General features: G+C 39.5%; 2 protein-coding genes and 1 long non-coding RNA gene across 6 annotated transcripts; all 3 read right to left on the reverse strand.

Moving 5' to 3' along the window:
- Window positions 1–34,556: 34,556 nt before the first annotated feature.
- LOC122671619 (pentatricopeptide repeat-containing protein At5g04810, chloroplastic-like) lies at window positions 34,557–75,783 on the reverse strand. The gene is made up of 10 exons (XM_043868951.1): window positions 74,882–75,783; window positions 74,331–74,458; window positions 73,826–73,966; window positions 71,825–71,911; window positions 49,914–50,067; window positions 44,050–44,109; window positions 38,359–38,787; window positions 36,448–36,743; window positions 35,484–35,613; window positions 34,557–35,379 (listed from the first exon to the last, which is right to left on the reverse strand). Exons 1-10 carry the CDS (start codon window positions 75,716–75,718, stop codon window positions 34,819–34,821), a joined length of 2,823 nt encoding a protein of 940 aa, XP_043724886.1. The 5' UTR covers window positions 75,719–75,783; the 3' UTR covers window positions 34,557–34,818.
- On the reverse strand, window positions 69,418–71,818 carry LOC122671620. The gene is made up of 3 exons (XR_006334370.1): window positions 71,242–71,818; window positions 70,022–70,024; window positions 69,418–69,771 (listed from the first exon to the last, which is right to left on the reverse strand). It is a non-coding gene; the product is annotated as an uncharacterized LOC122671620 (long non-coding RNA).
- A 37,112-nt stretch (window positions 75,784–112,895) lies between the features above and the next one.
- Window positions 112,896–117,162, reverse strand: LOC122672686 (uncharacterized calcium-binding protein At1g02270-like). 4 transcript variants are annotated; one of them, XM_043870157.1, is made up of 10 exons: window positions 116,947–117,162; window positions 116,750–116,845; window positions 116,480–116,585; window positions 114,559–114,782; window positions 114,359–114,435; window positions 114,114–114,228; window positions 113,896–114,021; window positions 113,698–113,760; window positions 113,438–113,524; window positions 112,896–113,294 (listed from the first exon to the last, which is right to left on the reverse strand). In XM_043870157.1, exons 1-10 carry the CDS (start codon window positions 117,109–117,111, stop codon window positions 113,058–113,060), a joined length of 1,296 nt encoding a protein of 431 aa, XP_043726092.1. In that variant the 5' UTR covers window positions 117,112–117,162; the 3' UTR covers window positions 112,896–113,057. The 4 variants fall into 4 exon arrangements, with proteins under 4 accessions (XP_043726092.1, XP_043726091.1, XP_043726090.1 ...); XM_043870156.1 differs by having other exon boundaries at window positions 113,414–113,524; XM_043870155.1 differs by having other exon boundaries at window positions 112,896–113,297; window positions 113,414–113,524; window positions 116,947–117,161.
- Window positions 117,163–144,179: the final 27,017 nt, after the last annotated feature.

Below are 144,179 nucleotides of genomic sequence, written 5' to 3' on the forward strand. Positions count from 1 at the left end.
ATATATATTCCTAAAACTTTGTAAGGTCATGGCTTCTTTAATTTTTAAGGCCTTTAAGTCATAGTTGGAAAACAAGGTTTTGAATCGGGTGATTCATACTCGAATTAAAAAAATAAAATAAATAAAACCTAGTCAGGAGTCATGAAGACTCGTATAGGAGATTAAGAAATGATCAAATCAAGTCCGAGTCTGTCTAAATTTATATTGACTTAGTGTTTTTGTCCGAGTCATGTGAAAATCACTAAATCTAGTTTTTTTTTTTTTTTTTTTTTTTTTTTATTTGTGTCATATACTCTTCATAAACCATAAGTTTGGTCTACAACTAAACAAAAACCTAGAAATCCTTTGTTTTTCCTTCTCACTTGCGAAGCAACCATAGCCTCATTCGGAGAAGGAGAAAAAAGAAAATATTAAAAAAATAAGAAAAAAACATGACTCATCTAATTCACTAGGTTTTGAAAAGGGTAATTAAGTTGAGTAAAAAAACCTGATTTTCCAACCTTTAGCCTTTACAAATAATGACCTATGGCCATGGTATCATATCAGAGAATAAAAAAGACGTACCCAGTGCATGAGGCTCCCGCCACTGTAGGGTCTGGAAAAGGTCGTAATGTAGCCTTACCCCTGATTTCGAAGAGAGAGTTTGTTTCTAGATCATATCAGAGAATGGCAAGTACAAGTACATTTTGAAGTTGGACCCTTCACTATTCCAGCATTTAAAAAAATGTCATCTCTCTTAATCTCATGAAGAAGATCTGTCATTAAATAAACCCATGCCCTATGGTCTCTACATGTCCTGATATATAATTCCATAAGGTGGGGGTACCTTTGAGTGTAAGAAAGAGTTGCCAATACAAGAGCGCGAAAGGGTATCAAAAGGGTAATCTTGAAAAATTATGCTCATCTAGAATTAACTCCAAAATCCCACATTTTTTATATACTTGCTTGCCCCTTGATTCCAATACCCACCCATGTATTGGTCGCTTTATCTTCAATTCCCCTTATTTAATTTTGAAATGGTTTCAAGCACGTCGACGTGGAGGATGACGATTTGCCGATCCCGATTGTATGTGTGGTAAATCCACTTCATATGCCATCTGTAATTTCCAAATGGCATCTATCAAAAAATTCAGAATTCCTTTTTTTTTTTTTTTTCTCTTTCAAACAGTTTCTAAGAAATCATTTTGAATTGGTAGAAATCAAATTTGTTTTCAAAGTTAAACCACACCTAGTTAGGTACATGGATCCTATTCTGACTATTCAATTCTATTTCAAAGCCATACTAGCTTGTTGCCAACCTTGATTCAAGCATATCATTTATCAAGTATTCTTCTAATTAATGTCATTTGGGCAAGCCCCTTTTTTAGGTGTTCCAATCTGAATCACATAACTCCTCTTTACTATTATATATTCAAACGTCTTTGGTCCACATATCCATGCATATTTTTTTTAGACAATTTCATTATTCTTGAATCCTAATCAAATTGCCTGCCAATGGCACTTGTGCCTCATATTCTTTTAGCTTAGAATGTGACAAGTTTTGTAAACATACAAAGGATAAACAAGTAATATGTCTATCATATGATTTATTATTATTATTATTTTTTTTTGGGTGTTTTTTAAGATATAGAATAAGAGCCTATCTTAAATTGGTATCTGGATTAGGAGTTCCAGATAGCTCCTACTCTATGGTGATTCGTCTATCATCCATGGTCAGCTCTTGTTTGGCGACTAAGCCTCTTTTATTGACATTACCTTTGGTTTCTTCACCTACTCATCCTCAATTAACATTCCCTTCTCTTCCCTTCTCCTACTCTCTGATCGTAGACCACCCTTTTCTTCTTGCTCATAAAAAATTTCTACCAAAAAAAAAAATGGTATTAAAAATGGGAGAATTTTTTTTTTTGGGTGCAAAAATAACCTCAATATCCAATGATTGAAATTCACAATGTTTGAAACTCTACACATAAGTTGAAATTGATATGAAAATATATACCATACCATGCAATGAAAGGTAGCCTCATATATGAAACAAAGAATTTCCTATATTGTATATATCTATTTGGGGTTATTGAAATGATTATATTGAATATTAAGAACATTTTTTTTTTTCTTCAAGAAATTGTATAGAAAGTCTTTAATGAATAGTATTCGTCGATATCGATCACCGTCCAACCAATGATGTTGTCAATGTTAGGGTTGTCAATTTTGCATTTAAATACCCGCGCTGCTAAGAGGTCACACATAAACCTGATTTTTCAAGGTTGGCATGTATGATCTATTCATACCTTGTTAATCATTAATGGATTAGGATTTAGTCCAAAGCAACTTTCATTTCTTTCTATTTTCACAAAAGAAACTTGCATCAATTATTTACAGAACACATCATATCATAGGAGATAAGTATAATTAGTTAAGAGTGTAATTCCCATTCAAAATAGTCAAGTACAGTTGTAAAAACATCCAACAATATCATAACACATTTACACTTCAAAGCACTTGAATTGATCAATACCTATATTGAATGGAAATACTCATTTTGTGGTGTATAGATAAGTGTAATTAATATTTATAAGAGTCATGTTTTAAAGTCTTGGGTCCCATCCTATGTGATCCATCATTTTTGCCATGTCTAAAGCTTTGAGTAGTTTTTCTCTGAATCTTTTTTATTTTTTTTCGGGTTTGACTATCTTTTTTTATTAGACTAATTAATATACGGTACATGCTTGTATTACATTTAATGATGAGTTAATGTGTCTATCTCTCTTTTTTTTTTCAAAAAAAAAAAAAAAAAAAAAAAATCAAATTATTTTATTTTATTTTCTTTTCTTGGCTTCCAAACATAGCTTAAATGAATCAGAAAAATTAAAAAGAACATGCAAATTTCTCTCCTCTTTTGAGTTTTGACTAGTTGACCCTAATTTTTTGGATCTCTTCTATAGTTATTTATTGCTCTGTATAGATTTGTGCTGCAATATTAAATCTAGGTAAGAAGATATACAGTTATAAAGAGTGTACAACTGTCACTAACAGTAATTGTAAAGGTAATATATATAGTAACTATAGAGTGAAGAAGCATTTGTTTTGGTCACTTCACGAGAAAGGATGACATTAAAGTCTCTCTCTCTCTCTTAATTTTTTTTTTTTTGTTTTTTTTGGTGGAACTCTCTCTTAATTTTTGGAGCCAAGAGAAGGGGTTGGTTTTAATGAAGAGGTTCATATACAAAGGAAAAAAAAATGGATTAGTTTAATATTCATAATAAATTTAAAATTTTCTACCACCCATCACGACTTGGTATAATAACAATTTAATTCAATGTTACGGATCCCCATCAAAGCATTAATTAATTAAGAAACTCTCTTTTAGGTTTTTAAATTTCTTTACATTTTTTTTTGGTGAAAGAGAATTCATTCAAGAGGAGATCGTGAGCAATCTAAGGTCTCATGAATAACAAGTTCATGAATCCAAAGAACAGAATGCGGTCATTCTGTCTTACACAAAATCGACAGAGTCTTCCTGACCAGGTTATAGCAATTTCATTACTAATCCTAGAAATACACGAGAACAGAACTGAATGAAATGCAATTGCTATACAAATTATATCATGGATAATTGGTGCAATGGTGAGACGAACTGTGCCTTTCCTTGGATTGGTATTTGAGAATATAATCTCTAAATTATCCGATTCAACTAGGATATGATCCTAACCCATAGATTTGGCGTGTAGTAAACCGACACGGATTGATACATTTGAAGATGAAGGTTAAGAAGGTTATTAAGATGAAAGAAGATATTATGAAGGTGAGATGATCTCACATTCAACAAAAGACAACTGTGTCCAGATTGATTATTTTCGAAGGGATGAGAGAAACAACTCTTGCAAGAGAAAACAAGCTTGTTGATGCCATCTACTTTGACTCTTTGGAAGTTCTTATTAATGAGATGATTAAATGTAATCTTATCTTCTGAATCGGACTCTTCTTCTTTTTAATTTCTTTTTAAGGGAGGTTGGTGAGAGGAGGAGGAGGAGAAGGTGAGGAAAGGGTATGGAAGGTTTTTATAATTTATAACTTTATTTTCTTCCTTTTGCTAATTGGTCAAACTATTTGATTTTGCAGAAGAATACATTGGTGACCTAATAAACGTGTTTATTTTGTTGGCTCCTAGAAAAGTACAAGGCTAGATTCATGGTATTGGGCCCACGATCTCATGGAAGCCTTCTCCATTACTGTTAGTCTGTTACGTACGTTTTAGTTGGCCAACCTTGTATGGGATTTTTTTAAATTTTGGGTAAAACCTTGTATGGGTTTGGGAAAATATTGTTGTCACCATGGTGATAAATACATTGTGGGTTGGTGTTTTCGGTGGGGAAGCGTGGTCTTTCTGCGTGCAATGGGGCTAATGAGACTACGCGTTGGCATCATGGGAGTGGGATTTCCATCTTTCAAAAAGGTGGGCGATCATTTCGCCCCCCTCTATGTCTGGGTGTGGGTGTTACACTCTCCCACATAGAACTTTTCTCCATACATTTGTAACCATGGCTCGTTTTTTGTCACATGAAAAGATGATGTGGTAAATTTCACTATTGAAGATCTAGGGAATAGTATGGATTAGTCACATGCATGTTAAATTTCAGTCTCATATTCGATCATTTTTTCCGTCTGTGTAATAGCATACCATCCTATTGGGGGGTGCGATGTCATGTATTCCATTGCTTGCATAAGTGGGCTGATTTAGAAGGGCCATTACGAGGCATTTTGCATTAATCTTTGTTACTAGGGATGTGACGAGCTGGCAGATTCAAGTGGAGTTCGGGGGCGGCAGGCTCCGAGATAAATTTTTATTGCTATATGCATGGGTATTTCGGTAAATGGCAAGAGATAGTTGTCTAATTGAGCACTTGCACCAGCGTGGGGCCCAATGAGAGCGCACGTAGAGGCATCAACATAGATGTGATTTTTTTTTTAATGGGGGTAGGGCGGTACTTTTGCATGCTCCTGTGTTTGGGTGCAGGAACCACACGTCCAAGTAGTAATCTTTTTTGCTTCGTAACTTACCTGTATAGGGTTTCGCTATAAATTTGTTGCGAGAGTTCTTTCTCTGGAATCAATTTAAGAGAGGTATGAGGACGCGCAGCTGTAACACTATTTTACATTAATAATGAAGAAGATCTCATCTCACCGTAGACATAAACAATATTGTCGAACGACATAAATCCTTGTGTGGATTGTGTGTGCATAAACATTTTTTTTTTTTTTTTTGTGATCGACAACAAGTTAAACCTGGTTTAGGTTCCTAATAAGTTCACCTGATTTATTGCCACCTTTACTCAAGGTATTTGTGGTTGCTGGTATGCCCAGAAGCCACAAATATTTAGTGGGCAGGATGAATAGGTCAATTTGTAGGTTTAGGCATCAAGGACCTTCCTACTGAGTTGGGGGCTCAAGCCTACCAAATCAGAGTAAATGAATATCTAATTATGGATCTTTGTGGGCTCAAACCTATAAGTCCATGAAACTCCCCTTCCCTCTCACCCCCCCCCCCCCACACCAAAGAGAGAGAGAGAGAGAGAGAGAGAGAGAGAGAGCGACTTGAATGGTTCACAAGGATGCCTAGTTATGACCTTCGACTCACCAAAAAAAAGGAGCTATTAGTCATGAAAGTGTAGTAGGGTGGATCTTGGGGAGATCATCAGCTTATAAATAGTGAACAATGAATGAGGAATAGAGAACTGTTGGTTTTGGTGAGCAGGTCTGACCCACTTATTCAAAATGGGGCCCTTAATTTGGGAGAGAACCATTAATTCATTCATTAATTTACTTTTTTTTTTATTTTTTATATTTATTATAGTCTTACTCTTGTTGTTTAGATCACAAAAATCTTAATCTTCCTAACCCACCACCAAAGGCAACAGAATGTCACCACCTTCATTCAAACTTAATATGTAGTAAAGTGATGATGCCATTCACATTATAATGATTAACATCCATCATTGCCACATGGCATGTGCTGGATCAATATCTGGTGGGACCTAGTATTCCTAGAAGCCTATTGGTGCCACAAGGCAATTCTAGTCCCACTAGTACAGACCGAATCTTTATCCCCTACAATTTCCTGTTCGTCCATTTCCTCAAATTCCTCTCGTAGGAGGATGGAAATGACCACCTTACCCCCTGCCTAACATTCTGTCTAGGTGGAATCCACCCCACTTAAAAATATATCGGGCAAAGAATTGCAGGAGATAATTTTCCAATACAAACCAAAATTGTATGAGTGCTTCTTTTATTATATATCAAATCCTCCGGAGTTACAACTGATGAAGTAGTGATTTGATATCCAATTTGTCTAGAAACATGGTTCCATCATAATTAGTTTCATTGTATGAATTTGATGGATATATTTGCTGGTTTTAAGGGCTAGTTTCAAAATATTTCACATAACAAATGAAGTAGAAGCTTTTTTATTCGAAACGAGTTTCCTTCCACCCACGGGGAATGAGATCTTTAAAATATTTCACATAACAAATGAAGTAGAAGCTTTTTTATTCGAAACGAGTTTCCCTCCACCCACGGTGACTGGAATCACATTCACCGAGGGACGTGAGAAGACGGGAATAAGTATCGAGAAGGTATTTTGGAACATACTAAAACTCTAGGAGGGGTTTGTGAACTCTATAATAGTGTCTGAACCGTTCTCTATGGATGGAGGGAATCTGTCTTTTTTTTATAATTTGTCCAAATTTTTATCAATTAGAAACATGCAACACAGGTGTCAAAATATTCTTTCTTTCTTTCTAGCACAATAGGTATGTGCTACTGGATTGGACTCTTGAAATGCTATGCTAGTTTAAGTGAGCAGGATGTTGTGGAAGCAACTTCCATAGGAAAATTTGGTGGTGTAGCAAAATATTTAATTTCCAAATGGAAGTCCACAACATGGACATGGACTCAAGGCTTGAGCTTTAGATTTGTACTAGACCTTAAAAAGTGAAATGCAACTATTTTGACTGATGGTACACCCATACTACCATTGGAAAATTTGGTGGATTTCTTGTGGGAGTAAACATGTGACCAAATCCACCTTCCATGGTCTCTTAATCTTGTCTAAATGGTTGATTGGATCACTTACATGTGTCGAAGGTTGATATTTTATATTTTGTAGACTAGGTTGTGGATTTCTCCAACTTTTAGGGTTTTTATTTTATTTTATAAGTATTTATTCTAGTATTCTATGGAGGATGGAGGGAAGATGAGAACCAAGATACTTGAAACCCAAGACCTCTTTGTAGGGTGGGTTTTCATACTCCACACTTCTACCAACTGCGCTAGACAATTGTTTTCAACTTTTAGGGTTTACATGGTGGTATTTTGGAATATTATCCCTTTGTTTTCCCTAGCAATGGGGATTCTTAAGGTTATTGGGAATTCTTTGTAAACACAAAGAAGTAAGAGAAAAAGAGCTTGTAACCCTTTTTTTCATCATTAATGAAACTATTCTCATCACTCTCTAGATGTTAGCATCTTATCAAACCACGTATGTCGTTACATTATTTTTTTGTGATGTTTCTTCTTTCTGTTTCTATGTTTTGTGCATTGTGTATAGGTTTTCTTTTCATGTTAAATTTATTTATTTATTTATTAATTATTATTATTATTTATTTATTTATTTTTTATTTGTAATAGATTTACTTCATAAAGAGACAGAATGTGGATATTTTGAATTCCTAAGTAAGGGAGTCAATTTGGATCAGAAATTGAAACCGACCGTATAAAACCATATCAAACAAGATTTGATACGATTTCAGTATGGAAAAAATGAAATCTTTCTCGATCCAAAACGATATCGGTTTCTAAGGTGATACATTCGGTATGTACCAAACCGTACCAAATTATCTAGTTTTGTACCGAACCGAGTTTATCTGTGTCAAGAAATAGAGATGGATAAGATACCGACCTAGGGAGAGACCTGAGTTGAGTTGATTTCCATTAAACTTTCAAGTGTTCAGTTTAGCTGTTGATGGTGGTCAATTAATAATGCTAGCTCCTTCCCAAGTTTCTTGTGAGGAATTGTGATTTGTGAGACAAGTATTTTTTTTTTTTTTTTTTGTGAGACAAGTATTTGATCCATCAAAAGTCAGCTTTATAAAATATCCTTTAAGAACCCTGTACCCTTTATTTCGGTTGTTTTATTTAAAATTCCTTTTTGTACTGAATAGAAATAGTTGGTATGATATTTGTATTGAGAATGCAATATAGATTCGGTACAGTAGAGTTTCTGTAAGGGTGTAAATCAGCCCGGAACTGGATATTCGGTTCGGTTCGGTTCTAGGAAGTATTAGTGTGATCTAGATCCGGATCAAGTCCCACCTCGGTTCTGAAATTTGGTTATCGTACCAAATCTGTACAATTTCAGTTTCGAAATTCGGTTCCTACGGGGTTTGGATCCGGTTCCTATAACATCTCACATGTTTGATATGATTATTTTATTATATTTGATATCCATGAATATTTTAATACCATAATGATTATTTTAATAATATTTACAATATATTAGGTGTGCACTTTGTTAGCAAAAATGCTAACGCGTTCCCGTTTTTTACCGTTTTAAACACGTTTTGTCATATGTTCCCATATATACAAGAGAAAAGGGCCAACGACAAGCATTCCTATTTAAAATGCATTTAAAACATGTTCCCCTTTTTTTTTAGTATTTTTTAAGAACTTGGACTTGTTAACAATGGCTTACATAATTGACCATATCTCTCTATCCTGAACTCAAGGTCAATACACAAACCCCAAAATTGAGCTACAAATTGATGTATCTACTGAAAAAGATTTCTAAAACGATGACTCCCAAGTCCCAACTCCAACTAAACATGCATCACTACATGAGTGTGGTGGTTGTGTTGACAACAATGAGCAACACCATAGCCAAACCCCATTGCTCAACTTTGAACATTATGGTGTATAAATTAGGAATCGATATTGGATGATATTAGATGACATGTCTTGAACCTTACAATGGGTTGTTGAATATATATGGATTAATTTTGGATGTTACAGTTATTTTAAACATTAGAAGCATGTAGTTCAAATAAAAATTTCTTAATTTATATGAGAATAGTGCTATTTTTTGTTGTTCTGTTTTTTTTTTAAATATAAATGTTTAAAACACGTACGGTCCATTTTCTTTTTTTTTTTAACATTTTATTTTACCGTTTGTTTGTAATTTTTTATTGTTTAAAACCCGTACTATTAGACTCCACTTTTTTCCATTCCCCTTTTTGCTAACTATGGGTGTGCTTCATTGTTCTATTATTATTTTTATAGTAAATATATTATTTTAATGTACAGTGGTAGATTGGTAATTTAGAGCTTGAGCTTGGTGAGCATGCGTGATTATAAATATCTAATATTCTGTTACCATACTATTTTATAATATATATATATATATATATATATTTATATTATGGTATTATTATAGTAATACTATAATAATCTAAGGGATATTATTTATATATGATTCTTACTATTTGTAGGATTTTATTGTATGTAATGTACTATGGTCTAATGTATACATTATTATATATTTACATTATCCAGTATATGAATAGTATTTATAAGGTTTGAAGTATGATATATGGTATAGTGAGATTGGTTTAAGCCATGGTTTGGCTCATTTGATTGGGTTCAATTTTAAAGAGTTGGTTCAACCTCTTGGGTTTGGTCCATTTTGGGCTGATGGTCTAATTTAAGTGGGATTTTCTTGTTTTGTGATTTGAGGTTTTTACCAAGGGTAAAGATGGAAGTAAGAAGGTTGGGTAAAGATGCATGAAATACTATTGACTATGACATTAGTGGATTAAAGAATCATTAGAGGGCAAATAAGGAAATACAATTGGTTCAATTAATAATCACAAATTTGTCATTACCCTTTGTTGAGCTAAGTATATAGAAGTTTGCCTTGAAGGGTTGTTGTTCATTTTGGATATCAAGAAGCGGCAGAGAATTGGAGAAAGGGGTTAGAGAGTGACTGTGTTGCTGAAAATCCTTTAATTAGAGAGGGTTTTGAGAGATTGAGGATTTAAGATAGATGATTTCTTTGGAGTTTTAGTCAATGTCCATGAGAGTACTAGATTTCCTTGTCGATTCAACTCTTAAGAAAAAGGATTGAGGATTTGATCATTGCATTTGAGAGTTCAAGGAGTCACAGTGAAAACAGAGGGTAAGTTCTTCTCACAAATCGATTTGGTTTCGTCGTTAAGTAACTAATTTCGAATCTGATTAGTGAGTGATGGATTATGGATGCAATGTATGGTAAATCAAGTTTTGCATGTGAGCTCAACACTTGGAAGAAAGGGAATTTGAGAGTTATTCAAGTTGTAGCCTTGGTTTTTGGAAGAACAAGGTATGATTTATTTCATTTTCTTGATCTAGAGTGCACCAATGAATTTGAGTTTAAAAAATAAGTGTTTGCATGTGAGATTAATATCTAGGAATATAATTTGGGGACAGTTTTCATACACGGCTTAGCTGTGTAAGTGAGAGAGTGAGAGTTTTGAGACATTAAATATGGGTGGAGGGTTTATGACTTTTTCAACTCTTTGCGAGAGGGGATACGACCGTAAAGCTTGCACGACCGTGTATGAAATCTTTGACCATATAATTTTATGTTGGGGTTTTAAGGTTGTATTTCGAACTTGGGTTATGGGATTCATGAATAGAAATGATACCCCATTAAAGCTGAAAATTTTTCCTTGAGTGACAGACTAACCCCTATTCAGTCTGGTTCATCTATCTCTTTCATTTTAACTCCAAATGAACTGATTCTAGTTGTGTTAGAACATAGACCCATTTATCTTCGTTTTTGATAGAAATATCCATTTCCCAATTCTGCTTGAAAATTGCTCAAAACCCTTTTGGAAGTCTGAGGAGTAGGGGATGAAACTCTTTGAACTGGTTAGACCGGTTGCTCAGGCTAGTAGAAGGCAATGGCCTTGTGCTCTAAGCAGTCGAACAATTGTTGAGCCGATTGCACCGGCTAGAAGGCAGTCGACCGGTTTGTCAAGTTAATTTCCTTGTTAAGTGTTATTTTTTAGGATCCGTGATTGGGAATCTTGTAAGGACGATTTGTGAACTTGTTTTATGGTTTAAAACACGTATGAATAGAGTGTGTTCCACTGTAGGACATCCTCAGTCAGCAAGTACCTGAAGAACCTATTAAACGCTAAAACTCGGTTGTGGTGGAATATTTATCAAGAAGAATTAAAGGTTGTGAGGGATTAATGTACTATAATTTAGTATATGTATATTGTGTGTATAATGTGTGAAGGAATTATGATTTAATACATGTATTATATGATGTATAAATCATATGACGAAGTATACAATAATGAATGATGATAGATGATAGGAGTGCTTAATGTTGGTTGTTGTGTCTTGATGTATGTAATACTCATGTATGCTTGAATGGGAAGTGATATATTGAAATCTTATAATGGATTATATGATATGCTCTTATACTCCATGAGAATGATCTATAATGTAGAATGAAGTTGCAATGATGCTATGTAATGGACATGAGGCAAAACATGATGAAAAATGTATATGAATGACGAGTATGAGAGTGTATTCTTATAATTATAAAGGAAATTTTCAGAGACACCCCCTAAAAGTATCCAATATCTCAGAAACTTACCATACTTGGTCAAAATAGCAAACTTCCCCCTGACGTTAAGCAGGGTGACTCCCCAAGATAAAATGTCAATTTTACCCTCTTAGTATCACCCAGTAGAAAATGTCAATTTTACCCTCTTAGTAATTTTTAGGGAAAAATGACTAGGGAAAGAGTAGATTCTTCCCATTGGAGCGCGAAGAACAGAACCACCATGGGCGAGGTCATCTCCGGCGATTTCTTCCAGCTTTGTCGAGAATAAAGTCCTGCGATTTTTTCTACGGCAACGATTACTTGCAGCAATTAATCATCATCCATCTGCAGAAAGGGGAAACAAGAAATCTGAATATACCTCATTCACATCTCTCGGTATCTCTTCTCTATTTTGATTACGGTTCTCATTGAACTTGCAACTACAATTCTCTAATCACAGCAATTGATGGCGAGCATCAAAAGAGAACACACTGTCATAGAGGAAGACGATGGTCTGGCAAGAGAAAGTGATGGAACCAAGACATGTGTTCCGTTGGCTTCAACGGTGCTTAATCAATTTCTATCTCTATCATTTATTAACAATGAGGGCAAATACTCTCTGAATTCTCAATTGTTCACGCCTTTTTTAATCCTCCTAATTTTTTTTTTCCAAAGCATTAATTATCTTCATTCCGATATGCGAATTTGATTCAATCTTTAAAACCCTAACTTGGTTTCGCTCTGCCGTCTTTGCTTTTGAGCAATCAATCTCTCGTTAGTTTTCCTGTATCTGTTTCAACTTCTATGGATGTTGTAGGAAAAAGAAAGAAGAAGAAGAGGAAGAAGGGGTGCCTGTGTTACAAATGACAAAACGTTACAGCTGGATGATGTATTTAATTGTCTTCAATAGGAAAGATTGAAGGGGGGAAGACATACCTGTGTTGGTGTTTTTCCTTCTTCAGCTTCCGAGCATGGAGATGGGTCCAACAATGGCGTCGAAGCTCACTGTACTACACAGTTCTACCGTCTTCTTCCTTCAGCCCAACGATGGTAAAACGATGATGTGTTTTGTTTTTTGGGTAAAAGAGGGTTTTAACCTTAAGGGGTATTATGGTACATTTATCCCTTCTAAGGGTAATTTAGCCATTATGATAAAACTAACAACAACTTAACCCCAAAAGTCTAATGGAGTGGACTAAGTTCAAATATCTTCATAAAATAAGGGTAATCTGTGCTTTTTTGACAAAGTATGGTAAGTTTCTGAGACATTGGATACTTTTAGGGGGTGTCTGTGAAATATTCCCTAATTATAATTAAAAAAAATGTATACAAACTTCACTGTGACTATTGCCTCTTTTCAGAAGATGGTTATGTACTGGATGAGGGCCTACATTAATCTAGAGCTTGTTGACCAAAAAGTGATCTAGCAAAATATGTGAATCTAGAGCTTATTTCGACAAGTGATGTAGCGCAATTTTATGACCGATGTTGGGTCCTCCCTAGTGCCTATGGTGGAGTGAAGTGCATCTTGATAGATGTTGGGTCCTCCCCATTGGAGTTGATCGCATCTTGATAAGTGTTGGGTCCTCCCCAATGGTTGTCTGGATACATGGAGTAGAGCACATCTATAATGTTTCTGTATCATTCTTTCTAGGGCTGATACGAGGCTGGCTACCATCCTCAACTTAATGTGCACTCGGTAGATCACTAATGGCCATGACCTAACCTAGTCAATTAAAAGAAAATTGATTTGCTGACTTATCATCTATTTTTTGCTAGAAGATCAAATTGTATTAAAAGAATGAAAAAGAGTACAAAATATAACATCCAGACATACCTAGACAGATACAAAAGACAAAGCAAATTAGGACGTTCCCACCTTCGGCAATGCCATTAGCAAGAACTCCCAAATGCTACCTAGAAAAATGAAATCTAGGTCTACAATTTGCATCAAAAGCAAGTTCACCACATATAAAACTTGGGAAAACTGTAGAATCCGTTGAACTACCTTGTTTTGTGGCATCTTTCGCCAAGAAGTCGGCAACTATGTTTTCTTCTCTGTAGTAGTACATAATTTTACAACAAATCTGATTTAAAAATGCAAGAAGATATCTAAACTCTAAGATAGAAACCTTTGATTTTGCGACCTTTGATTTTGTCCATCAACGAAAGTAAGGGCTCTTTTCATACTCAACCTTTGAATATCTAAACTCCAAGATAGCGAGTAGGAAAGTTACAGACTAGAATCCCTAGGGTGTCAATTAATCTTTGTCACCTCATGGGATCAACCATCCCCAAAAACGTTTTGCTTTTCTCTAGATTAATTTTTTGACCAAAAACTTCTTGGTATTTAGACAAGAAAATTTTGAGATGTCTAACATACCTAATTGATGCATTCATGAAAATGAAGATGTCATCAACAAAAAGGAGACGACCCAGAACCTTTGTATTCTGCGGACCTTTAAGGGCTTTAATCTTGTTGGCTTCAATCAATTTACTAGTGCCTCGAAACAATACTTCCTCTGCCAAAATAAATAAGAGAGGGGGAATTGGATCACCTTGGCGAAGACCACGTTCAACCCCGAAGTATTCCACTAGCCCTCTGTTCAAAAAAACATATATTTTAGATGTAACTAGAATTTGATGTAGCCAACTGATCCAAGTCTTGTTGAACCCAAATTGTCTTAAAGTGGAAAATAAGAAATCCTAGGATAAAGTGTCAAAGGCTTTTGTATGTCAAGCTTTAGCCCTAGCCCTCCTCCTTTGGTGGAATAGTGCATCAAGTTAACTAACTCTGACGCCAAGATAATATTCGTAAATATTAGCTTAGCCTTCTGGAAGGCTCCTTGCTCTTCAGAGATTAGTTTGAGAAGAAAGGATGATAGTCTTATTACCATGATTTTTGACAGGAGTTTACAAAAGAAGTTTCCCATGTACAACAGACACAATTTGTCAAGGGAAGATGGTCCTGCCACTTTAGGAATAACACAATAAAATTATTGTTAATACCTTTAGGAATAATACCAACAAAAAAAAAAAAACTTTTTACCATTTTGCACACGTCCATATGAATGATCTCCTACCACCGCCTGTAAAATATTCCTGAGAACCCATCTGGACCTGGAGAGTTGTCCGAATCTGCTTGTTGATTTCTTCATTGTTTGGAATTCATTCTAGCTCACCGATGTCATTATCTTCAAGAACTTTTGAGATTTTGTCCAACAAATTCAAGTGATCAACTGTAGGTTCTGCCTTGTGAAAGTTCTAATAGTATTTTGCAACAAATTCCACCAATTGACAACTATCACTTATCACAGTTCAATCTACTGATTTTAATGATCTGATCATGTTCTTGCTTCTTCTGATTTTCACTGATGTATGAAAAAAATGAGAATTTCTATCTCCTTCAGATATCGCTCTGATTCGCGATTTTTCCAACCACAACTTTTCATGTCTCTCCAGTGCTTTATAGTAGGTTGTTTTAGCATCAACGTCTTGGTCAAATAAATGATCATTACACCCATCATCTTCAATAAGTTTTTGGACGTCACTCTATTTACTTTTAGCATCAGCAAGGGCCACATTAATATTTGAGAAAGCTAAGCGATACCAGTCTTTTAGAATAGTTTTAAGACACTTTAGCTTCTATCCCAAAATATATGGTGGAGAACCATGAATCTTAATTTCCTAAGATGATTTTATAACTTGAAAAAAATTTGCATCCTCCGTCCAAAACTTGTGAAATCTGAATGGGCAATTTGGTGGTTTTGGAAACTTGTCAGAACATATCATCAGAGGATGCAACCTGTAGGACATTTTGATTGCATTTGTGGAAGAAATCAATCCATTGCTCATTGCAAAAACTTTTATCTAATACCTCCATTACATTACCTCTTCGACAGTTATTAGACCATGTGATTTTTCTTCCCTGTGAAGAGATGGGAAGAAGACAACAAACATCTATCATGGCTCCATATTTAGGTGTCGATCCCAAACTGAAAGCTCCCGATCCTCTTTTTTCATAAGAAGCTAATGTGGTGTTAAAGTCTCCTACCATCATCCATGGTGCCGACATAAAAGGTACTGTTGCTAACTCCAACCATAAGTTCCTTCTTTTGACTTTGAAGCAATCTGCATGAACTATTGTCACAAAACTGTGATGCTGACGCCACTCCACACAAAATGATGTTTGTTGTTCAGAGTCAAAGATAACCATTGGACGATTAATATTCCTTTTCCACATCACCCATAGATTAGGCATTTTTCCCACACTGTTATTATGAATAAACGCACTGTCAAAATCCATTTTATTAAAAAATAAACGGGGAAATCTACTAACCTCCACCATAGGCTCTACTATGCAAACAATATCGGGATTGTTCTCCTTTATAATATTGCCCAAGGCAACTTTCGTTGTTGCCTTCTTTATGCCTCTAATGTTCCAATATAAAACACGCATTAAATCACTGTTTTGGGTTTGTAACACGATTAGACCTCTTTGCAACTTGCCTCGCGTCGTTACTTCTCTCCTCCTCTTCTAGAGCTTGTGCAGGCTGCCCTCATCAATTTTATTCATTTCTTGATAATTAATTATTACCATCCCTCCTTGAATACAACTAGGGGCCATGGCAACCACCGCAATGTCTATGTTTTCACTATAGATGACTCATCAACCTGAGTGCAACAACGTCTAAGGGGACGCATAGACATTTCAGCATTATTTGAAACTGCATTCACTTCTCAACCACCTCCACGCCCACCTTGCGTGGATGGTGGCCTACCTCTACGATCACCTCTGTGGCTTATACGACCACCCCCACACCCATTTTGAACATCATCAAAACCTATATGTTCACCTTCCTCAAAGTCAGCATCCATATTCACCTTATGCCTGTCTTCACATTCATTAGCCATAATATTTTGGTTACTCAAAGTAATCACACCACCTATTTCTTCAACATATTTATCAGCATTGAGGTTTGCTTGTGCCCTTGGATCAACATCTCCTTCATTAACAAGGCTATCCAGTATAGAACTTGTCCTTGATGGCTGTATGGATTCAAGTTGCTGCCAATTAACCACGGTTAGATCAGCCCCTAAAATTGTATTCATTTTCTGAATATTTGAACGTTCCTCTTCATCACGAGTCTTCTTGTCTATGCAAAATTAGATTGTATACCTCACCTTTTTGCAAAACCACAATTGTCAAAATCATCTTCAAAGATAATAGGTTGTTTGAACCAAAACAAGATTTCAGAGTTAAGATTTATGAATAGGTAAATACAAGAAGTAGGGTAAGAGAAAGGTGAAGAAAAAGAAGAAGAGAGAAGAAGAGAAGAAAGTTCGGAGAGAATACGATTGTGTGTTGAGAGATTTCTCAACACACATATTAATTTAATTAGTAACTTCTAGAATTACATTAAATTCCCTAGGGAGGTAAATGGAAATAAGGAAAGAAAAAAGAAAAAATACAACTTAAGTTATGTCTTCTAACAAGACAGTTACAGAACTACTCTTATACAAAATACTAACAACACTAAAACTCCCCCTCAAGCTGGAGAATAAATGTCATACATTCCCCACTTGCTCAATAGGCTACTGAATAGCCTAGCAACAAGACCCTTGGTGAAAATATCTGTTATTTGATCACCTGTCTTCACAAAAGGAGTACAATTGCAACTAGAATCCAGCTTCTCTTTGATGAAGTGTCGATCAACCTCAATATGTTTGGTTCGATCATGTTGTATAGGATTATGGGCAATACTTATAGCAGCCTTGTTGTCACAATAAAGTCTCATTGGGCCTTTAGCGTCAAAGCCCAAGTCTTGAAGTAGTCTCTTCAGCCATAAGTTCACATACTCCATGAGCCATGACTCTAAACTCTGCTTCCGCACTGGATCTAGCTACAACTGGTTGCTTTTTACTCCTCCAAGTAACAAGGTTACCACCCACAAAAGTGCAGTACCCAGAAGTAGATCTCCTATCGAGACTGAACCAGCCAATCAAGCATCTCGTGTAACCCTCAATCGCAAATGGTCATGCTTGGCAAATAGAAGACCCTTTCCTGGACAGGATTTCAAGTACCTAATGATACGATACACTGCATCCAGATGTCCGCTCCTATGAGCATGCATGAACTGAATCATTACCCCAACTGCATAAGTGATGTCTGGTCGAGTCAAGGAGAGATAAATTAATTTCCCAACTAATCTTTGATACTTGCTTGCATCTATGAGAGGAGAGCCACATTCATCCCCAAACTTATGACTCGGATCAATGGGAAAAGTTGCTTGCTTGCACCCCATCATGCCTGTCTCTTTCAGAAGGTCCAAGACAAATTTCCTTTGATAGATATTGATTCCTTTCCTTGATCTAGCAACTTCAATACCCAAGAAGTATTTCAGAAGTCCAAGGTCTTTGATCTCAAACTGTTTAGCCAGATAAGACTTCAATCTGTTTATCTCAGCCACATCATTCCCAGTTACCACAATGTCATCAACATAGACAATGAGAGTTGTAGCTGTACCATTACCTCTCCTGATAAATAAGGTGTGGTCAGCTTGACTCTGATAATACCCATTCTTCAGGATGGCTTGTCTAAATCTCTCAAACCAGGCCTTAGGAGACTGTTTGAGGCCATAGAGAGCTTTCTTCAAGAGACACTTTCCCTTCAATCGAGGAACACTTGAAACCAGGTGGAGGGTGCATGTATACTTCTTCTGCTAAATCCCTATAAAAAAAATGCATTTTTCACATCTAATTGGTACATTGGTCAATCTTTGTTGGTAGCTACTGAAAGAAGAACCCTGATTGAGTTATGCTTGGCTACAGGGGCAAAAGTTTCCTGGTAGTCAATACCATATACTTGACTATACCCTTTTGCAACCAGCCTAGCTTTGTATCTTTCCACTGTACCATCGGATCTATACTTGATTGTATAAACCCATCTGCATCCCACTGGAGTTCTCCCCTTGGGAAGATCAACAAGTGTCCAAGTATTGTTTTTTTCCAGAGCCACCATTTCCTCAGACATTGCTTGCATCCATTTTGCATCGGATAGGGCCTCTGTGACATTCTTGGGAATAGAAGAAGACTCAAGGGCAGTGGAAAAGGCAATACCTGTAGGAGAAATAGAGTCATAGGAAACAAACTAGGCTATGGGGTTAGTACATGCTCTCTTCCCCTTTCTCATAGCAATGGGAAGATCTAATTCAAAAGGAGAAATATTACTTGACTGAGGAAGATGAGACTAAGGATGTGGATCCAAAGAGGGATTTTGGTAGGGTTCCATTCCCTTCATCACATTCCATGGTTGCTTTCCTCTTTCCTTCAACAAGCATTCACCTCTTGTGAATACATGATCTTTGAATCTTGTTCCCTTGTATTCTTTTTCCATGCTAGCATCACCACCACTACTAGCATCAATATCAACAACAACATCCTCCACTTCTTTGTACTTTCCAATATCAAATAGGAATGGCGAAGTAGAGGTAGACGACGGAAATAGAAAATGAATAACATCAGCATCATGTTCATTGCTAGCATTCTCCCCCTGAACAGGATGTTGAATGGAAGAAAAGTAAGGAATAAACTCAAAGAAGGTGACACCTTTGGTGAGAAGTCGCCTTCGGGAAGGGGGATGGTAGCACTTATAGCCTTTGGCTGAATCAGAGTAGCCCAAGAAGATGCACTTAAGAGCTTTGGGATCAAGCTTGGTGCGGATTAATTTGTTGACATGAAGATAACAAACACAACCAAAGACTTTTGGAGGCAAGGAGAAGACTAAGGATTGAGGAGAAAGAAGAGCCAGGGGAGATTTGGAGCCAAGGAGTGGAGATGGCATCCGATTAATGAGAAAGGCAGTGGTTAGAAGAAGTGCATCAGACCAAAAGTCTTAGGCACATGCATACCAAAGAGGAGACCCTTAGTTATTTCCAACAAGGGGTGGTTTTTTTTCTCAGCCACCCCATTTTGTTGAGGGGTGTCCACACACGCCAGTTGATGGATGATATCGTTATCAGTAAAGAACTGTTGGAGCCCCCCATACATGTACTCACCCCCCTTATCAGACCTAACAATTTCGATCCGAGTACCAAGTTAAGTACTGATAAGTTGATAAAAATCCTTAAAAGCAGCACAAACATCACTCTTTTGTTTCAACAAAACAGTCCAAGTAGACCTAGTATACTCGTCCACAAATGAAACAAAGTAACGAAAACCAGACATAGAAGTAGTAGGGAAAGGTCCCCAAACATCAGAATGAACAATAAAAAAAAAAACAGTGGATCTATTACCATGATAGAGATAAGATGTTCGACAATGTTTAGCAAAATACATGATTCACATTGAAAAACATAAGAAGAAGGAAAAACAGTAAACAAATGAGGTAACTGTCTCCTCATAACAGCAAAAGAGGGATGACCCAAGCGTTGGTGCCAAAGCATTACAGACTCCAAAGTACTACGGTCACTCTGACCACAAACATAAGCTGAAGCAGTAAATGGCTTCCGTAATCATGGTTCGAGATGATATAGTCCTCCTTTCTCAATCCCACTGCTAATAACCCTCTTTGTCTCCAAATCCTGAAAAAGATAATAGGAAGGGAAGAAGGTGACACAACAATTTAAGGATTTGGTTAGGTGACTCACAGATAATAGGTTAGTAGCAAAGTTAGAGACATGAAGGACAGACTCAAGGGAAATAGAAGGGGTAACTCTCACATTACCCTTACCAGAGACAGAGGAAAGGGAACCATCAGCAACCCTTACCTTGTCCTGGCCTGAGTAAATGGAATAGGAGTCATAATACTGTGACATACCAGTCATGTGGTCAGAGGCGCCTAAGTCAATAATCCAAGTGGGAGCAGTGGACGAGACAGACAAGACTTGTAAAGCTGAAGCAGAAGAAGCTGACCCTCCAGAGGCAGCACCAGTAGGGGACCCTCCAAGGTGAGACATAAGCCGACAGAGGGCTGCAATGCCATCCTGTGAAAGGGAATCAGAACCAAGCTGGGAGACAGATGTCGCAGGCTCAGATGTGGCAGAGTGTGCTCTAGCTCCCCCTCGCTTGCCACCATAGGCACCAGAAGAACCACCACGCATACCAGGGGGCTGCCCATGAAGATCCCAACATCTGTCCTTGGTGTGTCCTAGTTTTCCATAGTAATCACATTTAAATCTCTCACGGTAATTTCCACGAGTTGGTCCTTGGCCTTTCCCCCACTTTTCCAGTCTTTGTGGGAACTAGAGACAAGAGCAGATCTCTTAGTAGATGGTACAGTATCCATAGTTGTTCTCCTGATTTCTTCACTTTGCAAGTAACTGCAAACTTCATCCAAGGATGGAAAATGGAGCCTCCCTAAAATCTGTAGACGAATGGGCTCATACTCTGGATTGAGACCACCAAGTAGAGAAAAAACCCGCTCAATTTCCTGATTCTTGTAAACTTTGGCTTCATCTTCAGAGTTTGACAGCCGAAGATACCTGTAGTGATCATATTCTTACCACAGGCCGATAATAGTGTTGTAGTAGTTAGATATGCTCCTATCACCCTGCTTCATATTGGTGACCTTTGGTGAATTTGGTACACTTTTGCATAGTCACCAACTCGATTAAAGTTCTGGGCAACACTATCCCACATATCCTTGGCAGTATCCTTGTCCATAAATCTCCTACTGATCTCAGGTTTCATGGAGAAAACCAACCAAGTCATAACTGTGGAGTTCTCAGTCTCCTACTTCAGATATCTTGGATCAGTAGTGGCAGGCTCCATAATAGAGCCCGTGATACACCCCAACATTCCCCTACTTCTAAGGGACATCTTCACAGAACGAGACCAGTCCAAGTAGTTGGTATTGTCCAACTTTATAACAGAGATTTGGGTGTTGGGGTTATCGAAAGAAACCATAGTTGGAGAAGCACTACTTGGCTTGCTAGTAGGTTGTCCAGCGACATTAGTTGGTCCAGTGACCTCAGAATCATTCCCAGTCATGGTGGGTGCGGTTCCAAACAAATGCTCAACATAGCAGAATGGTGACTTGCACAACTAACAAATGGGGAGTAAAACAAAAACCTCTACCCAATCACAAGGAAACAACCAAGTAAGCAGTCCAACTCAAAGAAACAGGTTGCATAGCAGTTCAGCCAACAACCGAAAGGAAATCCATACTCACAAAGCAATTCGGTTCCACTCCATAATAGTCAATTGCACTTAAATAGGTGATACTACCAAGCAACAAGAGTCATCTATGCTATTTTTGCCAAAAAATAACTCACAGGCATAAAAAATAGATTCTGCCGATAACTGAGAGCCAGCAAAGGATCGAGCTATGCTCCTCAATCAAGGACTTTTGCCAACAGGGCTGTTGGGGGTCTGAAAGAGGACCCCTAGGCGATCCAAAAGCTACAGTTCACATGCCAAATGATAGAGAATTGAGGAAGAGATGAGCAGAACACTCTACAGTTGGCGGAAATGCTTTGTCCAGCTTCTAGGGCCTCAAATCCATTTCGCGAGCAAGAAAACTCCCTCCATTACTGTTGGATTGAAAGAAACAACTCCAAAGAATGTTGTATCGTTGGTATTTCACATAATACAGCCTCTAATGGAACCCTCTACTTTTCTAGGGTTCCAAGAAGAGGTAAAAAAAGACCAACCGAGCCTTAGTCAACTCTCAAACCAGTGAAGGACTACTCTGATACCAAGTTAAGATTTATGAATAGGTAAATACAAGAAATAGGGTAAGAGAAAGGTGAAGAAAAAGAAGAAGAGAGAAGAAGAGAAAAAAGTTTGGAGAGAATACGATTGTGTGTTGAGAGATTTCTCAACACACATTAACTTCATTAGTAACTTCTGGAATTCCACTGACCTCCCTAGGGAAGTAAATGGAAATAAAAAAAAAAAAGAAAGAAAAATACAACTTAAGTCATGTCTTATAACAAGACAGTGACAGAACTACCCTTATACAAAATACTAACAACTCTAACATTCAAAACCTGGGTTATTTCGCTCAACCTGAATCTCATTGATTCTTGATGCCCCCACTTCCACTACCACTAAGACATGAGCAAAGCGTCCTATCTCCAATCGCCAAGTTCTACGATCCAATGCAATCAGATGTCCGACGATTTTGGCCATTGAAAGCAAGACTTCCTCATGCAAGTAAAATGGAAAATCGGTAAATCTAATCCAAACAAGCTTTGTGGAAACTTGTTTTTTTTCATTGATGTTGAAGTCAGGTCTCCACCTCTGAAATTTTATAACTTGTCCTGTGACCTTTAACGGACTACATCACCAAAATGTTGCCATATCGTCCTCCGATCGAAACTGAAAAACCATGAATCGTTTCCCTAAGGTTATGATTTCCAACTTCTCCTCGAGATTCTAGTAAACTCTAACTAATCTTCTCAATTCATCCAAAGAGATGAAACTAAATTTACTCTACCGATTAAGGAAAGCCTAAATTTATGAAGTTGCTCTTCATATGCCTACTGCAGAATAACAATTTCCATGACGTTACCAGCATGGATCGGATTTAGTAGAGCATCCATATCCAGTAAAACATCCACTGCTTTTCCGATGACAATTACAAAGGATTTCTTCAGTCCAATGTCCTTCCTTCGCTATGTTGTTGCAGTAGCCGCATCCGCATTTGAAACCCTAGCTGCACCAGTGTTTGAAACCATAGTCATATCAGTGTTTTGATATCCAGCCACAACAATGTTTGAAAACCTACCCACAACAGTAGGAGTTTTGTTATTGTTAGGCTGCAAGTGGATTTCTGCCTACCAAAACAAATCCATTGAAGTAAAACTCGTCAGCTTAGATGTATGCCCACCATGGGAATCAAGAAACCTTGAATCTCCTTCATTTTCCACAATCGGATCTGCTTCCCAAGAAACACTAATTATTCTCACTAACTTGTCATCTATGCTTGTAAAGTTTATTGTCTTATGTATTCATATGTATGTAATACTTATGGTACCTCACTAGGCGCAAGCTCACCCCATATAAGTTGATGTTTTACAGATGATGAAACTATAGAAGAGGTATACTCAACAAGTGGTTATGAATTTGGAGAGCCTTGATGATGTCATGAATCTTCAAATGTATTTTGGAAAGATATTTATTTAGAATCCAATGGTCTTTTTGAGTTTTATGATGTTGTAATTGATAAAATAGCTTAGGGTGTATACATGTTAAAGGCTTGGAACATATATGTATATAATTTTTTTGGTCATGTAAATGGCCATTTATAATATGTGTATACATGTTAAAGGCTTGGAACATATATGTATATAATCTTTTTGGTATGTAAATGACCGTTTATAATATGTGTGTGTGTGTGTGTGTGTGTGTCTCTATATATATTTAGCCACCAGTGTTTATAACTTTCATAATGTTTTAAATTGTAGTCACTTCCATAGTGTTTACATGTATGATATGAGACCATGTTTTGCTTTATAGATGATTGTGACCCTAAGTGGTCAACGCTCATGAGGGCGGGACCTAGCACCTTGTCCGGGTTCGGAACGTTACAATTCCTATACTTGGTTTTTATATATATATATAATATAATGTATTATACTATAATGTAGTAGTATTATAAAATCTAATACTAATACTAGTAAAATATATATTTAATACATTAATATTATAGTATATTAATATGCTTTAATATATTAATATTATACTATATTAATGTATTTATGATATATTGGTACCCAAATTTGGTTCGGTTTCGGTTCTAACCACCAATTCCTATAATGGATTTGGAAAGTAATCAAGTCTTGCCTTGGTTCTATTCCTTAGTTCCGAATTGTAACCAAATTCTATTTGGTTTGGTTCTGATTAGCCGATTTGGATTTGATTTCGGATTTCAAATCGGTTCCAATTTGACATCCTTAGAGTTTTGTATCTTCTTTCTGTCTTCTATACCAAATGGAAACCGTACCGAATTCCCAATACTGTACCGATTAACACCCTTACCCCTAGGGCTGTGGGAATCCTTGGTTCACTCCAAATATCAATAGAATCACCTTAACCAACTTTGATACAACACATCCCTTGCTCAGTTGATGTGTATTGATGAAGAGAAACTACCCATGACACTAATAAGTAGCAGTTGATGGGCATTCTACTTTGAAGAAGTTACCATCTAAGAACTATCAAGTCAAGATTCCACAAATACTAATTAAGAAAGAGGAGAAAGGATTTTTACATGGTTTGGCCATTGAGAGCCTACATCCACGACTGAAAGGGATGAACAAATTACCTTAGCTCAGCACATGAAATCCTGTTATTATTTATATACTTCTACATTCTATGGTTTTTTATATCGTCAACCTTTATCTCATAATCATAGATGATATCTTCATCATTAACTTTCCACCCTTCGCATTGCTACCCCAAAAAAAAAAAATGCTATTATTCATTACCAACCCATGTTTACCACAATTGGTTTTTGCGTGCTACCACAAGCACAAAGTCATTTGGATCTGCTTCAATTAGGAACACTGCAGATCTAATAAGGTATCTCTTAAGGCTATGGTTCTCCAACAAACCTCTTTCATGCATTGAGGCAAAATAAACCAAAATCAGCAAAAGCACCGAAATGGTGGTTTTAAAGCTCATCCACAGCACTTAATATAAGATAACCAGTTATTTCACACAACTCCCTAGCATTTAGTATGTGATGACATGGATAGATAGATAAACAAGCATCAACTGGCCCAAAAAGAGGGTGGTAAGGCCCAATCACTAATTAAAGATGATTCAAATTGTTTCAATGTGGTCTAGATGTAACACCACCCTGATCTATAACAACCCATCATAAGTGTGATCTTATCGTAAATCATGTTTATGCTTTAATGTTATATATTATAACACCAATCATCCAAGAAGATCGGCGGACTAGGGTGCCTAAAACCTTCCCTAAGTTGTTATTCGACATGTACCCAAATGATGGTTTGGTTTGATCAATCCCCATTGGAGTTGACCATAGAATCGATATAATCTACAGATATAAACGGATGGAAGATGGATAAGATACAGATCGGATATAATCGGATCTAGATATTCCATGATCGAATACAGATATCCCTAAACGGATACAGATGAGAATCAAATTTGGATTTTCGACTATTCATTTACATCCCTGGCTTGTGTAACCCAAACCTCCCTTCCTCAACAAATATGATTCACTCTTAATCCAAGTGTCTAAGTTGTTGTAGTCTCATGATTCTCATTCCTCATTCCTTAGAACTTATTGAATCTTCAAAAACCTTCAAGATCATTAGTTAGTTAATTTTTTATTATTAGTTAGATATCTATTTTAATCGGATAAATTTTTTTCTTAGATTATACGAATATTTTTTCGGATGTCCTTAAACGGATACGAATACCCCAAACGAATATGGATGCAAATCGAATTTGGAGTTTCGAATATCCGTTTACATCCCTATCAATCTCTATTGTGAATAACAAAAAATCAGTTTGAAACTCAACAATGGAGATTGATTTAAAATTTTACACTCTTTGCCATTCAGATTAGGCAACAAAAAGCTTTGATATTCAATTAATAAGAGTTAGTGTCTTGCACTTGCAACAATTGACAGCGATTAATGTGCTGCAAGATTGATGGTCATAGGTCATCAGTTCCCTCTTCTATAACAGAGGCAGAGCTTTTACTCCTCTCAGATGTTGATTGAAGCTGCCTAAATTTGCTTGCATTTGCACATGATATGCTTTTGTACATCAAGTATAGAGCGGTTGACATTTAATAAGATAATTTATTGGTTATAAGTATAAAAAATACCTGAGTTCATGATGGTATATCTAACAATCCTTATAAGTAAAACTCCTGAGTTAATGCTGTGTCTAACAATCTTATTAATTGTATGTAAAACTAACTGAGTTCATGGTCTATCTAACAGTCACCTTTCTTATCCTAAATTTGATCACCTCGCATGGGTAATAGGTAAATCCTAGGAGAGGCACTGGGCACACATCTGGACACAAATGGTCAGGCTTAACATTAAAAGATCCGCTCTATTCCCTTCTTCCCACAGTGGTCGCTGCTGCCGCCACCACCGGTGTGTTTGGAAGGGGGATGGCAGCATCTACATGGTGAGCACTTGCCTAAATATGAAATCAACAACTTCCAAAAAGATGTGTCATCTAATATCCAAATAAAAACAACCAGGTTGGTGGGTTAGATCAAGGATTGCCATCACTACCTTCTCCAGATGCGCCCCCCCCCCCCCCCCCCCCCTGAACCCAGATTTGTGTCAAAACATTAAACTCAAGAATCAAATAGGTACACTTATGGCACATTTAAAACAGTTTGCCTTGGAATTTTCAATATTTCTCACACTCAAATGATTTGTAATCTCAATGGAAGTGCATTTGATGCAGGTTTGATTGTTAACTTGGTTAAAAAGACATGATACCAACTAGTTTTAAAAAAAAAAAAGAGACGACACTCAACTATTGAACTGGGTTAGTTAGGGTATGTATGGTAACCTTCCAAAGAATGGATTCTGGTGTTTTTTCTGATTCTAGGGACAGAATTGAAACAGATTATGTATGGGTTGTCCGGTCCGTTTTGGTGATTTTTTAAAATGGACCGGGTGATAAAATAGATTTTGGCAAGCTTTTGAGAAACACCAAAATAGTGTTTCTCACATTTTAGAATTAATTCTACCAATTTTTCGGTGAAAAAACATGGACTTAAGTGAATCAGGGGCATTGATGGAATTTACCATCAAAAATAACAAATCCTAAAACCTAGCCCATCTTCTCAACTCGACCTCTGCAACTCTCAAGTTTTTTTTTGGGTTTTTTGGTTCCGAGGTACTGTTCTTTAATGGCTTCGAGCTCCTTGTCACGTTCCCGTCCAACTTGCTTCTCTGAGCGAGCCCTCTCATGCGCCTTGCTCTCTTCTTCTCATTCTCTCTCACGGTTGCACCGCTTCAAATCTTGTTCTCGTTCTCGCTTGCGGTCACGATCTCGGTCTCGATCACGGTCACATTCCCGCGAGTGGTGGTAACGATTGTCAAGAGAATAGTCAGAGGGTTTAGTGGATCTACACTGTTCCGGTTGCTGTTGGAGACAAAGCCGTTCGGCTTTGCGTTTCTGCTGTGTGACTTCTTCCTCATGGCATTAAAGGGCTAATTGCTCGCGTTCGGCTTTAGTGAGAAAGACGGGCTTCTTGATGTTGGTAGAGAGTGTAGCGCTGACGTCTTCGTTTGAGCGCTTCATATCAACTTTAATGGGGGCTGTGATGCAAAGCGAGACTGCGGGAGCGAATGATGGCTGAAGACTGATCGCTTGGTTACTTGCAGGAGGGGAAGCCAAAAACAGAGACGACCGACACAAATTGTAATAGGCCTATCTTTTCCTCTTCTTGTGAAAAGAGTAATGAACCCGATTGTTGAGAGTCCATCACCAAACCGCATCAATTATGGAAGCTATTGCTCCAACTCGCCATCGACGCCGGTAAAGAGCTCAACAAGAAGATTGGCTTCAGCCTAATGTATCCCTAAATTAAATTGTGTTATGAAAAAAACAAAATCGATTTTAGAATCAGGTTTACCATACAGTATTTGTTCGTACAGAATTACTCCAAAAATCCAGAAATAGAAAAAATCAATTCTGGCTCAGAATCAATTTTTTGAAACAAAATGATTGCCATACATACCCTTAGATTGGACCTTCACTCTTTCACTTTGAGTCAGGAGTCTGTATATAGAACAACATATGACAAAACTAAAACTAAAATCAAATTGTTCAATTTTCTATTTCTGTTTTTTGTTTTTTTTTTGTTTTTTGGGGATAAAGAACAATAACCGATCGTGTCCAAGGCATGGACACAGTGCCTAGACACAACTGGACATGGAATAATGGAGCATCCCCAATTCCAAGGTGTAAATTCCAAGCACCATGGCAAGGCTGGGCAATCATTGCACGCCCAGCAGTGGCTAGACGCAGTATCCACGCCTTGGACAGGGTGGCATTCTTTAACCTTTTTTTTTTTTTTTTAACAATTTCAACACTTTGACAAGTCAAAACCAGAGTTAGGCCACTTTCAGGTTTGATGCCTAGACTGGTTTTAAAACTATGAATACAGCTTTATCTCATTATGTGTACAACCAAAACATATTTATTAAGTTTTCTCAACTAACTCAACCACGGAGATTTAAAACCCTCGCTCTATCCTACATACAACTTGTCTCATAATAATAACAATACCAACTGAGCTGACGCAATAAATACACATTAACCCTTGTAAACATGACAAGTCCTATCAGAAAGCTTCTTTTGGGCTCCATGTAATAAAAACTAGATGTTAAGGTATATTGAAAACTATACTGGAGTCAAAGCTTTTCAGTGCAAAACATAAACTGAATCTGCTATCATTCAAAAGAACAGTAAAGATTTGTGAGCATTCAAACTACAATTGATACTGCCAAGAGAGAGAGAGAGAGAGATAAAGGAGATTGTCACTGTGTGAGGATTGTGACTAAACATGTGGACATGTGTATGACCAAATTCCAAAGCATAGATGTAGATATCACTCTCACAGAATTAATTGGAGAAAATGAAGGGCGGTACTGCAAGTTAAATCTTAACATAATGACAAGCAATGAGACAACCACTGAGAAATGGGATGACCACAATCACCCAAAGTTACTATTCAGGACAAAGAAGAAAAACTAGACTAAATACATAAGAAACATGACAAGATTGATAACAATTAAGCTGAAACTTTTGAGGGGAGGGGTGTTCAACAGCCAGCAGATAATCTTCCCCGGTCTTTACATTTGCAGACAATGTTTACAGCATCAAAGATGAAAAGAATGTAGCCCAGCAACCAAACTACCTGCATAACAGTGCAGTCCGCCACACTTGGTTGGAGCTTTGAATAACTCATCAGGCAAGTGGTTTACTCACAAGCCACTGATCACGTAGACTGACAAACATATAACTGTGAATGGCAGGCAGTTTAACCTAACGGATCTGGCTCCTCTCCAGGGACCCCAAGGAGTGCCCAGGAGAGGCATCCAAGGGCTGGAATGTGCCATACACATCCCGGCGCGCGCTCAGTCAACCTTGGGATGTGTGCAGTACAGCCCCACGGCTGGATTTCCCGTTGGGCATTGGGCTCCCTGGAGAGGAGCTCAATCCTTAACTAAACATATCCAATAGGATTAAATCCAGGCTTATAAACTTTTACAGGGAAATCAAGGTTTTCCTCCCCATCCCTTGAGATTGCATCAAAATGTTCTGTACACAATTTATTAGGGAATTTTCTTCTGTAATGAACACAGTTAAAGTTGATCGGTGACATAGCTGTTGCACTTTGCTATCTTAAAATAGAGCTATATTTAACCATTTCCAAAGTTTCCACCCATATCTACTGCCTTTGTAGCCCTATTTCAAATTTACCACATAATAACTTAGGGCCCGCTTGATAACCTTACCAGGTGTTTCTGTTCTGGAACTGTGCTAGGAAACACCAAAATAGTTTTTTGTTTTCCAGCACAGATTTTTTCATTTTCTTTGCTGAGAAACCGTTTTTACCCGCTTGGTAAACTTGTTCTGGAAATGCACCAGTGAATGCCAAAATGGAAGAGATCTACAAGTCCTGTGATGAGTGAGAATCAAAATGCTTGATCCATCACTGATCATCACTCTCCCATCACAAATTTAAAACTTCGAATGGCAGAGAACAAAATATTCAGTTCTAATCAAAAGTTGAAGTGATCAAACTTTGATATATTCACTCATTCACAGATTCATCCAAAGAAGAAGAAGAGGTGAGTAGAGAGTGAGAAAATGAAGACCGGAGTCACCAGCAAAGAAAATGAAAAAATCATCATACGAAAAATCATCTTATGCCAAACTCTCTCTCTCAAGTTGAAAAATCATCTGCAACTCTACTTGATAAAAAATCATCTTATGCCAAAATCATCATAGGAAAAATCGGCAACTCTCTCTCTCTCGCAGCAATCCCTCTCTGCAACTCACCGTTCTTGCGAGACCTAACACGAGCAACAGCAGCAACCCAAATCGGAGTCTAACCTTTGTCTTCCTTCTCTCTCCCTTGAAATTCAAAAAACCGATGGAAACGAGATGGAGAGATCGAAAAGATGAAAAGTCGATTTCAAATAGAAATAAACTGAAGAGAGAGAAAGAGAAGAAAAGGGTTAAGCTTTGAACACCGGTTGCAGAGCCAGGGGAAGAACATGAAGGTTTGTTGGTGGGTGTTCCGGGCTCATCACCAGTGGATCGCTGAGGTGTTGGGAACTTATGGCGAGTACTGCCGGCGAGGGAGTTCCGGTGGGTAGGGACTAGGTGATTGTGCTCGTTCGTGTAGGTGATGATCATTATTCCTGGATCTGAGCGGCTCCGCTCGACTTGTTTCCTCGCTAAACACCCTTTTGAGCTGCTACATCTGTAGTAACCCCTATTGTTGAAACAAAAATCAAAATAGAAAAGATTGATTTAATAAGAGAAGATCAATACTAATATACAGAGCAAGTTCAAGAGATTAAACATTGAAGTTAAAAGAAAAAGATAACCAGAAAAGATCGCTCTATTCCTCTACCTAGGATAAGGTGAGCCTTTGATGGGTTTCTGGCCATATTTACGCCATGCCCACACTTCCGGAGATACACCCTCTGCCGGTACCTGACGCACCACCTTCTTCTGTTGATTCTTCTTGTAAAAAAGAAAGAAAAACAAAAAGGGGAAACGATTGCTGCGAGAGAGAGAGAGAGAGAGAGTTGCAGAGCCAGCGAGAGAGGAAGCGAGAGAGAGCGAGAGGGAGAGAGAGCGAGAGAGGGGTTGCTGCGACAGAGAGAGAGAGAGAGTTGCAGAGCCTGCGGAGAGGAAGCGAGAGAGAGAGAGTTGCAGAGCCTACGGAGAGGAAGCGAGAGAGAGAGGGAGAGAGAGCGAGAGAGGGATTGTTGCGAGAGAGAGAGAGTTGCAGAGCCTTCGGTCACACGGTGCTTTCAACTCCCTTGTCAAGTTTTATCGGGAACAACTTGTCAAGTTTGTGCTGAGCAATGACAGAACATGTCCAACATGTTCTGTCAAAAGTCTTCTGGGAAGCAGAAATTTTGATTTATCCATCCAAGAACAATTTCTATGGAACACTGTTTATCAAGCACTTTTTAGGTGTTTTTCTATTTCACAGAATAAAAAAACACCAAAAACAGTTTCTGGTAAGGTTATCAAGCGGTGCTTTAGTAAACCAACCCCACTATTTTTTTTTAAAGAATTTCTTGTGATACTCCGTATCAGGGAGGAAAAGGGCAAGAGCTTTATAATCTGTACCTTACTTTAAATAAATTCTCTTCTTAATGAAACTCAACTAAAGTAAGGCTTCCACCATCTGAATGGGGTCCTTTTCTTCATGACAAGTCCACTAAAAAAAGGGGGAAAAAGCCAATCCATTATGCTTTCTGAAATGGTTAAGCCACTTTTGTTTTCCACTACCAGAACTCTATTCTATATCAGCACTAGCTATGTTGATAAACTATTGCTTGACATTCAAAATTAAAGGTAGAGACAACATACAAGTATTGAACAAGAACTAGATAGTTATTGTATTGTCATACAACATGGTATTTACATGGCTTGTTTGTTTTACATCATATCAATAAAGGCAAAAGATTAACTGGAGCAAGGGTGGTCTACGATCACCGGGTGAGCGATTTTATATCAAATCAATAAAGACAATCTCAATCTGTATTTACTTGAATGATGCTACAAATCTCCATCAATGGTTAAAAATTTATAATTGAACTAGACCTCAATCATATAAGATGAAAAACCTTGGGCTCTCTCTCAAGTATTCTGTTCTATGTGAGGGCCAAACATGAGCTATTGCCTTTTCAACACCAAATTGGGAATTAACACCACACTTCACCTTGTATTGGCATGATTCCCTTTTGAGACCAAGCTTAACAGTTAAGAATCAGCACCGCATGAGAGGGTACCCTTCACTGAATCAAGACAACCTCACTTAACCGATTGAAAAGAAAAAGGGCAAAGGAAGACTTGACTTTGCACTCAAAGAAACTCATAACTGGCAAATGGCAACATAACAGCAGAATTGGCAAAGGAACCAAAGGGAAAGCATCATTCGAGAAGTAAATTAAACTGATCAGCAGAATTGACTAGTACTACTTTTTGGATTAGCTGCACATTTAAACCAAACGAATGAAGAAAAGTTGTTATAAACTGATTGACAAGATAAAGAGAAAGGCTTCAGGGAGTGCAACAAGTTCTTTATTGCAAAATAAAAATTAAGTAGAATTTGGGTGTGTTTATTAATGTAGGTTGCATTACGAACATATTATTATGTAATGAGATTGAGGAGTATGACGCAAATAGGATAAAAATGGGATGGATGAAGTGGAGAGTGCTGTGATTGACAAACACCACCAGAATTGTAGGGAGACATTTCCAAGATAGCCATAGGACCAACCATGCTATAAGAACACTGGGCAATCAAGGGATAATAAATGCATAAAAGAGAATTAATGAGATATCCGGAGGTGCATATGGATAAGCAGCAAGACAAGGATAAAATCAGAAATTAACACAATCGTGGGAATATAGTGAAAGTTTATTGAGATTTTTCATCATGGGCCAATAAAAACCAATGAGCACAGAAGATTGTTGGGGTGCAAATTGACGCCAGGAAAAAAATGGCAAGGCCAAAAGGGACTATAGTAGGATAAGTTAGAACAGGCATAAGGACCCATGATTTAAAAGACTGGCAGGCCTCTAAATAGGGTGGAATTCCAGCACAAGATATGTATAGCTGACTTAAGATAGTAGGGGTAAGGTTGAGCTGCATCAAGTTGAGGACATTCAAGTTATTTAGCAAAGAAATTCAGGCTTCTGAAATGCCCTAAATTAAATGATCATTCAACTTCATACGCTCAACGGATTGGGGGTTCAAAATATCATTTTTTAACACAATTACGCAAGACGCCCTCACTGAATAAACATATGGGACCTTTTGTGAAGGAAAAAGGAACCGACAAACCCCCCCCCCCCAAAAAAAAAAAAAAAAAAACTTGTGGTCCCATTCCCAACATTATATTTGAAATCACAGCAACTCTAGGGCAACATTAGGGTTCTTCCAGGTTCTCCAGATTGCTGGTAGAGGGAGTCAAGTAGCTTACACAGTAAGGGGTAGTTTCCGATGGCATTATCCTTCAGTAAAATATATAACCACACTCAATTAAATGATTGTTTGGATCAACTAATCCATCAACAACTGCATATTGACTAACCTTAACTTGAAACGTCAATGAGTGTCTTGGCTGGTTGCAACAATTGATAGGATCCCCAAGAGAATGAAGAAAAAGAAACTAGTTGATTGCAAAAATGAGTTGGTAATAATGAGCCAAATATTGTGCAATTCATGAGGAGAATGAAATAGATAAGAGACAAATCAAATGTTAGATAAGAAAAATAATGTTTGAACTTCACCTGCAAGATAAAAGTTTGACTGACCTGATAGATCACCAATCACCTTCCAACCAAAACATAGGAGTGTAGGAACATGTATGGTTGTTAAATAGGTTAAAAAATAAAAGGAAAAAACGGGAGATTGGCGATGAAAGTGAGGAGAGAAGTTCAAAATTAAAAGAGCAGTATTAATTCTATCCATCAAAATATTAACCAGTAAAAGGGGAAAAAAAAAATTTTACCTTGCTGTGTAAAAATTCACAAGCAAGAAGATTGCTGATCACACTACTGGGTTGAATTGCCTACCATTAGAAAATAAATACAGCTATTAATCATAAGAACCGACTTTTTAATCTTGCCAGAATATGATTTCTTGCATTCCCCTCATTAGAGGAAAAAATCTTATTTTTTTCCTTTTTCCGTGAGATTGTACTAATTTTTTATGCTTTTATGATCTGCCTAGTGAGATTCTGTGAAAACAGGTTGTAGGCAAAATCAAAGGTACACAGAAAATAAGAGCACATCACAAAGCATGGAGAACTGACACATTAAACAAAAATTTTAAGTTCTCAGGCCCATCAGTTTCATACCTACGATTGGAGCTGGGACCATCATTTACTATGACAGCCATATGGACGTCCATATCAATACCATACCCTGCATTAGAACTCGTTTCCAGCTCATCAATTAAAATCAGAATCTATGCCATCTAGATCATCACTCTCCCTGAAGCAATTATCATCACCGTGACTCTCATCATCATCATCATATGCATCATCACCACCATCATCATTGTCATCCTGACTGTCCAAATCATTATCTCTGTCCATCTGATTGGAGTTCTCAAAAATGTTGCCATATGAGTTCCAAGCAGGAGGAAAGGTCTTTTGCAAGGCTTCAGTAAGATCTCCACCCGACCTCTCAATCTTGCGTAAACACCTGGACCAATGAACTGCAGTCCCCATATCAACAGTCAACCCCAGCTCTACCATCTCTCTAGAAATGCACAATATGCCTGAATAAATATATTCTTCAACAACAGTAGCCCTCGATAGTAATGATGTCATCAGGCAATGGTAAACAGCTTTATCTGGCTTCAAGCCAACCACCTTCATCTCTTCAAAGCATCTCAGAGCCTTCTCAGGGAGTGATGCTCTAGCCCATCCATGGATCAATGTGGTATATGTTTTAACATTAGGCTTCACACCAACAGCTTCCATTTCTTCTATCGTCTTTGTTGCTCTCTGCAATAGAGTATTCCTGATCAGAAATGAACCAGCAAATGTCTTCTTTTTTCTATAAAAAAAAAAAAACAAATATAACCACATGTGAAGCATTATAAACGCACCGTCATGTCTCCAGCCTTGCAACATGCATTTATGAAAGACGTATAAGTATGGATATCAGGAAGAACACCCTCTTGCCTCATCTGTTGCATGAGGTCAGCAGCCTCCCACACATCACCTCTTCGAGCCCATCTACAAAAGAAAACTACTAATCTGAGTGGATGAGTGGTTCTGAAAGCAGGTTGGTCACAAACAGTGTCATCAAGGCAACATCCAGGCAATCAGGAAGCCTAGGGGAGGCTATGCAACGATCGCCAAGATGTTGGCTACCTAAGCGAGTGCCTAGGCTGACATTTTGGCCGGTCACTGCCAATAAAATGTCAATATATGCTCGTATCTTGTCTTTATTTGTTTTAATGTATGTATCACCTTTATGCGTTAGACATCACTTTTTTTTTGCTTGTCACGCATCAAAGAAACAAATTAAGATGCTCTTTAACAATATATACATTAATTTGCTTAACACATGTTTTGTTTAATAGAGTTACACCATAACAATTAGCGAATTTTTTAAAAACCTAAACTGAATAAAGGATGCAGCTTGTGGACAAAGAAAACAAAGTAGTTAACAAAGAGGTGCATTTTATGTTTTTTTACCTACTCACATTAAAATAAACAATGTTACAGATAAAGCTGGGAGCACAAGGGCAAAGTTTGGCTTGTTAAGTACCAGGACAATGCCTAGGCCACTGTATATGCAACAAAACCCCCCACCAGAACTTATGGTCGCATACATGAGTGATGTTCTTGACATAAACATATGCCTAGCTTGGCAGAAAAGATTCTAATTTTTGTTACAGGAGTAATGGCTTCAAGCATCACACAGTATGGATTTATATAAATAGCTTTGATAATCAGCACATATTATCTCAGGCAAAGTTTCATTGGCGTAGACCCACACCCACAGACAAGTACGAGAGAGAGAGAGACCATAAAGATATAAGTATCATATAAATTAATCCATACCCATCAATTAATATGTTGTAAACAAAGGTGTTCCGTGGAATCTTTCGAGAACTCATGTCCCTTGTAACTGCTAAAGCACTTTGCATCCTCCCAGACTTGCAACATGCTTTAAGTAATGCTTGGTATGAGAAAGCATCAAGCTCCAATCCCTCCTCTTTGATTTTAGTAAAGTACTCAAAAGCTTTTCTGGTATCACCCAGAGATGCATAACCATGCATGATGGTTGTAAAGGTGTGCTCATTGGGAGTTACGCCAGCCAATGACATCTCTCCTAAAACCTCAACTGCCTTCTCCATCTACAAAGAAGTACGAGAATAAATAATTCAACGCAAACAGTTAACAAGAGAGAAAAATGAAACAGCTAGTGACTGGTTTCACCACCATATGATCATAGAACTAAAACTCAGAACTCGACCAGGTTTCAACCCTGGGAAAAAACGATTTTACTCAAGATCTCGCGAGATCGGTTGAGTTGGTGCATTTGTTTTTTTTTTTTTCAACTCGAAGGCTTGTTTCGGTGGGTTTTAGACCTAGTTTGGGTCTGAAACTTGATACCTAGCCTGTTTTAGGTCATTTAAACACAATGGCACTATCAGTTTTTGCAGAAACAAAGTCCAAATAGGAGTTTCACTTAGGACAGATACTAACTTATACCAGAAACCAGGACAGACACAAGACAAACACTTATTTATTCATTTACTTAAGATATTATTCATAAATAAGCAAATACCCCCTATTTGATTCCAATAAAAATAGTTAAAAATTAAATTCCAAAAGTAAAAAAAGTCAACCCCCCAGTTCAAGAACAAAAACTGGATTTTCGACGGTAGGTGCAATTTTCAACTTTTGAATGCTGGGGTTTTTCTCAAATCTAAAAATTCCATAAATCTTAATATGGTAAAACATTGCTAAAAACCAAAAGTGCAGTAAAATATTCATTTGTTTTAATATCCAAAAAAATATTTTCATTCAGAGTGATTTTGATAGCATTTGCGCACACGAAATTACGTTTGACTGGTAGATAACTCCTTCAATAACTGCTTAAATATGATTTATATTGAAAGAGTTATGTATCGGTCAAACTTAATTTGGTGTGCGCGAATGCTGTCAAAAACACTCTGAATGAAAATATTTTTTTGGACATTAAAACAAATGAATATTTTACCGCAATTTTAGTTTTTAACAACATTTTACCATATTAAGATTTATGGAATTTTTAGATTTGAGAAAAACCTCAGCATTAGAAAGTTGAAAATTGCACCTACCGCCGAAAATCCAATTTTTGCTCTTGAACTGGGGGGTTGACTTTTTTTCCTTTTGGAATTTGATTTTTAACTATTTTTATTGGATTCAAACAGGGGGTATTTGCTTATTTATGAATAATATCCTGCGTAAATGAAATACAAATACAAAAAGTGTTTGTCCTGTGTTTGTATATCAAAATGGCAGTCTCAGTAGAACTTGACAGAGAACTCACGATTTCTATAGAGTTCTGGTACTTTTATAAGGTAAAATGGGTCAAATCTAGGTCTGGTCGAGATCTCGACTCGACCAAGATATTGCACTTTTTTTAACTCGCAGGCCATCTCGTCTCGACCTTGGGAAAAACCGAGATCTCGCGAGATCTCGAGAGTATAAGTTCCATGCATATGATTACAGACTGCCTACTTGCCATTTAGCTGCTCATCGTTTTGGACCATACCCTTAATAGAGCCATAGGCTACTTAATGGTAGGACGTAATCCAAAAATCAAGAGGAGAAGATATCTATTATCCCAAAACAAGACACACAATGATGACTGGACAATCATGATGTGAGAACGTATCCATGTCTAGAAGTGCAGATATGACCAGTTTTAACAGTCTTACCTTTAGGTCTATCACACTCTTTTCTCTCCAAATCACAAATTACCTGGCGTTTTTCAACAAGGCCAAGAATCAGAGCATTGAAAGTGTAAACTGTAGGAATGCATCCACACTTCCTCATCATATTGAAAATCTCAAGGGCTCTTCTCATTTCTCCAGCTTTTGCATAGCCATGTATGATTGGCATAAATGTCCGTGAAGTGGGCCTATGTCTTTCCCTCTGCATTTGTTCAATGGTACGAATGGCTCGATCCATGTTACCCATGCCACAGAATGCTCTGATAACATTATTGTAGAGCACAGCATCAGGCTTCATGCCTGCTTTCACCACATCTTCAAAAATAGCGAATGCATTTGCCCAATCATTTAGTTTTAAAAATCCATTGATCATCATGGTGTATGTTTTCATGTTGTGTTTTATGCCACATGATTCCATTGTTTTGCTGACATCCAAGGCTTTGGAAATCTTTCCCATCTGAAACATTAAACAATGAAACATAAATAATGTGAAAATAGTATTTAGATCTCATCATAAAATTACTCATAATCATAAAATGATGGGAGTTAGGCTGTACAGCATGAATTCAGTTACAACAGGCAATTTTACACAGTATTTTTCACTTATGTATCTGATGTAAAATTTGTAAAGGATATATTAACCATAAACACTATTGTTTTAACAACAAGCTTAGAGCAATAATATTACATCAATATGGGTTTGCTCAGCTTTATCAAGGAAACTTCCTCCTCAGCTATAACAGAGCTTGGGTTTGTGAGTAAGAATCCATAGAGTATGCAGAACATATGCTATTTCCGTGGGCTAGATGCCCTTGAGTTCAAAGGCTTCCCCGCTTTGTAGCCACAGCCATAAGTCCAATGTCCACTCTATGCATAATTGCATCTCTCTCTCATACAATAGCATGTGTTTCAGAATACAGCCAACGGTGTCTGTAAAAGGAAAAAACTTAAGCTGCCTTGAAGGAGCTTGATGACACACAGGTTACAAGGAGTTGCACAATAGTTTGGTTATCAACTCCCTTGGGATGTAGTGGAAGATAAGAGACATAAAATTTAGCCATTCAACAGTCAGTGTTGGTCCAAGAAAAATGAGGTTTTGGATTTAAACTCTTAAGCTAATGAAGCACAGAGTCAGGAAACTGATACAGAAATGTGGTGAAGAGGGCAGAAGCTGTAGAACAGAGAAATTAAGAAGAAAAAAAATGACAATAAATTTGGATGGGACTTGGGACTCCAATGAAGATGAGAAATTCATTGCATTAACAATGTTCCTAAGCCAAGGAAGCGATGAAACAGGAATGTCTAAGCGACATTGAACTTTTTCCTGTATTTGATTCCTGTTTTTTTTAAAGTGGAACCTAACACAGAATGATAGGCAAAATCTCTCATGTTAGATGCTCTCAGTCAGTAGATCATGAATATTTTTACGAATTGGATATGTATAACTCATGTAGGAGCTGACAAGGTCCTTGGGCAATCACCCAGAAACCGAAGAATAAGTGTCCCACGCTGGAGAAGGTCCCTTGACCATGGGTTTCTGTTTGCAACTAGATGATCAGGCAACTGGCTTCAAAAACACTGAAAATCAAGCAGCTCAATAGCACAGTAGGAAAAAATTAACAAAGGGATGAAAAATGAGTGTGCCACGGAGATGGGAGATTTTGTAAGGTAAAAAAGAACGGTGGAGCCTGTCAAGAAGATGAATGACATGTAGGTTGGTCTCCAAAATGAAAGTTTATTTATTTGCCTTTGGGCAAGCAGCCTTTTGGGGGTTGGGGGTATGGCATTGGTTTCTTTAATTGAAAAAAAGGGACATCAGTACATCACCTAACAAGAAATTTATGCAAAATAGAAATCAAGTTGAGGTGGACATCACTAAGTGTCAACAGAGCAAAAAAAAACTGTAAGTACCAAATTTGAGGATCACAATAAAAAGAAAAGAAAATCAGAGGATGTGCATAGAAAAGTTAGCATCAGAAACACAACGTACGGGGGTGAAATCATTAAAAGGAAGAGGTAGAGGAGGGGTACACATAGTAAGAATTATTTTTTTTTTGATAGAATACTAAGAATTAATCAAGTGTAGTATTCTACATAAGGGATGACTGAAGAAGCTGAGAAAGGCATTCCATTGGTCTGTTGTTCGGTTGATTTGCAATGTGTTCAGTTTGGTGGTCAAAGTTAGCAGCAGTCTGCTTACCTCTTTGCCCCCCCCCTCTTTCTGTTAGAGTTTAAGTTATAAAGGGTACTGTTGTAATGTAATGGGTACAAGGGTAATTCTGTCCTAGGGGTATTATTGTCATTTGTATCCATTCTGGAATGTTCCTCATCTAGTTATAAATAAAGAGGCTGTGGACACATTGTACACAAGCCACATTCAAGGAATTCCACATGGCATCAGAGCGGGAATCAATCCGAGGATCCTGGAGATGATTTTTTTTCGATTTTTCTTCTCCTCCCTCTCTCTCGCGATCGAGCCCTAGCCCCACCCCTCCCTTCCACCACCACCCACCACCGGCAGCCTCTCTTCCACCTCGCCTCCACCTTCCCCCTCCTCCCACCACTTCCGCCAGCCTCTTTCTCACCTCCCCACACCTTCGGCCACCACCACCTTTTTTCCGCCTCCCTAGACCCTTCCGCCACTCCCTTTGTTTTTTGCGGAAGGGTTTCTCCCTTCTTCTTGTTCCCACGGTCCCTTCTCCACCCTTGGTGGTGAGTTGACTCCCAAGTCCCACCAAGGGGCTTTTGGGCTCTTGATGACTTATGTCCATTCGGCAGAATTTTTTTTCTATCTTCCCGGTGATTTTTTATATAACCAGCCATCATGCCAGGAGATTCCGACATTACCACAGCCACCTCTGGCCACGAAGGCATGAATCAGCGTGATTTCCTTCCGTTCCAGACTAGCTCCATTAAACTGAATGGAAGCAATTATTTGTTGTGGTTTCGTTCCTACCACTTTGCTATCGGTTCCCGTAGTCTTTCTGGCTATATCACAGGCATGGTCGCCAAACCATCTGAGGCTGGTTCTGCGCTTGACAAGTGGGTAACTTCCAATTTTCTTGTCAACTCTATGGAACAAGAAATCGCCGAGCGTTATCTTCTTCTTGACACGGCTGCGAAGATCTGGAAGACAGCCAAGGATACTTACTCCAAAGTTGGCCATGCTGCTACTCGGTATGAGCTTCGCCAAAAAATTCTTCAGACCAAGCAAATGGAGTTGTCCCTTCCCAGTATTACTCCAAGTTGTGTACCATGTGGCAACAATTGGATTTTTTTGAGACTTTTACTGCTACCTGTGAGGCGGATACTACTGCGTTTCAGAAATGGGAAGAGGACTTGCGTGTGTTTGATTTTCTTGCTGGACTCAATATTGAGTTCGGTCAGATCCGGGCTGCTGTCCTTCATCGTGATCCTCTTCCCTCCCTTGAATAGGCATATTCTCTTGTTGGTGCTGAAGACGATTCAGCCCGCTACAAAGGAACGATCTGCCCTTCTCTCTAGTTTCTCAGTTTAGTTCCCGTGGAAATTCTGCCCGTGGTGCTGGGATTGATCGTACGGGCAATGATCGACCTCCCATCAAGTGTGATTATTGTGGCAGCACTCGATAGAGCAAGGCAGCAGCAGCAATGGCAGCAAGCAGAAAATATTTTTTGAATTTTGAATTATGGGGGAGCCTCCCACGATTTACTTTATTTATAACTTGGCCAAAGGCTTAATTCCTATTCAGCCTAGGAATTTGAATCACTAGGCTCATTCCTATTACAAAAATAAATCACGCCCTCTTTAGAAATCGTGGAGGGTGTGGTGACTAAAAAAACAACTTAAAAAAAAAGATTCCCTAAGCAACCAATAGAATTAAATCACTTAAATTAGACCGTGGTTTGAACTGGTTCAATTTAAGTTTACAATTAGACAGAAAATAAACTAAGTATGGAAACTAAGAAACTAAGGCTCCAAACAGGCCCTAATCCTAGGGCTTCTTATTCTTGCGGATGTTGCCCTTGGTTCTGCATCAGTCCTCCTATCAGTGGCTGCCAATAGAGACTGGCCGTTGTACCAATTAGATGTGAAGAATGCCTTTCTCCATGGTGACTTAGAAGAAGTGTATATGCAGCCTCGTCCGGGTTTCAAGTTTCCCTCAGCAAAAGAGAAAGTGTGGCTCCTAAAAAAGGCACTTTATGGCCTCAAGCAATCTCCTAAGGCCTGGTTTGAGAGATTTAGGCAAGTTATTCTCAAAAATGGGTACTCCCAGAACTAGGCTGACCAAACTTTGTTTATTCGGCAAGGAAATGGTACGGTCACAGCTCTCATTGTTTATGTTGATGACATTGTAGTGACTGGGATTCTGGGAATGACAAGGCTGAGATAAGTAGATTGAAATTTTACCGGGCCCAATAGTTTGAGATTAAAGATCTTGGACTTTTGAAGTAATTCTTGGGTATTGAAGTATCAAGGTCAAAGAAAGGAATCAATATATGCCAGAGAAAGTTTGTCTTGGACCTATTGAAAGAAACAGGAATGTTGGGGTGCAAACCAGCAAACTCCCCAATTGATCCAAATCACAAGCTTGGAGAAGAGTGTGGTTCTCCTCTTATGGATGCAGGTAAGTACCAGAGATTAGTTGAGAAACTGATCAATCCCTCCTTAACTCGGCCAGACATAACTTATGCAGTTGCAGTGGCGAGCCAATTCATGGATGCTCCCAAGAGTGGGCACTTGGATGCAGTTTATCGCATCATCAGATTCTTGAAATCCTCCCCCGGAAAAGGACTTCTATTTGCCAGGCATAATCATGTGAGGATAGAGGGCTACACTGATGCTGATTGGGCTGGTTCAGTTTTTTACAGACGATCCACATCTGGTTATTGTACCTTTGTAGGTGGTAATTTGGTTACATGGAGTAAAAAACAATCAGTTGTAGCTAGATCCAATGCTGAGGCATTTAGAGTCATGGCTAATGGGGTGTATGAACTCATATGGCTGAGGCGGTTGATTCAAGAGTTGGGATTTGATACTGAGGGACCTATATGGCTTTATTGTGATAACAAGGCCGCTATCAGTATTGCTCATAATCCTGTGCAACACGACCGAACGAAGCACATTGAGATTGATAGACACTTCATTAAAGAAAAGTTGGATTTTGGTTGCATTTGTACTCCCTTTATGAAAACAGGTGATCAAGTGGCAGACATCTTTACCAAGGGTCTCATTCCTAACCAGTTCAGTATCCTCTTATGCAAGCTGGGAATGCATGACATTTATTCTCTAGCTTGAGGGGGAGTGTTATGAGTTTATGTTATAAAGAGTACTTTTATAACTGGCTTGTTATAAGTCATGTTAAGTTGTATTTTCCATCTTTTGTTTTTATTTCCTTTTACCTCCTCAGGGAGTTATGTGTAATTTCAAGAATATTGTTAATGAAGAAAATAGGTGAGTGGAGTATTCTCTCCCTCACTCTCCCAGCTCTCTTCTTCTATCTCTTCTCTTCTCTTCTTCCTCTTTCCCCTGCTATGAATCCTGTTCTATTGCTTGAAACTATCCATATCTATCCATTCATAGATTCTAACTCTTTCATCTCATTTTTGCAAATCTCTTGTTCCTCTCGTTTAAATCCTCTGGTTTATTCTCAAGCTTCAACACACACACACACACAGAGTGACCAGAAGATGAGCAAGGCCTGCAACAAATGAGATTAGAGTAAATGAGATGGCATCACCTTCGTGTAAAGATTAAGTAGGCACCCAAAGCTTATCACTGAAGGAGTAAAACCGCATTCCTGCAGCAACATTAACAGTGGAGACCAGTACATCAGACATAAATATAGCATCCGTGATCTGGATACATTTCTACATGTCATTAGGACATATACTGAAAACAAAGGCCTTTTTCATTCTTTTACATATACTGCATGGACCAATTAATCAAAGCACAAATAAGCCAGAACTTAATAATCAAATAAGAACAATACTAAACCATGTTTTATACGGTAATATCATATGGAAATGCAAGAACCAGATAATAGCACATAGAGCCACAGTTATGTAGAGAATACAACTCAACTAAGCTGCATCCCAACTAAATGGGGACAGTTAGATGGATCCTGTGTCATCCTTCAACTCTATTCAAAGCCATACTTCTTGTCAATCCTATCCATGCATATTGTTTCTCACCACTTCTCCTAAAGTCATTTTAGGTCTGCCCCTTGCTCTTGTAGTGCCTCCAATCTAAATCATACCACTCCTTACCAGTGCACTCAAAGAACTTTGTGGCACATGTCCAAGCTACCTCAAACAGATTTCTTTGAACTTATCATGTATCAGAGTTACTCCTAATTTACCTCTAATATTTTCATTCCTTGTTTTATCTATTCTAGTTTCACCACTCATCTATCACAACATCCTTATGACAGCTACATTAATTTTATTCCTATGTTGTTACTACACAGCCCAACATTCAGCTCCATACATCATTGCTAATCTTATAATTATTCTATAAAATTTCCCTTTCGGTTATAGAATAATTTGTCTACCACACAATGTTTCAAAAGCACCTCTTCACTTGATCCACCCTGCTCTTTATCTTTTTTCCTCCTTTATTTATCACGGATCCTAGATATCTGAACTTGTAACTTGGAAGTATCCCTCTATCATCAATAATTGGTGTGAACTGTGTGATATAGATATACATTTTCTCTAGCGCTCTTGATATGAACTGAAAATTGATTGCATTATACCAAACTTACAATGCAAACATTATTTTATCAATTATTTATTTGAGTCATAGTTGTCACAGTGAGAAGGCGACCTAAGGCAGTGGTCAAGCACCTAGGCACCTGTCCCCTAGATGCCCGCCTAGGCATCGCTCAGGCTCCCTAAGTGTGCATAGCTTTGCTACATATAGTTTATTTTATGAGAAGCTTAGTTACATATAGTTATTTACATAGCATAGCTATTTTTTTCTCGTTTCTGCAGAACACGTGGACGGTGGTGCATCAGATCATCTACAACTAGTCGGAGGACACCAAGGGTGCTAATTTTGACATCTCCAACACCATACATCATGATTATGCAGGTGGAGAAGCCGTACTACGCAGTGAGATTCAAGGAGGAGATGGGAGAGAGGGAGAGAAGCAGAAAGAGGAGAAGGGGAAAAAAAAGAAAAGAAAATCACCTGGTTGGTCAAGGCAACCGCAGAGAAACCACCTGAAGCAGTGGAGAAGAGTTTTGTTCCTCCACATAGTCAGCAGTTCGTTCCGCGGCTTCTACCTCTTTGAATCTCTTCTCTCCTTTCTATCTTTTGTAAATTTTTTTTATACACATGCATGGGACATGATCCCATGCTTGACACAGTATCTAAACAATGTTCACCACCCTTTAAAAATGTCAGATAAGACATTGGTTTTATATAACAGAAAAAGTAATAAAACATCGCAAACAACAAGCCGTGCACACACCCAGGTTTTAAAAAGTGCTTTGTCACCTATGACGACACCTTGACAACTATGTACTGAGTTCAGCTTGTATATCCATAATTTGATTAGCAAACTTATTCAATTGACAAACTGGTCAAATGATAAGCAAGGCAAGCAAACCGTAGACTGACCAGGAAAAAGGCCTACAAATCAGTGATTCCTGCTGCAGGAGATTACAAAAGATCAGAACCAAACTGAAGATTCTACAAACTATAAACAGAGGTAGGGGAGATGATGAGGTATGTTAGGCTGAAACAAACAAACACTAGCAAACCTAAAGAAACCAGAATCACAGTGAACCTAAAATCTGAGAAATAGGGGCAGAAACTAAATGGAGTTAGAACTAACAAACTCTACATCCAATGAAATTATATAGAATCAAGGCCTAAATGGGGTGGCTAAGTGGTTAAAATATCAAAGCAGGATGATGGTTAGATTGGGAAAAAAAAGCAATGACAGAAAGTAGAAACTAAAAATCCAGAATTAGAAACTTAAAGAAAAACAGCCAAAACTCAAAATCCAGAATTAGAAAAAGAAAAATAGCTAAAACTCACCATTGACTGGTTGAATGAACACCAAACTTGTCTCAAATGTGGAGGGGAAGGAGTAGAACAACATACTAAAAATAATAGATCATCCGACAATGGGTTAGAGAGGAATTCATGACTGAAGTTTTGTTGAACAGAATGGACAAAATAGAATATCGCATAGAGGTATACTTGATGAAATTCTGCAGAATATTAGATGAAAAGCAAAAATAACAATAGGACTAAGAATACGCAGGCTTTGTTTTGCCTCTTCTCTCAGCACTGAACTGCATCACCTGGCCTTTACTGTCCTTATCTTTCTATATTTTCATTCCAGTTTACAGGTCAGTTATCTTCAGCTTAATCATGCTTACGGTTCCCGTCTTCTCCCAAGTTTCTGGTTGTTCTCTCTTACAATTCCTCTTTAGTTACTATTCTGATTTGGCCATAATCTGGGACTTAAGATTGTCATTCAAATACTCTGAAATTCTGTTCTCAGATCTGAAATTTTCTGGTCGATTAATACTGTTCTGGAACTGCTACTTACATTTGTAATAGCCCTAGGACTTGACTGAATCTCCCTATTCTATCAGATTTGGCCCAAATTCTGCAGGGTTTCTGTTAGTTGAATAGACCATTCGATTAAAGTTTTGTTGTGTTCTGAATTATCTTAAGTTATAAAGTTTCTCCCAATTCTGGTTTGTTCTCCTGTTCTGCAATCCTGCTGTACTAATATTTGTTACCATAGTTGTCACGGCGTCACGGCGATCCAAGTCGGTGGAGGGGTGTCACGTCGATATATCGACATGGCGAGCATGTCGACCATGTTTTATTTTTTATTTTCTCTATTTTTAATGTGTTAATAGATGTATACTCAAGCCATGTTTTATTTTTTCTCTATTGTTTCTCAAGTTTTAAGAAGAAAATTCAGAAATCGAAGAAGAAATCGAAAGAAATCGAAGAGGGAAAAAAGACAGGAAGAAGAAATCGAAGAGGGAAAGAAGACAGGAAGAAGAAATCGAAGAGGGAAAGAAGAAATCGAAAGAAATTGAAGAGGGAAAGAAGAAATCGAAGAGGGAAGAAAAAATCGAAGAGGGAAAGAAGAAATCGAAAGAAATTGACGAGGGAAAGAAGAAATCGAAGAGGGAAGAAAAAATCGAAGACAGGAAGAAGAAATCGAAGAGGGATGCCATGGCGTAGGTCACCATGCAACCCTCTCCAGCGCCAGGACGCCATGGCGACGCCATGACAACTATGTTTGTTACAATTATGAGGTATGGGTGTAATTCACTTATTCATGTATTCAGGGAGGGTATTATGTAGAGTGTTTTAGGTTGGCTAAGGAGTTATGTACGGGTAAGTAGTGGAGAGAAGTTAAGAAGAGTAGCGGAAAGAAGTTAGAGGAGTTGATAGGGAATGGGTAGTTCGTTAACTAAGAAGTAATTGCTTATTCTATTTGCTTATTTATGGCAACGATAATCTAGTAGGAGTCTTTGAATCAATAAGCCAAGGAGTCCAGCTTCGTCCGTAAAGCCAAATATATTCCCTATTCTCTCCTATTTCTTCTATTTTCATCCTTATTTTTCTCTTTTTTCCCTAACTTTTCTCCACCCATATTTGTGCATATAACACCTGCTATCAAAGCCAGGGATGAGAGAAAGGGTCGAAAAATTGGAAGGCGAAGTAAGTTCACTTCACATTGGACAACAGCAAATCATAGGGAAGCATACCAAAATCATGGAAAAGCATACCGATTTGTTTGACAAGCCAGGGTTGCGTACGTTAGTCAAAAACCTTACAATGAAAGAATCCTCAAGCGAAGTAAGGAGATCAAAGGAAGAGCTTGTAGCCAATGCAATTGAATTGCTACCAATTGAAGCATCAACAATGGTGTACTCGGAGCAGACAAAGGCGAAGAGGAAGAAGAAAATGAAGTCCAAGCATGCAAATCAAGTGCCGCTCCCTTCAAAGTTCATATCCTTTAAAGCCATAAATTTTGTAAAGAGTTGTGGAATGTCTATGAAGTAACTAACAAAGGTGATGTCATGCCCTACGGGTGGATCTGCAAGTCGTGAGATGGCCATCACCCAAGAGAATCACGCTCATCTTGCTCCATCTATTGGGGTTTGCTCTATTAAGATATGGGATCCTGGTAGGCTTTTATTTTCCTTAATTTCATTGTCCTTGAGGATAAGGACGATTCCAAAGGGGATGGAATGTTACGGACTTACGGTGATGGGGTATGGGGTGTAATTCAAGTATTCAAGGAGGGTATTATGTAGAGTATTTTAGGTGGCTAAGGAGTTATTGTTCAGGTAAGTAGTGGAGAGAAGTTAAGGAGAAAAGAGGAAAGAAGTTAGAGGAGTTGATAGGGAATGGGTAGTTCGTTTACTAAGAAGTAGTTGCTTACTCTATTTACTTATTTATAGATAACCTAATAGGAGTCCTTGAATCCCTAATTTATCTCTAGAGGTTATCTTGAGAAGAGGTTGGCTACATCCCAATAAACCAAGACGTCTGGCTTTGTCCGTAGAGCCATAAATATTCACTATTTTCTCTCCTACTTCTTCTATCTTCATCTTTATTTTTCTCTTTTTTCCTATTTTCTCTCCACCCATATTTGTGCACGTAACAATCTTCTACTAGAATTTTCTGGTTGGCGATTGGTTTACAATAGTTTGTTTTACAAAAATAGAAGTTTTCTTCTAGAAGACTGTTGCTAATATAAACTTAGCTGACCAAATAGATCTTCTATTTGGAAAATAGTATCCTATGTAATGAGCAAAAGTTGGTAATATGACATTTTCAAACTACAAAATATGTTGTACATACTATTATGAAAAGCAAATGTTTATATAATATATAACATAGAGATCAAAAAGTATATTGAGGGGTGCTCAATAAAATGTTGGGGGGGAGGGGGAGAGAAACGTAAATCAAGCATTCAGGGGAGAGAGGGTAGCCACACATGGTTAGGGAGCCTACACCCTTTCTATCCTATTTATAATACACATAAAGACCTAGTGGTTGTGGGTTCGAGTCGGGAAAAAGCCTCTCCGGGAAGCAAGGGCAAGGCGGCATACATTATGACCCACCCCAAACCCCGCAGTGGTGGGAGCCTGTGCACTGGGTACGCCCTTTTTTTTTAACAAAGACCACGAATCTCAAGGGTACCCAAAACTAAAAAATGTTACTGTTTAATACCTGGTGACATCATATTTTCCAGAAAGTGCTGGAACCTGAGATTTTCTATCAAAAGATAAAAAACACTAATAATTTAAGGTTAAGGTTTTTGGCCTGCCACCACAACAATGAATCAAAAGACAACATGTCCATTCAAAGGTCAAACAATTTCCATGATCTAATAATAGCTCTTAATATTACAAACACAATCAGAAATAAACAGCTTCAAACTTCCTAATCTGTAAAAGGTGTCACAGTTAAGGGTGTCAAGCGGGACAGTTCCTTACCAGTTCCAGTCCCAAGGGGGTCAATCCCAGAACTCTCCTGTATAAAAAGTCCCAAAACTAGGATCCAGTCCCGTTCTGTAAAAAGCATTAAGAGATTTTCTGTTTCATGTACCTTAAGTCTTTCGAACACAGTGAGACATTTCTCCTCATTGCCAATATTTGTATAACCATCCATCATAGTATGATATATATCAATTGGAGCATCAATCCCTCCTTCTTCCATCTCCCTTACCAAGTCTTCAGCTCGATCCACATTGCCCTTTTGGCTTCAGTTCATTGGCAGAATAAAGAATTAGCCACAAAAATTATAAATAGAAGAAATTTTTCACCAACTGCAATCTCAAGTAGTTTGCATTACATTTAGATAAACAACAGCACTGCACCAAATAAAATAAAGATATTACCGCTGTTGATATTTAAAACTTTTATTTATATATCGCAGGGACTGTATTGTCATAGTCTTTATGTTATGTGTGTATATAGGGTATTGTTCTAAGTTGTTAAGTAATGGGCAGTTTTGTAAATTCATTGAAGTAGTTAAGATATATATATATGAGAGATGGGATTTTCTTATTGACACCCCTTAAGGTGTCAATATTTGCAGCCTTCTTTTTTTACCCCTTTAGTATAACACACTTTTTCCCAACGAGGGTACATACTGTTATTTCAACTGTGTACTCGAAAAATGTACAAACCAATGACAGCTTTTGATATTGATAATGACATAATGATAAGTCACTTTCAATTATTTTTGAATACTGTTTTATACCCCTAGTTTAAAGACCTATAAGGAATAAGACAAGGGGCAATTAAAAGATGTCAAGTTCTAAATACACTTATAGAGGTGCCATTCAGACACTCCTGTTATATATAGGTTTAGGTAAAAACCTATTTAGATCAGCTCTTTCTTTCTCGGTTTCTCTTTTCTTCTCCTTTCTTATCTCTTCTTTTGTTTCTCTTCTTGGTTATTGATTATATTAATCTGATATTGCATCATGGTATCAGAGCAGTATTAATCAATAACCCTAGATTACTTCTTTTTCTTTGTTTGGAGAATTCCTCAAGGTATGGTGGTTTAACCTAGCTCTAGATTGCAATGGCGCTGCTGCTGCCTCTTTGTATGATGGGTTCCCTTGGTTCTTATATATATATATAAAACAAGGGATTTCTGTATATGAGGAAGACTATCTTGCTGCAACGCTGCCATGCCATATTATTTTTGCAACTACATACTGTTATTTCAACTGTGTACTCGAAAAATATGCAAGCCAATGACAGCTTTTGATATTGATAATGACATAATGATAAGTCACTTTCAATTATTTTTTAATACTGTTTTATACCCCTAGCTTAAAGACCTATAAGGAATAAGACAAGGGCCAATTAAAAGATGTCAAGTTCTAAATACACTTATAGAGGTGCCATTTAGACACTCCTGATATATGTAGGTTTAGGTAAAAACCTATTTAGATCAGCTCTTTCTTTCTCAGTTTCTCTTCTTCTCCTTTCTTATCTCTTCTTGTGTTTCTCTTCTTGGTTATTGATTATATTAATCTGATATTGCATCATGGTATCAGAGCAGTATTAATCAACAACCCTAGATTACTTCTTTTTCTTTGTTTGGAGAATTCCTCAAGGTATGGTGGTTTAACCTAGCTCTAGATTGCAATGGCGCTGCTGCTGCCTCTTTGTATGATGGGTTCCCTTGGTTATTATATATATATATAAAACAAGGGACTTCTGTCTATGAGGAAGACTATCTTGCTGCAACGCTGCCATGCCATATTATTTCTGCAACTACATACTGTTATTTCAACTGTGTACTCGAAAAATATGCAAGCCAATGACAGCTTTTGATATTGATAATGACATAATGATAAGTCACTTTCAATTATTTTTGAATATTGTTTTATACCCCTAGCTTAAAGACCTATAAGGAATAAGACAAGGGGCAATTAAAAGATGTCAAGTTCTAAATACACTTATAGAGGTGCCATTTAGACACTCCCGATATATGTAGGTTTAGGTAAAAACCTATTTAGATCAGCTCTTTCTTTCTTGGTTTCTCTTTTCTTCACCTTTCTTATCTCTTCTTGTTTTTCTCTTCTTGGTTATTGATTATATTAATCTGATATTGCATCATGGTATCAGAGCAGTATTAATCAACAACCCTAGATTACTTCTTTTTCTTTGTTTGGAGAATTCCTCAAGGTATGGTGGTTTAACCAAGCTCTAGATTGCAATGGCGCTTCTGCTGCCTCTGTATGATGGGTTCCCTTGGTTCTTATATATATATATATAAAACAAGGGATTTCTGTATATGAGGAAGACTATCTTGCTGCAACGCTGCCATGCCATATTGTTTCTGCAACTACATTACTTGTGGTGCCCTGTTTTTCAAGTTCTTGATTTGAAAGGAGCTCTCTGAGTATTGATCACCCTACGGGTAGATTGGAGCAATACTTTGGGACTATGTTTTTCTATTCCCAAGCTACATTCGATTAAAATTTGGGACTGGTTTACTGCTTTGATTGGAAGTTCTGAACTTCCCTATTTTTTTGGATCTTGAGTTTCTATTTTCAGTTTTGGCCCATATCTCTGAATCTGACCATTGAAATTTGATGCAACTTTGAGAGGATGTTCTTCTACATCTAGTCTGCTCGAACTGACTTTCATGGGAATCTCAAATCTGAGCCGCTGATCTGGAGATAAGAATATTCACCAATATTCCTTACTTTGCGCTACTTGAGGATGCTTGCTGTTTTCAATTAGTTGTTGGTTTCTTCACTGTTTTTGAAATTCTGGTTGATTACATACATATTATATATCAACCACCGTCTATATTTAACCCTTTTTAGCATCCACAGTCCTCTATTCTCTCTATCGATTTGGAGAGGTGTTTGTTCTTGACTCTACCAAACTATTGTTGTGATTGTGTATGTTGATAACTGCTAATATAATGTTCTCTCTGATGGGTGACTCTAAACCTCAAATGGAGTTGCGGAAAATATTAATGTCCAAATTACTTCTAGAATACAAAGGAAAAAGTAGATAAGATATTGTCATCCCCACCATCTTCAGACAAAATAGTGTATAAAGAATGGATGTGTGAGAATGATACTTTACTTATATGGTTATGGAACAGTATGGAACCATCTGTGACTGCCAATGTTATGTTTCACACCACTCGCCAAGGGAGTTTGGGACGATTTAACAGAGTTTCTCAGAAGACAAGAATATGTAACAAGTGTGTGATCTTTATGAAAATATCTTTTCCTTCAAACAAAATGGAAAATAAGTTGGTGAATATTATAGTGCACTCAAAGGTATATGGGAAGAACTAAACGTCTACCAACCCCTATCTACTAACATATAAGTGTTGAAATCTCAACGTGCTGAATTTTCAAGTAGTCAATTTTTTTTCTGGATTAGATTATGATTTGCAACCTGTAAAAAGCCAGCTCCTTGCTGGTGAGAAAGTTTCTTCTATGAATGAGGCATTCTTTCAAATTCAGTGGACTCTCTCCTTCTCTCGCCAATCTGAATCATCTATCTCGTCCAAGGATAGTCCTGCATTTGTTACTAGTAGCAGTGGTCATGGACGTGGTTCTGTTTTTCCTGGACATGGTCGTGGTTTAGGAGAGGTAGTGTACAAGGTGGAAGTGGTCCTGGAGGACAGCAATCTGCCAACCACTACACAGTGTAAGCACTGCAGAAAACCCAATCATACTATTGACAAATGTTGGTTAGAGTATGGTGAACCAGAGTGGGCACAACAGATGGCAAACTCAGCAGTGCCTACTAACTACTGGGAATCCTAACATGGTGTCATTAGATGCTAATGACACCAATCTTGCTTCATCTAGAGTTGGTCCATTAGGCTTTGTGACTCAAGATGACTATAACCAGCTATTGAATTGACTTCAGTAACTTGAGTCTTTCATCCTCTCATCCACTGCCACATTTGCCCATACAAGTAATGCTACGCTTCTTGCCTTTTCATCTCCTTCTAGTTGAGCTATTGATTGTAGTACTCCTAATCATATGATTGGTAAATCTAATGTGTTTCTTCTTTCCATTAAACTAATCACCCATCCAAAGTTATTATTGTTGATGGGTCCTCCATCTACATATATGGTCATCATCGTATAATTTATCATACTTCTTCCTTTATCCTTTGTCCTTCATGTACCTCAATCATAGTTGTCACGTCGTCACGGCAATCCAAGTCGGTGGAGGGGTGTCTAATCAATATATCGATAAGTCGCCCGCCATAGCGTTGCCATGGCGATCATGGAGACCATGTTTTATTTTTTATTTTCTCTATTTTTAATGTCATTTAGTATGCTATAATATATACCCTATAACATCAAAAAATCAACATGAAAGTGTACTAATAATTGTTGGTTGAACCGTGGGTTAGAGAGAGGGAATAAAATAATTGAATTGCTTGTATTAATGAGAGAAAGGCCCCTCTATTTATAATAGAGGGGAAGTTACAAATAATAGAAGCTAGGCGATGTGGGACTAAAACCCACATAACCGACATAAACTAATAACACTTAATAACATAAAAATAACCCCAAAAGGACCAGAATACCCCCACAATATTCTGAAGTACATTATTCTAACACTCCCCCTCAAGTTGGATTGTACAAATAAGACAGAAGGAAGATCCAGCTTGGACTTAAAGAAGAAAAAAACTCTAAAAAAAAAAAAAACTCTCTCCATAACAATGCTAACACTCCCCCTCAAGTTGGCGCATACAAGGTACTAATGCCCAACTTGAATGAAGAATGGGAAAAATAAGTTGTAGCAGAATCTAGCTTCAGAATGAATGCAGCTCCCAAATAGACCTTCAAGAACTTGAAAAAAATAGACCTTCAAACTTGGACCGACTTGATCAGCAAAAAAGGCATCTCTTACCAATCTTTGTCCAATAATGAATCTCCGAAGTATAATCTTGAAGATAAGCAACTAGGGTAACCGGCAAATGAGTCAAGCAGCAGTAAAGAAGATTAAGCAGCAGAAAAAGCAACCAAACTGTAGGATCTCATATGGGCAGGCAATAACCAAACATCTTCAAAACTTTAAGGCCAACCTCCCCCTTATGACTAACTTTAACCCAATAACAAAGTAGATACTTATTGGCAATGGTGAAACCTTTGACCTTCTCTATGTTTTGCACCAAGTGTCCGTGCATGTTCTGCTCTCTGCAATGGCTGCAGGTATACTGTACACTGTATATAATCCCCCCCTCACGTGTAGTGCACGTGGACATAAGAGAGATTAGGTTAGAGATAGGGCCAAACATAACATTCCAGAATGGTTCAATGGCTGCCAAGTGTAATGGAAAAAGAAGAAATGGTAAAGAAGAGAATACCATTAACTTCCAAGGGTGTTATGGGTAATGCCAAAGGTATGTTTTGGGAGGTAGTGAAAGAAAAACAATAGTGGGATAATGGAGTAGGATTAACTTGGGTAACATAGAAAGCTCCAACCTTCTTCCATCCATGGTATAAAATCTCGTGAAATATCGGCGATATATCGCCATATTTCGTGAATCTCGACATGTCCGAGATACGAAACACTTCCGAAACATAAAAATACAACATCTCGATATATCATGATATATCGACGATATATCGTAGATCTCACGATATATCGCGAGATCTCACTATATATCGCGAGATATTGTAAAAGTGACGAATAGTGTCACACTAAGGGCATTATAATTCCATATTTCGAAGCTCTTGGTCGATATTTCGACCGAGAGCTGCTGAAAATCAAATTTTCTCTCTTCTTCCTCATTTTTTGCTTTTCTTCCTCCCTTCCAAGCCTCATCCAAGCATTGTTGAAGCTCCTTGTCGCCGGGAAGACGTCGGAGGGTCATCTAAGCTCATCATCCAAGCCTATTTTCATTATTTAAGGTAAATTCTATTTCTCTAAAACTATTTTTTTTTTAAAAACTTTGTACAAATGTTGTTGGATGTTGATGATATTAATATATGTTAGATACCGGAGGCCGATCTACAGCCTCACGGTGTCGAAATTTTTTTCCCATATGTATTTTTTTTATTTTTTTTCTGGTTTTAAAAATTCATTTTCCTACAACTAAAATAGGAAATAATTAGGGGTAATATGACTTGGATGGTAATGAATTAAATATATGTTAGACACCAATGGCCGATCTACGGCTTCACAGAGTCGGATTTATTTTTCTGCTCTTAAATAATTCTTTTAATTTTCAAAAATTAAGAAAAATATATAAAAAATTAAAAAAAAACAGAAATAAATAAGGAAAAATATGAGTTTTAAGTTTAAAAAACTAATGAAAAAATATGAAAGTTATTTCTATATGTTTTGAGATGCATTACATGTATATTATGTTTACTAATTTTTTGTTTTGTTGTGTTAGGTCAATACTTATATTAACATTATATATAAAAAATTGGTTTTAATTATGTGAAAAATAAAGGGTTAGGGGAAAAATATTAAATAACTATACAAGTGTATTAGTAATCTAAAAGTGTCAATTGAAGTGCATCTACATTAAGTTTTTTAATTATTTGTGTTACTTACATTGCAGTAAACAAATATCATTATGGTGGATCGTGATAGACAACGTACGAAGGGCAAGCAAAAGGTGGGGGAAAGTAGTCAACAAAGGGGGCGGAGGGAACAAAGAGAACAGAGGGAACAAGAGAGACTAGCCAGCCAGCATAGGGGTGACATTGCATGGTTACATGGTACTCCCATTGATGGGGATAAGAGAAAATCTATATGTAACTATTGTCACATGCAATTTATGGGAGGTGGGTCCAGAGACTTAAACAACATCTTGGAGGATCTAAAGATGTTGTAGGTTGTCATATGGTCCCTCTCAAGTAGCTAGGGAGATTGGTAATAGTTTGAGGGGAAGAAAGAAGAGGAAGGTGACAAGCAAAGGATAAGAGAACAACTTGAGGATACAATGAGGAGTTCGATGGGAGGAGGAAGACGATACAATGATGATGATGATGATGATGATGATGACCCTTTGATGATGATGACATCAAGCACTGATGACATACAAACAAGCAGAGGAGGCTAGGGATTTTAGGCGAACTGTTTCAAGGAGTAGAGTAAGTTTTCAAGATGATCAGCAGAGACAAAGAGTAGGGGGTAGTGGAGGAGCTGACAGTTCTGAAGGTCCTAGAACTTTGAATCCTTTTAAAAGATCACAAAGTGTGAGGGCAACCCCAACACCTCTACCAATACCAGTACCACCATCAACATCTGATCCTAAATTGCATAAGAAGAAAGGAAGCAGTCAACCCAGAATCAAAGGAGCATGGAAGGGGATGAAGGGATTGGTTAAAGAATCAATAGCTAAGTGGATGCTATACCATACCATCCCAGCAAACACTGCACAAGGCCCCCATTATGATACCATGATAAATACCATTGTAGAGGCTGGCCCAGGATTCAAGGGCCCCACCCCATATGAGGTAATGAATGTTTATCTACCTCAACAAAAGAGTGAGATTGATGAGTACATTAGTGAGATGAGGAATATGTGGGAGACATATGGGGTGACTATAATGGCAGATGGATGGACTAGGCCTACAAGAAAGTCCATCATCAATTTCATGGTTTATTGTGATGGGAGGACAGTGTTCCTCAAATCTGTGGATGCATCCAAAGAGATAAAGGATGCAAAATATATTTACAGATTGTTAAAGGAAGTAGTGGAAAAAGATGTGGGTATTGAGAATGTTGTCAGATTGTAACGACAATGGAAGTAACTTCAAACCGGCGGTGAGAAGATGATGAACAATAGTAAGTACCGGCTCTTCTGGACTCCTTGTGCAGCCTATTGCATTGACTTAATGCTAAAAGATATGGGAAAGTTAAAGTTGGTGAAGACTGTGGTTGAAAGTGCAAGACAAGTCACCAACTTTGTATACAACTACTCCTATGCACTCAATCTATTGAGGGAAAAATGTGGGGGTGACTTGGTTAGGCCTGGCATCACAAGATTTGCCACCAACTACTGCTCTCAAAAGCATTGAGACAAAGAAGGCCGGGCTAAGAAGCCTGTTTGCTTCTGAGGAGTGGTTTGAATGGAAGGGTTCCAAGACTGCAAATGGGAGGGAAGCACAAACAACGATGTCATCCGAGGACTTCTGGACCAAACTAAGCAAAGTGGTGAAAGTTTTAGAGCCGTAGTTAAAGTTCTACATGTTGCGACTCCGCTCGAAGGGCCCAACCATGCCAGTCCTATATCTTGCAATAGACTTGATGAAAGATAGTGTCTATAGTGTGGCTCCTCGCAGTAGCAAACACTTCTTAGATATCATAAATGCTCGCTGGGAGAATCAACTTATGCATCCACTGCATAAGACTGGTGAGTAAATTTGTTTTATGTTTACTAATTCATAGTATTATTATTTACTAATTACCTATGCATTTGACAATACCTCTATTCTATATGTCATATTTTAGCATACTACTTGAACCCTAAGTATCAATATAACAATAGGCTTGGGTTGGAAACTCAACTTATTGATACTGTGAAACTAGTGAAGAAGTTGGAGCCAGATGGTGCACTACAAGCAATTTGCAACAATGAAGTGAGTTCATTTGGAAACTCAACTTATTGATGCTTTCAAATAAGTAGTGAAGAAGTACTTACTAATTTTCCATATGGGTGTAGATCAAGGTATTTAGGGATGCATTGGGCAGTTTTGGAACTGAGGCTGCGATACAAGGCAGAGCACGTGGTGATGCTGGTAATTCTTTTAAGTTTTAAATTACATATGTAATGAAATTTGAAAGTTGAAAGTTGAAAGTTGAAACAACATTTGACACATGTCTTTTTTGTTGTAAACTAGTAATGCAACTGAATGGTGGGTGTTGTATGGGGAATCGGCTGAAAACTTAAGAAGAATAGCAATTAAAGTCCTTGCCCAAACATGTTCTGCATCTGGTTGTGAGAGGAACTGGAGTACCTTTGCACTCATCCACTCCAAGAGGCGCAACAGATTGGGGTCTCAACGTTTATCTGACATGGTGTATGTGCACTACAACTTGAGGCTGAAACTGCAACACATACGCATGGGACATGTGGGACAGAGGGGCACCATTGATCTAGCTGACATCTTTCAAGTTGACTCAGACGATGAGGACCCTATTGTGGATTGGGTGAGGGATAGAGGTGAGCCAGTGTTGGATGAGGAGGGGAGGTAGGCCCGACCCCATGATAGCTTCCGAGATTGATCGATGTGGGCGAGTATATGGTGCACGAGGGTCGATACATGCGAGGAAGCCTCACCCATTACCATTCCAGCCACCTGGTGGCAATGTTGCGATGATGAAGACTGGTCTAAGTCCTCAAATGATGATGATGGTGATGATGGTGATCTTGGTGGTGGTGATGGTGATCTTTGGTGGTGGTAATCTTGGTGGTGGTGATATTGGTGGTGGTGATGCTGGTGAAGAATTTGACGGCATGCGAGAGCGTTATGTGGTAGGCCAGGAGGCCCAGGATACGGCACCTGTAAAGCCACTCCGATTCACTGGAGAGACACAGTTTGATCATGCCACACAAGATACGGACCACGGAGCACGTGCCCCCGCACCCCCACCCTCGATAGGCCCCCTACATACATACAACAGGAAGCGTAGGGGTCGACAAACACAGTTGCAACCTGATCACATGGACATTTATAACCTATCTAGCTCTGTTGGTGGTTTGAGTATGGGTGATAGGGAGGGAGGACCGACTGGACATTGGCGTGCCCCATCTTTTGACACACATGCCACTCCATTGGCATCGGATTATGGTGCATCACAACCTTAGGGTGGATATGGATATGGATCATCATCATATGGGCAATTTAGTGGGGTAGGGGACTATGACTACGATCCCAGTCCCAGGACATCTTGGATCATCTTTTGTAGATAACATCTTTGCATACCCTAGCGGACCTAGCTACCAACCTCACCAGCCATACATGCAGCCAATGCCATCGCCTCTTGCGGCGCCAACATCATATCACAGTGGATCATCTTCTTCACGATTGGATCGATTGGTAACCCTAGTTTATATCCTAGGATAGGTTACCTACGAGTATGTTGATGATTCCATTTACGTGACACTTGTGGATGACTACACTCGTTTCTTCTCCGATTCTATACCGTGGTCCACATATGTCCTTCAAAGAGAGAGCAATGGACGTCGACTCGGCGAGGCATGAGTGAGATTGATCCAGGAGGCACAAAGAACTACTATTAGCGTTTAGCACTTGTAATTTGTAACTTAAGTTGTGATTTCATTAATCTATGTGTATTTAACTATTTATACATTAGGGTCGGCGACCGTATGTCAATCAGGGGTGCAAGCCCAAAACACCAATTTGAATTCACATTTTTACAATTTTATGGTTTAAATGTGTTTATTAAGCTTAAATAAGGCTGTCCATGAAGTTTCAGGCCTAGATATGGCCAAATACCCCCGAGATGGACCCCCGAAATATTGCAGAAAAAATGCAATATTTCGGGCATATTTCGCGATATCTCGGATATTTCGGATATCTCGGTAGGCCCGAGATACCGATATATCGCGAGATATAGTACTATGCTTCCATCAATCAAACAAACTCTTTGAATGGAAACCCCTGCAGGGGAGAAACTCCTAACCCTAATATTCAGATCTAAAAAAGATACAAATCTGATTCGAAGTAAGGAAATGCTCCAATTGTCAAGGCTTGTTCAATCTTCAAACAGGGAGGAGCAATTGTGCAAAAGATTCCATGGTAGAAACTCCCACATGCTAGACAGTACTAAGAAGATATCCGGACAGCAATGAATGGAAGTAGCCTCAACAAAACTGGATCAGATCTGAATCTGTAACAATGCTAGTATGCAAGCTCCAAAGTATGCCGGATATTAACCAGAAAGGCTCCATAGGTGCAACCAAAAAATCGTGGAACACACTGTGGTAATCCCAAATAGGCTGATCTCCAGGGTAGTAGATTCGAGTCTTCAATAACGAGAGAAATTCGATCTCTAATAAGAGGAAACACAGTCACAATTATAAGGCAGCAGTATTCCATATGAAGGCAGCAGTAACACATCAACCAGTCATGCTTACAGAAGCCAATCAATAACACCAACCAGGTAGGTAGTGAAGCTCATAATAACCAGTCAAATAAGATAAATAACCAGACAAATCCATAGGTAGTTGAAGCAGCCCGCCATATAGGAAGAAGAAAAATAACTTGATAATTGAAGAAACCAAGCCAACAGAATGAACTGGAATTTTTTTTACTAAAAAACCTGATGTAAGATGCTGAATAATGGGCTGTATACTCCTCTAATGTTGATAACACTCTCCTCAAAAAATTAGCAACTGTAGATTGCCCTACCCCTTAGATCGATTATAGCCAGGGTTTTATAAAAAACCCTGAAAGTGAATATCGATTGTAGGGAAGGGGGCTTCAACAAAGGTGAGGCTGACATGTCAAAGGTGCTTGCTTATTGTAATACTTGCTGACCAAAAACTGCTGGAATGGATCTCCAGTTCAAATGACCAATCTCCTTGGTAATTGAGACTTGATCTTCACATGGGAGAAATACCTAAAAATCGCAAATAATGAGGACAGCAGCTATCTTGGGCAGTAGACCTTCTTCAAGCCATAAATAGTTGAAGTAGAATGTCCTTCGTGATGGTAGAAACACCAACAAAAAATTCCAAATAGCAGCAAACATCCCTAGCCCAAATCGATTTTTATCAGGGTTTTGGAAAACCCTGAAAAGAAGAGATCGATTGGGGTAGGGGTCTGCAAAAAACTTGGATAGGTGCAATATTGAGGTTGATTGGTCCTTGAAGTGGGAGTTATCAGCCCTCCAAAAATTAGCAAAAACTGAAATCTAAAAGTTAGGATTTTTGGCAGGTAACCAAATTAGCGGGTTAAGGAATTTTTGCTATAGAAACAAATCCAACCATCAGAAAGGGTCCAAACTTAGGTCGAGTATGGCTTGTAGTAGTAGGGAATCACCCCCAAAAAATTAGCTGCATCTGAAAAGGGAAACCCTAAAATCGATTGGAGTCAGGGTTTTGAAAAAACTTGACAAGTTGAGATCGATTAGGGTAGGGGCTGGAAAGGTTAATGAAAGATGGAGAAATAGAAAAAAGGAAAGGAGGTCAATGGAATAGGATAGGAAGGTGTTGGAAAAGGCATATGGTGCTCCAAAAGTGGAGGATCAGTCTTCTTTAGGTCCAAAGACAAAAGGGAAACTCCAAATCGCAGATTAGGGTCTAGTAGGATTTTAATGAAAAACGGTAGAAGAGAAAAGGGGGCAGCACTAAATCATCGATATTATGTCTCCCTCATTAGTACTACCCCTGTTTTTGGGTTGAAAGGGAGAAGAACAGGAGCAAGAAAAAACGAGAAAAGGGAGAAGAGGAGGTGAGATCAATTGGAGGAAAAGAAGGGAGAAAATAGGGTTTTTCTCTCTAACCCAGATCAGACCAGCTTTGATACCATGTTGGTTGAACCGTGGGTCAGAGAGAGGGAATAAAATAATTGAATTGCTTGTATTAATGAGAGAAAGGGCCCTCTATTTATAAGAGAGGGGAAGTTACAAATAATAGAAGCTAGGCGATGTGGGACTAAAACCCACATAGCCGACATAAACTAATAACACTTAATAACATAAAAATAACCCCAAAAGGACCAGAATACCCCCACAGTATTCTGGAGTACATTATTCTAACAGTAATCTACTAAGGTTTAATTCATGAAATTGTAATATCCATTAGTGTATATGAAATCATTTTGGCTATATATATATATATATATATATATATATATATATATCAAAGTTCAAAAACTAGGGTTTCAATCTCATTTTGGCTTGATCGAAATCCAAAATTTCGACCATTGCCAAAATTTCGTTGAAACAGTGCATTTTTGCTGGTGAGTTTCAATTGGCCATCTTGGGGACAAACGGCCATATTAAGCTTCGATACTTCAAGGAAACCTTATTTTAGCCTATATAAACATATGTAACCTTTATCTTGCAAGAAAAGTCACACAAAGTGGTGGTCTGAATTTGCACCCTTGGTTGGCAATATACGCCCAACCCAATTGTATATTTGTATACCTTGTGTAATTGCCTATTCTGCACATGATTTTAGCACTAGAAGACATAAAAGGCAAGTAAAACAAGTAAATTATGCACCATGAATGAAGAAACATAATAATGATTAATATACATGAAATAGAACAAAGTGCATAAAACATATACTCATAGAGACCCAAGTCCCAACAATACAATATTGTGAGGTGATACATGAGTACAAAGTGGACCCCCTCAGGCCATCCTAATGGCTAATACCACAAACCATGATGTGGAGAATCAAGCCCACTCATAGACCGATGGTGCCAACACCAATTTACTACCGACTATATTACAAATGTAGACCATATCATTATGTGTCGGAAGAAATGCTCTAAGTCCTCTACAGCTGCCCTGTAAATGGCCTCATCTACATACTGGATAAGCTATCCTAGGGTATAGGTCACCATACTTTGAAGAACCAACCACTGAGGCATTTTGACTTATGGTGCTGCCAACAAATATCGCTAGCGGGCGGGTAGGAGAAGATGTTGTCCACAGAGGACGATCCAGTCTGTGAATGCAAGTGGGCGTCATATTCATAAGCACTGAGAACAGACGAAGAGGATGTATGCTCACCAACGCCAGTGAAACCACCATAGCCGCCCCCATACGCACTGAAGTCTGACTTGGTGCTCTCCACTGCAAAGGATGGGGCATGCCATTGCCCACATCTAGTGCTGTTCACTATACTCAATCCTCCAACAATGCTAGACAAGCTATCCATATTGATGTCCATGTTACTACAATCAACCTGCTCATTGAATTGGACCCGACAACGGGGCCCTCTCATGTATCCTTCATGTAGGGAGCATGGACTACACCGTGGTCCATATCCATATGGTGTTAGCAAACTAGGTCTCCCTACTGAATCGGATCTGAATCCAGGTCTGGCGCCCACTCCTCTTCTGCCTGGTCATCCTCCTCTCGAATGGAAGCAGATCTATCACTCCAATCACCACACCCGCCATCACCACTATCATCATCGTCGCCGTCTTCTCCACAAGCAGACAGTGACAATGTTTAAGTGTGACCACAAGAATGAAACCAGTCAGGGTCATCCTCATCCTTGTCTGACATATAAAAATTTCATCACCAACTTTCAAGTATTAATCATATTGTTCGCAAAAATTCATTTTTAGAAAAAAGTTCATAACTTGAACTGTTGAATGTGGCCAAATCTTCACCAATATGCAGCAAATGATATTGTTGGAGTGACAAGGCAACCCCCAACATCGTATTCCAACAGTGTGAAGAGGTGAGGTGGCAAAAATCAGTTCTAGATGTGGGTTTTCCTTCTTACCGCAGAGAGAAGGGGTGAAACAGGAGAAACAAGTGAGCCTGATCAAAATTTCGACCAGGCACATTCGAAATGGGGTATTTATAACACCATGTTGAACTGTATCACCAAAACGATATGATATACGGTCGAAATTTCAGTGTTCATGGTTGATCCTTTAATTGGCGTGGCATTTCGTCGCGAGCCCTTCGAAATCACCGAAATTTCGGCAAAATTTTAACGAGTTTTTAAACCATGGTAGATATGGAGCAACTCCTTGGGCATGTTGCTCGGGGGGAGAATGCACAGAAAGTATGTAAGTAGTACTAGGATATTTATGGATTAAAACGGTCACCACGAGCTTGGTTTCATAAGTTTAGTAAAGTTGTTACTAATTATGGATTCTTATAATGTTAACCTGATCATTTTGCGCTTGTCCATCGTCTGAACTCGGAGGTAGTTACATTGGTTGTTTATATTGACGACATTGTTGTCTCTGGTAATGATTTGTTTGGAAATGAAGATGTACTAAAACAGTGTTGCACATGTCAGCTTGCTAAAGGTATAAAGCAGAACACAGGTTTATATTCCTCGCTGCCCGTTCCTCATTCACCATGGGTTCACATCAGCATGGACTTCGTACTTGGCCTACCCACTACTCAGGAAAAGCATGACTCCATCTTTGTTGTGGTTGACAGGTTTTCCAAGATGGCACACTTTATACCATGTCGAAAGACCTTCGATGCTAGTCATAGTGCAGCCCTCATCTTCAAAGAGGTTGTGCGCATACACGGAATGCCAGGTCGTTTCGGACTGTGATGTTAAATTCATGAGCTATTTCTGGAAGACTTTGTGGATGGAGACAAAAACTAAGTTACAGTTCTCTACAACTTCCCATCCACAAATAGACGGTCAGATAGAGGTCGTCAACTGCGGTTTGGGTAACCTCTTATGGTGCTTAGTGAGAGACTATGAGAAGTCCTGGCCGTCTATACTCGACATAGCTGAGTTCGCTTACAACAGCTCAGATAATCGTACCACAGGTGGCACTCCTTTTGAGATTGTCCTTGGTGTTCAACCAAAGAAACCGATTGACTTAGTTCCCCTCCCTTCTTAGGCACCATAGTTCAAAATCTGGCGAAATCTCGATCGAGATTTCGGATATTTCAACCTCCTCGAAACGAAATGCCACCTCAAATCAAAAAATACAAAAATTCAACCGAAATTCTCAAAATCTCGAGATTTTTTCAAAATATCGCAAGATTTCAAATTTTTCGAGAAATTGCTTTATATAAATGAACATGTTTCGTCAGTCTCGGTCGAAATTTCGATCGAGACTGAGAAACAGCTCTGATTTTGCACTTTTGCTTGGTTTTCGAATTTCTTTTCCTACCCTGGCTACCCAACCCACCAGCCGCAGTCGTACAACCCGTACATTCTCCCAGAGCCGTCATATGACTAATATCCTAGTGGATCAGTGGGTAGCACTTCTTCACAGTTTGGTGACCTGTATCCTAGGATAGGTTACCTTCAGCATGATGATGATGCAGTTTATATGGCCACTGTGGATGACTACACTCGCTTCTTCTCCCAGACTATGACGTGGCATGCATTTGTCCTACAGTCAGAGAGCAATACACGTCGGCTCCAGCGGACCATGAGTGGGGTTGATCCTAGACGGCGGAGTAGTTATTATTAGCAAATTTGTAAACATTTGAGATGAATGATGACTAGTTGACTACTTGACTTGTAGCCTTGTAGGGGACAATTGGGGATATTGTGATTTGGAATGTTTGATATCATCTTCTTAAATCTTAACTCTTAAGTTGTTATTTGTTAACTTGTTATTGACTTGAAGTCTTATGTGCTTGATATTATGATTTATGGCTTAACTTATGAGTCATTATGTTTCCAACTTAGTTCCAAGTCAATTTACTTGTTTAATGTACAATGTCTATGTGTAAATGTGTAATTAACTAAGTTATACATTAGGGTTCGACCGTACGTTGCCAATCAATGATGCACATCCAAAACACCATTTTGGGTGACTCTGTTTGTAATTTGAACATTTAAATGTGTTTATATAGCCTAAAATAGAGTTTCCATGAAGTTTCAGGCCTTAACTTGGCCTAAAACCCACCGAAATGACCTATCGAAACATACCAGAAAAAATACAATATTTCGACCGAAATATCCGAAATTTCGAATATTTCGGTCAGCCCGAAATACCGAAACAAAACGAGTTCTCGAACTATGTCAGGCACGTGTTGGCATTGAGGCGGATAAGTTCATTCGGCACATCACTGAGGTACACGCTGATGTCCGTAAACGCATTGCTCTTAATAATGACATCTACAAGGCTACGGCTGATTGTCACTGTCGGTATGTTGAGTTCAAACCCGAAGACATGGTTATGGTTCGAATAACTCCGAAGAGATTTGCACCTGGCACTAATCATAAGCTGCATCCGCGTAAGATGGGTCCTTACAAAGTACCGAAGAAGATTGGCCCTAATGCATATGTCCTTGAGCTGCCACCAGGGATGACTATCAATAATACCTTCAACATAGTAGATTTGACTCTTTATGTGTGTCATCATTCAGACCATGGTACTAAATCTCGTTTCGTTTCGGTGTTTCGGTCTGCCGAATTCCGAGATACAATTTCCGAAATCTCGTGAAATATGGTATTTTCGTGGTGTAAAATGCCAAAAATGTCCGAGATAAATTTTCAAACGAGATGACCGAATTACCGAGATTTTCGAAATTTCCAAACGAGATGACCGAATTTCAAATTTGGTCGAAATTTCCAAATATTCAAATATTGCATTTTTTCATTTCGACTTGCATTTCGTTTGACATGAGATACTGAAATATTCGATATCTCCAAATTTCGCGAGTTTTAGTACTATGATTCGACAAGAGCAATATAGAGCATTCTCTTTGGTTGTCACAGTTCGTTGCACCTCCAACAGATGCGATTGAAAATGTCATTGATGACAACTATGGTATGGTGTGTAACGGCGGCAGCTACCACAAGTTTCTTGTCAAATGGAAGGGACGACCGAAGACCAATTGTACATGGATCCATGTGGACGACTTCAAGAAGCTCAACCCGGACCTTTATGAACAGTACATGTCACTTTTACATTAGTCGGGGACGAATGCTTTCAAGCCGGGAGAGTTGATGCAGAGAAGACCCTAAGGACTTATCTCTGAAGGAAGCATAGTAATCAGGGCTTCACCTAGCTCCTTGGTCGCCTTGGGCGTCTTGACACCTTGTTGGTGTCATCTTGCTTTATGGACCCTCTCCAACGCCATGGTCACCTTGCCACCTTGATAACTATGGAAGGAAGAAAAGAAACTCAGGTCCTACCTAGCTCGGCTAGGTTTGGTCCAGGCCCATCTGGGGCCTATTAGTTGTTTAGTTAAGTTGCTATTTAGATTCCTAGTTTGATTATATTTTTTTTTTATCAATGGTTGTAAATTGTAATTAGATCTGGGACTATTTCAAAGTTGTAATAGGATTTGTTCTCACTTACTCAGATTAGGAATAGGTTTTATTTATTTCTATTTAAACTCTGTAGAGCCAAGAGCTCAGACACGACAGATTGAGATTAAAGATTGGCTTGCTCCAATTAGCTGTGAGACTCAGTGGGTAATGGTGAGAAACCATGGCATGAAACCTTAGAGAGGGATTCTGATTTGCTGGTGGGAAGCCTAAGGTTCTTCATTCTTTTATTTCATACTCTGTTATTAGTTAAGGTACTGATTCGATTACTACTTCTGTCTTCAAACTTTAATCTCTGTTCTGATCCATTCTTATTCTCAGATCTGTGATTGTGTTTGATCATAAGAAATCGAACAGTTTAATCCTTTTTAAATAGACTTCTTGTCTCTTGCAGATCCCCTGTTTTTGTCCCTATTTCAGCATATAAAGATTATTAACTTCTGGCTAATCTGTAAATCAGATCTGGCCACACTTTTGGGGATTTACAGGAGGTCCCAGGACTTGAACTAAACCTGGGTATTGGGCTGTTCTGAGCCCTGGTTCTGAAGCTACTGAAAGTTCACCATATTTGTTGTTCCCGTATTTCAGATTTAGAGTTTTCTAAATTAATTCTAATCCAACCGTTAGATTGCTACAATACTACGGATTTGAATTAACTTAGTGGGATTGAGGTCTGATCCAAGTTTCAGGTCAATCCATTGGTTGGATTGAGTTTAATTTCAGATTTGCCATCTCAGGGACCTCTGCCCGTGAGATCATTATTTTTCAAATTACTCCCAAACCACTCAACAGATCATTCCCATCTTTTAGGGAGTTCTTATTCTTCCTATTAGTTATTGTTTCCTTGAGTTTCATGTTATTCTTAGGAGTTTGAATTTTTAGTCAACTTTTAGGCCATCTGTTTGAGTTGAGTTATCTTGTCCAGAAGGTAGATTCTTTCAACTCTCAACCACAAGCCTTACTTAGAACAACACTTCCAGATGAAAGATTTGGGAATTCTCAGGTATTTTCTAGGCATTAAAGAGGTTCATAGCAAGAGGGTGTTATTTAGTCTCAAGAGGAAATATGTTCTTGATCTCATGTATGAGACCGGCATGTTGGGTTGTAAACCAGCTGATATCCCTATGGATCCTCATGTGAAACTTGCAGCGTGTGATAACAAGGATTTTGCATACAAACATCAATACAGGGGTTAGTTGGCAAACTTGTATATCTTACTATCACATGGGCTGACATCTCTTTTTCTGTTGGTGTTATTAGTCAATGCATGGAAAATCCTAAGCAAAAATCCACTGAGAGACAGCAACATGTCGTATCCTAATGAATCTCATGGGTGCTCCAGGAAAAGGTCTTGTTTATTATCGTCATGGTCATCTTGTATTACTGGTTCTTCCAATGTTGACTGGACTGTTGCCAATGGTTATCGGAAATCTACTACTAGGTACTATACATTCTAAAGTGGCTAAATCTAGTGCTAAGGCCGAGTACAGGGTTATGGCATACATTACAGCTGAATTAATGTGGTTAAAATCTCTTATTCAGGAACTCGTTTTTCGGGTTAAAAAGCCTATCTATGAACATGTGTTGTGAAAACCAGGCTCTGCTATCTATATTGCTAGTAATGCGGTCTTTCGTGAATGGACTAAATATATAGAGGCCGACTGTCATTTTGTGAGAAATGTTGTAATGACGAAATTGATCTCTACTACTTCTGTTCATTCTGGTGACCAATTGAGTGATATGTTCACCAAGGCTTTATCTCGACCTGCTTTTCTTGACGGTTGTTCCAAGCTGCGGCATTGGTGATATTTATACTACAGCTTGTGGGGGAGTGTTAATGTTTTATTTATATACAGCAGGGACTTTATTGTCATCGTCTTTATGTTATGTGTGTTTATAGGGTATTGTTACAAGTTGTTAACAACCTATTTCGATCAACTCATTCTTTCTCTCAGTTTCTCTTTCATTCTCCTTTCTTCTTTCTTCTCTCTTCTTGTGTTTCTCCTCTGCTCCTCTTTTTCGTTCAGCAACTCAACCTTATCCCAACTAAATGGGTCAGCTACATGGATTCTTGCCCTCCAATCAGCTCTATTCAAGGCAATACTTAATACAAGGTCTAAGCTACATGTCTTTCCTTACCACTGCTAAGGTCATTTTAGGTCTACCCCTAGCTCTTTTAGTTCCTTCAATCTGAATTAAATCACTTCTCTGTACGGGGGCATCCAAAGTACTCCGTTGAACATGGCCATGCCACCTCGAACGACTTTCTCATAGCTTATCATGTATTGAAGCTACTCCCAAATCAGCTCTAATATGATCATTCCTTACTCTACCCTTCCTAGTTTTGCCAGTCATCCATCTCAACATCCTCATCTCTGCTACATTGATTTTATCTATATGATGCTTCTTAACTGCCCAACATTCCACACCATACATCACAGCCGGTTGTATGACTGTCCTATAAAATTTTCCTTTAAGTTTTAAGGAATACATCGAGCACACACTCCGAACACACCTCTCCGCTTCATACATCCTATTTTAATTCTTTGTGAAACATCATCCTCTATATTACATTCTTTATTTATGATTGAGCCCATATACCTAAAATAATCACTTTGCAAAGTCTCCATCTCATCAATTTTCACCACTTCATTATCCATCCTGGTGTAACCAAAGTTACACACCATATATTCCGTCTTCGTTCTACTTATCTTAAAACCTTTTGATTCCAAGGATCTCCATAACTCCAACTTGGCGTTAATCCTTGCTTTTGTCTCATCCACCAAAACAATATCATCAGCAAAAAACATACACCAAGGAACCTCATCTTGAACGTCTCTAGTTAAATCATCCATGATAAACGCAAACAAATAAGAGCTTAAAGCTGATCCTTGATGTAACCCAATTGTAATTAGGAGTTTACTACCTTGGCCCCCCACAGTTCTTACACTTGTCACCGCACCATCATACATATCTTTAATTATGTCCACATATTTACTTGAAACACTTCTCTTCTCTAGTATTTGCCAAATTAACTCTCTAGGGCTCTATCATAAGCTTTTTTTTATGTTAAAAAAGACCATATGGGGATCCTTCTTGAAATCTCTAAATCTTTCCATGAGTCTCCTAAGTAAGTAAATAGCTTCTGTCGTGGATCTTCCTCACATAAAACCAAATTGCTTCTTCGTAATAGTAGTTTCTTGTCTCATGTGGGTTTCAATAACCATCTCCCATAATTTCATAGTATGACTCTTTAGTTTTATTTTGTAAATCAAAACCACAATGCTTCTCCTCCATTCATCTGGCATTTTCTTATGTTCATAATTTTATTAAACAACTTTGTTAGCCAAGATAAACCACAAATTCCTAAGCTGTTAGACACTTCTATTGAGACCACATCTGGACCTTGTGTCTTGCCTACTTTCATCCTCCTTAAAGCTTCTTTTACTTTAGACACCCTAATTTTTCGTATATATCTTTTCACCTTCGTTGTTGATTATTACTAATCTGATATTGCATCAACCACGACAAAAAAGCAATATCTTAAAATCTTAACTGTTTTAACCCAAGATATTAACCACTAACTGAGCTAATTGGAACATCAACTAAGGCTGTAGTCTCAAACCCAAACAGAATTGGCACACTGTGCGGTTTAACTCACTATTTTCACGGGATGTTAAGGGGTTCTTTTTACAATGAGAAGCAGTTCATCACAAAATCAAAGACCTACAATGGATAAGCCCCCTTTTGTCTGATTTTATGGCACTGCCATTTTCTTTTGATCTACAACTGCAAATATCATCCCACATTTTTAATTACCAAAATAGGATACAGGAACAGGGAGAAAGGCATAGAGAATTCAAGTAGCCATACACATCAAATTCATGCCATAAATAAAAGCTAAAAATTCCACAAAGGCAACATATATTTTAAACACATTCTAACACTAATTTCAACTTCCAACCATAATAGCTACAGTTCACAAATCACAAGGACAATGAACTCATTATGTTCAGAAAGTAATTAAGGGAATTAAATTTAAACCAAATCATTTAAAAAGTACTCACCAATGAGCATAAATAATGTTACCATATATGATAGCATTTAAGGTTGTATGTCTCTCTTTGGCCTCCTTAAACCATTTATCTGCAGCTCTTCCAAAGAAACATGAACAAGTATTAGGAGAAAGATTATACAGCCCAAATTTTTATTTGAATATTTTTTGAAGGCACTCCCTTCCTGCTCAAAAGAAAATAAACAATGGCAAGAGAATGCATGTGTGATAAGAAATAAAAAACGAAAAGAAGAAATAAATTACAATAATCATTCAACCACATTAGGATGCATCGGAAAACTATGCCTTTCACCATCTAGTATCTTAGGGCATCTTTGGTATAGTTTTTATTTTTTATTTTTGCCTTAAGAAACCTTTTTGGTTGTGTTTGGTATCGTTTATGGAGCCTGTTTCTATTTAAAAAAGATTGAAAAAAACCAAAAACCAAAAATAGATCGAAAGCTGTTTATGGTTTTTCGTTGAAAATCACTTTAGACCATTTACACGGGGACTTTAATGAGCACATGCTCATAGGTCTCAAAATTGAAGGGTAAAAGCATCATTTACTTGTTTAATTAGAAACATCGACCCTCCTCCTCCAACTTCTTCTTCTTCCTCCTCCTCCTCCTGCAACCCCATCCGTCACTCCCCATCTTATTTTTACTGCAACTCCACCCGCCCCCTCATCTTCTTCTTCCTGTGACCCCATTCGCCACTTCCACAATCTATAGGTTGAACAATGATCGTCTTCTCCTTGAGCAGAAGTGAATAACCCACTGTGCTGATATCATTAAAAATGGGTCCAGCAAAGATGCAAGCATCAGCAGATTCAATGATTTCAGCACAGAAAGCAGTGGTAACAGCACCCCAGTAAGTGCCAATGAACCTGGGGTGGTGCTCTGGCACTAACCCTTTTGCAGATGGCGTCACAGCAACGGCATAGCCACAGGCATCTGCAAGCTCTACAAAGGCTTCGCAGGCCTTTGCCACTCTGAGTTTTGGACCACCCACCATGACTGGCTTGATGGCCTTGTTCAAGAACTCCACGGTAGCCTCAATGGCTGCTTCTAGACCCATTTGATTACTCAATCTGAATCAAGCAAATTGAAAAAAAAAAAACTCAACAAATAAAGAAATAACCTAATAGATTGATGAGATCACCAAAAGGGATCAAGAAATTACTAGGGAGAAAGGCAGAACGGCACGGGTTCTATGCTGAAGGTAGGATGAGGGATAGACGTTAAGTTACAGCTGATGCTAATATAAACAGGCTATCTCGTTACAGCAGCCAATGAGGTTGAGGCCAGGCTCTGCGATGAGGTGGTCGAGCAGGATTAAGTTGAAGTCACCAGGGACAGAGAAGACGTCAGTGGCAATGATCTCAACGTGTCGACGTGCTAGATAGCGACCGAGTGCGGCCTTGGAAGCAGCGACCAGAGACGGAGCCACCAGGTTTTGGATGACAGAAACCCCAAAGGAAGGGATGCTGCCCACGGCGTCGCATGCAGGCAGAATCAAATAGGTTGAAGATGGGTAAAGGTGGCATCTCTCCACCCAGCCACTTCAAAAAACTATTATGCACATAGGTATGCCAAACATATTTCTTTGTGTACAATCTATTCTGTGTAGTGGTTACCAAACGATTTTTATGTTTTGACCAAAAATGGTTTTCACAAATGATTTTTGTTAAATAGGCAAAAATAAAAAATAAAAAGCATACCAAAGAGAGCCTTAGAGTTTAAACTTTAAAGGAGTTCAAGTTCATGAATTATGATGATTAGGAAATGAAAAAAATGGAACTCACTCCTTTCAATGGTATCGTTTGACAACAAAAGGAAGAAACATTATTAAATTACAAGTTTTAATAGAATAAAAGCTGGTTAATAAGCCAATATCAAATAGGAAAAATGTTGAGCTTCATTTTCTCAACAAACAGCTCAATGATGGAAATTGTACAGAAACATCAACTAACCAAGAGAATTAGTAAATTAAGAGTCAGTGTAGTTTTACTTACTCAGCATCACCAATTTTTGCAAATCCCCCAACAAGGATACTGTATGTCACCAAACTCATTTCAATGCCTTCTCGCTTCATTTTCCTCACACAAGATAATGCTTCTTCCATGTCTCTACCAACTGCATAAGCATGAATAAGGCTGCATGAAAGTAACTACCTTAAATGTAGGAGGACTGAAAATCCTGATAAATGAATAGTAAAGAACTCCTTACACTAGAACAGACCGTTGTACAGGAATAAATTGCATCTCAAGTCATAGTAATGAAATATTGCAAAGGGGACACACACAGCCCTCTTTTGTTATCTCTTTTCTTTTCTTTTCTTTTTTTGGTGGGGAGGGGGGTGGGGCTGTTGGGGTCTTGATGCAAAATTAGTGAGATTTTGTAACAAAGCAAAACAGGTTTCAAAACAGAGCTATTAACTCACAAATTGGTTTTAGGAAAAAGTAATTAAATTAGAAGTCTACCCATTCAAAAGAATTTGAGCATATTGAGAAGGCATACTTCGTATAGACATGAGATGTTGGATCAATTCCTCTCGCCAACATGCGCTCAAATGCTTCACGTGCATGGTGTATGTCCCCTCTCCTTGCATAATAGTTCACCAGCAACCCAAACTCTCTTCTAGAAGGCTGAACAGCCACCATCCAGAAATAAATGAAAATGTATAGAATACATCAAAATATCCATATACGAGAACTAATTATCAAATTCCTCTAAGAATTCAAAGAAGGAAACTAATAACAATGGCAAACATTGCATCATAGTGACCTTATATCTCCAATTCTCCATCATGCACAGAGGTCACAAGATGAAAGCGGGACTCAGATCCCATGTCTTGGCAACAGCAAGCCACAGACTTTACCATCTGTCATCTTCATGCACAAAGGAGTTTTTTAAGTGTGAACATATATGGGTTGATCAACCATCAACATATGAATAACTTGCATTTCAACTTTAGTTCTTATCCTTTACCTCCACAACCCCACACACACACACAAAAAGGCCTTCAGTTCTCATCAAATATATCCAAAAAAGAGTTCCAGGTATCTTACCTTCTCAATCCTTTCAAAGGCCCGAACAACAGCCTGCCAATTATCTGGTTCAGTTTCAATAACTTTCCGAAATTCCCTGCGAGAATTCTCCCTCTGTTCATGCCACTTAGACCTATACTCAACCACATCCGAACCCGCCATCCAACTTGCTCTCTCCTCCGACCTAGCATACAATCTCCTCCCATCATCTAACTTCACAGTCAAAGTTCTCCCATGAAACTCTACTCCATCAAACTCCACTGCCTCCGAAGCCGAGTTCGCAGCTGTGGGGCCGCCATAAATGATAAAACCATAACCAACATTCCTCTCAGGATCATCATGCCCTTTTATCAATACCACATTCTTAATCGGCCCAAACTGTCGAAAAAATTCAGCAACTTCATTCTTCTTGATCCACAGAGGGAGATTTCCAACAAAAATCTTACCTTCTTGTCGGAATTCAGAAGCCGGAACATGACCAGTATCCGAATCGTCTGTAACATTGGGTTTTTCATCTTCTTTGGCTTGTTGGGCATCTGCAATTTCTTCTTCTGGTATAGGTGGTGGTGGAGGAGGAGAGATTTTGCTGGAAAGCCAGAGCTTGTCGGAGAGATTGCGTGAGTTCTTGGAAGTTGTGGAAGGAGTGACGAGGTCTCGTAGTGGATTTTTCTTTGTGGAGAGTTTTTTAGGGCCTGGTGTTGGTGTGGGGTTGGCTTTGGTTGGGGATGCTTTGAGGGTTTGGGGGCGGCGGTTGTTGCCTTGGTTAGGCTCGGGTAAAGGTTTGAGCGATGAGGTGAGGGAAGGGGCGAAGGGTGTGGCGTGACAATGGTGTGTAGATGACAAGGAGAAAATATTCATTATTGTTTCAGTGATGGAGAGGAGACGGGAGACATGGCAAAGGGAAACGAAAAGAGGGATAAATGAATTTTAATTTTTCAAAATCCCGCAATTTATTAGGGTGTTCCCTCCGGAGTTCCATAATCAAGAGTCAAGACGAGCGAGGCTGGGTTTAAAAAATCGGATGGGTCGAATCTTATCGGAATCGGCGCTGAACGATCCGTACGATTTAACACCGAGTCATGTTGATTTCCTGCTTATTCTGGCCTAGCCAGTGAATCCTTTCCCCTCCCCTCTGGTTACAAATCTCAATTCCAGCCCCTTGCTTTGAAGAACTTTCAATTTGCAAAGCTTCTACCACCATTGGCACCTCCCTCACCATTCAAATTAACTGGGAATCCCTTGGTTTACCTCCATTCTTAGCCAGGAGTCAAAATTCTCTTCTCTAGCTAATTGACGATCCATCTCCCATCTCAATGCTATTGCAAAATCTGAATAGGTCTTCCACAAAGTCGAGTGCCTCTATGAAATCTTCTTATATTGCTTTAGATGTGCCTGCTTTTCACATGGCTTCCATGACTGCGTTGGTTACTCTGCTACCTTCAAGAACCCAAATGCACCTAAACCCAAAAAGATAATGGAACTCTTCCCCGATCATCCTAATGCCAAAATCAAAGCCTAGGCAACCGGCTCGCAGCTCCTGAAAGAGGCACCCGTGAATGACACTGTTTTAGTTTGAGGAGAAGAGAGAATACAGTACAGAAGCATTAGGAGGCCTTCATTGAGTGAAAGACCTTTAAAGAGGAGAGAACAGGGATGCAACTAACAACTAGGAGGCAATCGTATAAAAAAAAACAAGAAAGGAGAGTGCCACAAGCCAACGTTAGACTTGAGTGCCTTCTCCATTCGCTCGAAAGGAAAGCACTGACTTGAACTACTTTGACCATTGTAAATTGTTAGATATATAGAAATATTGTAAACTACTGGATCGGGTATTACTTAGATGTGAATCTTGCAGACCTCATTAGTTGTGATATTGATCTTACGGAGGAACGAAATAAAAGAATCCCACTATCCCACCCTCTCCTCCCCTTGTCCCCCTTGCATTTTCAACTCCCCATGTTCCTCCCATCCTACCATCACCTGCCCCTCTTTCACCTCCATCTACCTTTCTGCCATCACCCCCCGCCCTCCCTCCCCCGCCCCTTTCACCTCTTCATCTCTACTTGCATCCTCTTCAACCAAGCCCACACCTCCTCCACCAAATCCCTCACTCTCCCCTTTACGGCTCTACCCCCTTCTACCACTCACCCTTCACCCAACCCCAATTTCCATGTTCTTGAAGAGGGTGAAATCCCTTACTCACCCTTTATTAGTGCTCTTGGCAGTGATGTCATTGTTGGCAACAAGGATTTGGCAATGGCGGTCATCAGCATATGGTGGTGGTGACAGTATTCAGTTGGTCAGTGCATAGCAATCTTTATGTGACTACAAAAGGCAATAGTCAGTTGATAGTTGTTGTCTATGTGGACGACATTATGTTTGGAGGACACTGTAAAGATGTGTGTAAGAGATTTGCAGAGAAGATGAAGTCAGAGTTTGAGATGTCTATACTTGGTGAGCTGACTTACTTTCTTGGCTTGCATGTGCATCAGAGGCAGGATGGCATTTTTATTTCCCAATTCAAATACACAAAGGAGTTGCTGAAAAAATTTGGAATGAATGATAGCAAACTAGTTGGAACGCATTAGCAGTTGGATGAGTCTTCAGGAGTTGACCAAACTATGTATTGATCAATGGTAGGAGGGTTACTCTATCTTATAGCATCCAGGCCAGATATTCTGCAGGCTGCAGATTGCAGGCAGTGTGTTTAGTTGCTCGATTTCAGACTGACCCAAAGGAAGCTCACTTGATGGTTATGAAGAGGATCTTGAGATACTTACAGGGCACGGTTGACTATAGACTCTGGTACCCAAAGTTTGATAGTTTCACATTGATAGCATTTTCAAATGCTGATTGGGCAGGATCCATTGATGATAGAAAGAGCACAAGTGGTGGTGCTTTCTATCTTGGTTCAAACTTGGTTGCATGGCATAGCAAGAAGCAGGATTCAGTGTTCTTATCTACTACGGAAGCTAAATACATTGTAGCGGCAGCATGTTGTACACAGGTGCTATGGATGAAAAGACAAGTGACTGATTTCAGAAATGTGATAGATGTGCCAGTCTCTATAATGTGTGACAATGTGAGTGCCATTAACATCTCCAAGAACCCAATTCAACACTCTAGAATGAAGCACATCGACATCCGTTATCATTTTTTGAAGGACAAAGTGACTGAGCAAGCCATTCTGTTAGAGTTTGTGCCCACAACTGACCAAATTGCTGACATTTTTACGAAGGCTCTTCCCAAACAGACATTTGAGAAGTTGAGAGAGAAGCTGGGTGTTGTTGTGCCTAGCAGTTTGTAGCAGACCTCTGTATAGGGGGAGTAGCGTTTCTTCAGGAAGCATGTATTTGGTGGCAGTCCCTTTGTACTTGTCGTCAAAGGGGGAGAAGAGCAGTGCGGCGTTGGTCTGTTCATTGTGTTACCAACAATTCCAAAGGGGGAGTTTGTTAGTGCTCTTGGCAGTGTTGTCATTGTTGGCAACAAGGATTTGGCAGTGGCAGTCATCAACATATGGTTGTGGTGACAGTATTCAGTTGGTTAGTAGGGTGTATCCCCACTATAGGCACAATGGTTCGTGGGCAGCACCCTCGATGGTCTCGCGGGGGTTCAGGAGCGGTTGTCCCAAGGTAAATTTTTGGCTTGCGTTTTTTGCTTCTTTCTCATTGGTCTGAAGGGCATCTCTTGTAAATATATAAACATTCTCTTGGGAGGACCAAAAATGCATCTCTGGAGCCCTAGAGAAAAAGGAAATCAAGGAGAAGTCGTCTTCTACCATTTTGGCATGATTCAAGAGCATAGGCGCAAAGGAAATCGACAGAAAACATCAGTTTGGTTGTTGGTGATGGATTCGAGTACTTGATACGTTCTATTGAAGATCTCACAACATTCGTTTGGAGTTGGGAGTTTGCCTTTGAGAAGGTAAACGTGTTCACAAACCATTGTCTCTGTGTTTTAGGTTTATCTCTTTGTTTTTGAATGTATTGGGCAGAACCTAGATTGTAATTTGTTATGGGTTGGGTTTGTGATTGAAATCTGTTTATTGGGTTGATTGATTGTAAGACTGAGGTCATTTTGTATTGGGGATTGAAGTCCTTGCCCTCACTGAGGTGAGAGGATGAAGCAGGGTAAGGGGTATCCTGGTCGTAGGGGCAGCTAATTGCATTAGTGTTGAGTATTAGGCATAGATGAAACCCCAAGGGGTATTGCTCCGTAATTGTGTGTACCACGTATGTCGTGTATCTTTGTCTATTGCTATTTGTTGGAGACTAATCCCTGTTTTATAGAGTGGGTTTACACTCTTGGTAGACCTAGCCACATTCTAGTGGTGCGAGGTGAGACTGTAAACGACTGTGTGGTTTGCAGAAGAAGTAAAAATTAAGGGAACTGATTCACTGCCTCCCTTTCAGTTCAATCCGGTATTCACACCCTTTAAAATTGACGTCAACAGGTTTTGGTTCGTTGAACTCTACTAAAGCCTCTCTTCTGTACTCCCCCTACCGCCGCTCCCTACTACCAACTTTTTCTTGACGATCACTTACACCAAACCGCCTCTAATCACTACCCCTGAAACCATGGTCCTCCATCACCTTCACAAATTGTCTCTGACACCTACCCCCTCCCCTTTTACATAATCGATACCCTGCCTCTTGGAATCCCCTCTTTTATAGAGCCCCATCAACCCACCCTAATTCCTACACCCAACTCTACCTTGTCTACACTTGTACCCACAATCCAACCTGTACCCACAATTCTACCAAAACCCACCTCCACTCAATGGGTGAACCTACACCCTAATTCTCTCCGTTATTCCTCTGGGTTTATTTTCAATCAACCCACTTCCATCACCATAAATTACAATCCACCCTTTTAAACCACTCCCACCAAACTTCTCAGCCCACCTCCTTTTCTTCGTCATCCAATAGTTCCAATTCTAGGGTTCCAAAATGAAGGTTAAGGTTTTCCTATAAACCGCTCTCTTTCAAATTGGACAATAAAAAAGACAAATCATTCATCATTCCCGACCTACCGAACTCTCTTACCTTGGAAGAGCTAATCGATAGGCCACAAAAATCTCTAATGAAGCAAATAAAAATCACCCGGAAACGGCAGCATCCCAAAAGTTCTCCTTGATCCTCTAAAAGGGGGGAAATCTAAGAAAAAGATAGGTCAATTTGATGATGAAAAAGACCCGATGGAACTTGGACTCTTTCATAAACTCTCCAAAACCCCATGCATCTTCTCTGATCAGATGAAGAGTTGGGTTTGTGAACTTAAAACAGAGGTTGCGCACCATTATTCTTCAAAAAAAAAAAAAAAAAACCGACATGTTTGTAGCAGTCAAGATCATTGACAAGGAGCTGAGCACAGGGATCCACCCGATCATTCTCCAGTAAATTCTTGCAAGTTAAATTTCAGTCCTTTTGCTTTCTTTCTAGTCTTTATTACTATTTTCCTAGTTGTTTCCTTCTTATTTGTTAATTTTTCTAAAAGGTATCATCTTTGTCTGCTCTCCCTTCCCTTTCACCATGTACATTTTTAGCTAGATTAAATGTAAGGGAAGTTAGGTCCAAAACTACTAGAAATGTTTTATCTTCTCACCTTACCAATTTCAACCTAACTATATATTTTTTTTGTATGTGAAACAAAACTTATTGCTCCTGATTTCTCTACCCTCCCGCACTGCTACAAACACCTTGTCATTCTCGAATTATTGAAAGTACTGGAAATAAGGGTTCAACAAGGGTTTATAGTTACTAGGCCGCAATGCTAATTCCATTTTGAACACCATCATCGAGGATCGTTTTATTATAGTCTCCATTCTCAACTCAAACCAACTAGGGTTTTGGTATCTCATTTGCATCTACCCCGCCAAAACTTTGCGAGTGGTCCAATTTTTAGACTAACCTCTCTACCTTCATATCCTCCCTATCCCGTCCTTTCATAATCATTGGTGATTTTAATGAATTACTTGATCCGAATGATAAACATGGGGGGGAAATCTTCATACCATCTTAGTAAGATAAATACCTTTTTAACCTTAAATCTAACTTCTCCCTTGATGAAACTATACCCTTAGGATCTTGGTACACATGGAACAACAAAAGAAAAACCCCTTCCTCAATTCTGGAACACCTTGACCGATGTTTAGGTTTCCCACATTGGTTTTCTCTGTGGCCTAATTCCATACTTTCTACACTCCCATCCTTGTGATCTGACCACACACCTCTCCTACTCAACACTTCTCCTCCCTTAACTTCTTTTAAAACGCTATTTCAATTCCAAGCCATTTGGACCAAGCACCTTGACTTCTCTAACTTCTTCCAAAATCAATGGCTCAATATCATTCACGGGAACTTCCTCATACAATTAAATGGCATCACCACGTCCCTCACTAAATGGAACAAAAATGTCTCTGGTTCCCTACTTGCCCTCAAAACCTTCCTTTTTTATCATCTCAAACACCTAGAATCGCTTGAGCCAATGGAGGAAACCATCTCTAACATTCTCTTGTATGAGATAAAGCTCTCCCTTCTCCTTAAAGCTGAAGAACTCTTTGGCTTTAAAAATCGATAAACCTATATGTTAATGATGGTGATAGGAATACGGAATTTTACAACTTTATTGCAAAATGTGATCTCTAAACTAGAAGTATTCTATGCCTTATTGACCATTCAGGGAATAAAATCTTCGATTTCCCTACCATTGCATCGAGTTTTGTCTCCCACTTTTAGGAGATTTTGACCACTACAAATCCTCTTGACCCACTCTTTATGGAAACTCTTTTCCACCCAATAATCTCACCCTCCGTTCTCACCCATTTCAAATCTGTTGTTTTCAACCTTGGATCTTTCAAAGCCCCAGGTATTGATGATTTTATCGCATTATTTTATCAACGTAATTGGGAAACCCTCAAAACTGATATCTCACTCTTTATGGCTGATTTTTTCTCTCTTCTCTCTCCTTCCCCTCAGGGATCAATTACACCCTCATCACTCTCATACCCAAAAAAACAATGCCTCATGAATGGAAGATTTCCAGTCAATCAACCTTTGTAATGTTTCTTATAAAATAATTGTTAAATTGCTTACCAACAGACTCAAACCATTTTGGACTCTTATATTGTTATACCCGTCCCCAAAATAGGCCTTAATTGAATTTTTATGATAAGTGCTACTTCAACAACTGTCAACTCTGGAAACATATGGGTTGTGGAAGTGGTTTTCAAATGATTGATGGTAAGTAATTAGATGGTGTAATTTTAACCTTCAAGGGTATGGTATAAAATCACCATTTTATAGTGTATAAACCCTATTAAGCACCCTTAAAAGTGGGGAGAGGCACTGTTGAGTTTTCAACTGGAATAGGGCTGGAATTGGTCAATCGGCCAATCACCACGGGCTGATCTAGATCAATCGGCCCCTTTAGCTACCTGGTCCTGCTCTCCAAAAATTGGGACTGTTGCTTGTGGGGCCAAGTGTCCCACAATAAACTCTCTCCCCGCGTGTCCCATCATGCTGTGCTATCCTTGTACGACTACACATCCAGTATGGAGTCAAGGTGGTGGGCCCATGTAGTCAAACTGAGAAAATAATGAGTTTGATCAAGTTTGGGCACACAGGCAAACAGGCCTCAATGGCCCTTGCCTATATAAGGAAATGAGTCTCTAGAGCTCATTATTTTCACACCAAAATCGTGGGAATGAGAGAAACAAAGGAAAAGAAGGATAAGAAGAAGAAGAAGGAGCTCGGATTGCCGATGTTGCTGTCCAAACGCGAGTCCAGGTAGAAACTTTAATTCCCACCTCTTTCCCTTTATTTTTTAAGGTTTTACAAACCTAGGGTTTAGGGTTTTTATCGGGTTTCCATTGAAACCTAGTGTTTGGCAAGGAGATCAACTAGAGTGTGGTTGTGTGAGGGTTTTGCACCCTCTTGCGTACTCCCAATTCCATTCCTAATCAATTTCGGTATGGTTTGGGTGAAAACTGCCCAAACCCTAGCTTTTAGGTTTTGATCGAAGATTTAATCGTATCTCCAATTTCACCTTGTGAAATACAGTGCAACTAAGCTCTATGCGTAGGCAGAGTGATCCCCTATAATCTCTATGAAGTGGAAATAACCTCGGTGAAGTATTAGATGACATCTGAGCTGAAGAATAGCTCCCGGACCACCCACCTGTCGATGGCTGGTGATCCACCGGTTGATGACTACATCAACAGGTGGGAAAAATCTAGAAAACCAGAGCTTTTGCCAAGCCACCAGTTGATCATGGGCTTAGCACCGGTCGAAACTTTGTACTCTGCCCTTCTGGGAAATCTTCGGACACTCGTCCAATATTGGATCTAACATTTTGTAAACATGATTATGTCAAACTTAGTACATTGGTGAGGCGTATTTGGGATTTGATTGAGCATCAACTCTGGTTGTATTCCTCAAGTCTTTGAGACAAGGTGAGTAGGTGTGGTTGACTTCTTTTGCGAAGTTTTTCTTTATTTGCTTTGTGTATGCCCATTCACACTATGCTTGTTTATATCCTATGAATGAGATGTATGTATAGAGTTGGAAATAGGATCCGGTGTGACCGAAGTGGATTCCAGTACCGGGATCGCCATACTTATGTTGCATTCATGTTGCATTAGACTTCTTTATGTAAACGGGATGTGGTGTGGCCGATGGTTGAGCCGATATCATATTTTTCATGATTAAAATATGTGTATGTGTATGTTAGAGGTAGGGGTGTCAATTCCAAGCTCGGCCCGACAAACCCGACCGAGCCCGCCCGACTAAAGCCTGGCCCGGCCCATTAACTAAACATGTCGGGCTTAAGCTCGACATGTTTAGTAATCTGGCGGTCCCGGTGTGGGGTTCTAGCCCGTCGGGCGCCCGATCGGACCGACCAAATCCAGGCCCGACCGAGCCTAGCCCAACCCTTTAGGTTGTAAAATTTGCTATGGGCTTGGACCCTGTTTCAAACAGTGAGCAATGAATATCTTATAATAAAGCAATAAACAATACAAATGATAAATCTGCCCCTACTCATCTTATCTAACCATTAGACATGACATAACATATGGCACCATGACATGACACCTGTGGTATGACAATTTTACCCCTTATTTCTAATAGTAGGAAAGAACAAAAGGAAGAAGATATAGAGCTAAGCCAACTTTCAGCAATATTGTTAGATTGACACTGGAAAACAACTGTGAATAGTTGATTCTTAGAGGCTACATGTATCTTCCCCACCCTCTAAAAGGAAGAAAAGTAATGCCCCTTGGTTTCCTGAATTGGTGTTCAATGGCAGGTTCCATTTTAATGTGTGCCTCATAGTCTCACACGGTTTGTATATATGAGGATCCACATGGTGAAGAGAGACAAAGAAGGACAAAAAAGATAGTGTGTATCAGAACAAACAATGTATAATCCATCTTTTTCCCTTCATTCTTATCAATATGGTGTCTTAATCATTGTCTTAAAGATCAATCTATTTTTGTTACTAGTATGGGCAATAAAAACTATCATTAAAAAAAATGTCTCAAGGAATGCTGCTTTCCTCTTATGCTAAAATTAGAAATTTAACTTTAAAGTTTTTAAAATTGAACAATTAATTAATAAAAAAAAGTTAGATTTTGAATTGGATTTCCACCTATAAGGAAGGAAGATTAGATAAGTTTGACTGGGTGGGTTGTAAAATAAAATATGCAGTTTAGTAGGTTGCACCGTTTAAAGCCCGTTTATATTTAAACAGGTCCATAGCCCGGTTCTACACCGTTTAAGGCACGATTAAGTTACCTGATTATATCCCGAAACCCGACCTAGCCCGATCGAACCAGGCCCGAATACTTAAACGGGCGGTCATGGTTGGGCTAGGCCTGATTGAACCCGACTGAGCTTGGCCGGTTGACACCCCTAGTTAGAGGAGACTGTATGGTAAAGTGGCCGAAGAAGTGCTGGCACTTTCATTTTGTTCTTTGATATACATGTATGTATGCGACACCTATCATACTAGATGCATATAAACACGAACTGTCATGGTGCGCGCATTTGCATATACAGTGCTAGTATGTTGTTTATCCATGGTATGGGGCTCAGATTTATTACATACTTGCATAGCATCATATTAGAATCTATCATGCATTGATACGTAGATTGAATGGTGGTTAGGATGATTACCAAGTGCTACATCCCTTACAAACATGGGGTACGGTGTTGGATAACCAATAGATTGGTTATCAAGGGGGTTTGCTGGGTGACCGAGAGGAACCTGAGTGGTACCAAGACCAGCAGGCTTTCAACCTCAACCAAGGCTATCACTGGGAGATGAAGCACTTACCGGTTCAGGGGATACCACCTGTGTTATAGTATCATGTTTACCAGAGACTTAGACAATTATTATTAGGTGGTTAATAATCAAATGAACTCACTGCACCGCATCATGAACTATGTCTATGCTTGAATGCCCCCATCCCTCATTGAGCTTAGTGACGCTCACTCCACGTGGATATTTTTTTTTAGATGTTGTTGTAAGTGGTTTGGCAGTGGCTTGTGATGATGTTCCCTCCTCTGAGGTGGAAGAGTGGTGAACTCCTAGGTCTGACGATCACGAGTCCAACTGTGCCTATGACGAGTGAGTCTGTAGTGACTACTATCTGATGTAATAAACTTACATTATATGTCCTGATAACTTTTGATGCTTTTGATAATTCTGAATAATCTTGTTATTGTAATATCATAACACTTAGATATCCCTATTTTGAGAATCATTAAGATATTGTAATTAAGTCTTCCGTTGATTCTGTTATATGTGATTCTCAATAGTGACTATGACGTTAAGATACTATGTTAGAGATCCCTGGAAGGTTGTGTAGGATGCTTGATGAGCACATTTATGTGTGAAATCTTAGGGCATAAAGCATACATTTTACCACATTGGACAGAGTTACTTGGTGCTTTCATGTGCGTTTCAGGTTTTTGGGCTATTTATTGTAATTCTGGACTATCGGAGGCTACATCTCCAATTTTACATGTAAAGCTGCCCAATATTTTTGTATGGCTATAAAGAGGACTAAATTTAGAGCAGGTTGGACGTGATGAAACACAACTATGCGTTCGTTTAGGCCTCAATGCAGTGAATTATTCTTTTTAGCCCAATAAATGATAATGGGCCAGAAATGAGCCGCAATGCAAGCCCGGGCCAGTTTGAATTTTTTGGAGATTTATATTTGGCATCGAGGAAGGTGATTATGATCAAGGGTTGAGATCCTCTCAAGCATTTACCTCTTTTTACATTGTTTGTACAATTGGAGGAGAGAGAAAAACCAAATGGGACCCACACCTGTTCACATGTGACCAAGGGTAGGATGGGAATAATTCTCACTGAAGCGACCAAGGACAAAGGAGGAATTTCATATCTAAATTAGAAGTTTAGTGGGCTGCAAGCAAGGATCGGCCAAGATGAGAGAAATAGTAGGAGAGATAGGAGGAAGAAGAGATTAAAGAAAAAAAAGAAAAGAAAAAAAGAGATAATCTCTCTCCCTCTTCCTAACTTCTTCTTCTGTATCTCCCACTCACGACTCTTTCCCCTCTTTCCTAACTTCTTCTCTCTCTCCCCTATTTTATCTCTCTTTCACTTTTTATTTATATTTTATTTGTTTTTTTTCTATTATCTTTTTTCTCTCTTATCCCATCACAAGCCCACGATTCCCATCTCTCTCTCCCACTTCCTCTTAAACTCACTCTCCCTATCTCCTCTTACCCATCTCCCATTCACGACTCTCACTCCCCCTTTCCTAACTTATTCTTTTCTCTCTCTCTCCCCTTCTCTAATTAGATTTTTACATTCTCTCTATCTCTTTTCTCTTATCTTTTATTTATTTATTTATTTTTCCCCACCTTATCTCCTCTCCACGATTTTTAGAGGGAGAGAAGCCCCAAATTTGTTAGAAGCCTCCCTCCCCCTCTTCTCCCCTTTCCCCTATAAATACCCCTTCTTTTCTTGTAAAATAATTGATTCAATTAGTGAAATTTTCTTTTCTTTTCCTATTTTTGGCTTTAGTTCTTAGTTTTGATTTCATAAATTAGTTCTTTCAAGTTCTTAGTTTGCCTTCATAAGATTAGTTTAATGGTTGTAATTTTTGATTTCATAAATTAGTTCCTTCAAGTTCTTAGTTTTGCTTTCATAAGAGTAGTTTAATGGTTGTAGTAGGTTTAGTTTATGCTTCAATGTCTTCAATATGATTGTAATAGTTTTAGTTTTAAGCTTCCTAGTTTAAGCTCCTATGTTGATGACAAGACTTGGAGATTTAGAGGAGGAAGTCATGGTAAGTTCATGCAAGTATTCATTCAAGGTTCTTCAATTAATCTAGTTCAAGCACATCTAGGTTTGCATTCTCTAAACTCTCAATCTCATTCTCTCCTTCTCCCTATATTTCTTTTATTTCTCTTATTGGTTACTTTGTTTATGTGGTTATTTTGTTTATGTGGATGTGGATATGTGACTGCATTTTTATTACTTCCAACTTGCGTTAGTATAGGATTTTATTTTTAACTACTCTCAATTTGCGTTAGTTTGATAGGTTAGATGTCCATGTATTAGGACGCCAACTTAATCCCGTAGATGCGTAATTTGTTAGATCCATTAATTTAATTACCCTTAATTTAATTAATTTGGTTCACTTCGCATTATTTTTAAGATTAGTTAAATAGAGTGGCGTATATCTCCTCGTGTTCGACCCGTAGCTACGATTGACCCGTACGCTTGCGGTTTTATTTTAACTCAAATAAGTTTTTGGCGCTATTGCCGGGGAGATTATAGTCCATTTTATTTTTTTGATTTTTAAGTAGTTCGAAGTGCTTTAGTTTATTAATTTTTCTTCTTTTTCTGAATTTTTTTTTTTTTTTGAAAACCTCTTCTTATTTCTCTTCTGTTTCAAATAGTGTGCACCCAATCTAAAGTCCTTCATATGCCCAAACCCAGCCAATCTTGCTGCCCCTTGATTCGTTGGGTGGTTTGGATTGGCATGTGACTTATCTTTGGGGGTGATCACTCTTGATAATAGGAAAGCAACATAGTGAGAGCGTTGAAAACATAAACGTATAGTAGTCCTCCACCCTACATCAGAATCCATTTGGAGTCGCCCGTAGGTGGCTCGTGAAGACTATATGGGTTCCCTTGGTGTCAACATATATGGTACCCTTACAGCTTTGGAACCATTGTTTTGATTTTTGAGGGATAGATGCACTATCTACCTTGGGCTCCCTCTTGTTTTTAGTACTTCTTTTTCCTTAAGTTTTTTATTTGTTTATTTATTTTTTCTTTAATTTTTCAAAGGAGACCGACCTCATATCTGTTTAGGTGGCTAAGGTGTGGACTCGTGATTCAAGTAACCGTCTTATTAGAAGACCACCTTTTCCATCACCTCTGACCCCACCTTTGACCATGGGTGACCAACAACCTAAGACTCTTAAGGATAGGTTTTACCCTACTAGGGCTGCACAACCTTCTTGCATCAACTTACCACCTGTTACAGGAAACAATTATAAACTCAAAACCAACTTCATTAGCATGCTACCCCACTTCCATGGGATGGCTAATGAAGATGCATATCTTTTCCTTAGGGAATTTTAGGAGGTCTGTGGTCTAATTAAGGTCCAAAATTTGACTGATGATGCAGTTAGGCTTAGGTTTATACCCTTTGCCCTGAAAGACCAGGCCAAGAAGTAACTTTATGGATTGCCAACAGACTCCATTAATACATGGGATGAGTTCACCATTGTCTTTTTGAGAAAATTCTTCCCTCTTCACAAGACCAATAAGCTTAAGAGTGACATCCTCCAGTTTAGGAAGAAACCACATGAGTCCTTTTCTAAATTCATGGAAAGATTCAAGGACCTCCTCTTAGAATGTCCTCACCATGGTTTCGACTTGTGGCAGCTATGCCAAATTATTTATGAGGGTATTGGTTATCAGACCAAGCAACTTGTAGAGTCCACGTGTCCTGCAGGCTTTACTTCTTTTTTTGAGAAAAATGATGCATGAACATTCTTAACCAACTTAACTGATAAAACTAGGGAATGAGAATCTTTCCAAGAGGCTGAAAGGACCACTAAGGGTATCTCATTGAGGGTACAACAGCAAAGGAGGCCAAACTTGACAGCCTCATAAAAAGGTTAAAGTCCATAGTTCTCAAAGGGTCTATACCGATTAACCAGGTCAACCAAGTGACAATATGTAGTTGGTGCCAAACACCTGAACATATTTTAGAGGAATGCCCCAACACCTTGGTGGGTAATTCTAGCACTGAGAATGTAAGTGCTCTCTACCAAAATAACCCATATAGCAATACTTATAATCTAGGATGGAGAAATCACCAAAATTTTTCCTGGAATCAAGGGAACCAAGCAGGCCCATCCAACTTTAACCATCAAGGCCAGCTTGGTGTCCAAAGGCCCAACTATGCACTACAAAGCCAAGGAATGTCTCCTAACCCCTTTCCCCCTCGTCCTCATCTAGGACCTTCTGTGAATTCTGCTAGGCCTCCTCTCATTGCACCTTACCAGCAACCCTCAGGGTTTACCATTATAGGAGAAGCACCAAGAAGAGGTGAGATTGAGAAAAGAATGGCTATTATGGAGAAGCAACTCACCCAGCTTGTCACAATTTTGCATGAGAGGGAAACAGAAAAATTATCAAGCCAACCTGAGCCAAACCCTAGGCATCAGGTTCATATTCAGTAAGGTACCCAAGCTCCTCCACTCAATTCGGTACAAGGCCAATAGCTTCAAGGGCCCTCCAGCCAGGTTAATGTTGTCTATGCTTTAAGGAGTGGCTGTGAGTATCAACAGGCTAGTATATCTCAATATTTACCATATCATACTCCTGTTGACTCTCCCCCTTCTGAAGAGGCCATTGAAGTGCCTACTGCTCCTGGTTCGTCTGATGAACCTGAAGAGATTCCAGATGATTTGGTTGAGGAAACCAAAGATGATTCTGTTGAGAAAGAGAAAAGGACCACCCTTGAGAGAGTTTACATCTCACCTGCCCCATTCCCAAATAGGTTGGTTAGCAAGAAGTCTCCTTCTGTGGAGAAAATTTTGGATGTTTTTTAACAGGTTCAGGTAAATATCCCCTTGTTGGATGTCATTGCCCAGATCCCCGCTTATGCTAAAGTCCTCAAAGACTTATGCACCCAAAAGCGGACCACCAATGTGCCCAAAAAAGCATTTTTGGCTGCTAACATCAGTTCTCTCATCTCACAGCCAGTAGCAGCCAAGCATAAGGATCCTGGTGGCCCCACCATCTCTTGCACTATAGGCAATACCACTATTGATCATGCCTTATTGGACCTTGGTGCAAGTGTGAACCTTTTACCCTTTCATGTCTACCAACAATTAGGATTGAGAGAGCTGAAATCGACCAAAATTATTCTTCAACTTACAGATCGATCGATTAAAGTTCCTAAGGGAATGATTGAGGATGTTCTGTTGAAGGTTGGGGAATTTATTTTTTCTGTGGATTTTATTATTTTAGATACCCAACCTACTGCCAACTTGAAGGACCAAATCCCTATCATCTTGGGTAGACCATTCCTAGCTACCAGTAATGCTTTAATCAATTGCAGGAATGGTCACATGAAATTATCTTTTGGGAATACTTCTGTTGACTTCAATGTGTTTAGGTTGGGCAAGCAGCTTGATATGGATGAAGAAGTGCATATGCTTCAGGGATTTCCCGATGATGTTGACACTTTCTTTGATATTGATTTTGATTCGGGATTTCAGGAGTGTATGCAAGAATTGGAGGGTGTTGATGATATCCCCTTATTTGAGGTCTAGAACATCCAACCACCTTTGGAGTCCCTTGGACCCCTATCCACCTCCATTCCCAAACCCTCTATTGTTGAGCCCTCCACATTAGAGTTGAAGGCATTACCCTCCAACCTCAAGTATGCCTTCCTAGGATATGATCATACTCTCCCTGTTATTATTGCTTTTGGTTTGACTTCAATTTAGGAAGAAGAGTTGATTAAGCTTTTCAATGACCATAAGGAAGCCATAGGTTGGACCATGTCTGACATCAAAGGTATTAACCCCTCCATTGTTCAACATCATATCCATCTGATGGAGAGTTCCAAACCTTCTAGGGAATCCCAAAGGAGGGCTAATCCTATGATGAAATAGACAATCAAGAAAGAGATCTCAAAGTGCTTGGATCATGGCATCATTTATCATATTTTTGATAGCCAATGGGTGAGTCCTGTGCAGATTGTGCCTAAGAAAGGTGGAGTCACTGTAGTTGAGAATGCCAATAATGAGTTGATTCTAACCCGTATTCAAACGGGATGGAGAGTGTGCATTGATTACAGGAAATTGAATGCGGTAACATGGAAGGACCACTTTCCCTTGTCTTTTATTGATCAGATGTTAGAGAGACTAGCTGGCCATGAATATTATTGTTTTCTTGATGGATATGTAGGTTACAACCAAATCCCTATTGCTCTAGAGGACCAATACAAGACCACATTCACATGCCCTTATGGAACTTTTGCTTACCGGCGTATGCTTTTTGGGCTTTGTAATGCCCCTGCTACATTCCAAAGGTGCATGATGAGTATCTTTTTTGATATGGTAGAGCACTTCCTAGAGGTGTTTATGAAAGATTTTTCTATTCACGGCTCTACCTTTTTTAATTACTTGCATCATTTCTCTTTAGTTCTTAAAAGATGCATAGAAAAGAACTTGGTCCTGAATTGGGAGAAGTGTCACTTTATGGTGAAATAAGGCATAGTTCTTGGTCACATTGTATCTACAGAAGGGATCAAGGTTGATAGATCTAAGGTGGACCTTATTGCCAATTTACCACCACCTAAGAGTGTGAAGGACATTAGATCTTTTCTTGGCCATGCAGGTTTTTATAGAAATATTCATCAAGGATTTTAGCCAGATAGCTAGACCTCTCACCTCTCTTTTGGCAAAGGACTGTCCATTTGATTTCTCTCCTGAGTGTCATGAGAGTTTTGAGCAATTGAAAAGAGCATTGACCTCAGCCCCCATTATGCAAGCTCCAAAATGGACAATGCCATTTGAGCTTATGTGTGATGCCTCTGATTTTGCTATAGGAGTTGTTCTTGGGCAAAGAATCAACAAATTGCCCCATGTGATTTATTATGCAAGTAGGACTCTTAATGATGCACAACTTAATTATACCACCACTGAGAAAGAATTTTTAGCTATTGTGTTTGCTTTGGAGAAGTTTAGGCCCTACTTGGTTGGATCACATATGATTGTTTATACTGACCATGCAGCTATCAAATATCTTGTGCAGAAGAAAGATGCCAAGGCTCGTCTCATTAGGTGGGTCTTTTATTGCAAGAATTTGATCTTGAAATTAGGGATAAGAAATGATGTAAAAATTTGGTTGCAGACCATTTATCCTGGCTGTCTAATTCTTTGACTGTCGATTCTCCAGTCAACAAGAATTTTCCTAATGAGTATCTAATGGCAGTGTCTAGTGAACCCTCGTTTGCTGACATTGTTAATTATCTGGTTACGGGTGTGACACCTGTACATTGGTGGATCCTTATCTTTTTAAGACTTGCCCGGATCACGTAATTCGGAGAAATGTTCTTGATCATGAGCAACTATTTATCTTATCTTTTTGCCATGATCAGACTTGTGGAGGCCACTTTGGGCCTAATAAGACTGCGATCAAAGTTTTACAGTGTGGATTTTATTGACCTAATCTGTTTAAAGACGCTTTTACTTATTGCAAGGCATGTTCTTCATGCCAATCCTTAGGACGTATCACTAAGAGAAATATGATGCCCCTCAATCCAATTTTGGTGGTTGAGGTGTTTGATGTATGGGGTATTGATTTCATGGGGCCCTTTCCCTAACTCTTTTGGTAACCTGTACATATTACTTATTGTGGACTATGCGTCCAAATGGATTGAGGCTATTACTTGTAAGACCAATGATCACAAGGTGGTTGTGAAATTTCTGAAGGAGAACATCTTCTCCCATTTTGGTAATCCCCGTGCTATCATTTGGGATCGGGGCAAGCATTTTTGTAACCGGCCCTTTGAGGCCCTCATGAGAAAGTATGGTGTCATCCATAAGTTGGCCACACCCTACCATCCCCAAACCAGTGGCCAGGTTGAGGTTTCAAATCGACAGATAAAGCAAATTCTTGAGAAAACCATCAACCCGAATCGTAAGGATTGGTCTAACCGGTAGGTAGATGCGTTGTGGGCCCATAGGACAGCATTCAAGATCGATCTTGGTCAATCTCTGTACCTTCTGGTGTATGGAAAGACATGTCACTTACCGGTAGAGATTGAGCACAAGGCTTTTTGGGTTATCAAGAAGCTTAACTTTGACCTACCTACTGCAGGTGCCCATAGGAAACTCCAACTATCTGAGTTGAAAGAGATTAGGAATGAGGCATATGAGAATGTCTGGAGTTACAAGGTAAAAACTAAGGCTTTCCATGATAGGCACATTTTGAGAAAATCTTTTGAGGTAGACTAGAAAGTTTTGTTATACAATTCTCGGTTGCACATTTTTTCAGGTAAGTTACGCTCTAGATGGGATGGCCCCTATATAGTTCTGACTGTCTATCCTCATGGGGCTGTTGAAGTCCTCAATCCAAGTACAGGAGCTACTTTCAAGGTAAATGGCCAACGTTTGAAGCCATTCATAGAGATGCTTACTCTAGTTGAAGAAGAGGTCATGGATCTCCATGAGCCTCTTTACCTTGACCACTAATATCCTGGTATGTATCCCCTCCCTTGTCCTTATTCTTTCTTTTATGCATGCATTGAGGACACTGCATGAATTAAGTGTGTGTGTGGGGGGAGGGGTGTGTTGGGCTTAATTGCTAAATTTTGTGAATTTTGATTGTGGCGATGGTTTGGTTATGTGCATAAGTCTCTTCGATTTGCAAAGCGAGAGAAAGAGGGAATTAGGTGCCCTAGCATGAGAAATAATACAAAAATCCCTTTTCAAGGACGGTAGTTGGTAGGTATTCGATGATGGAGATTGAGTTTGAAAATATGAGTGCTACTTCATTTGATAGTTGGATTCCTCTATGTGTTTATGGACCCCTTTGATCTTTTGGTTAGTAGTTGAGACCAATTTATTTATGCTAAGGAATGAAAGTGAATGAAAAAAAAAAAAAAAAAAAAAAAAAAGAGAAAAAGAAAGGAAAGTGGAATTCCTTGGGACTAGACCGGGCACTGTGCCTCATGAAGCAGGGTGACTTGATCGAAATTCCTTGGAAGGAAACTCAAAAAAAAAAAAAAAACTCTTGCATCAATGTCTAAAAGTCTTATGGATATATGCAAAAAGCAAAGCTACCAAGTATTTGGGTGTCTGGTGTATGCTCCACCATACCATTCAAAGAACAATAGTGGAGTAGAAATAGAGTTTATGGTTGAAGAACTGATTTTGCCTTAATGCCTGAAAAAGACAGTATGATAAAAAATACTCAATGCCTAAGTCTTTGGTTCCATCGATGCTTTAGGGGGTTTACTTGAAGGTGAGTAGTACAAAGAAAATATGAGGAGATCCCTTGACCTTGATGCATGCTTGTTACTTGAATATATGTGGGGTGATAAAATTCAAGTGTGGGGGAATCTTTGGCTCCTTGATCCTTAGCTGAGTATTTCTTTGAGATTGTGTGCATTATCTTATTTATCCCATGAGAAAAAATTTACATCATTCTTTTTGTTTTATTGAATTTTGGGTGTATATTCACTGCAAACACCCACGAGACACAACTCGTCCACTAGGAGTAACCTAGGGGTTTAAAGGCTTGTTGCACATGCTAAGTGCAACCATGATTCTTACGAAAGTGAGTTAGGATTTTTTGCATTCTAGGTTAGTTTTTTATTTTTATTTACTTGAGGACAAGTAACGTTCAAGTGTGGGGGAATCTGATGAGCACATTTATGTGTGAAAATCTTAGGGCATAAAGCATACATTTTACCACATTGGACAGAGTTACTTGGTGCTTTCATGTGCGTTTCAGGTTTTTGGGCTATTTATTGCTATTCTGGACTATCGGAGGCTACATCTCCAATTTTATATGTAAAGCTGTCCAATATTTTTGCATGGCTATAAAGAGGACTAAATTTGGAGCAGGTTGGACGTGATGGAACGCAAGTACGCATTCGTTTAGGCCTCAATACAGTGAATTATTCTTTTCAACCCAAGAAATGATAATGGGCCAGAAATGAGCCGAAACGTAAGCCCGAGCCAGTTTGAATTTTTTGGAGATTTATATTTGGCATCGAGGAAGGTGATTATGATCAAGGGTTGAGATCCTCTCAAACATTTACCTCTTTTTGCATTGTTTGTTCAATTGGAGGAGAGAGAAAAGCAAAATGGGACCCACACCTGTTCACATGTGACCAAGGGTAGGATGGGGATAATTCTCACTAAAGCTACCAAGGACAAAGGAGGAATTTCATATCTAAATTAAAAGTTTAGTGGGCTGCAAGCAAGGATCGGCCAAGACGGGAGAAATATTAGGAGAGATAAGAGGAAAAAGAGATTAAAGAAAAAAAAAGAAAAAAAGAGATAATCTCGCTCCCTCTTTCCTAACTTCTTCTTCTCTATCTCCCACTCACGACTCTTTCCCCTCTTTCCTAACTTCTTCTTCTCTCTCTCCCCTATTTTATCTCTCTTTCACTTTTTATTTATATTTTATTTGTTTTTTTTTTCTATTATCTTTTTTCTCTCTTATCCCATCACAAGCCCACGATTCCCATCTCTCTCTCCCACTTCCTCTTAAACTCTCTCTCCCTATCTCCTCTTACCCATCTCCCACTCACGACTCTCACTCCCCCTTTCCTAACTTATTCTTTTCTCTCTCTCCCCCCTTCTCTAATTAGATTTTTACATTCTCTCTATCTCTCTTCTCTTATCTTTTATTTTATTTTTTATTTTTTTTCCCACCTTATCTCCTCTCCACGATTTTTAGAGGGAGAGAAGCCCCAAATTCGTTGGAAGCCTCCCTCCCCCTCTTCTCCCCTTTCCCCTATAAATACCCCCTCTTTTCTTGTAAAATAATTGATTCAATTAGTGAAATTTTCTTTTTTTTTCCTATTTTTGGCTTTAGTTCTTAGTTTTGATTTCATAAATTAGTTCTTTCAAGTTCTTAGTTTGCCTTCATAAGATTAGTTTAATGGTTGTAATATTTGATTTCATAAATTAGTTCCTTCAAGTTCTTAGTTTTGCTTTCATAAGAGTAGTTTAATGGTTGTAGTAGGTTTAGTTTATGCTTCAATGTCTTCAATATGATTGTAATAGTCTTAGTTTTAAGCTTCCTAGTCTAAGCTCCTATGTTGATGACAAGACTTGGAGATTTAGAGGAGGAAGTCATGGTAAGTTCATGCAAGTATTCATTCAAGGTTCTTCAATTAATCCGGTTCAAGCCCATCTAGGTTTGCATTCTCTAAACTCTCCATCTCATTCTCTCATTCTCCTTATATTTCTTTTATTTCTCTTATGGGTTACTTTGTTTATGTGGTTATTTTGTTTATGTGGCTGTGGATATGTGGCTACATTTTTATTACTTTCAACTTACGTTAGTATAGGATTTTATTTTTAACTACTCTCAATTTGCGTTAGTTTGATAGGTTATATGTTCATGTGTTAGGACGCCAACTTAATCCCGTAGATGCGTAATTTGTTAGATCCGTTAATTTAATTATCCTTAATTTAGTAATTTAATTAATTTGGTTCACTTTGCATTATTTTTAAGATTATTTAAATAGAGTGGCGCATATCTCCTCGTGTTCGACCCGTAGCTACGATTGACCCGTACGCTTGCGGTTTTATTTTAACTCAAGCAATGCTGGTAAGCATCCTAGTCGTATTCCCAATGCTTTTGGGATTTGGGGTGTGACATATATCTCCCTTTTTCAAACAGCTTTTATGAAAGGCAATTTTTTTAACAACATTATTATTGACCAAGAAATCTTTAAGTTCTTGAGGAACAAGAGAAAAAAATAAAATTGGCTTCCTAGCCATCAAAATTGACATGTCCAAGGCTTTTGATAGAATGGAATGGGGGTTTATATGAGTAATTTTTGAATTTCTTTGTTTGTAAACATTTTGCATGCACCTTCTCTATTAAACTTTGTGGTAGTTGTTTCAATTCCTTCGACCTTTCCAGAGGCATCAGGCAAGAACACCCGCACCACTAAACATTGATTTTGCTAAAAGTAGTATCTACTTCAGCAAGAACACCCCCACCACTAGAAAAACCATTCTTTATATTTTTGGCATCCAAGAAATGGACCCCTCTCCAAATATTTAGGCTCTCCCCTCTTCCCTCTTCGATCTAAAAAACAGTGCCTCAATCACATCATTTCCCGTGTTAAAAATAAATTATCTGATTGAAAATGCAATCTCCTCTTTCGAGCTGGCAGATCCATCCTTGTCAAATCTGTCCTCAATTCCATTCCATCCTATCTTATGTCTTGTTTTCCTTTCCCCAAATCTATTTGTGCCCGACTGGACTTCATCAATGCCGACCTCTGGAAATTAAGGGAAAAAAGAATAAAAAAAAACAAAAAAGAATCAACCTTATCTCTTGGTCTTCAATTTGCTCCCCAAAACACTCTGAAGGGCTTGGTTGGTCTTAGATCACCTCTTATTCATAATAGAGCCTTTCTCTTCAAACTCGGTTGGCGCCTTCTTAATTCACACAACCTTCTTTGGGCTAAAATTTTCAACACCAAATATTTCCCTTCCCATTCTCTCCTCAATCACAATTTAAACCTCCAACTGGCTCTTGGGTTTGGAATGGAGTTCATTCCATGCTCCTTGACCTTTCCAACTTAAGCTGCTGGAAAGTAGGTGATGGTAAATCAATAAACATTTGGCACTCTACTTGGATCCCATCATTTCATAACTTTAAAATCCCTAACACCATTCAACCACATCCTCTCCTTTCACTTGGTTGAAGACCTCATCATCAATAAACATTGGAATCGTCCTCTTATTGGATGGTAGTTTTGACATAGAATCCAAGCAAAGTGGTTGGGTTGCAATAACCCTTTATAGTCACTGCTTTACTTCTACATACATGGACTTTGGATGTGCAGGTTCAACATAAGAAACAGAAGCTAGAGGTGTTGTTGCGTCAAGAAATCGCTCAGCGGTCCTTTGAGTGCCCTAACCTGCAAAAGACCCTGGGGTGACAAAGGAGAACCGGTGTGGTTCCAAACTAGGGCTCTCCGATGCCTAAGTTAGATCTCTCTGAGCAAATAGATGACTAGTAGTATTCAATATGAGTTCAGATGTCCCCTATGGGGTTGTGTACCTTGCCTTTTATAGCCGTGTATGGAGGGGTGGAGAGTCCCAGTTGATGTAGAGTGTTTACCGTGGGTGATAGAGTCCTTGAGTAGCAGGGCTCCTCCTTGATAGGTTGTCTTCCCATGAGACGTGGTATCATGGTAGACTTGGTAGTTGTCTTCCTGTAAGAAATAGTATCCATGATAGACTTGGCATCCTTGGTGGATAGACCTCATCTACGTGGTAGATGAGGTTCCTAGTAAATGAGTCCGTTTAGACTACGTGACTCGATAGGCGGTAGCCTAGAGTCCTTGGTGATGCGATCCGTGTCTTGTTGATGGCGGTGAAGACTGTCATGTTGGAGGGAGACTGTGCCCGAGGGATGACGTGTCTAGGGAAGCTATGCCCGGGGATGACGTGTTCGGGGAAGCCATGCCCAGGGATGACATGTTCGGAGAAGGGAACCGCGCCCAAGGGGGTTGGCGCCCAGGTCTGCGCCCCAAGGGGGTTGGCGCCCAAGGGTGGCCGACCCATGGGTGTTGGTGGATGGTGCTTCTCTGACTCTAGCTTGGCCCACTTTTCTGGGTCATGCCACATGGCGATCTCTGACTGGTTGGAGTGATTTTGGGTTTATCATTTGCCCCCAACTCTCTTGGAACGGAGTGCTCAAGAGAGTATACTCCATCTCCTTATATCAACTAGGGGGCTCCCTGCGAATAATTTCTTCTCTGAAGGTGTGCTTGTGAATAACTTGGTGAGGGAGAGGTTATAGGTTCAAACCCCTCCTTCTTCATCTTTTGTCTCTTTTTTCTTTTCTATTTCTCTTCTTCTCTCTCTTACTTTTCCACTTTTTGCTTTTCGCTTCTTCTACTTTTGCTTGGCTTTGAGTTTTGTCCCTATTCATTGTGCCCCCCATGTGCTTGTTCTTGGGTCACATAGGGAGTAGTGTCTTCCACTTGCTTGCTTGACTCTTCTAGCCTTGCCTCTGGACTTGGTTTGCTTCATGGCATGCATGGCTTGGTGTCTTTGGCTTTAGCCCATTTGTGCTACTTGTGGCTTGCACTTGCGTGCCATAGTTTACTTTGTGGCGTCCATCCTTGCTCGATCGATTTGTGCCTGTTGCGGTTTGAGTTCGTGTACGGTCATAGCACGTCTTGTGAGGGGTCCACGATCATGATCTGATCGGCGCCCGGGGGTGTGCTTGTTGACCCGCTCCCAGTGCATTCGGTCCTCGCCCAGTAGGTGGTCCACGCCTGGCCTACTGGCAATCCACGCCTAGTGCATTCGGTCCGCGCCCGTAGGCGGTCCGCGCCTAGTTCCTTAGGTCTGTGCCTACTGGTGATCCGCGCCTAGTGCATCCGGTCCGCGCCCGTAGGCGGTCCGCGCCTGGTCCCTTTAGTCTGCGCCTGGTCCCTTCGGTCTGTGCCTACTGGAGATCCGCGCCTGTAGGCGGTCTGTGCCCGTAGGCGTCCACGCCCGTCTTCTTGGTAGATTCATGCCCGTAGGCGATCCGCGCCCATGGGCGGTCCATCTGTTCGATCGATCTGCGCCCGTAGGTGGTCCGCCCCATCTGCTTAGCCGATCCACGCCTGTAGGCGGTCCTCGGTCCATCTATTAGGCCGATCTACGCCTGTAGGCGATTAGTGCCCAGGTCCGCACCTGTAGGCGGTTTGCACCCCTGATCTGATTGCTATCCATGCCTACCCAGCTTCGGTCGACGTCCTTGGTGAGTACTGTTCTTCCTTCCTTGCCTTTTTATGTAGCACCTACATTCTTTCTTTTTTTTTTTGACTGATTGACCCTGCATTGATGGTTGCAGGCGGGTCTTCTTCTTCCTGGTTGCTTGGTTTTGGGAGATCGTCTCTTTGAGTAAGTGATTAGTTCGCTTAGTTGTCTTTTCATGTCTTCGTCTAATGATTTTGATCCAACCTCAGTCGGGGTTGGATCTGTTGAGGAGTCTTCTTCGGGGTCATCTTCCCCCGTGGATACTTCCCCTTTGCCCTCCCCTATTGCTAGCGATGGGGAGGAGGAGGTTTCTGGAGACTCCGCCCCTAGTAGGGGTCGTAGGGCCTCCAGAGCTTCTACCTCTATTTGTGACCCTAGCGTCTTGACTTCCTCGGACTTGGCGGTTCACGTTCTGGAGAAGACCCCTGATTATGACTTCTCGGGGTTCCCGAAGGTCACTACACTGTTACCTGCGACTACTGCTGTGGCTCGTGTCTCTCTTGACGATGGTGCTGTGGTGACAGAGGAGGGTGTAATCTTACCAGGGAGAGTGTTGTTCACCCCGCTGAGGTCGATATGATGTCCCCTGCTGGGTCAGATGTCGTCCCTCCATCAGATGCTCCATGAGTTTATAGATGTTCCTTTTGGATGTTGAGTTCGTGGATGAGAACTTTTTGGATATTGTGCTTTTGGATTGTGACTTTTTGGATGACGATGTTTACTTCCGGATTGTGGTGCTTGCTTTTTATTTTCTTTGGATTATATGTATTTGACTTTTTCTCCTGGTGATGTTGATATGACATGCATTTGATCCCTTTTGCTTTGATGGTTTTCAATTATGTAACCCCATGTAGTTGGCGGTCCATAGGGATGCCCTGGTTGGGTGGTCCACGGACCTTGGTGGCATAACTCCTCGGGTGTGGCATGGTGCCTTAGGCATGAGGGCTTGGTGGTGGTGGACTGCCTTAGGCATAAAGCCTCAGTGGTGGCGGACTACCTTAGGCTTAAAGCCTCGATGGTGGCGGACTGCCTTAGGCATAAAGCCTCAGTGGTGGCGGACTGCCTTAGGTTTAAAGCCTCGATGATGGCGGACTGCCTTAGGTATAAAGCCTCAGTGGTGCTGGACTGCTTTAGGCTTAAAGCCTCGATGGTGGCGGACTGCCTTAGGCTTAAAGCCTCAGTGGTGGCAGACTGCCTTAGGCTTAAAGCCTCGATGGTGGCGGACTGCCTTGATATCGTGGCGGTGATTCAATTAAGTAGTAGAAGAAGACACGTATTTTCACTACTGCTTCTACTTGACTGCTACTGTTGTTGTCACTTCTACTGGTAATACCTTTTCAGGTGTTTTGAGTTCTAGGTGTGGTCTACCTTCTTGCTCCCAGGAGTTTTCAGGCGATAGATCCCTAGACGTATTTGCTTGGAAACTATATAGGGTCCTTCCCAGTTTGTCGATAATTTTCCTTCATTTCTTGGTTGTGATGGACTTGCCCTTTTTTAGGACTAGGTCTCCCTGATGGAACAACCTTTCACGTACCCTTGCATTGTAGTATTTGGTTGTTCGCTGCTAATAGGCCACGTTCCTGAGCAATGCGTTCTCGCGCTCCTCGTCTAGGAAGTCCAGGTTTGCCTGCAGTCCATCTATGCATGTTCTGTCATTGAAGTGCAGTACTATGTGGGACATGGCGAGGACCTCTACTATTGCTAGTGCATCTGTGCCATAGGCCAAGCGAAATGGGCTTTCTCCTGTGGGCGTCCTTACTGTGGTACGGTATGCCCATAGTACGCTTGGCAATTCTTCTACCCATTTCCCTTTGACTCCTTCTAGTCTTTTCTTTATTCCATCCAGTAAGGTGCGATTTGTCACCTCCACCTGACCATTAGTCTGCGGGTATGCTACTGAGACAGGCCAATAGTCAATGTTGTAACCCTGACAAAAAATTCTGAATTTGGGGTTGTTGAACTGCTTCCCATTGTCAGAGACTATGACCTTTGGTACCCCAAACCTGTAGATGATGTCATCACGAATGAATTTCTCCATTTCGTTCTCTGTGATCTTGGCTAGTGGCTTGGCTTCTACCCATTTGGTGAAGTAGTCCATGGGGACCACCAAGTACTTGCGGTTACCTGATGCTACTGTGAAGTCTCCCAGAATGTCCACCCCCCACATGGCAAAGGGAATGGGGTTGATTATTGATGTCAGCTTGGTGGCGAGTAGATGGGGTACTGGGGCGAACAATTGACATTGCTCGCATGCTTTGACATATTAGATGGCTTCCTCTTGCATTCTTGGCCATTAGAGTCCTTGACGGAGGATCTTGTAGGCTAGTGCTCTTCCTCCTATGTGGCTTCCGCAGATGCCTTCATGTACTTCTGCCAGAGCATATTGTGCTCCTTTGGGTCCTAGGCACCGAAGTAGTGGGTGCTGTGACCCCCCTTTTGTATAGTACTCCGTCCAAGACGGTGTACTTTGCAGCTCTCATCCTTATCTTTCTTGCCTCGACCTTGTCTTCTGGTAAGACGTCGTTCTGTAGGTAGTTGAGTATAGGGTCCATCCAGCTAGGCCCTTCCTCAATCTCATTGACCAACTTCTCCTGGTACGTTGGCTCATGTAATATTTCCACGTACACTGCACTGGTTAGGTTCTTGAGTTCGTCGTTGGCTAGCCTAGATAGTGCATCTGCGGTGGCATTCTCGATCCTGGGTACTTGATGAGCACATTTATGTGTGAAATCTTAGGGCATAAAACATATATTTTACCACATTGGACAGAGTTACTCGGTGCTTTCTTGTGCTTTTCAGGTTTTAGGTGAATTCTTGTGAAAATGGAGGAGATGATGCTAAGGAAATGTTTTTAAGCTGTTTAGAGGTGTTAATGGCTTGGATGCGTAGCCCATCGAAAGTTAGCTTCGCAATGGTTCAAACGGCACTTGATTCCGAGTTGAAACGAAGAAGTTACGGCCGCTTTCCATAACGAAGTGTGAAAATGGTCTGTAAGGGTTTATTTGTAATTATTGACAGTCGGACAGGGACAAAATGAAGCAAAAGTTCAGATGCCAGGGGTCTTAACGCAATAACCAGAAGTTATATTTCTTGTACCCGAAAGATTCCATTTGGAGGGCTCTGGACATCCAACTTCAACTTGAGATATCTTGGGCTCCGAACTCCAAATGGACGAAATTTGGGTCTATTTTGGGTGATTTTTGGCAAGGAACACAATGGTGAGGCCTATATAAGCACCCCATGCTCCACGTTTTCTGAAGGACAGAATGGGTATTTTATTTATTCTTGAAGGAATCCTAGTCATCACCCTTACTCTCTCTCTCCTCCGACTTCTCAAGGGCACTTCGAAATTCTACTTGGGATAGATTTATTTTGAAAGATATTCTCTCACCTATGGAAAGTTAAAAATCAAAGATGCTTTGATTTTATTGCTTGAGAAGATATCTACAAAGAAAATAAGACTTGTTAGAATTGGAAGTTTATTTTTGTAAATAGAAGGTCTATGTAAACAATCTCTCTTCTTCTTCTTTCTATTTTTTTCTTTTTCTTAGGATTCAAGGCATTGTAAAAGAGGAAGGAGAAGAGAATATTCTCTTTTCTTAGGGAATATTTCTCCTACACTTCCTCTTCTCTCTTCTCCTCTTCCCTTATAAATACCCCTGCCCTCCGGGTTGTAAGAAGTGAGTAGTTTTAGTTCAGTTTTTAGTTAGTTTCTAGTTCAATTTTAATTCAGTTTTTAGTGTAATTTTTATTTTATTCACTTAGTGAAATTTTTCTTCTTTTCCTATTTTTGGGTTAAGTTCTTAGTTTTGATTTCATAAGTCTAGTTTAATGGTTGTAATAGTTTTAGTTTAAAGCTTCCTAGTCTAAGTTCCTATGTTGATGACAAGACATGGAGATTTAGAAGAGGAAGCCATGGTGAGTTTATTCAAGTATTCAAGCACATCAAGGTATCTCATTCTCTAAACCCTTAATCTCATTCTCCCTTTCCTCTATCTCTCTCTATCTTCTTCTTCTTCTCCCTCTATTTCTTTTATTTTTTTATATGGTTGTGGTATGTGGATGCACTTTTATTCCCTTATTTCTTTTTATGTGATTATGAAGTGTGGCTGCATTTTTATTATTCCTTTCAATTCGCTTTAGTTTGATAGGTTAGATGCTCATGCGTTAGGACGCCAATTTAATCCCTTAATTTTGTTAGATGCTTATGAGTTAGGATGCATTAATTTTCATTAGTTTAATTAGTTTAATTTAACATTTTAATTTGGTCCACTTTGCATTACTTTTAAGTTAATTAAATAGAGTGGCGTATATCTCTCGTGTTCATAGCTACGATTGACCGACGCTGTATTATTTTAACTCAAATATCAACCATCTGGAGCTTCATGAACTGCCCGATCAATTATCGAGCACGTGCTAGGTATGATGCCATGCGCTCATCTTTCACCTCATATTCGTCGTTCACCTGGTTCACTACAAGCTGGGAGTCACTCCTGATGGATAAGTGTGAGACTTGAATGGCTTTTGCCACCCAGAGTCCAACCAATAGTGCCTCGTACTTTGCTTCATTGTTAGATGCTGGGAAGGTGAACCGGAGAGCATACTGTACTCAAAATCCTTTAGGGCTGGTAAGCATGGAACCATCTCCACATCCCGTGGCATTGCTTGAACCATCCACGAACATCTCCCACGACCTCGGTCCTGCTCTTCCGGTTCCTGTACTTCTGTCTCTGGTAGAGTGCACTCGACGACGAAGTCCGCCAGAGCTTGGCCTTTGATGGCTATCCTAGGTTGGAATTTGATGTCATGCTCACTCAACTCGACCGCCCAGGCGATCAATCGTCTGGAGATGTCTGGCTTGTTCAACACCTTCTTTCGTGGGAGGTCGGTGAGGACCGTGATGGTACGGGCCTGAAAATATGGTCTGAGCTTCCTTGCCGCAATCACCAGTGCATATGCGACCTCTATTCTTGTGTACCTGGTCTTTGCATCAATTAAAACATAGCTTACATAATAGATGGGTCTTTGCATTTTACCCTCTTCTTTTAGCAGTACCGCGCTCACCGCGATGGGAGTCGCTGCCAGGTAGACTTGTAATTCTTCATTGGGCTCTGGGCGCCCAAGTAATGGTGGGCTCTCTAGGTATAGCTTCAACTCTTCAAATGCCCTCTGACACTCCTCAGTCCATGCAAAGTCTTTTGGACTTCGGAGGTTCTTCAGTGTCTTGAAGAATGGTAAACATTTGTCCCCAGATCGTGTCACGAACCTTGATAGGGTGGTGATCCTTCCGTTCAATCTCTATACTTCTCTGACTGTTCTTGGGGGTGCCATCTCTTGGATGGCCTTGATCTTGGATGGGTTGGCGTCTATTTCCCGTACTGAGACCATGAACCCTAGGAATTTTCTGGACGTCACTCCAAAAGCACACTTTGCAGGGTTAAGTTTCATCTGGTTCCTTCTCAGTACGGTGAACACCTCTTCCAGGTCGGTCAGGTGTTGATGAGCTTGGACGCTTTTCACGAGCATGTCATCCACATATACCTCCATGTTGCGTCCGATCTGGTCCTCGAACATCCTGTTGACCATTCTTTGGTAGGTGGCCCCTGCATTCTTTAGTCCGAACGGCATAACACGGTAGCAGTAATTCTCCTTATCCGTTCGAAAGGCGGTGTAAGACTTGTCATCCTCATGCATGAGGATCTGGTTGTAGCCGGAGTAGGCATCCATGAAACTTAGCATCCCATGTCCTACAGTAGCGTCGATCAGCAGATCGATCCTTGGTAGTGGGTACTTGTTCAAGTCAGTGTAGTCGACGCACATCCTCCACTTCCCATTAGGCTTGGGTACTATGACCACGTTTGCGAGCCAGGTAGGGAACTTTTCTTCCTTAATGAACCCTGCTTAGCTTAACTTCTCGGCCTCTTCTTTGATGGCTGCCTGTCGATCGAGGGCAAAATTCCTTCTCTTCTGCTGGACGGGCTTCCTGGTTGGGTCCAGATGTAGCCTGTGCTCTACATTGGATCTGGGTATGCCGGGCAAGTCTATGGTCGACCATGCAAAGACGTCCATGTTTGCCTGCAGGAGGTGTCCCAATTCTTCTTTCTGCTTGTTGCTCAACAGTGAGCCAACCTGTACGACCTTGGAAGGGTCATCCTTGCTGAATGGCCATGGAAATAGGTCCTCGATCGGTCTTCCTCTCTTCTCTATCAATTCATCTCTCTGGTTACTGACCAGATTCTTTATGCACAGTGTCATTCCTTTTGTGTTGCCATTGTTCTTCTTTACGAAGGTGGCATAGCATTCTCTGGCTTTCTTTTGATCGCCTCGTACTTTACCCACTCCATTGTCAGTGGGGAACTTCAACTTCAGGTGGATTGGAGATACGACGCCCCTAAGGGCTGTCAGGGATGGTCATCTTAGGAGGCCATTGAATAACACCACCGACCTGACGACCATGAAGTTTACCATGATGGTCACCTGTCGAGGGTGTTCCCCAAAGGTGGCAGGTAGCTCTATAGTGCCTCTAATGGGGGCTGTGGCGCCCAAGAATCCATGGAGGTAGGTAGCCTCTGGCTTGAGCTGATCGTCTTCGAACCTGAATTGGTGGTAGGCTTCCAGTGAGAGTACATCCATGGATGCCCCTGTGTCTATCAGCACCCTATGTACCTGGCGGTTGGCTATCTCCACTTGCACTACCAGGGTGTCCTCATGCGGAAAGCTTGCGCCTTCCAAGTCTGCATCCGAGAAGGAGATCACCGTCTCGGTCTTTGCTATTTTGCTTATCTTCTCTGCTACTCCCACGAACCTGGCATGGGCTTTGGCTTTCCTTGTTGACTCTTGCCCCGGTCCTCCAAGTATGGTAAGGATGGGGGCAACCCTTGGTGCCACTTGGTTCTGCTGCATTTCTTCTCTCGTCAGTGCGGTCTCTTTCTCTATCTCGATCCACTCTCCTTTCTTCTCTCCTGGGTTCTTCTCTCTCCTGATCTCAACCTCGATCTCAATCTCCTTGGCCCGAACGGCCATTGCGCCTTCCCTTCACGTACTTGTCTAGGCTTCCGGCTTTCACAAGGTTCTCTATTTCTCTCTTCAGTTGGTAGCATTCCTCCGTGTCATGCCCGTAGTCCTTGTGGAAGAGACAGTGCCTGTTAGTGCTGCACTTCTCAGGTCTTGCCAGCATAGGTCGTGGCCATTTGAGTAGGTCATGGTCTTGTACCTGCATGAGGATCTGTGACCTGGTGGTGTTAAGGGGTGTGAACTCGGGGCTGCTTGCCCTCTCACTTCTTTCTGATCGATGTTCACCCCTTCCGGGTGGTCGATCACCTTTCTCTTATTGCCGCTCAATCCTTGATCTTTTATTATCTTTGCGGTCATCTGCTGCTGACCTCTTGTTGTCTTGGGTTTTGCCTTCAATTACCTTCGTTCGTGACTGTACTATTTCGGCCATGTTGGCGAACTGGTTACATCGCTCTAGCTCTTTCATGGTCTTGGTCTTATGATGTGCCAAGTCCTTGATTAGTTCCATGTCTCTGATGCCCCCCGCTAGGGTGGCATGCTGGGTCTGGTCATCTAGGTCGCGGACCTCCAAGGATTCCTTGGTGAACCTGCTGACATACTCCCTAAGAGACTCCCCAGAGTTTTGGATCACGTTCAGCAAGTTGACCGTGGTCTTCTTCTGCTTGACACTGCTTTGAAAGCGGGTCACAAATTGTTTGCATAGCTCTGCAAATGATCCAATCGATCGTGGTCGCAGTCGGGAGAACCATGAAGTTGCTGCGCCCTTGAGGGATGCAGGGAATGCTCGACAGGATACCACGTCCGATCCACCATATAGAGTCATCATGCCATTAAAGTAGTTGATATGGTCATTAGGGTCAGTGGTACAGCTGTAGAGTTCAAAGATAGGTAACCTGAACCTGGATGGTAGTGAGGCTAACATGATCTCTTTCTGAGAAGGGGTGTTGTCCAGGGATTGAGTGTGTCTCACCCTTGGTTTGCTTCTTCAACCCTTCTAGTTTCTCGTCCAACTCTCAGAGTCTCTTGTCTAACTCTTCATCCCGTGCTTGTTCCCCATGCCTTGCTGGTCGTTCGCTGCGAGCTCGTTCGCGTCCTCTCTTGGAAGTCCCTTCCCGTCTCGATTGTTGGTGAGATGATGAAGGGTCATGTCATGACGAATCTTGTCTTGACTGCGAGGGGCTTCCTTCACGATAAGTCTAGCTTCGCTCTGGTACATGACTTCCTTCTAGTCAACCATCAAACACCGACCTCCGCATGGACCCGTTAGGGTTAGGTACCCCGGATCGGTGTGATGGTGTTCTTCCTCGGTTTGATCATGCTGGGAGATCTGCCACTCTCCTTGGATGTTGGGAGAGTTCTCCCTGTTCCCTAGTGTGCCCTCCGGATCTATCACCCCTGGGAGGTGATCTCCTAGGGCTTTGCTCCCGCCTACAACGGTGGGTCACTGCCTTCTGCCTGAGGTATTCGCGGAAGAGTCGTTGGTCGTCGAGGATCTGACGCTGCAGGTCGTTGAACTGACCCACAATGGTTGGTGCATTAGGATCAGGTACTAGCTCCACGGGGGCTTTAATGGCTGCTTCCGGGTTGAGGTTGACTCCCCCAACCTGCTGGTTCTCTAGGACATCCCTCTCCTGAGAGACATGGTTAGCGGCTCTGCGACGTGAGCTCTCTGGAGGAGGTGATTCGTTCCCCTCCCTCGGGACATTGTTGGTGGAGGGAGCGGTCTTCTTGCGTGCCATGGTTGATCAGTGATGGAAACAAGCTAGTAGATACTATGGCTAGCATCGTTCCCACAGATGGCGCCAATCTATTTCGTCAAGAAATCGCTCAGTGGTCCTTCGAGTGCCGTAACCTGCAAAAGACCCTGGGGTGACAAAGGAGAACAGGTGTGGTTCCGGCCTAGGACTCTCCGATGCCTAAGTTAGATCTCTCTGAGCAAATAGATGAATAGTAGTATTCAATATGAGTTCAGATGTCCCCTATGGGGTTGTGTACCTTGCCTTTTATAGCAGCGTATGGCGGGGTGGAGAGTCCCATTTGATGTAGAGTGTTTGCCATGGGTGATAGAGTCCTTGAGTAGCAGGGCTCCTCCTTGATAGGTTGTCTTCCTGTGAGACGTGGTGTCACGGTAGACCTGGTAGTTGTCTTCCTGTAAGAAGTAGTGTCCTTGATAGACTTGGCATCCTTGGTGGATAGACCTCATCTACGTGGTAGATGAGGTTCCTAGTAAATGAGTCTATTCAGACTACGTGACTCGATAGGCGGTGGCCTAGAGTCCTTGGTGATGCGATCCGTGTCATGTTGATGGCGGTGAAGATTGCCATGTTGGAGGGAGACTGTGCCCTGGGGATGACGTGTCCGGGGAAGCCATGCCCGGGGATGACTTGTTTGGGGAAGCCATGCCCGGGGATGATGTGTTCGGAGAAGGGATCCGCGCCCAAGGGGGTTGGCGCCCAGGTCCGCGCCCCAAGGGGGTTGGCTCCCAGGGAGGTCCACGCCCCCAAGGGGGTTGGCGCCCAAGGGTGGCCGCCCCCATGGGTGTTGGTGGATGGTGCTTCTCTGACTCTGTCTTGGCCCACTTTTCTGGGTCGTGCCAGGTGGCGATCTCTGACTGGTTGGGGTGATTTGGGGTTTATCAGGCGTCAAGCAAGGAATCATTAGTACAAAAATGGGAAAGCAACGAATAGAAATCTGAACAGATTCAATAGAGCTTGTCAACTAGCTGCTCCAACCCAATCTGAATCCCTGGTTGTGGGAAAATTTTTCGCTCCTTTATGATATTCAAGATCTTTTTAAACACTTTGATTCGGTATGTATTAAGAAAGTATATAGACACTAGATCTTAATAGCATAGGGTATACTTAGTATTTGGTTGGAACTTCACCATTTAAATATGCCTGCAGGATATTCTATAAAATATTGCCTAACAAGCCGCAACTTTTGAAATGTTTCAAGGTTAACCAGTGAGACATTAAGGTTGTGTTTGGTATGCATTTTTAGAATAATTTTTTGGGTATAGAACGCATTCTGAAATCTGATTCTACTTTATTTACTCGCTGCAAAATACATTATAGACCCAAAATGAATTTCAAGAATGCATACCAAATACCATATTAGACTTGCCTCTCTTTTTTGGCTAAGAACTGATCTACTCTGAAAAATAGGAAGATAGTTTTTTACTCAAAGTCAAAAACATTAACTGCTTTGGACACCTATTTGTGCCATGTGAAAGGATGATACAGCAATTTTGATTGCTAGATATTTGGATAAACCAAGTGTCAAATTTCGAACTCAAATTCTGTCCTTATATTTTTAAGCCGTCTATGCATCGCCATACATTTTCCGTAGGCCTAAATTTTTCAAAGCTCTATTTTAACACATGATCAACTTCATTTGGGATGAAATTTGTTCGAAGTAGATACTTCTATACTCTTTACAGAGTAAAGACCCATCACCCATGAAAATATAACTAATTAGGACTCCAAAGATACAAATTGAGCACCTGCATGAATCCACAATAGCTTTAAGAGGAGCTGATTTGCCAGAAGAGGTTAAGCTGAATCATCTTCAAACAACCTAATTATAATTTTGAAACAGAGACAGGAGGCTATTTCAGAATATGAATTAGGCCAGCAGAAGGTGGCATCTAAACTTTTAAGACTCTATGACATGATTTGTAAAAGTGTCTCTACAGGTGAAGAGTAGGATTGAACCTGATAACTGTCTAAATTCCCGGCCTGATAGTAAAAGATGGCACCAAAGCAAGAGAGAGAGAGAGAGAGAGAGACCGTGGATGTCTCTTGGTGCCATTGTTAGGTGCCATCCTCTGCATTTGCAATAAAAGCAATTCCGGCCGATTCCCAACTCAAAAAAATTTATTAGGTCATTTCTACGAATCAGGCCGATTCTGAATCGGAATCAAAATCGTAATCTATGGAGGCTGATTCCATTGCCCATTATGCTTACTTAAACCTTGATAATGAGTAGATATCCATGAATCCATACTACCATAAGAGCCTTTCAATGGATCCAAGGAAGGGTCTTGAGAAGGTTTGTGTTGCCTCAGAACCTATTACTACCACTCAATGCATATACAATAAGAGCAATCTTTCATGCAGAATGTGGAGATAGCTGCTGGAGCTAAAGAGTTTTTGCTTGCTTTGTTCGAAGTCCATAATCTTTGTCGAAATTCAAGCAGAGATGTCAATTGGCTTGAGAATTTTGTAAATTTACTCGTCTTTGTTCTAAGCCTACTAGAATTTGAGCATGGCAAACAAGGTTTCTTTCTCAGCTTTTCTTCCCCCCCACCCAGCCTCCCCAAAAAAAAAAAAAAAAAAGATAGATGAAACTAGGGATGTAAATGGATAGTCGAAAATCCGTATTCGATCTGTGTTCGAATCTGTTTAGGGGTTTCCAAATCTAGAATTTTGGTTCTTGAAAAATATCCGAATCCATCTGAAAGATAATCAGATTTGGATATTTCCATTTCTGACCGGATAATATCTGGTTAATTTACTATCTGATTGTCAATGCGATTAATTTAATATTTTTGTAAAAACATATGATAAATTACTATATTACCCTTATTATAAACACATTTCGGACCGGTAATATGCCTAATCCTAAATCCTAACCCAAACCCTAACCATGAGTCGATATAGGTTAGATTCTTTTACTAATCTGATAGTTTATTGGATCGAATAGTATCCAGATATTCGATAAACTCCTGAATTCGAATATGATAGTAGTTTTTAAAATTCCGTAAGAAATTCCGTCAGATATCGGATCGGATATAGATATGTCATTCGGTAAACGGATTCAAATTTAGATAGTAATAAATCCAAACCAAATCCGATCCATTTACATCCTTAGATGCGTTCAATTTTTAAAGGGACAAACTACCATTGAGGCAATTAGACCCATTTACTAACTATAGCCTTAGTAATTTTTTGCGACCTGATTTACACCTCCCTGTACCTTGGACAATGCTCTCTCTTTTTGTGGAATTAACGGAACTCAGCTCTAACTTCACCGCTATACCAATGGACAGCATCTCTCCGCTCTCATATTTTAGCTTCCCTCAAGACTACTGCTCCCTCACAGTGTTTTTTGTATGATGTACATACTTTTTTGGCTATCTAATAGATCATCTTTTCTCATCAAAAAAAAAAAAACAAATCCGATCCATTTACATCCTTAGATGCGTTCAATTTTAAAAGGGACAAACTACCATTGAAGCAATTAGACCCATTTAGGAGAGGCATTGAACCATTGAAGTGACACTATAGCTTCATGGGTACAAAAGTAACACCAAATTTATTATGTTAGCAAAGTTGTTTTGTAGGTAACTTAAATGTTTCCAACCGAGAGAAAGCCAATGTAGCAAATATAGTATTTAAAGGGTCCTCCCTATATAATACATTTACCACTCCTCCCCCCCCCCCCCAAAAAAAAAAAAAAAAAAAAAACCACAACCAAATATGGTTGCAAACATTTAGCCAATGAGAATGTTCCCATTCAAATCAAGTTATTTAACAAGCACTTGAGTTTTCCTACTACAGTGAGCAATGTTCTTTCTGAGAGTGTAAAGTTCACACGGTACTGAATTGCAGATATATTCCATGCAGGGGAGACAGATTTGTGTGCCTGAAAAATTAGTAAACATATGGATGACCACAACATTGCCCGAGTGCAATATTTTGTTTTGGTCATCATCTGGTTGTACATAAAGCATTTACAGAATTAATAGACTTTCTATCCCCCAAAAAATAATAAAATAAAAGACAGAAAATTTATAGATTACAAGCATATACAACATAGCAACTTACAAATACCCCCATCAAACAACCCAACTGTAAAATACATATATAAATGTACAGGCCAATATGGAATTCATGTTCTTGCAATAAATGAGAATTGCATTAAAAATGAAGGGACATGCTAACACCACTATACACACTGACTCTCCAAACAACTGACATCGGGTTGATGAGGTAAGCATAACAAGTTTATTCCCAACTCTGGTTTTGGAAATCATAAATGCACCAGGAAGATTAAAGAGAGGTAATCACAGCAATTAGAAAAAATTTAAGTAATAACATTACCATTACCAGTTTGCAACTACTCATGTGGACTAGCACAGATTTTGTCAACTATAAACAACACTCCATTGTCACGGGGGAAAATTCCACAGTAAGAAGTGCATGATCAGACAAGGAATAATTCTCAGGCCATTTCCCTGTTTCTACTTCTGGAGGAAAGAGAACAGCATTCTTAATTTGGAAACCTATAGTAGTTGCAGTGTTTGACACGATTGCTTGTGTTCCTCTCTCTTTAGATTCTTCAATGCTCTCTTTTTTCTGGTTGAATGTGCATGGGTTCCATGCGCTCTGCAATTGATGGCTCAAAACACAATTTAACTAGTCATCAGTAACTCCAAAAGGTTAAACTGGAATGAAAATTTTCACAAAATAAATAAAATGAAATAAATAAAAAGCACTAGATTTACATCCAAGAGTGAATATTCAATCACCCCATCTCCATTGGTGTCAACATGGTCCCACAACTCCTTTATTTCTTCAGTACTAAGGACATTGAAAGGATGTCGGGTTAGGCCTAACTAATAAACCAAAAACAGAACAAGATATTAGCCAGATGCATCTTAAATATCATAGGTTATGGTGAAAGAAATCACTTCCCAAGAACAAAATATTAGCCAGATGCATCTTAAATATCATAAGTTATGGTGAAAGAAATAACTTTCCAAGCACACTCTGAATCCAGAGAAAATACCTGACTGAAAGTTTGAAGAAATTGGGTATAAGTGATGTCTCTGCCATTATCATGAAGATGATTCTGCAGAATGAAAAGTGAAACAAAATCAATTCAGAAAATTCGACATGTGGATGACATTGATTAAAGAGCACAACATGTGGAGTATGACAAGGATTATGGTGTAGAAAAAACAACTGAATTCATGATCCTGCATACCTTAATATTTCCAAGAACAGCTTCCATGAAGCTTTCCTTCAATGGCTTTCGGTGATTGTCAGGATTATATAGCCATATAAAATCCACTCCACATATGTTTCCTCTGTGGTTCCGGTGACTAACCCACTGTTATAGGGATACAAATATAAGCGTATCTTAGGTTCAAATCCTTTGATTTAACATGTTTATGCATATCGATTGATGGAGGACTAACCAACCTTATAGGCATCTTCATCACTATCAGTGTAATGATGAGCAATGTCATAAGATGATACAAAGCCTTGTGAGCGCAGAAATTTATAGACATGACCCCTTTTACTCCCGTTCCAATCCCTTAATTTACAAAATGAAAGATAAGTCTAGGTCAAAGAGTTCCTTCCATTCTTGTTTTTTAACTTTTCGCTGATCAAATTATTTAGATAACATGTGATTATTTGTTCTTGCCAAGCATCTTAAAACTTACCCACACAGTATGATAGGCACAGGCGGAAGTTGGTATTCTTCACCAAATGATTCAATGTACTGCAAAATCTTGTACACCTAAGACACAAGATATTTGAGAGGACAAAGTTTACAAAGGTGCAAGTAATGCCCTCACCATGTTGTGAAGGAAACCAGACCTAGATTGAAAATTTTGGTAAGATAACATAATGAATTTGGAACCTGTTGTAGCCGAGGGAAGCAATAACGAGAGTTGTGAGGAAACATTAAGTGTGTATTCACAACAAGAGCTTCCTTTTCAATGTCAACAGTTTTGTTTTGAGAGAAATTCATAATCAGTTGAACATGCAGAAGTTGAGCTACACGATCACCCATGATGTCATTGAATAGCAATTCTTTGTGATTGAGAACTTGGAAGTGGTTTTTGTGTACTGCAGTAAGTAGACCTGTGACCAAAAGGATTAGTTGCTTCAGTACATAGTAGATAAGTAGCCATATCTCATTTCTTCTTTTTATTCTTCATTCCTCTGTTTTCCCTACTTGTACATAGTAGATAAGTAGCCTTATCTCTTTTTATTCTTCATTCCTCTGTAACCGACCCCATTTAGTTGGGATAAGGCTGAGTTGTTGTTGTAGTACATAGTAGACTAGTTCTCATCAACAGATTGTGCAGTTGGAGGAAACCTTCTCTCCTTAGGCTCAGACTTGATAATAAGGATATTAAAAGATGTAATCATAGATTTCTTCGCACTAGCAATTTTCTAGCACAATTTCCAAATAGTGTATATTGATGATACTGCGTAGGCTCAAAAAAAAAAAAACAAAAACAGTGGTTTGTTTTTGAGCCATTAAAACAAGAAAATAACTGGATGGACAGTGATTATGACCTGGGGAAGGGCTTGAAAATATTGGAAACAGAGATTAACATTATGGAAAAAATTATTATTAAATTGTCTCGATAGTGTGAAATGTATTGGCTAACAAAAGTTATTTTGAAAGCCATCACCACCAGCTAATCATACCAACATATCATGGGTTTTAGGCACTATTATATCCTAGTAAGAGAGCACGTGATCCCACAGGAAAATATGGAAACTTAAAGCAGAGAGTACAAACATTGGAAATTTTGAATGCTAGAAAGGCACTGGTACCACTTGTCAGAGAATACATAACACTGAAGGTACTGGGATATCTACCTATTAAAAGCTATCTAACAAATGATTTGCATTAACAATGTTAGAATTTTCATGATCTTCCAACAAAAAAATAGTATAAATGTGATTCCATGGAAAGTTGTCCATTCATTTCTCATATTGAAAACAATGTTTCTAAGATCTAGCAAAAAATTGATATGTTCACCCATTCACAGGAGATCTCACCCTAAATACTCCTCTCAAATACCTATTTTACAATTCAAGCATGAATTTGGATAATTTTAAGTGACACTTTCTTGTGATCCAAAGAGAATTAACTATACACAAGGTTGGTCTTTCTTGGGATACATTCATTGCTGAGGTGATGTGAAGGCAAATATAAATAATCGAAAACTTTAGTTCTTCTTGTAGGTTAAACAGCTGGCCAGGGCCTGCCTAACCCCACATTATCCCTAGGAAAGGACACAAAAAGAAAATCCAGAGAATTCACCAGGTCTGGAAAATAATGGTTGTTACCAGACCTCACACACAACAACAACAAAAACAACTCAGCCTTATCCCAACTAAATGGGGTCGGCTACATGGATCCTTGCAAGGACAAGAACAATAAATCTACACTCGAAGAAGGAAGGGGGTCTAACCATTAAGAAAGAAAAAGAGGAATTAATTCTCACCAAGAAACAGAATAAGTACTGAGAAGAAAGATACAAAATTACAGTACAGGACTAGCTTTTACAGCTCAGAAGACTTAAAAGTTTTAAACTTTATACTGAATTATTGAAGAGTTAGAAGTTAAAAGAAAGATAAAGAAGCAAATCAGAGATGTAAAAACAAGAAAAGTCTTTTGATTGATTCCCATTATTTAACCTGGACCCACACCATTACTTCCTCTTCTTCTCATTTCCCTTCCCTCAAAGCAACAAATGGTCACCCTAACAGAGAGCAATAGAATAAAAGCAGGGCCGCCAAGAATATCACAGATATCATACCATCACCACGGTTGTTTGTCCTTGCAAGCTTGTAAGTAGCATAACCAGCATCACTGAGTCGCCTCTCATACAATCCTACAAGCTCCTCATTCCCAACCCAAAATTCCTAACATGAAATAACACCCAAAAAATTAGCCCATGAGTCCATAACACATTTGAATGCACACAACATACCAAAACCCAGAAAAATACAGACCTTCTTCTAACATGAAAAAACACAATATAGAACATCAGAACAGAATTCATACCAGAAGTGAGAATCAGACAGACCTGTAAGCATATAATTGAGGATTTTAGGTATAGTAGCCTATCCAATATGCACTCATTACGACTAAGCCAATACTCCCTGAACTCACTTTCACAACTCTGATGGGTTTCATAAAACAGAGACAAATCAAACCGTCAAAGGCAAACCCAGAAGAAATCCAATAAGACTCAAGTAAAATTAATAATTTTTGCAAGCTTACCACACCATTCAATCGCTTGTAAATGGGCGCGAGAATGTTGAAAGTAGTACAAGAGACATCTCCTATGCAGTTGGAGTCTTGATCGAAATAAATGGACTCTGTAGTCACACTACCACCTCCATTAACTGCGTTTTCGATCGGATTAGGACAACTTTGGCCACCCATTAGGGGAAGTAAGAAACAGAACTGAAACCTGAAGGATTTGAAGTTGTGTGTGAACCAGTACGTGAAGAGGGTTCAAGGCTACGTATTTAAATTTGTCTGACGATGCGGTGGAAACTTCTACTTGAACAACCATTGGAACTGCTTAAGAGAAAGCAAAGATGTCTGTTCTCGGCCATTGATGGATAGAATAGAATCAATATTGGGGTAAAGGTAAAAGACCCTTTTTAATTTTCCGTGAGAACACGGGATTTTCAGTTATTAACCACACAAATCGATACAGATTCCTTTCCAATTCGATCATTCCGAGAATTCCAACTAGTCTACTGGACTGAGTTAACTCAGCAAAAGACTCGATTGTATAATTGGAAAACTGGGTTTTGATTGGGGTGAGTCGCCTGAATCGAGTCAAAATTTTGGAAAATCTGATCAAGAGTCGTGTAGATTAGGTAGAGATAAAAAATTGCAAGATCGAGTCATAAATCGTCCGAGTTATATAAGACTCGGTATTTTTATCCGAATCATGAAAAACTCGACGAGTATAGTCGTTTTTTAAACAACCATAAAGCCGAGTCACTTAGATGTTGAATTGAGTATAATAGTAAATCCATATTCTAAAACATAAGAAACCTTCAATTTCTCAACTACCTCGTTCAATGGTATGAATTCAAAATGCAATGATTTTGTGATTCCTTGATATTTGTTTTCTAATTTTTCATATTTTCCCGATTTTTGTACGAATTTATACATATTTATTGCATTCAAAATTTAAAAAACATGACTCATTTTAACTGGGTTTGATAAGGCCAAGTCGTCAGATTTTTTTGAAAGACGAGTCAAGTTAGAAAATTGATTTTCCAACAATGTTTGATTATGCCATAACTTTGGGAGAGAAGTGCAAGAAAGAATAATTGAAAACAAGATTGAGTGATGTACACACACATGTAAAAGATGAAGAGAGAAAAACAAATAGATGTTGTATTCCTTAGTCATGACTCATGACTCTTTGGAGTTGACTCACTGAGTCATAATGTTGACAACTTGAAATAATAACATTCACTGTGAAGCTGCCGTTCGGTGCTCGGTCTACTGCAGAGGATTTTTTTTCCAGAATGGTGAGCGTAGGTCGGTTCATGAACATTTTAGACAATGATGATACATATCAGATGTAAGAAAAGTAAAGTAGATTTGCATACACAAATGCCAAAATCTAAACCAAGCTTTTTCTAGAAGTGAAGTGTAAGTAAGGTATTTACCAAAAATAAGTGTAATGTTTCATCAAAATGGAATCAGAAATCAAATCGGTCAGTATTGATTTGAACCCCGAATTGATTGGAATCAGTCAAAATCAGTCTAAACAGAATATCCTGATCCTCTAATGCTGAGCTACCAGGCAGGACCTACTGCCAAGGCACAGCAAAGTGGTCAATGACCGCCTTATCGAGTGTACTGCCAAGGCACAGCAAGGAGGTAAATGACCACCTTACCCTTGCTCGGTAAGGCGGTCATTTACCGCCTTGCTATGCCTTGGCAGTAGGGTCTTGCCAAGCAACTCAATAGTAGAGGATCCAAATTTGTAGAATTAATGGGAATAATAAATAGAAATCGGCCGGATCAATCACGGCCAATTATGATCCGATTCTCATCATATACCATGGTGATGGAACAAAAAGTACCGCTATTTGCTTTTGATGCTTTGGCTTATGACTCTGGAAAAGTTGTTAGCTTTAAAGATGATTCAAGAACACCTAGAGTATTTGAGGTTTTAAAAATTGGATTGGAATCGGGGGTGATTCGATTTAAAATTGATTGACGATCCCGATTAACCAGATTCTTCGCTTATTGAGAGTAGTCCAACTGAGTTAGGTCGAGTCCGACCAATTCCAAGCATGTCCAATTTCTCGATAATTGCTCATTCGGTTAGGAATTAATCAAAGGAGACCAATTCCATTCCAAGTATTTAAACCTTGTATGCATCAGGAGGAGGATTCGCATTCCCCGTCCCTCTCCCTCTCCCCGCTTTTATCAAGATGTGTTTGGTATGCATTCTCGAAGTTTGGTTTACATTCTCAAATAGATTTTGGATCTAGAATGTCTTCTAAAGTATAAAATAAAGAAGAATTAGATTTAAGAATGCATTTTACATTTAGAATCTATTCCAAATATGTATACTAAACACAATCCGAATCTATTTGAGAATCCAAATCTAATTCTTGACGACAAATTGACAAAACATATGGTGTATATGAGTCTTTTTGTTGATTCGGTCACATTATTCCAATGTGCATGTGCTTCTCTCTTCTTTAAATCTTTACGAGAGGGGGGATCATTGCCAGGCTGCGTGGCCCCTTTACTAGTGTGGGGACCAATGAGAGTGCACATGGGGACATCCAACAAGAGTGGTATTTTTAATTTTAGAGAGGCAGGGTGGTCATTTTGGCCTTTCTTGTGTCTGGCGCAGGCTGCACACAACCTTCTTTTTTCCAAAATAAAAAATAAAATACGGGATTGAATTCTTGTTTCGGCTGCATAGTGTATGCTAATGCCTCCTTATGTCTTCTTTCTCCCATAAAATAGTATCATCCAAGGACGGAGGAGGGTATAGTCAAAAAAATATAAACTTAAAGAAAATATGGTGTTGCAACAAAAGACTTTATGAAATGTTTATTTCTAGTAACTTAAACCAAATTCCATGGAACCTTATACATAACTATATTGAGATTGCTCAGTTTTCTGAGAACTTCACTAGAATAGCTTCCAAGTGGTATATATGATACAACTCCTTTTATGTACAAATCTATGTAATTATCCTTCCCTTTAATATAAGTTTTGTTTTCATTCAAAAAAAAAATTAGTATCATGTCAATGTCCTTTCTTGTTGGACACCGACAGAAGGCTGATCAAAAGTGAATTTCAAATATTTGGTAATTTTGTGCCAACATTACACTGCCACCCACAAAGCACATAATTTTAGATTGGGAAGTAGAACGCTACCCGATCGTGCACCTTGTGTGGCTCCTACGCTTAATTAAACAAGGTGTTTTGACGGCCTAGAAATGACCTCCTTGCCATGCAAAGGCATAGAATCCCAGGCAATAAAGATGCCTTGTGTGTCTAGGTGTGGGAGCCACACAAGACGCATGACCGGGTAGCGTTCTTTCTCCCTTTTAGATTACAGCTTTAGTTTCACACAAATCATTATTTTTTTTTTGCAAATATTGTTTTTGATAAGGATATGATTTGGAGGGCGGGCATGGTGCTTGCACCCAGACACATGGGGTGCAAAATGACCAACCCACCCCTCAAGAAATGCAAAATGACATCATTGCTGATGTTTCACGTGTGCTCTCATTGGTCCCTCCCTCGCAAGAATCACTTCCCCTTTTGATAAATAGCTTGTTGTGGATTGACTTGACTAAAAACGAATTCTTGTGTTTAAAACGAAAAATTCATAAACCTAAAAATCAATTCTTAAACTCATACTTAATAAATTCAACTTCGATCAATTCATACGAAATGTTTTCACAAATTCTCATTCATACAGGACCTCAATTTGGAATACTTATCCTAATCCTAACCAGTTTGACTTACTTGAATACTTATCAAAATAAATCTTTCCATTCTGATCGGTGATTGGTTTTGAAGATTCCAAAACCTGACTTTTCTTTTAAGGATAAAGCTATTTGTTAACGAGGTGGTTACAGCATATTCTATAACCTTTCTTTTCTTACCTTTGTTTCCTTCTTTTCAACGATTTAATAATAGGGATAGGTAAGTAATTACATTTCTTAGCTCAGGCTCAACTTGAGGCAAGCCAAAAGAATATGGCCAGCTTTCACTGAAGCCAAAACTTTATCCAATTCTCTATACATCCAACATTCCAACCTAACCTTTCTGGTGATGTGCGATCATAACACACAGGCAGAAATCGAACCATCAAGATAGAGGTGTTGTGCTCTCTTTCGGTATTCTTCTCCCTCTTCCTCCTCCCTCTGTTTTTGCTCCCCATTCCCTTCGCCCTTGTATGTCTCTCTAGACCTCTGTTTCGTCATCTCTCATCTCTTGGTTCGCCCTCTTTGTGTCTCTTGCGGGTGCATGTTGTTGGACAAGTGTGTGTCCATCAAACCCGATTCGATCTGGTTCAACCCGGTTCACCTTTGTATTGAACATTTATACATTTTAGTTTGATATTGTCACATGCGATATAAACTTTTTGAGCATTATGTGTCCGTAAGTTTTACTTAAAATGGTAGTCACGACTAGGGTTTGGGCTGGACACCCTTACCATATGGTCGTTGCATTGGGTATGCCTAGACATGTGATGTCAGGGTACGAATGCGAGTGCTCACATGTTTGATGTGTGCATTGGCGAAGAATCTATTTTTTCGATTCCCTCATATATTACTGCCAGATGTAGGAAGGGATAGACATGTGTCACCGACACCGGCCTCATACCTGATGGAACCTTGTCACTGCAAAGTGTGATTGCATTCTTTGGTTCATCAATGACTGAGACACAAGCGAGTCAAAGCCGATGTTCTGGGAATGCGTGAACACTTTGTGAGTGAAGGAGTTATCCAACACGGTTGCCACTACCCGATTGGGAAACACCAAGATAGAGACTGTCTGTGCATGGTCGGATCAGAATCTGGATCCAGTGCCGTTTTGGAAATGGTTTTGCAAAAATCAATTTTACATAAAATGATACATTATTTATAATTATTTGAACAAAGTGTTTTATCGAGTTTTGCGGGACCCGATTAGATGCACAGACTCTCGTATATGGATATTTACTATGGATTGGGGTTTGGCAGTACATGTGTACATGCCCTAGATTCCATAATGATGGTGTTGATTAGTGGGGGGGGGTTATATATGATAAATAGTTATCATATAGGGAGTTATTTGGAATTTGCTATTTTAATTAGTACTTTATTTAATTAATGGATATGGTGCTAATTGTAATTATCCATTAATAATTAAATAAAGTAATTAATTAATACTTTCCCTATTAGATTCTGTTTCTTCACCTGTGTGGCACTCTGAGTTTAAACAGAACTGCCAAACTGAGAGAGAGAGAGTATGACTCTCACTGGGATTAATTAATCCATCAGGGTTTTTTTTAATTAAACCCTAGGCCTATATATAGGGGACCAAAAACGCAGAGGGGTACACTGCTCCACGTTTTTGGCAGATCCCTTCTCTCCTGCGTTTTGGTCTCTCTCTCTTCCTCTTGTGATCTCTCTTCTTCTTCTTGCTTTTCTCATCTGTGTTTGAGAAACCCTAGACCTGTGCTGAAGAATTCGAGAGCATCTGGGATTGGCTTGAAGAACCTTGGTAGCACCATTGGAGGTTCAGATCTGTTTACTTGGAGCGCTCACTGGAGGAAGAACCACTGTCTATTGGAGGAGTAACACTTGAGGCTCACCAGGTTAGCAATTCTTTATTAATTCCTTCAGGTATTTAATTATTAATAATTATGGGATGCAAAAGAAACTCGAATCGATTAATTTTCGCTGCGCATTCGAGTATGAGATGGATCCCTCTTGCCATGTGATGGACTAGAGATGAATTTCTCCGTCCCTATAGTGATGATAAATTTTATGGGACACAATAGGGAAGGAGAAACCCTAATAGGGATGCACCAGGGTTTCCATGGGCAACCATGGGAAACCCTAAAAATTAAAATGGGGCACCCATGGGACACCATGGGATAACCCAGGGCATGTAATACCCTAATTGGTTTATAATTGATTTTCCTAGGGAGCTATGATTTGATCCCAGGATCGTAGTTATGCCTATAGTGTGGTATCAAAGCCACTTTTCTCACCCATGAATATTAGATAATTAATGGTTTAATATGATTATCATGAGTGAGATGCAAGTTTTTATCAAAAAAAGTGGGATGTACGTTGGCACATGGGATGTTAAATTTATGGTTGTTGTAACAACCTTCCCATGTGCACATGGGTAGTTACAAGGTTGTTAGTGTAACAACCTACCCATGTGATGATGGATTTGATTGCAATTTGTTATTTCTAATTATTGAAACATGTATCCATGTATGTTATGATCATTAATTTTTATTTAAATATTTTTTATCATGATTTTATGTGAGGGGGAGGGGGGGGGGTGGAGGGGTGTGCGCAGACCCCTCCCCTTTGTTTAATTTTTCTGCCACCGTGGGTGTGCATGTGGCCTGCGGGCTGCGCACATGGGTGCATGCGGCCTGCCCTAGCAGGGTGCATGCACCCTACCTCGTTTCCCCTCCAGTTTAATAATAATAATAAATAATAAATAATAAAAAATAAAAATAAAATAAAAAAATAGAATTTTTCAAAATATAATTTTTATTAATTTTTGTTTTTGGGAGGAAGAAGATGGGTGAAGGGATCCTTCCCTCCACCCACTTGCAATTAAAATAATGATTTTAATTTTATGGACTTGGATACATGTTATCACATGTGATGTGGTAGTTCAATGATTGAAGGAATCCATGTAATTTTTATTATTTTACTTGCTTTAATGCTCATGCATGAAATTATATTATGATGTGATTATCGGAATGACATTCTAATAAATGGATGGATTGTTTATGTATGTGATACATGGGGTTTATGGGTGGATGTGATGCTTTTCGCTCTTTCACTCTCTCCCCCTATCTTTTTTATAAACAAATGTACTCTACCCCATGGGCAGCCCAAATGGTGGGTTGGTTTCTCCATGCGGGGTTTCTTTATTATTATGGAAAGGAAAGTGTATAGAATTTTTTCTAGGTTTTCATTGTAATTTTAGAGGAGTTAGGACTCCCAGGGCATGTTGATGGTGATCCACATGTGGTGCTCAAAGATTATGGAGATGCAAATCACTTACTTTGAAGACGTGATCGGGCGGAAGAGATGATCGAGGCGTGGCATCCATGGCATAGTTGATGCACCCAAGTTATTAGTTTATTTTTATTTGGGAGGATTTCCAAATTGCTTCTAAATAAAAATGCCGCCATCCCATAATCACTATTAATTAATGTTGATTAATTATGAATGTTTAAATCTGTCCATGATATGTGAGAGTTGATTAATCCCTCTTTGTTCATAATACATGTATAATATGGACTAGCCTTAATCGGTAGACATGTCCATGGCCTCCTATTGAAGATAAATGTAGAAAGTGTGTGATATGACCCCGCATAAGCCGACAGGACATTGCCAGGACCTCTGTCATACATTTATCTATATTTACCTCTATCTAGATACGTTAGTGTATGGATAGTGAGAGGGCACTGCGACAGTAGGCCATCTTTCATGATTTCATGATTCTAACTAATGCAATAGGTAAGTACATAACTTGGGTGTATGTCAGCCGACAGGATCTAGACATGGCACCCAGGTGGCCAAAAATATTGGAAGCCCATGAGGCGGACAGCTTAGTCCACACTACCACGGTGTGTATAATGACTCCCGACAGGGTAAGTTATGCATGCAAGGGTTGTAGGTATCTGATTCATCTTTTGGGTTATGAGGGAAACCCAAATCATGAAAGGCCATTGATGTGTGTGTGCTCAATTTATCAATTTCAATGGTTGTTAATTAGCATGTGATTTTTACTTGTACATGTGTAGATTACTTTACAATGGCTGTCGTTAATTCCCACCTGTTAACACTCATTAGCGAATACAAGCTTAATGGTACGAACTATGTCGATTGGTACCGGAGCGTTAAATTGCTCTTGACTGCTGAAGGACTATACACAGTTCTTGATGAAGAAGTTCCTCCTCAACCCGACGCAAATAATTTTGAGGCAAATGAAGAGATGCAGGATTTTCTCATGAGAGATTCTAAGGCATCGCTTTATATCCTAGGATCGTTGGAAAAGTCAGTTCCGGACTCAGTCAAGGATATACGCACTGCTGGGGGTAAGATGGATAAGCTTGCTGAATTGTTCAATAGGCAGTTGACACACGCCCATTCTGATGTGGTGAGTCAAATCCACAATACCAAGATGTCCCAGGGGACTCCAGTGATGGATCATGTAATGAAAATGACTAATCTGTTTGAAAAACTGGAATCCATGGGGACTGATTTCAGCCTGTGATACAAGACCGATGTGATCTTAGCGTCACTCACCCCTGCCTGTGCACCCTTTAAGATGTCCTACAAGATGTCTGACAAGGAGATGGAGCTCACCGAGCTTGCTAATGCACTGGTAGAGGCTGAAGCGTCCTTGAAAAAGGACAAGACTGAGGTTAATGCAACTGAGGCAAAACCTTCTTCAAGTGGGAAGAAGAAGAAAAAGGGAAGTAAGGGTAAGACCCTGAAAACCAAGGGTGGAAAGTCTGACAACAAAAGTAAAGACAAGTGCTTCTATTGCAAGAAGGAGGGTCACTGGGAAAGGAACTGTCGTGCTTACCTGGCGACTTTGAAAGACAAGAAACTGGATAAAACAGAGGCTGCTAAAAAAGGTACATGTGATGTTCTTGTTCTTTATGAGTCTAATTTGTCTTTTGAATCGACCAATTGTTGGTTGGTGGATAGTAGTTCCACTGTTCACATTTGCAATGATTTGCAGGGGTTCAAGGAGACAAGGAACCTGAAAAGAAATGAGGTGCGTCTTTGGATGGGCACTGGAGCTGAGACCATGGCGATGGCTGTGGGAACTTTTATTTTGAATTTTAATTCTGCTTGTTTAGTTTTAAAGGATTGCTATTATGTACCATCTTTCAAGAGAAAGATTATTTCAGTTTCAAAACTTATTTTGGACTGGTATAGTTTTTCCTTTAATACTAAGTTAATTATTCATTTTAATAATTCCTTTGTGGTAGCTGGTTATATGTAAAGTGGTTTATATTTTCTGGATTGCCCTATTAGAACGAATGTTGTTTCAAATGTTGATTTGAAACGGACAGCAGCTCCGATGAACTCAACATACATGTGGCATAGAATTAGTAGATTGGTGAGGGATGGACCCTTAGGGAGTCTGAGAGTGGAACCATTCCCCACCTGTGAGTCATGCCTTCAAGGCAAAATGATCAAGAAACCCTTTAGCAATAAAGGTACTAGAGCCATAGATCTATTAGAGTTAATACACACTGACGTGTGTAGACCCATAAACATACAAGCGAGGTATGGGTATGAGTACTTTATCACATTCACCAATGATTACTCTAGATATGGTTATATATACTTAATGCATAGGAAATCGGAAGCCTTTGATAAATTCAAAGAATTCCAAGCCGAGGTCGAAAGACAGCTCGACAAATGCGTCAAGTCCTTACGATCAGATCGTGGAGGGGAGTATCTATCGGATGAATTTAAAGAATATCTCATATCACAGGGGATAGTTAGTCAACTAACAAATCCAGGCACACCACAATAAAATGGTGTATCCGAACGACGCAATCAGACTCTATTAGATATGGTCCGGACGATGCTCACGTATAGTGAGCTGCCTCTCTCTTTCTGGGGGTGCATTTTAGAGACAGCAATATATATCTTGAATAGGGTTCCATCAAAGTCTGTAGCCAAGACACCCTTTGAGTTGTAGAAAGGGCGAAAGCCCAGTATTCAACACCTTAGGGTATGGGGTTGCATAGCACATGTGCGAAAGCAACAGATAGACAAGTTGGAATCCTGGACTTCGAGATGCTATTTCTTAGGCTATCCCAAAGGCACGATTGGATTTTATTTCTATGACTCGGTTGACCAAAAGGTCATTATAAGTAAACATGTCACATTTCTGGAGGAAGAAATGATGACCCAGAGGTCCGAACCAGTAATCATTAAAGAGCTATCAGATAGCTCAGAAACGTCACTTCCAGAAGTGAGACCAACTGACATACCCACTGAAATACCAACACCTGAAGAACTTCGACGCAGTAGGAGGACTATTAGACCACCCACCAGACTTACTCTTCTAATCGAAAAGGAAATAGTGGAAGAGTTCCACATGGTATCGGTTGAATCGGATGATGATCCGATGACATAATCTGAGGCTCTAAATGATGTTGATGCCACTAGGTGGCTGGAGGCAATGCGCTCTGAAATTGATTCGATGCATTCCAACAAGGTCTGGACTCTAGTCGATCCACCACTTGGCTTCAACCCAATTGGATGTAAATGGATCTTTAAGAGGAAGAAGGGCGCAGATGGAAAGGTCAAAAGATTCAAAGTGAGACTGGAGGCAAAGGGCTATACCCAGAAAGAAGGTATAGATTATGAGGAAACCTTTTCACTAGTGGCGATGATGAAATCCATCAGAAATTTATTGGCCATCGCTGCACACTTTGATTATGAGATCTGACAGATGGATGTGCAGACTGCATTTCTAAATGGGTTCTTTCAAGAGGAAATCTATATGGAACAACCAGAGGAGTTCTCTTCCTTGGAGGAAAAAAGAAAGGTGTGCAAATTGCAGAGGTCCATTTATGGACTGAAGCAGGCTTCCAGGAGCTGGAACATCAGATTTGATCAATCAATCAAATCTTTGGTTTTGATCAAAACATGGATGAATCATGCATTTACAAGAAGATTAGTGGGAGGGCAGTATGTTTTCTTGTTCTATACGTAGATGACATATTGTTGATTGGTAACGATGTAGGTTTTCTTTCATCAGTAAAACAGTGGTTATCCACAACATTTTCGATGAAAGACCTTGGTGAAGCTAGCTATATCCTTGGGATCAAACTCGCAAGAGATCGCCAGAAAAGGATGCTAGGCTTGTCACAGGCTACCTATATAGACAAAGTCCTAGCCAGATTTAGCATAGAGAACTCCAAGAGGGGAAGTGTTCCCTTCCGACATGGAGTCAGTCTTTCCAGATCTCAATGTCCTCAGTCTCAGACGGACATTGAAGAGATGAAGAGGATTCCCTATGTCTCAACACTAGGGAGTCTTATGTACGCTATGTTGTGTACGAGGCTGAACATTTGCTATGCAGTAGGTATGGTAAGTCATTATCAATCTAACCCTGGACGCGAGCATTGGAGTGCTGTCAAGAATATCCTTAAGTACCTGAGAAGGACTAAGGAATATTTCTTGATTTTTGGATCTGATCAGTTGTCAGTATTGGGATACACAGATTTGGATTTCCAAACTGACAAGGATGACAGAAAATCCATGTCCGGGATGGTATATCTAGTGAGTGGAGGTGCCATTGTGTGGCGGAGTGCGAAACAAAAGTCTACAGCCGATTCCACTACCGAAGCAGAATACCTTGTTGCTTGTGATGTAGCAAAAGAAGGTGCTTGGTTGAGGAAATTCCTATCTGATTTGGAGGTAGTCCTTGACCTTGTCAAGGCCCCCATTCCTCTGTTATGTGACAACAGAGGGGCCATTGCACAAGCTAAGGAGCCTTGGGCTCATTAGAGGAGCAAGCACGTGCAGTGGAAGTATCACCTCATCAGAGAGATTATCCAGCAGGGCGACGTGAGTATCTCCAAAGTGGACACAACTAAAAATGTGTCTGATGCCATGACAAAGGGTTTTTCTCCAAGAGCGTTTAAGAAACACATGGAGGGCATGGGCTTAAAATGTATGGAAAATTGGCTTTGATGTACAAGTGGGAGATTGTTGGACAAGTGTGTGTCCATCAAACCCGGTTCGATCTGGTTCAACCCGGTTCACCTTTGTATTGAACATTTATACATTTTAGTTTGATATTGTCACATGCGATATAAACTTTTTGAGCATTATGTGTCCGTAAGTTTTACTTAAAATGGTAGTGACGACTAGGGTTTGGGCTGGGCACCCTTATCATATGGTTGTTGCATTAGGTATGCCTAGACATGTGATGTCAGGGTACGAATGTGAGTGCTCACATGTTTGATGTGTGCATTGGCAAAGAATCTATTTTGTTGATTCCCTCATGTATTACTGCCAGATGTAGGAAGGGATAGACATGTGTCACCGATACCCTATACCTGAGGGAACCCTGTCACTACAAAGTGTGATCGCATTCTTTGGTTCATCAATGACTGAGACACAAACGAGTCAAAGCCGGTGTTTTGGGAATGCGTGAACACTTTGTGAGTGAAGGAGTTATCCAACACGGTTACCACTGCCCGATTGAGGAACACCAAGATAGAGACTGTCTGTGCATGGTCGGATCAGAATCTGGATCCAGTGCCGTTTTGGAATGGTTTTGCAAAAATCTATTTTACATAAAATGATACATTATTTATAATTATTTGAACAAAGTGTTTTATCGAGTTTTGCGGGACCCGATCAGATGCACAGACGCTCGTATATGGACATGTACTATGGATTGGGGTTTGGCAGTACATGTGTACATGCCCTAGATTCCATAATGATGGTGTTGATTAGTGGGGGGGTTGTATATGATAAATAGTTATCATATAGGGAGTTATTTGGAATTTGCTATTTTAATTAGTACTTTATTTAATTAATGGATATGGTGCTAATTGTAATTATCCATTAATAATTAAATAAAGTAATTAATTAATACTTTCCCTATTAGATTCTGCTTCTTCACCTGTGTAGCACTCTGAGTTTAAATAGAACTGCCAAACTGAGAGAGAGAGAGAGAGAGTATGACTCTCACTGGTTTAATTAATCCATTAGGGTTTTTTTAATTAAACCCTAGGCCTATATATAGGGGACCAAAAACGCAGAGGGGTACATTGCTCCACGTTTTTGGCAGACCCCTTCTCTCTTGCGTTTTGGTCTCTCTCTCTCCCTCTTGTAATCTCTCTTCTTCTTGCTTCTCTCATCTGTGTTTGAGAGTTAGGGTTTGAGAAACCCTAGATATGTGCTGAAGAATTCGAGACCATCTGGGATTGGCTTGAAGAACCTTGGTAGCACCATTGGAGGTTCAGATCTGTTTACTTAGAGCGCTCACTGGAGGAAAAACCACTATCTATTGGAGGAGCAACACTTGAGGCTCACCAGGTTAGCAGTTCTTTATTAATTCCTTCAGTTATCTAATTATTAATATTTATGGGATGCGAAAGAAACTCAAATCGATTAATTTCCGCTACGCATTCGAGTATGAGATGAATCCCTCTTGCCATGTGATGGACTAGAGATGAATTTCTCCGTCCCTATAGTGATGATAAATTTTTGGGACACAATAGGGAAGGAGAAATCTTAATAGGGATGCACCAGGGTTCCCATGGGAGATGGGAAACCCTAAAAATTAAAATGGGGCACCCATGGGACACCATGGGATAAACCAGGGCGTGCAATACCCTAATTGGTTTTCCTAGGAAGCCATGATTTGATCCCTGGACCGTAGTTATGCCTACACGTGCATCATCTATTTGCCCCTTCTCCACCTCTCTCTCAAAAGAACAATCACCTCTCCTCTTGCCCGTTCTCTCTCTCTCTCTCTCATTGTTTCGTATCGACAGTCCAAAGAAGATTGGGTTTAGCATTTTTCCTTGATCCAAGTCTTATCATTAAAGATCTGGATAATTCCTAGTTGTGGGGCCAGCCAAGGAAATGGGATCTTAAAAGGTATTGTAGAAAATACAAAAACCTAAGAGGGTATTTATGAACCCAAAGGGGAAGTGAATTATTCCATTTCTTTGGCTGTAGCAGCAAAATTTTTTCCCATGTACAAGGCACACAGTAAACTCCTAGATTTATGTTCCCTCGACACTAATAAGAACCACTGTGACCATTGGAAAAAATTTTGAGGAATGTTCCTGCTATAAGGCTAGCAGCCCAGGAAATGGAATAATTCACTTTTCCTGTGGGTTCATAAATACCCTCCTAAGTTTTAGTATTTTCTAAAATACCTCTTAAGATACCATTTCCTTGGCTGCCAATCTTGTAAGCTCAAGAGCAATTCAGATCTTCTATGGCGCAGCTGCCCGTAGCAGCCTGTGTGGCACAGACTAGGCTGCACGCACAAAGACCGCCTTACCCGTGCTCAAACGCCTTGCCCGAGCGAGGGTAAGCCGGTCATTGTGCGCGTGGCCCAGTCTGCGCCGCTACAGGCCGCTACAGGCAGCGTGCCGTAGAGGATCTGGATCCAGCTCAAGACTCTTGTGGCCATTTGTTAGAGAGGGCTTGCCACGTACGAAAGATGGCTTAGAACCCCAAAAGAGGTTGCATACAATCTGTGTTGGAGAGAGAGAGAGAAGAATTCCAGAGAAAAAACATGAGAGAGTAGAGAGATTGAGAGATGGAGCCATGGAGGGGAATAATTATCACCTCCAATTCCTCCAATTCCTCTAATAGGGGGAGTGGACCCCACCTTGGGCAGTGTTTTCGGGCATGGAGTAGGGTGGTCATTTCCGTCCTCATGTGAGGAATTGAAGGGGGCAGCGAATTGGAGGGGATAACGATTCCATGGAGGGAGCTGGGTGTTGGGTACGGAAAGAGTAGTGAGCCGGTGAGAGTGTCGAGGGTGAAGCCATGACGCTTGAAGACAGGATAGGGTTGTTACAATTACATATTTGGACACCTTAAATAATTGACACCTCATATTTCCAAGGATAAAAATATATGGTTACAAAATCTGTTTGTAACCTTCCTGGTGGTTACAAACAGACGCACCATTCTTTTATATGGAACATTATTCTACCAAGAAAAACTAAAATAAATGTAGCCTTAGAGATATATATATGTTCTTTTTTCAGATAATCCGATAAAGAAACTGTTGAGAACCAAAAAGTTTATCTAGCTGATGCATGTGAGAGAAGAAAAAAGTTCCAACTCAAAATTGAACTTTTGGTATATATTCTTAAGAAAAAGGTTCTTTGAGCAAGCGACATAGAGGAACACACTAATGAGGTGTGACAAAACAATTTAGTATATGAAAGGGCTGGGAGATCATTTCATGAGAACAGAAAAGAGATAGAGAGAGGATGCTAGCATACCCTCCTTTGGAAGCTCAAAATTTTTTTTCCCATAATCTTAAGGGCAAGAGATCATTATCTGGTTGTGTGGTTCATGCATCGCACGGGAGCCAATGAGAGCATGCGCAGGGGTATCAACATGTATGAGATTTTAATTTGATGGGGGTAAGGGTGGTAATTTTTCGCACTTGTATGTTTGGGCGTAAGAGCCATGCGACCAAACAACATTCCTTTTCCCTAATTTTAATAGAGAGAGAGTGCTAGTGTACCTTCCTCTGTTGGTTGAGAGAACCTTTTCCCACAAAGATTATGGGAAAATGTTCTTGAGCCAATAGAGGAGGTACACTAGCAACCGCCTCTCTCTCTCTCTCTCTCATGAAATTATCACTTTATCCCCTATTTACAAAATTGTTCCACCGTTCCTCATTTGTGTGCTCCCACATGTCACTTCCTCAAAAAACGGAAAAGCTTTGTTATCACACCCTTTCTCGTCCTGACACATTCTCTTAAAGGTGTTAAACAGTTTGGTTCGATTTGGTGTAAGATTTTTTATGTAAAATAAAAATTAAACCATTTAATAAACGGTTTTAGATAATGAAATTGAAACCGTTTACGGTTTCATTAGGTTTTTTGATTTTTATTTAAACAGCTATTTTCTCTTTTAATTAAGAAATCAAATTCAATTATTCATTATTATATGTTTTTTTAATCCTTATTTAATGTAAACTTAACATCGAATGGCTTAACTGACTATGGATATATCAATCGATTTTAAATAATTTACTTAATTAGTTAACGTCAGTTTAAACAGTTTGATTTAAACTGTTTAACTAAATGAACTCAATTTTAAAATTAAAATTGAACCATTTATTAAACGGTTTCACGGTTTCGGTATAAACGATTCGATTCTGTTTTGGTTTAGCTCATGTGCGGTCATTGGATTAACAAAAGAGATTCCATTACATGTGAGTGGTGTATAGATCCTCCTCACCAATCTTTATTTTTCCATTTTAAATATCACAATAGCAAGGACACTGATCAATCAACAACTACTCTTATAGCACAATTTACACACAAAAACGAATTGAATAAATGGTTGCTGTCTAGGAATGACTCAAAGCCCATGATACCATAACACATCAACGTGCTTTGGATGGTGCCACTTCTCAATTTGTGATTTGGTCCACTCCTTCGTTTCCAAAGTAACACAGCTTGAATTGCACAATAGCAGAACTAAGCAATTTTTTTATTTTAATTTAAAATTTTGTATGATGGTGCATGCACACATGTCTAATGTTATTTTCCTGCTTTTTCATTTGGGTCCTGTGACTCCTGTCTCTAACCTAAAAGAATTGGTGAGTGGGGAGGGAGGTTTTTTGTTTTTGGTCCAATCCTACCTATCTGCTCAATGGGATACAAGAGGACTACCATTACCAGGAAGGGACAACAAGGAGAAGTCGATCCCTTTACCTCCTGAGGGTGATGCACTCAACTGGCATGCTACTGACCAACCGAGCTAACAGTTGTTTACGGGAGGGAGATTCGATAGTGTTGGGTTATTTTGCGGGTTGGTTTTTATCTAGACCGGTTGATGGGTGGTTCAATGGCCCAATTTTTAGTCATCCATTTGAATGTAAGGTGAAGATTCTTCAAGTGTTGGAGTTTTTCAAGAAGAAATGTCTTCAAGAGATGGAGTCTTCCAAGAGTCTCTTTGGAAGAAATGTGAGTGAGTTTTCTCTAAGGAAAGAGTAAGTCAAATCTTCTCCAACAAGTTAGAGGATAGAGAATTAACGGGTTTTCTCTAAGAAGAGAGAGAAAATGTCAAGAAGAATAAAGTGAGGAGAAAAAAAGATGTAGAGACACTTAGAGAGAAAGACTGAAGAGAGAAAGAAGAGGTGAATGAGTGTCCAAGTGAGAAAAGGGAAAAGAGAAAAGATATACAAGGGACTTGGGTTTGGATATCAAATTGCAAGGGTTGTACTATTGTTTTTCTTCTCTTGTTTTTAGTGGAAGATTGATCACTTTGTGGATGTAGGCAATATTGCCGAACCACGTAAATCTCTTATTTTTTGTGTGATTGTTTTCTTTTCCTTTTCTTTTGTTTGTTCTTGTTGATCTTGCGCATACCGATTTCGTGCGTTGCTTACATCGTAAAGAGAAGATTGCTTTTAACCCCAATAATGAGACCATCTCTTGGCATGTCTTAGGGAAGAAAAGGAGCTCAAGTATCTATGAGGATATAATTAAGAACATGTATGAGGGCGTGACGACAAATGTCAAAACTGTAGAGGGACAAAGTAATGAATTCCCAAATACAATTGGGTTACACCAAGGGTCAACTCTAAGCCCTTATTTGTTTGCACTTATCATGCATGATTTAACCAGGCATATTCAAGATGAGGTCCCTTGGTGTACGCTTTTCGATGATAATATTATTTTGATAGATGAGATAGTGGAAGGGATTAATGCGAAGCTGGAGTTATGGAGATCAAACTTGAAATCAAGAGGTTTTAAGTTAAGTAGAACAAAGACAGAATATATGATGTGTAACTTCAGTCAAATCAGGAGAGGTGATGAAGTGGTGAAACTTGAGGAGCGAGAGCTACCACAAAGTGAATGTCTTAGATACCTAGGGTTAACCATTAACAAAGAGGGTGTTATAGAGGATGATGTTTCCCACATAATTAAAGTAGCATGGATGAAGTAGAGAGGAGCATCGGAGTTTTATATGATAAATGCATGCCTATTATGTCACGCCCCATCCCTGAACCACGGGAATGCAACCAGAGCATACCAATACGCTCTCTAACCACGAGAATCAACGATGCGATACCCAAGACTAACTCATTCACAACGACAAATAATAGGTAAAAGGAAAGGATTAATATTAATAACATCGAGTTAGCGAGAAGCTAGGTGATAGCATATAAAATATTGTCTATTCAAATTTACCCCTTCGTATCAATGGGTTCTAATCGGGATCTATGTATTATCACTGTACAATAAATACACTTATCAAGAAAGGAATAAAAGAATACACTTTTAATAAAAAAATGAATAATCAAGTGCATCAAAAGATGGCCACCAGCCAAGAATCATTGTCCCCTCGGGGAACACATCTCACAGTAGCACTCCGATCCATGATCCTCATACTTCGGAGTCCACCACTCTTTATGACCTTCTTCAGGAGTCTTGAACTCCGCGCCGTCCTGCTCAAATGTACCTGCATCAACTAAAAATATGTTTCCTCGAGGAGTGAGCTCCAATGAGCCCAATGAGTGGCTAAGCTACACAAGCATACACAATAATAATAATGAATGGGGTTTACTGCAAACCATACATGATGGACGGATACCAAGGTGTCCCATACCACCAAGGTAGACCGTACATCACATACAATTTGAAATCATGCTATATGAATGAATGATGATGTATAGTTTTATTGTTATCCACCTAACACACAACTAAGTCGGGTATAGTACTATAGCAACACCTTAGGTAGCATCCCCGACATCGGTACCATAAGCGGATGGTATATCGGCGATGACAAACCCGAGTCGCTGGAAGCTGCTGTCACCGGTCTCCACCAAGAGATATCGCAAACCCCCAAGTCAAATCTCGTCTTGGCGTTCGCCCAAAATACAGTTGGTGCCCGAACTTCCGGGTGGGTATACCCGAATAACGGTTGAAACCCACGGATTTGACCGACACCTAACCCCCTGTCGGTAAGGGTCATAGTATTGGGTAAACATTTATCCTAGCCAATCCACCTAACACACAACTAAGTCGGTATAGTACTATAGCAACACCTTAGGTAGCATCCCGACATCGGTACCATAAAGCGGATGGTATACCGCGATGACAAACCGAGTCGTGCCTGAAGCCTCTTGTGCGGTCTCCACCAAGAGATAAACGCAAACCCCAAGTCAAATCCCGTCCTGGCGTTCGGCCCAAAATACGGTTGGCGCCCGAACTTCCCGGTGGGTATACTCGCATAACGGTCGGAACCCACGGATTTGACCGACACCTAACCCCCGTCGGTAAGGGTCATAGTCTGGGTAAACATTTATCCTAGCCAACATTCACCTATTGTATGAGTGAGGTACGCATGTGCATAGGCCGAGGCCGAGTCCATAGATACCAAAATACGATCGGCCGGCTATCCTCTCGCCCCTCTAGCCCATACACGTATACAAGTACGAGATGTGAATACCAGAAGGTAGTCGGTTAGTCACCATCCCGTTTCCACCTAATGCAATGGACAACTCTAATGCAATTTCAAGTACGGTAATCTCAAGCCCACACCCACCGGCACTTGGATCCCGCTCCAAGCCCTAGATATACATGCCATGAGTGAGTCCATATTATGGAATCCCGGTCCAGCACCAACCGGCACCCGAGTCCCATAACTAAATCAATACCATTCGCACCATAGTGCAATAAAATAAATAATATCGCAAGACAAGAATGTAAAGTCCTATCAACATCTAAACATTTATATCGTCCTATATCTTACCAATAATTATATATTATAGCACACATGCATGAATGACATTCGCAAGACACGACAAACATTCCATAAATTAAGACGTTTGCTTAACTCACTCACCTTGATTCTCGGTCAATCGTCGATGCGGAGCTCTTCAAATCGGCGTTCGATGCCAAGTACACTGCCCCACGTATTAATATGCCCCGAGCCGGGTCGGTCAACCTAAAGAGAGTGTACAACGTGGGGAGAGATTAGTGCCTTAGGGCTAGAAGAGTTGGGCCCCATAAGTTATCAAACAAGGCTAAAATAGGGGACCGGCACATCACAAAGGCTATATCATGTGCACTGTCCCTCTCGGACTTTCCCACTGGCAGATCTAGGTTCTCGGGGCGGCACTTGCATGTGCTGTCCCTCGTGCACTGTCCCTCTCGGACCTCCCACCGGTAGATCTTTCTCGGGGCGGCACTTGCATGTGCCTGTCCATGTGCCTGTCCCTCTCGGACTTCCCAAAGCAGATCTAGTTTCTCGGGGACGGCACTTGCATGTGCCTGTCCATGTGCCAGTCTTACTGTTCATGCCATTCCGAGAATGGTTTTGCAGCCCAAATTGGGCTAAAATGGGGTATTCTTAAGGGTTTTAGGGGTCTCTTTGGCCATGAGAACAACCCCAACCAAGGTGCCATGGCACACACCCAACATGGGTTTGTAAACCCCATGATCGATTAGGTTTTCCTCCATTAAATACATATGAAAAGGAAACTCATGGGTTTGGGTATTGGGGTTTTGAAAGGGTCTTTAATCAATGTTATTTAACAACCCACAAACCACACCTCTATGGTCTTCCATGAGGGTTGGTGAAACCCATAAATGGAGGTGAATCCCCAACTTAGGGTTCATAAATGGAGAAAGGGTGAAAGGGGTTCAAGGTAGGATTAGGTGTCTTTATAACTAAGTTTCAAAGATTAGCCATTAATGGCCTTTCCATTAGGGTAGATGAAGCACTCATGGCTCATAAGTCCAAATCCTAGGTCTATAAATTAGGAGGTGAGAGAGAGAGAGAGAGAGAGAGAATGCTCACCAATGTAGGAGAGCAAGCTTGGGTTCCACCTCTCTTCCTTCTTCTTCTTCTTCTTTCGTTCCTTCTTCCTTCTTCTTCTTCTTCTTTTTCTTCTTCTTCTTTCTTTCCTTCTCTCCTTTCCTCTCCACGATTTAGGTTTTCTATTGTGAGGTGAATAGTGGATTGACCCCTATTTACCTCACTTTAGTCTTAAGTCATGTTTGGTTGTCTTAGGTCTTTAGGTCAATTTTAAGTTATTGGGCCCATTATACTACTAGGCCCATAATATGATTAGAATGAACATCAGGTCCTAAGCCCATTCTAGTATTTATACTCATGAGTTATTAGGATATTAACTTACTCCCAATCATCTGTAAGTGGGAACGGGTACACCGGGCGAGGCAGGGCGGATCCTCGAAATAAGGAAATGCTAGGAATGTACCCTCGAAGACAAACTTTCCCCTATCTCTCGTCGATGTACCTATCCTCAATGACTTCTCCAGTCACGGTCAACAATCTTGTGGGATGGCTTGAGTATCATGGTCCATTCACAAGCGTACTCCGCTCCGGTTCTACATAAAGGTTCAAACCGGACCGGTGGTCGACCAGGAGTTTTAAGCGGGTTTTGGGCACGGATTTAACATATTAAGCGAAGGGGAAATCTATGACAATAATAAGACCAACGATGACATATGGAGCAAAATATTGGATAGTTAAGAAGACTAATATAGATAAGATGAGTGTAGCGGAGATGAGGATCTTGAGGAGGATGGGCGGTAAGACCAGGAGAAATAGGATAAGGAATGTTTGTATTAGAACCAAAGTGGGAGTTGCACCAATCGAGGACAAGCTTCGTGAGAGCCGTTTGAGGTGGTTTGGTCATATCCAAAGGAGATCCATGGATGCACCAGTAAGGAAGAGTGACTAGATTCAATTTGAAGGAGCTAAAAGAGGTAGGGGCAGGCCTAAAATGACTATTAGAGAAGTGGTGAAAAAAGATATGCATATAGTAGGGCTCGATCCCTCGTAGGGGATGTTCCTGGGATGCTGCTTTGACTACTGCTTAGACTTTTTCCTTTAATAATTTTATTCTATTTATTTATTTTTAATCCCTTTTTTACCTTTTCTTCCTTCTATTGCTCTTCTGTCTATTGCTGTCATGGTCTTTTCGGATCCATGTAACCGACCCCATTTAGTTGGGATAAGGTTATGGTTGTTGGTTGTTGTTGTTGTTGTAATGAGACCATCTCTTGGTTCAATTCATCCCATGGGGATGAGAAGAGATCAAAGTTAAATTTTCTGGTATGATAAAAATTATCAAAACCATCTCTTTTGTTCTTTCCATATGAAAATGAGGGAAAAAGAAAAAAATGAACATCTCTTCCCATCATATGGAAAAAGGAAACCATCCCATACTCGAATACATAGTGGAAATAAATTGATTCGAGTTTTCTTTTGCATCCATGAATAACAAATACAAATAGAAAAAATTACGTTTACCACCTCTATAGTTTGAAAAAATTACATCGATCCCCCTAAAAAATACGCCTATCCCCCTCCAAAGGGGAGGTGGATGTAATTTTGAGGGGAATCAGTGTAATTTTTTCAAACTATAGGGTTTTTTATAATTTTTCCATACAAAATAACCACTAAGGAATCAAATAAAATTTGCTAACCTGTTAAGCCTCAAGTGTTGCTCCTCCTCCAGATAGTGGTTCTTCCTCCAATGAACACACTAGGTAAAACAAACTTGAACCTTTTTTGCTGTAGTCAAGGTTCTCCAAGTCAATCCAAGGATTTCTTCAATTCTTCAAACAAAATTCAGGGGTTTCCAAAACCCTAATTCTCAAAAAATAGAGAGCAAGAAGAAGGAGAGAGAATTTCGTCCAAGGGGGAGGAAGAAAATATTCGGCTAGTAGTACTGCTGGCCGTCCTCCCCCCCTTTTGTGTATTTATATGTGAGGATCTAAAGAGCCCCACTTATAAATCCCAGTGAGAGCCTGTCACTCTCTTTCCTCCTGGACTTAAACCTATTCTGTTTAAACCTAGTGGGCTTCAAATTAGAGAAGAAACACAATCTTAAAGGGAATGATAAATTAATTAATTATTTTTAATTTGATGGATAAATAAAATTAGCACCATATCCAATTAATTAAATAAACTAATTAATTAATTAGCATCCCAAAAATACCCTTACATAATAATAAATCATTATATACCAACCCTCCACTAATCAACACAATTATTGTGGAATCTAGGACATGAACACTTGTACAACCAAACCCCATTCCATAGTACATGTCCATATCAGAGTGTCTGTGTATGTGATCGAAATCCGTAAAATATGATTAAATATTTTTAATAAAAAACTACATATAATCTATCATTTAATGTGAAAATTAGTTTTACAAAAAACCATTTCTAAAATGGCACTAGATCTAGATTCTGATCCGATCATCCACAGACAATCTCTATCTTGATGTTCCCTAATCGGACAGTGGAGACCATGTTGAGTAATTCTTTCACTCACAAAATATTTGCGCATTCATAGAACACTGACTTTGATTATCTTGAACTTCAGTTATTGATGATCCAAAGAATGCGTTCACATTTTGCAGTGACAAGATCCTCTCAGGTACTGAGTCTTGGTGACACATGTCAATCCCAATCCTATATCTGGCAGCAATACATGAGGGAATCAACAAAGTAGATTATTCGTCAATGTACATCATTATGTAGACTCGCATTCGTACCCCAACATCAACATGTCTAAGCATACCTAATGCGACAATCATATGATAAGGGTGGCCAACCCAAACCCTAGTCTTGACTACCATTTTAAGTTAACCTTACGGACACATAATGCTCAAAAGTTTATATCGCATGTGATAATATTAAACCCAAGTGTATAAACGGTTCTATACAATGTAAATCGGAACGAACCGGAACAAATTAGATTTGATGGACACATGAATCCAACAATATGAGAAGAAAGAGACTTTAATATTGCGGGTTTACTTATTATATCATGCAGTACAATAAGTTGAATTCTGTTTGCTAAATGTCAGCAAAAACAAAGACTGATAACATATTGTGGTTATGGTTATTGTAGGTGATGCGAATCTACATCTCTTTTTTACACACAAGTTGAAACTTGATCGGCAAATAGGATTCTCATATTAAAATTTTGGAAGTCCGCTTTGAATCTTAGTATCTCCAGTCTTGAGAATAAAAAATCAAGCTTTTCGTCCACGTCACTATATTCAGAATACAGATTCTGCTCCAATTGTATTGTTTGAATGTGCAAGTTGCAATGTACTTGAGTTTATTTACGGGCTTGTCACGGTAAAAAAAGATTCCTTTAGCAAAAATTTTGAAGCCATATGCACAAATGCACATTTATTTGAAGATTAGATAAGATAATGAAACTATGTTAGCTAGCTAATCATAAGTTTTAGGATATGAAAGAAACAACTATTTATCATTAAATATTTCAGGAAAATGAGAATTAATTCAAATTTGTATACACTACATTAGGTTTTTAATAGTAAAAAAAACAAACAAATAACCTTGACATGCACTATACTTTCTTTGTTGCAATGGAGGTCAATCTAGGAGGGTTTTATTGTCTCCTAATTCAAGCAATATTGCTTCAGACATTTGTAGTGGAAGTTGCAAATGGGTACTTGGCGAAGAGGGAGAAAGAGAAGACATTGAGGGAGATAGAACACGGGTGTGGCGAACAAGGGCTGTGGATCGAGGTTGTAGGGTGTAGGGATTATCAAACCCACTTGTCTAGTGTGAATTGAGAAATAATAATAAAAACCCAATGTAAAATTGTCAAGCAAATTTAACCTAAGCAAATAAGAGAAATAAAATTGTAGGAGATCAATCACACCATGAACACTAGGAATTTACGTGAAAAACACACAGGGCAAATCCGACACCAATTCACTATGAGAATAATAGGAGTATAATATTTCTCTTAAGTTTTTGCCCAAGATTTACAAACAATCGGAGATTATACAAAACAGATTATCTCACATGAAGTCAAACCAAGTTCTCACCACAAAAACTCTAAATCTCACAAAATCTCCTTGTTTTGACGAGATATCAAAGTTATAATAGAAACACCAAGCCTCCAAGAAATTGATCCCAAGTCTCCTTGTTTTCTTTTTCATTCATCTTTTTTTTTTTTTTATCCTTTTCTTTCTTCCTCTCACAGCCACTTGAACGCCAGCCACAAAACCACGAACCAAAGGATGGTAAAACAAACAAAATAGGGCAACATAATCCCCTTTTGAAGTTTTATCGGCTTGGGCTGACAAAATGGGTTCCAACACGAAAGAGTAGGGGTGTCAATTCCAGGCCCGGCCCGGCAGACATGACCGAGCCCGTCCGATTAAAGCCTAGTCCAACCCGACCTGATTATTAAACGTGTAGAGCTTAAGCTTGACACGTTTAGTAATCGGGTGGTTCCGGTGTGGGGTCTTAGCCCATCGGGTGCCCGACTGGACTGACTGATTTCAGATCCGACTTAGCCCGTCCGATACAGCCCGACCTAGTCCAACCCCTTAAACGTGTGATTCTGAATTTGCACTTTATAGTTTGTAATTACCATTTGATTTATGGTTTTGTTGGAGGAATTAATGGAAGAATTTATTTTTTTTAGGTAGAGAATTAAAGGAAGATTGATTTTCAAATTTCCCTCCAGTGTACATAGAACATTAGATTAAACGGTTATCCATCCAATAATATTATTAGATTTTTTTTTTGGTGAAAACAATATTATTAGTTGTGTTACAGATTACTACTGTTAGTCTCTTAGTTGTTTATTCATCATTAAGTGATAAGAAATCAACCATTCCCTTTCTCCGTTTTTGGCCGTTTTGCCAGGGCAAATCCATTTCAAATGACACACCGTCTGTGCATGTCTTTTTCATCACTGCTCAATTTTTTGATGAATCTTTCAAGTAGTGTTAACATTTGTTACAAGTTAACTTAGGCTGGCTTACTCTTTAAATGGTAGGTCATGCCCATAAAACTACTGAGTCATACGAGCATAGTGAAACATGTAAAATTATAAATCCTAGTTTTAGGGCTGCAGCGTTTAGAGCTCGGCTAAGGCCTGTTTAAAGTTAAACATGCCCACAACCCGGTTAAAGACCGATAAAAATCAATATAGTTGGGTTATATATTTTCGGTGACAATTACTAAGTTATTGTTGCCTTAAGTCATATTTTTGGTGATGATCGCTATTTTACCGTCGTCTTTGTTTAGCGTTCGACGACAGTTACTATTTTACGGCCGCCTTTATTTGTATTAGCGAAGAAATTTTTCGTAATTGGAAAAATGGTGTAATGTGTATTATGTCTTTTGCGACAGTTATTTCCATCGTAAAAAGTTATTTATGAAAAGTTTACTATTTAAAAAACATTTATTTTTTAAAAAAAATTACAATATAATTTTTTCTTTTAATAATTACATCCTTATATATTTTTTGCAATGGCAACAAAAAATCCACAACAAATTTTTTTTTGATAAGTTCAAATATTTTTTTATCGTCGTGGTAAAAAATATTAGACGACTGTAGGTTTAGTACCATTGCCAAGTATCATATTAGACGACGTTATCTTGCTACAATCGTAGAAAGTATGTATAGGGCGACTGTAATTTTAGTTCTATTACCTAATAACATATTAGTTGATGGTTACCAGGCTACCGTGGAAGAAAATATGTTTTAAACTCAGGGAGTTCTTCAACGATGAGGTTGAAAATTTATTCTAAAAAATAGTCAATATTAAACTTATTTTCTATTGTACAAATTATTATATCTATTGCAACCAAATGACTTTTATTTATGATCCATAAATCATTAGTGAAAATTATATATTATTTTAGGTTCTCTTTGACATAGTTTATATTTATATTTAGGACAAACAGACTTTATGCAATTATTTGGCAATATAATAACAAGGTTAATTAATATTGTGATTTCGCAAATGTGGAGAGAGGGCTTCACTGTGAGACCCAACGAGAGGGGGAAGGGGGCCGGACCAGAGAGGAGAGAGATGTAGCGGGTGTAGGGTCTGGGGTGGGTTCTTCCTCTTTCCAAATCCCGAGCTTTTCTCCCTTATCTCTGATTCGTTCATGGAAATAGAGGACATCGACTTAAATTTTTCTTTTTTCTTTTCTTTTCTGCAATAGTTAGTACTTGGCAACTTTGGGAGAGTTCTTGGAAGGAAGTCATTTGAAATTGGTTACTCGAAGTTAAATAAACTAATTCATAGGCATTTTTCCTTGAATGTTCCAAATACATAGCAACATGTAAGTCTTCATTGCAGATTATTGGGTGGTTTACTAGGCCGCCTGATCTTGTGCGGACCATCCCTGTTTATTCAGGAAGTTGTAGGGAAGCCGTAGAAATGGGGAGAGGGAGAGGAGGAGGAAGAAGAAGAAGAAGAAGACAAAGAAGAAGAAGGGTGGAAAAAAAATACAAAAAACACTTTATCACATCTAAAGTATAAGTAGTATGGGGTGGGCAAATAAGTCCGGTTACAACACTGTGTTGTAACTGGATTGGATATAAATAGATTAACCCTTATATTTATGACCTATTTATGAATATTCAATTATTATAATAGGTTATGAGCTATAAACAATAATTGTTTGATTACTACTAGGCGTAATAGATTATATAATGAAAAT

The sequence above is a fragment of the Telopea speciosissima genome, chromosome 8, assembly GCF_018873765.1.
Source record: "Telopea speciosissima isolate NSW1024214 ecotype Mountain lineage chromosome 8, Tspe_v1, whole genome shotgun sequence".
In the NCBI taxonomy this organism is placed as follows: Eukaryota; Viridiplantae; Streptophyta; class Magnoliopsida; order Proteales; family Proteaceae; genus Telopea; species Telopea speciosissima.

Coding starts and splice junctions, on each gene's coding strand:
- LOC122671619 (XM_043868951.1), bottom strand. CDS start 75,718: ATGAATATTTTCTCCTTGTCATCTACACACCATTGTCACGCCACACCC. Junction 38,788..44,049: donor TACTTAATCTTTACACGAAG/GTGATGCCATCT, acceptor TTAATGTTTCAG/ATGGGAAAGATTTCCAAAGC. Junction 35,380..35,483: donor GCAAGGCTGGAGACATGACG/GTGCGTTTATAA, acceptor ACTCTATTGCAG/AGAGCAACAAAGACGATAGA.
- LOC122672686 (XM_043870155.1), bottom strand. CDS start 117,111: ATGGGTGGCCAAAGTTGTCCTAATCCGATCGAAAACGCAGTTAATGGA. Junction 114,783..116,479: donor GACAAACAACCGTGGTGATG/GTATGATATCTG, acceptor TTTTGGTCACAG/GTCTACTTACTGCAGTACAC. Junction 114,022..114,113: donor GTGATGAAGATGCCTATAAG/GTTGGTTAGTCC, acceptor TCCCTATAACAG/TGGGTTAGTCACCGGAACCA.